We start from the raw sequence: 144,179 nt of genomic DNA, 5'->3' as shown, positions 1-144,179 counted from the left end.
TAATACACAATAGACATCATCTATAAAAACAATGGTGAGTAATATTAATATTAACAACAAGAACTAGCAATGGCAAAGATCTGGAAAATTGACGAAAGAGACAAAGGGTGTAAAAGCAAAAGCCCAAGCCTTAAGAACAAATGCATACAAAGCCAGGATTGAGAAGACAGCAACAGACAGCAAGTGCTGCCTCTGTAAAGAAGCTGAAAAAACCATGGACCACTTTGATAGCTACTGTAAGAAGATCACACAGATGACTGCAAACAATGGCATAACAAAGTAGCAACAACGGTGCATTGGATTATCTGCAAGACATACCATTTACCTACAAGCAACAATAGGTGGCCCCACAAAATAGATAAAGTAACAGAAAATGAAGAAGCTAAAGTGCATTGAGACTTTAGAATTCAAATAGACACCTACATAACACCCCAGTCATTTGTCAATAAGAAAAACAAAAAGTCTGGATAGTTGACATGGTAGTATCTGGAAACAAATGAATAGAAGAGAAAGAATTGAAGAAAATCACAAATACAAAGTGTACAACCTAAACCACAAATAGAAATAGAAATAGAAAAGGAAGCAAAGGTCCCCTGGGTACAATCCGAAAACAACTGGAGCACTACTTGAACACCATCGGCATTGACAAATTCACCCTCAGTCAATTGCAAAAGGCAGCTTTACTTGGGACAGCTTACATACCGCAATGATATCTCCAACACCATCAAACATCCACATCTGCCTGTACCAGGTCGTTGCAAAGGACAGAATGGGCAGACAAAAATGCAAGTCTGAACATTGGGCTGATTGTGTGATGAATTGCATAATAATAATAATGTTACATTATTAGGGAACAGAGTAGGGAGCCTGGAAAGAGTGCAGAAAAGAGCAACAAAAATGATTGGGGGGCTGGAGGCTAAAACATATGAAGATCAGTTGCAGAAATTGGGTTTGTTTAGTCTAGTGAAAAGAAGACTAGGTGGTGACATGATAGCAGTGTTCCAATATTTGAGGGATTACCACAAAGAAGAGGGGTCAACCTATTTTCCAAAGCAATGGAAGGCAAGACAAGAAACAATGGATGGAGAGAAACAATGAAAGGAAAGAAGCAACCAAAACTAAGGAGAAATTTCTTAACAGTAAGAACAATTAAGCAGTGGAACAGCTTGCCTTCAAAAGTTGTGGGTGCTTCATCACTGGAGGCTTTTAAGAAGAGACTGGACAGCCATTTGTCTAAAATGATATAGAGTCCCCTTTTTGAACAGGGGGTTGGACTACAGGACCTCCAATGTCCCTTCCAACTCTGTTATTCTGTTAATACATTTTACCACTCAACCCAGAATAATTTGCTATTCAAACAATGGATTCTTAGTATTTACTCCATGTTACAAACTGACCAAATATTAGAATAATTATTTCCTTTTGTGTGAAACAGGCTGACAGTTCTCAGTAAAACCATTTGGTGTACCATTGAGACAATAACTAAACCATTTTGCATTCCAGGATCACACAAAACAATTCAGCGTCCAGGTGATAGGGCAAATCCCACCTAAAGATTGCATCTTCTGATTTGCCCACCTTCTGTTGCTTGTACTGCTAAACTTGTTGTTTCTATGATGTTGGCCTCATCTAGTCCCAGTCCATGAGTGACAAAGCTTTTAGTCTTCATTACTAAACATGTCCTTTTCAAGAAGCAATTCCCCTGCTAAGCAATACAATCACATCATGGCTTAAAAAGATGTAAAATCTACAACCTTTGTCATCCATTAACTTGGAGTTGAATAAGATTATGTTTTAGAAAACATGGGTCCCATGACTCTCGGTGGTCATCAGCCAACTTCCATTTCAGCTAATTTTTTCTAATGGTTGTTCTCTCCATTAGCCCTTTGTTTACTCAGATCTTATCATATCTGTAATTTCATCCACAACTGAACAGAACAAGTCCTCATCAGGCTTCCAACAGGATGGAGGAGAAGAAAATAAAATTCTACTATATTATTTGGAGAGTGAAATGAGAAAGTGCTTATGCTATACAGTGTTAACAGTATTTTTACTACAAGATGCAAAATAAAAAGCTTAAAAATCACATATGAAAAGGGAAAACCCATTTAGTACAAGACCAGTCAGGTTTTATCAAGATAAAACCAGAACCTGTCACATATAAAAGCCTAACCCATATGCCCACACCATGAGGCAAAGACCTGTGAGGGTTAACTCCCACAGGTCCCTTCACCTCTTGACCCCTCCTCACCTTAAGTCCGCCTCCAAGGTATATAAGCTCTATCCATGAGGTCCGGAGTTCAGTTCCAGCTGACCACCTGTAATAGATAGACATGTTGTAAATAAATACTTGCTGATCCAACATCTGTTTTGTGTGCTGGAGTTATTGGGCCAGATCGTCGAAAATAAGTAACAGAACCGTTATAAAAACACCCCACATAAAATATACCAAGCGATGCAAAAAGGAGAAGCATATCAGTTCATACAAAATAAATCTAAAAACCCTGCCTGAAAACAAAACCAAGCCTATGAAGTGGCCATGAAGTTCAATCCTTTAGCTTCTTTGTAATGTTTGGAAAGGAGCAGGGCAAGTGTAATTTAAATGGCTCTGCTAGGGGCAATTGTGAGATCCATTTTATTCAAAATTGAAATTTCAAAAGGTTAATAACGACATGGCTCTCCTGAGAGCTAAATACCTCAGAAAGTGTCTTCCTTGACATAGAGCAACCGCTCTATGGACAGGGCTGCAATCCCCCTTCCAGTAGTCTTTGATGCATTTATAGACGATTAGATAGGGGAAAAAAGCAAATCAAAAGTCGGCTAGACTGCAGACTATTTTAACAGTGGCTTCTCAGGAATGTGAATGCTCCCATTTCTTATTTGAAGCTCCTGTGAAGCTCCCTTTAATGTCCAACAAATACATAAACCGCATTAATTATGAATATATGACATCTTATTCATTAGAACCAGAGTGATTGCTTGGGTATGAATGCTGAGTAGTGACTGTGTAATGTCAGCAGTTCTTGAAAAAAGAATGTCCCAAATGTGTACATTGATTCTCTTTCTTTTTCTCTGCTTGCTAAATATATATACCAAGTGGTTTATTTTTACAACTGTACACAAAGAAAAGCTGTTTTAAGAGGCATTGAAACAGTCTGAAAGAAGCATTATGTTGTCCTATGAATAAGAATGAAGATTAATAAACAGAAAACAGGGCTAGCTTTCAAAAGGCTCTTTGACAAGATGGACGTAGGCATTTTCACATTACACTGTGTAATGTAAATGACATTATGTATCAGTAAGACTGGATATTCAGTGAGACCTACATCTAAGTGGGTATACACTGGCAGCCTTACAATTATTATTTCTTTTATAACTAATTATTATTTGGTAACATTAATTACATGTATGTAATAAATAATAATAATAATAATAATAATAATAATAATAATAATAATAATATGCACTTGATAACACATCAATATTTGACAGTGTGACATGCTGATTTAAGGAGTGTGTATCATCATCTAGAAGTGACTTTGAACTTTGGACAGTAGTGTTGCTTTGACCAGTCACTGCACCTCTTCATAAGTCTAGCAGACTTCAAAAACTTTATGGTTTTGCCTTGTTCTATCCCTTCAGACTGTGACTGATCTCTGTACTTCCCGGATGCACTATGGATTAGCATTGCTTTTCCAATGGCATATGTTATACAACCAATTTACACAACAAACAACTTCATTTATAGAGCACAGGCTCTGTTCCTGTCCTGCTCTGCTAAAACTTTCATAGTTTTGCAGTCAATTTCACTGCTGGGTTCCCTCTACCTATTTGCCAATCTGTCTTCAGTGCCCATTGGAAACTGATTCTGACTTTAGTCTTATTGATTGTGAAAAAAGATTTTTTTAAAGTGCATCCCATTAGTTAGTTTTAATACAAAGCAATTACAAGGACTTCCATCAGCTTGATATTGTCCACATATTCTTAAAATAAGAATATGCAAATCATATCAAGATATTTCTGTGCTGCTAGTAAAAGAGAGAAAGTGAATGAGTGACTGATACCCTGTTTACTGATACTTCATTTTATAAATTAGTGAACATTCAACCATGTAATTGATCTTAAAGTCATGTAGAAGAGGAAAAACTTTTAACAACTCAGTCTATAACTTATAAACTTTGATTATGACATTTCAAAGTTATTTTTATAAGGAATACATAAAAGAGCTGTGGTGGCATAGTGGTTAGATGCAGTATTGCAGGCTAACTCTGCCCACCACCAGGAGTTTGATCCTAAGCAGCTCAAGGTTGACTCAGCCTTCCAAGTTTGGTAAAATAAGGACCCAGATTCTTGGGGTCAATATGCTGGTACTGTAAAATGCTTAGAGAGTGCTGTAAAGCACCGTGGAGTAGTATATAAGTTTAAGTGCTATTGTTATTGCTATTGCTTTATGCCAACGAGAGGTATACCAATTGTATTTATTTTTAATGTTATTTTGTTTGAAATTAGCAATTGATCTAGGGAATTGTTGGTTACATTGTATATGCAGAAGTAAGGGACAAAGACTGAATATTGAAGTGTTCATTCTTCTCAGTGTAAATCTTTGTAAACTTCACCACACTTGCTTGCTATCTTCTGCCTGTTACTATTGGAAGCTGTTGGATAATATACGCTAGTAAAAGTGAGATAGCGTATTGCTGTGTCTATGTTATTATAAAACTCCATCTTTCAATATACTAACTAATTTAATTTAAAGTTTTAATGTTCATCTTTTTTTTAAAGTCTGAAAAGAACATGCCGTGAAAGCATGCAAACTTTGCAACAAATAGGAAAAAGTGTTTATTGACTTTACCGTATCTATTCATAATTACTTTGACATTAAAAAGTAACCCTATCAAAGACGGGATGTATGTCACTTAAGAGCTACAGTTTAATTAGTTCTCTTTTCAGATGGTTTATGACTGTTGACTCTCTTCAGATGGTTTATGACTGTTTTTTCAGTTTTAATACAGCAGCCCTAGAGCTTTGTTTAAGTAGTGATCATTCTTGCTGAGCATTTATCGTATTTATCGGTGAAAATATGATTTAAAAACCTACCATTGAAGTATTTAGAGAGGAGCTGACATCAAAATCAATAAATCCTGACAGAAGCCATTAACATTGTAATGAGTAACCCTATAATACTGTAAACCTGAGTTGGCAAGAGATGGACTCCGAGATGTAAAGACAAAATGTTTAACTATTGTATATAGATTGCTCAGTGGTTGAAAAATTGTCAGCCGCTCTCGAGAACAAAGATATAAGAATCATGAATAATGTAAACCTCCAATATTTATGTTACCATCTATGTCATTTGCCAATCTTGTTGTGAACCATCACTTTAAGCCTATTTCATTTTTTAATAATTGGAATAATATCTACATATTGACTTTAGTAACCTTGTAGCAGGAACTTACTAAATTAGTCACATATACTAAGAGCAAAAGAAGGACTTCTTGTGTAAGGGGTTTTTTTTATATATTAATTCTATTTTTTGGATATAAATGGATAATTCAGCCAGAACTGGTTACACCATCAACAGAGAGAGAAATTGCTGTGAAATGACCCTCTTCATTTTGCTAATGAGTTTCAGGTTACATGGATGGCCAATTTTCTGTGGTCAAGTATACCATTAATTGCTTTTTTGGAGTAATTATTATTTTGTAGATCAAGGATCTTTATTTTATTTATTTTAAAGGATCTTTATTTTATTTATTTTGCCCATTTTCCTAAAAATGTGTGTGTAATGGGAAGAAGAAATAACATTGAGGAACAAGAGGAAGAACTGCAGACAAAATAATAGTCAGATAAAAGAAATCTGGGTCTTGGGGAGAAATATAATTTGACATAGCATCTCAGATCTCACCCTCCCTAGTTCTCATGAAGATAAAGGATGGGGGGAAGGAACACATTCAGATTTGCATAATTTTGTTAGTGTAACCTCCGGTGAAAGTAGTATTAACCTGCAAGTCTTTGGTGTCCAGATTTGGTCTACTTGAAGGGCTGACGGCATGGGTAAAAGAGTTTTGGAAATCTTGGCATTTTAAAATTGTGATGTGACTATTTTTATTTTATGAAAGGTCTTTTATTCTGTTGAGTTGCTTTAAATGTATAGATTGAGAGAAGCCAAAAATACAAAGCATACTTATCAGAATTTCTATATTTTCCTTCATTTTGTAGCAGGAGATCTAAATGTCTTTGGTTCTCACAAATAAAATGAATATTGCATCCTGGTCAATGTTATCTTCTATGAGGATTGAAAAGGGATTTTCTGACAGCACAGAAGAGCTGTGGTTGAGGTTGAAGCAACATTTATTTATTTCAGGCATTGATAACCAGCTTTTTTACTTGGCCAAAAGCCATTAAGATGGTTGCTAACAGTTGAAAATGATTAAAGAATATAGAATGGATATAAATATAGAAACATGTTTTGAAAGGACATTAGTGACTTACCAAGTCTGAGGAGAGATGATAATGGCTGTTGATCTTATATGTTTCTGCTGTATTCGAAAATAAGAATTCATGTTATGAAATGGTTGATAAGGTCTGCAGGAAAGGCCTTTCTGGGGATACCCTCTGCAGAAAACCCTTTGATAAACCAAAGATTTATTTCCACCAACTATGTTACTTTTAAATTGTGGAACATTCTTCTTTGAGATTAATGAATGGCTGCCCATCCTCTTGCCTTCTATTGGAAGGCAAGAGGATATTAAAGTACATCACTGACTTTGAGCTGAGTCATTATAGTGATTTATTATTGTTTCACTTCATGCACTTTTAGCAATAATTTCATTTATGCAGAAAATTGTCTTGCCTTTTTCTGTTAGATGCCTTGAACATTTATATATATATTTATTTTTCAGTGCCATTGTAACTTTTGGTCACTAAATAAGCTGTTGTAAGTAAAGGACTAGCTGTATGGTTCTCTGTCATGGAACTATATTATTAGTGATAATATACATTCATATTAATTTGTTGACCTATATTATGAGCCAGACATTTACTGCCAAGACTTACTAAGACTATCTAAAATATCTTTACGACTCCCTTCTTTTCTGAGGAAGGCATCACATTTATTTAAATATTTAAAATATATTTTGACATTTTGTTATAGAAAAATAATATTATTGCATTTCTCTTTGAAAACATTTCTAAGCTCTAGAAGAGACTAATAAGGCATGAAGCTCCACCAAGTAATATATACAGTTTACAGAACAGTGTATACTGCATGGAGGCTTTGTTATATACTGTCCCATCTGAGACCCCTGCCTACCTTCACCCGATAGTCCTTGATGGTATTAAATAACCATTATTAAAACTTTCTATCATTTCTCTCCTATTTAATAATTGCATAGGGGATATAATAATTGGGGAAACAGATTGTGGTGGGAATTATTGTAATGACTAAATGGTACAGTAATGACTAATCATTATGGTAGTGACTAATGTTCCAGCCGGTGGACAAAGATGTTTCCCAGGGAATCAACCTTCATGTAGCAGTTTAGCAATACAGGGTGAGGATCAGAAATTCTATTAGGCTCTTATATGTGCCCCCAAAACAGGGGTGTTATGAAGTGCTTGGTTCTGCTACTTTATGTAATGCTGCCATGTTTTGGCACAGCCACAACTTCAGTCCCATTCTATGATTTTTTTTAGAAAGCCTTTCACAAATAATTGAAGTGTTGGTCCCAAAGGTGCTTTTTCAAGAGGCAACTGGACTTTCTGGTTTTTCTTTGAAGATGTTTTGCCTCTCATCCAAGAAGCTTCTCCCGCTCTGACTGGAGGGTGGGGAATGGAAGGATTTATACTCCTTGCAGACAGCTTTCAAACCAGCGGTCCTCTCTGTCCAAAATGTGAACTTTGCTGTCTTCAAAAGAGTCGCCTGTGTCTTGAAAAAGCACCTTTGAGACAATTTGGATGACTGAGAATCTCCATAGACATTGAAGTGTTGATGTTACCTACTCTTCATAGCCTAATAGTAGAAGTAGGTTATATAGACATTTTTAAATGCTTTAACATTTAATAAAATTAGTTATTTCATTCATATTTGATATTTAATATCAAATGAGAAAAATCAACAAGAAAAATGCACAGATATACATATCCCTCCTGCTACAGGTGTGCACAGGGAAAATTTTTATTTTAGTAAATGCTCTCTTTGGCTTCTACAAAGATTTGGTTTGGTATTCAAAACAGCCAAGCGTGAAGATTTCTTCAGGCTGCTATTAGTATGCTGATCATGCCCAGGATGCTCAAATCTTTATTGGCTGTGTGTGCAGCTGAAAGGTTGAGCTTTATTAAACCCTCGTCTCCTGCATTTTGCTGTTTAGTATGTGTTACAAAAGCTGGGATCAGTTCTGAATGCAACATAATCCACATGGCCTATTTGCTTCACTGATTTACAGAAACTTTATCTCAGGTAGCAAGCATTTTCCTACAACTCCCATTATGAAAGGGAGATGCAGCGTTTGGATTATCTTCATTTTAGACCGACAATGGAAAACAAACTAAAACTGTACATTGGGCTCTTCTCTCACAAGAGCTTAATCTATTGCTTCAGGCCCTATTTAATGGCAATTGAAATCGTGGCAGCAAGATTTGGCAATAAGACAGCCGGAAGCAGTTAACAGCTGGATTCCAGTGGCATACATGGTGAAGCAAATTCATACATATGGATAAAGTTTTCTTTACATATGATTGATATTATATCTGCCAGGTTCCTTTTGGAAAGTACAGCTGCAGCCCTCCACCATAAATTTATCTTTATTGTTTAAATGTATGCTGCAGCTTTCTATGACAATTAGCATTTCTAGGTGGTTTACAGGCAGAATAAAATTATTGCATTATTTCTTCACCTCACCCAATCCCACCCTCCATCCCATATGCCGAATACGTAGTCTTTTTCATCCCGGCTCTTTTCCAATGTGTTTGAGTGACTGGAATTGTGGGTATGCAGCATATTTTAAAAGACATCAGATACCTCCTTGGAACCACAACTACTGAAACACAGTGCAGATTACTGACATAAACTCACAAGCAGTTTAAAGAAACAGAAATATTTTTTTAAAACCCTAAACAAAACAAAAGAAGACTTTATTTGACTGGCCTTAAGCATCAAATGAGGAGGTTATGCCACTTGTATGCTTCTAACACCAAATAGTAGTGAGGGAAGGATTCATCTTTTTAGTTTTGCTTTGTTTCTCATTTTAGCCATTTCAGCCATTTTTCACCTCATCGTGTACTCTTTTAGCCCACAAACATTGCCTATATTGCCTATTTTATGGTTTAAAAGGATGCGTGAATCCTGCCATTGCTTGAATGTGATATGGCATTAATAGTGTCAGTTCTTAAAAGATATTGCCTCAAGGCTCCTGATTACTCTACTTACTTAGAGAAATTTAAGTGAATATTTCTTCTTAAGGACTTCCCATTCCATTTGATAGCATCCTTGTAGTTGGTACTGGCTGTCTTTTTAATGCAATTTTAATCATTCTTTCATATAACAAGAATCTTCCAATATGACAATTACTAGCAATTAAACAAGAAAAATTTCAAAATATGCTCCCTAAAGAATTTATTCTAGTAAAGTAAATTTAGCATAGCAAAACTGGCGCTGCAGAACATCTGTTCAAACATTGTCAGAAGAGGGAAACCTCCATTGAAAATAATAATTAAAAGATCTAGGTATTATTAAACATTAAGCCATGCTTGCTGAAGCAAGCTCAGCCATTGTTATAGCATTTCCTTTAAACAAATAAAGGATTTTGCTGCAGTATGCCTGAACCGCTTGATTCACATGCATTTTGTTATGCTGCTAATATACCTGTTTTTCTAATACTTTTATATTGGCCAAATCAGCAATGAATTTAGGCATCTTACTTTTTGTGACTTTGTCTTAAAAAAACAATTCTCCACCCTTCTCAGTTAACTTTGACATTTTAAACTGCTGTCATCACTTATCTCTCATCAAACTTCTATTGTATATTAGTTGTAATCTTTGGATGGAGGAATGTTCTGAATTTCAAAGACATGGCTGCTGAGGTAAAAAGGAAAGCCCCACAATTCAATTCACTTCTTTTAAACAAGTTTTCTGCTTTGCATCCTTGTGACTCAGATTCTCTTTTTAGTAGTTGGAGTACAATTTTTGCTGGATGATTGATTGATTGATGTTTCATTCATTCACTGGATTTAGGACCCATCTTTCCTTCTTGAGCTCTTGGGTTGATATGCATCACACTCATTCCTCCAATATTTCTCCACATTAATAAATCTGTGAGAAAAATTGGCTTCTCACCAACCCAGAACTTTGTTAACTGAACATGGACCTGATCCTAGGACCCTTTGTTTGTAATTCAGTCCCTCAACCATTCCAGATTTCTCAGAACAACTGAACAGCACCTCATTTTTCCAATTTTCAAATTAAACAGCACATCAGAATTTATAATTCCTAATTTTTTTAAGGCATTAGAATTTATTTGGGAATTGGCTTTGGAAACTTTTACTTGCAGATAGTTATTTTGCTAGATATTGAGCAAAAAATGGTACTGTTCTCTCTTTCTCTTTCTCTACCTCAAAATTCATAATATCTTTCAAAGGAACATTTTTATTATTTTATTTTATTTTGTAGAGCAGTTATAATCCAAGCTATAATGGCACCTGCCCCTCCCCCCCCCCAAAAAAACCCAGCCTGATTATACTGGCCTTCAAGCTCCAAAGAATTGAAGCTTGTTCAGAAATATTGTAAAATTTAATATTTTCCATTTAAAATTTAATATTGAATAAACTTTAATATAAACTTTAATATAAACTTTAATATTTCCCTTTGCTTTGCCTGCTTTCAAGAGAAATTATTTTCACAAAAAGTTACTTGCACAGTCTGACCTTAAGCCTGTTGTACAGATCCAGGAGGAATAGGTGTATGACTCTGACACCCCAGCCCCAAATCTAACATCTAAGAGAGCTGCCTCATTTAGCCTAAAAGCTGACACAGGGCAAAATCAGATGGCCACAATAATATGCAATCTACCAGTCCTTCAGCCGCATAAAATTATGCCATCAGAAATATACAATTCAAATTCTGCCACAATAACCAATAATCAGTGTTGTCCTAATAAAAGACTAATGAAGAAACGGATCCATGAATTCCTTTTGCTTCCAAGTGTGCTAGTTGAAGAACCTTAATATGTGTTGTGCAGGGCTGGATGAAAGCAGTTTCATGATTAGAACAGCATATATAGCCCCCCTCAAGATAACTGACTAATGGGGCAAAACTGTTTCTTACCTATGACCTATCAGTTGGGCTATTTCTGATCATGACTCTGATACTCTTCTGAAAGAGCAATAAATCTGTGTTCAGAAATAGCCTGGCTGAAAGATTACAGGCACAGAGTGGATAATTTGAAAGGGAACATTAGTAAATGAGCACCATCCTCAATTATTGCTTCAATGGAATGGCAGTGCTGACATAGAATTCAATTCTGTGCAGCTGACAGCACCTAAAAGTAGCCATGGAGCTTTCATTTCATTTTCATTTTCATTTTATTTGATTTATATACCGCCCTACTCCCGAAGGACTCAGGGCGGTGAACAGCCACAAGATAAAACACATAAATACAAAATTTAAAAGCAAAGTAAAACCGAATTAAACAATTTGGCCCAAGACAGATTTAAAACACTCCAATAATTTAAAACAGATTAAAGTTTACATTTTAAAAAGGGAAAAAAGGGAAAAGATTAGGCCAGGCCAGCCTGATGGAATAAAAAGGTCTTAAGAGCGCGGTGGAAGGTGTGCAGGTCCAGGATCCTCCGTATCTCCGGGGGGAGCTCATTCCAGATAGTAGGTGCCCCCAAAGAGAAAGCTCTCCCCCTCGGGGCCGCCAGTCAACATTGTTTGGCCGACGGCACCCGGAGGAGACCCTCTCTATGAGAGCGTACCGGCCGGTGGGAGACTATTGGTGGCAGCAGGCGGTCCCGTAGGTAACCAGGTCCTAAGCCATGGAACGCTCTAAAGGTGGTAACCAAAACCTTGAAGTGCACCCGGAAGACCACCGGGAGCCAGTGCAGCTCGCGCAGGAGAGGTGTTACATGGGAGCGCCATGTCACTCCCATAACCACCCGTGCGACCACACTCTGCGCCAGTTGGAGCCTCTGGGTGCTCCTCAAGGGGAGCCCCATGTAGAGAGCATTGCAATAGTCCAGGCGGGAAGTGACGAGGGCATGAGTGACCGTGAATAAGGAGTCCCGATCCAGAAAGGGACACAACTGGCAAATCAGGTGAACCTGATGAAAAATCCTCCCGGTCATGGCCATCAAATGCTCTTCTAAAGACAGCCTTGAATCCAGGAGGACGCCCAAGTTGCGAGCCCTCTCCGTGGGGGCCAACAATTCGCCCCCAATAGTCAGTGATGGCACCAACTGACTATATCAGGACGTCGGAAACCACAGCCACTCGATCTTGGATGGGTTGAGCCTGAGCCTGTTTCTCCCCATCCAGATCCGCATGGCCTCCAGGCACCGGGACATCACTTTAAGGGCATCATTGGAGTGGTCCGGGGTGGAGATGAATGAGCTTGAGTGCAATGAGCTTGAGTGCAAATAACTCCAGATACTAATACAAGGAAAAAAAAGTAAAAAATATAGCCATAAGCAATTCTTATCAATGTAGCAAAAACCCTGCAATGGTGTCAAAACCAACAATCATTAGGAGAAAATATAGGAAATATGCAAGATATTCCGATTCATGGCTTGGAAATATTACATCTAAGAAGGATTTGACATTTATAACAAATTTAACATCAATCAGCAGTGTAAGAAAGCTGCTAGCACAGGCTTCCTAAATTGTTTGCCATCACACTTCCTCTTAGTGTCATCTTTGGGAAAAGTGCATTTATTATGACAATGTAACCAAAAGGTTATTCACATCCCCTCTGGATTCAGTCTGTATCTCCCCAAGGGAGCTACACCTCAGAGTTTGGGAAATCTTGTGCTAGAATGAAAGTATTAGAATAAGCATTGTATCAAATCAAACCCTAACCCTAACCCTAACATCTGACATCATTGTTCCTCTCATTCTGCAAAGCTGAGACCACACCTGGCATATGTCTATGTTTCTAGGAGGATGTTGACAAGCTAGAGTGAGTTCAAAGAAGAGCAATTAAAATAATAAAAGAACTTCAACTGTATGGTGTACTTATGGGCCACAAGGTCCTCTCCTTTATCCAGAGCAGAATTTTGAGGCACCAGTCTTTTCACCAGCTAATTGTTTCATTGCTATCATTGCCAACGGAGTCTGCTATTGCTCCCCAAGAAGTCATTGTAGGTTGTGAGTTCTCCAGATCTGAAGGATCTGAGAAGATGTTGCATTTCCATTTCTCATGGATAGTTTTTACTAGGTTTTCTCCACAGGGAGAAGGTTAGATTAGATAACCGATGTGGTCACTAACAATTCTGTATCTCCAGGTGTGGCATTGCTTGGTTATTGTCAAGGCTCTCACAACAGTAAAGGACATAGTGATATCTTTGTGCATACACCTACAATGTGCCACCTCCTATTCTTTACTTTGAATTGGCAGTAAAGCATTTGCCATCTTTTAAATGCTTTTCCACATGCACTTGATCATGCCTCAGCCATCTTGGTTCTGCTATGTCCTTCATCATCATCTAATCTCATCTCATCTCATCTCAGTCTCAATCTCAATCTCATCTTCACTTAACCCCAGCCCAGCCCAACCTAATCCAGTTTAGCCCAGCCCATACCCAAGGCAGCTTGACTGTTCTTAGATGTTTCAGTGTAAAAATAGTGTTTTCCTTTTTAAGGAGGGCACAAGCCAAGAGAGTTTTGCTCTGAATGCAATCTGAATACTTTACTGATCAGTCCACATCACAGTCAAATAAACCCTGCACTTATGGACACTGCAAAATCTGGGATTAGCCTGCCACCTATGGACATTTCCATTTCCCTGTGGTCCCTGAAGTTTGTATGGAAAACTTCCAATTCTTGTTCAGGCCTGGATCAGCCTGAACAGCAATGGCCAGATGAAGCTCTCTCTGTTTGTGTGTGTGTGTGTGTGTGTGCGTGCGTGCGTGCGCACACGTATATAGGAAGAGAGCTGCATATGGAAGTGGGAATAAGAACTGGTTCCAGTTCTGTTGCTTTACAGAGAAACTCTCCTGGTGGACCTGTCAGCTTTTGTTTGAGTTATTCTTGTAGACAGATCATACGTTCTTCTGGAATAGCTAAAGTGCTATTCTCAAATAGGGTTAAACTATATTCAAGCAATTGGCGCCCTCCGAATGCATCACATTTGAATAAAAACTAGAGCAAACTTTAATAGACAATTAAACCAGATGATTTGGCCATCAGTCAACACTCACCTCCTCCCAAAGCTTATTTCTATCCCATATTGAGCAGAATGATTGATAGATGTTTTCCTACCAATTGGGGATGTTTGTAGGAAGCAAGAAAGATAGAGATTTGAGTTTCACTATGCCTGCAATCCTCATAAACCTAACTATAGCAACTGCAAAGTATACCCATCATTGTTGCTCTGATGCAAGGAGATCCATAGCTGAACTGAGATGTACCTGAGCATCTGCCTGAACACCTGGGGAGCATTAACTGGCATTAGGTAACAACATGTGACTGCTGATCATCAAGTGTTTTTCAGTTTTCATGGCAATTTCAGCAAAATTCAATCCATTGGTGTGGAAAGAGCTTGAAAGCCATCCTGCTAATTTTGGGTATCTTAGAAAATAAATGTCTATTTTTATTTATTTATTGGCAATTATGTTTAATATATAATACTCATATTGTGGATAGGGAAGAACAGAATGTGTGTGTGAGAGAGAGCCACATTAAGCGCCAAAATAACTTGCCTTGGCTTGATTCATTCAAGCAGTGAAATATCTTGGGGTTACTCTGTCTCTGATGGTTTCTAACTTGCCGGCTATGGATAGAGAGCTAGGGCTAAAGGTCAGTAGCTTCAAAATGGCAGGTGTGACAGGGTGAGCAAAACTCTATCTTTTTTTACATGCATGCAATGAATGTGTTGCGTATTAAAAAGGGGTGAAGTTTGGATCACTCAGTCACATATGCATTTTGAAGCCGATGATTATTGCTGTGAGCATCTCTGCAAAAGCTGGTATAAATGACACATTTCTCTGCCCTATGCTTTTGTCTGATATTATGCTAACTTTACCAATGTTGTTCTTATAGTTTACTGCATTTAATATTTGGGGGCAGTGAGAAGATTGTAACTTACAGAGTCAACAGAGATTTAATAAAGCAGAACTTTATCTATTGCAGTGCTAATTTATTCTTTTTAAGGAAGTGTTATTTTCTGAAGGATTGCAGTCATGATTCTACGTGGACTGAGGCACGTCAAACCTAAATGGATTTATTTAGATGGATTGCATCCAGTAGAAGTTCAAATCTGAATATATTAACAGCAATGGATCTAGTCAGGGTTCTTCCCTAATAATTGTGTAGCTTACATATACTATTTTGCATTCCCTTTATTCTAAATTCAGATTCCATCTATCCACTTATAAAGTGACAGAGGGAGGTAATAAAGTTCTTAAAATTTAAATAATTTATTACTATACATTATTTTTAAATCTTAGGAACTCTTTTTTTCATTTCTTGAATGCAATGTACAACTCTGATTTGTTTTTCTAATGATGAAAAGAATGAAGGGAAAGAATGTAAAGCAGTAGAAAGCTACAAAGGAGAACCCAAGCAGTATCAAAAGCTATTCCAGTAAATAGATAGGAGGATTAGATGCTATGTTCTCAGGCATTTGGCAGTGCAGAGGCTCTTAAGACAAGAAACTTTTACATTTTAAACCAAGAACGTTTTATTCAGAAAGCTAATTTCTTTTGTTAGACATGCTTAGGAAGTCTTCCAGTCCTGAATTTTCACAGGATTCCTTGAAAGTTTCACTTTGGTCTTAAGAAGATTTCACCTACAAGTGGCTCTTCTTTTCTGCTAGATCCAAACAAGATTCTTTATTTTCTATGAAGATTAATTTAGATTTTCCATTGCAAAGGCATACATGCCTCAGTCACATGATCCTTGTCCTTTTGAAAACTAGGTAAAGTCTATAAAGAGGCAGCTGCATTCCAACCTCTTTGAACAGTGTCTCTTATATACAAGGAGAATGACTAATCTGTCCTGCAAACACTAGTGGAGACTTATAATCAGCACTGAAGGAGGCTGTGCTGGGAATGAATGTATCCAGCTACCTCAGGCTGTGTCTCCTAGAGATGGGCTTTGCTCAGTACTGACTATCCTTTAAATATGAACTATACCAAAAATGCAATCATTTCTTAGTTAAGTTGCTTTGAGGATTTCTTTTTCCAATAAAAGAATGTGAGTAATTAAACATGAATTCACATTTTCATTTTTATCATAACTATGACTGATGGATCAAAATACCTTTCTCTGACAGTTCTATTTGATAAGCTAGAGGTTTGCTTTTAAGTAGTATGATATTGGCAACATATTTTAGGACCACTGCCCATGAATCATAGAGGAGTATCTTGCAAATGTCATGCCTTTGTGTTAATAATAACCTATATTTTGCTCCTCTTCAATAGTTGGAGATGAGAGGAATTGTTATCTAGTATGGTCTGAAATATATTAACTAATAGTGGTTGGCCCATAGAAAAGTCAGCATAGCTGACATAAAATACACATGCTTGGATTTTGCATTGATTCAATGAGCCAAGTTTCTTTTAAAAAGCTCTGTAAAAGAAATATAATATTCTATGTTCTTGAATAGAGGCCAGTAATGGCTATCATGCTTCTCAGAGAAATTTGCCTATCACCAATCTGCTCAGTGAAGGTTTCTGAATTTATAAAGGAAGCCGTTTGAAAAGCAGTGTAGTATTTTGATTATAAGTGAAACAATACAATTTTCACGTACAGAACAAGCATAATGTGAAGTTTCCAAAAGATGCAAAGCTTTCAAGTTGCCACATAAAGTATTTATCTTGGTTTAGGGCAGGGTATTCCAAAAGGTTGAGATTCCAGCTGAATTGAATTAGTATTTCATCCTTTGAATGAAAACATACAGTAAGATTTGCTGATGGAGTATTTTCAGGATAAGGTTCCGGTTACCTTGCGCAGATGCTCCTATTGAGAATTAAAAGAACCAAAGTCCAACATAGCAGGAGGCACTAGGTTGAAAAACTATAATTCAAACAAATCTATTCCAATTGGGTTGGAGTGATGGAGTATGCTATCCTTTTGCATAAGTATATTAATGAACTCCTTTTAACTGAATGACAATGGCTAGGCTATGTGCAGTTGAGGACCAGATGATTCTGATTGTCAACAAGTACTGTATATTCTTGGACTTGAAGCTAAAATGGACCCTGCCTCTGAGAATACACTTATTTTCCATGCTTGCAACTGCATATGTATTGTACTTTCATTTTATGAGAAAAAATGATAAAACCACTTATCTGTATACAGAGTCTGAGTATAAGCAATTACTTACTCCTTGGGATCATTCATATAAGCCATTCTGTATTGAGACATTAGTTCACAGAGTGAAAATTAGATGTGCCTTGTCAAATCTAATAAAAAAGCAGCTACCGTATTTTCCGGCGTATAAGACGACTGGGTGTATAAGATGACCCCCGACTTTTCCTGTTAAAATATAGGGTTTGGGCTATACTCGCCATATAAGACTACCCCTCTTCCAACGCACACCAAATAAAAATTAAAAAACATCAACTGGCTCACCCACAATGTAAAAGCAGCTGTGCTAGACCCAAAATGGCCCCTGCAACAAGCAGGAACCTCACACAGCCACAAAAAGCCCAAAAAAACAACTTTCACACTTTACACACACACAACACAACACAACTGGCTCACCCACAATGTAAAAGCAGCTGTGCTAGACCCAAAATGGCCCCTGCAACAAGCAGGAACCTCACACAGCCACAAAAAGCCCCAAAAAACAACTTTCACACTTTACACACACAAAATTCCACATACAGCTTTGTGAGATTTTGTGTGTTTGTGTAGTTAAAGTGAAACACTACAGAAACACACTAAATCTCAGAAAGCTGCACAAATATTATTTTATTTTATTTTATTTTATTTTTATTTTTATATGAAAACTAAATTTAAAACTTCCTAAACTTTAAATGGCTAGGTCTAAAAAAGAACAACTAAAAAAAACCCCAATTAACTATTTTTTTTAAAGCTCCCAAAGGGGAAAAAAACTTACCCAATAGAACAGGGGTCTCCAACCTTGGCAACTTTAAGACTTGTAGACTTCAACTCCCAGAATTCCTCAGCCAACTTTGTTTTGCTGGCTGAGGAATTCTCGGAGTTGAAGTCCACAATTCCCTGCCTGCTTGATTGCAGGCAGGGAGTGGCTTGCTGATGGAATGGATTCAGGCAAGCGAAGCAAGGCAAGCGTTGCGACTAGCAGCTAATGTAAGCAAGCTGGAGGGGAAAAACTTTTTTCCTTTTACATGGCTCTGGCGATCCCAGCTGCGTTGCCTGATTAGTAGGCAACTCAGCTGGGATCGTCAGAGCTTGGATCTCCAGAGCCATGTAAAAGAAAAAAACTTTTTCCTTTTACATGGCTCTAGCGATCCCAGCTGAGTTGCTTGATTAGCAGGCAAAGCTGGGATTGTCAGAGCTTGGATCGCCAGAACCATTTAAGACTCGTCAGAGCCTTTCGGGCTGGTCTGCCTGGTTACAGGAGAACGACACCCGGCGTATAAGATGACCCCCGACTTTTGAGAAGATTTTCATGTGTTAAAAAGTCGTCTTACACGCCAGAAAATACAGTAACCCCTTTCTCTTCCTCTATGCAACACAAGAAAATTATCTGGGAATGGGCCAAGAATGGATCACTCAGTAGGACTGTACATTATTCTGATCAATCGCCCTCTATCATTATTTATTTCATATTAGGTTTTAGAAAATAAAATAAAAAAATCAAATCAACTAATGTCAAACTTGCTCCATATTGGGACCTATAACAATCTGTACAGGCACTGCCATACTTTTGACTGCAACAGTACTCAATACTTATTTTGTTTAGTAAAAGAAGCAATATCTCAAGTGGCTCTGGAGGTTGTAATGTAAACATATCATACAGGTATTCCTTGCTTAGCAACCACAATTGGGACCAGCAACTCTGTCACTAAGACCAGGTTCACTAAGTGGAAAACCATGTGAAGGCAATTGACATATGATGTCATTTTTCATTTGGTTGTTAAGCAAGACATCACAGGACCACAACTTATTATTTTATTTGCTGCATTATCCATTAATTCTATTTGTTAAAATCCAATTAGGAAGCACACAATGGTGATCCAACACTGTGGGACTCTGCAACAGTTGTAAATGCATGCCAGTTGTGAAGTGCCTGAATTATGATCAGGTGACTGTGGAATGCTGCAACAGTCGTAAATACAAAAGCCTGCAGAACTGGGTGTTTTTATATTATCGTAACCTCAAACAGTCACTAAATTAGACAGTGGCATGGAAGGACTACCTGTATTGAAAGGGAGTGGTGGATGCTGAAATCATGCGCACAGCCTTTCTATCCTAAAGGTTGTATGTGTGCAGAAATTTAATTTAATTTAATTTAATTTAATTTAATTTATCACATTTCTATGCCACCCAACTCCCAAGAAAATGGGCAGGACAACAGCAGAGCACTTTCAATGCCCTATAAAACAACCATTTTCTCTGTTTCTCATACTTACTTACAGGAGAACAAAAATAACTCTAATTCCTTCACCCTTTTACTTTTTACATATATCTCTGATTCCTAACCATGATGTTACTAAAGGGATGAATCTATTATGAACCAAGTACTGCTGTTTTATATTCACACAGACTTGTATCGTAATCATCTTTCATCCTTTGATTCCCTCTTGTTTCCTCCTGTGGATGGTGAATTTCTGTAATCATATTATGCGTAACAGTGTTACAGTATACACATATACATATGGTATACATATACTAATATACTGTGTGTATATTATGCATACCGTTGAAAATGACACCAGTAAACATCATTCCAAATACGAATGGTACAAACTAAAAAAGTGTGAATGGGCTTAGCTATTTCTTGTTTAGGATATTTCAGAAATAAGTTGATAGTGAATACTTAAATAAATAAAATACTCTGTGGTGGGAAAACCAATACAGAAGTCAGTAAGGCAGCACTAAAGGAAAGCGAATCTACAGTAAAGGAAAGGATGGAGAAATCGTCATTTTCCATGATCCTTTTACTTGTAAAGTTTCACTATTGTGCATGGGTTGATAGAGAAAGGCAAAGAACATATTCAAGGCTTTCAAGTGACTTACTTCTACCTAGTTTGCCTTGTTCTAAGATCTCACAGGAAGATGATTGAGAATGAACTTTTATCTTATTTTTCTTTAAATTAGCTTTATGGGTTAAATCCTATTTTGCTTTTAGTGTGACTTGCCCGGTTTTGTCAATAGGATTGGTCTAAGTATGAAATGTGATTAAGCTAAGGATCATTTCATTTAAGAGAAAATCCTGTTTCTTCAGGAAGTAGAGCTCTAAGCAAATAAAAACCATGGTGATAACATCGTAACCTATGACTCTAGAGTGTCAGCAGACCACCTGAAAGAAATAGCTTTGCTTATTAAAGGTGGAAATAGAAGCTGTATATGGCCCTTAAGAAACAATAAGAGCATGAATGTAATGTGATAGTGTGTACATTGGGGTAACTATATTTTTGCAGCAAAAAGTAGCAATTGAAACTCAAGGAGGCAACAGGATTGTTATTTAAATCAGAGAGCAACTGATTGACATTATGATTCTTCATGACCGGTTGAGAGATCTGGCTTGGCTCTGGTGTCTCCCACTGCCTGCTTGCTGCCCCAAAGCCTAGTTTGCATCCTTTCCACCATTAATTTGTAGTAGGATAGGGCAGCAAGCAGGCAGTGGACCTGTTTGCACATCCACAGCAAACAACTTGGGGTCTCTGAGTGCAAAACATAGGAAAATATCTTTGGATTCATCAGGGATGCGCACATGACTGGGATGTGTTCTTCCAGCTCAAAAAGCATAAAAATGCATTGCTTGGCTTCTGCCTAGAATATTCTATGGGTGGAGGGTTAAGGTTGGAGAAACTGCGAATTTGGTGGACTAGCACCTTCAGTTTGCAAGTGAAAGTCAGAGAGATAGTTTAGTCAGGTAACAAAAGGCAGATCTTTCATTTAGTCCCCATCATACTTGTGAGGTTTTTTTTGGGGAAGGGGTGGGGGTTTCTCATGCTCCAGGCAGCCTCTTGTCTAGGGTTGGGCAGCCTTTGAGTCTATTCCCATAGACCAAGTCCTCTCATCCTCTAAATTGCTTGCTCAGAACAAGTGAACTTCTCATGGCAAGTACCCTCTTCTCACCTGGCACTGCAAAATTCTGGAACAATTCTTGCAGAATGAGGCCTTGTTCAGAGGCAGAGCTTGGCAAAATGGTATGGTGCTGCATTAAGTTGTAAAGTGCAGGTAGCATGAAATAAAGTGACTAGCTGTACAGAATCCAGTAAAGTTTCACGATGACATTGATTCATTTCCTTTTTTCAGGGATAGGAAATGTGTTTCACAGCCTAACTTTAAGAAGTCCTGTGTAATTTCAGAATTTTTCTTAAAATCATCAGTTCTGACTTCTCGCAACAATGAATGGCTTTTCCATATCATTCTACGAAAGGGGGAATAAAGAAGAGAAGATGGCAGACGAAAGATTCTTCAAAATAAAAAGAGGTAGGGAGAGGTAGAACAATGTGAATGATAGGATATTAGATGTGAAACAGGTGGCCCCATCCAGGCCCATCCAGCTGGCTTTTGGCCATTAGCAAGTTACTTTGATTAGTCTTGACAGACAGAGAGACTTTTCATCATATAAGCTTTACGCATGTAATTGTTTTCTAACTGGGAACAGTTTGGTATGCACTGCCTCAGTGCTGAAGGCTGATGTAATGGCTTCCTTTTCGAAGTATTCCTCAAGAACTATTATGTTAGTATTCAGGGCCCATATGGTATTCTTCAGAAAAGAATGATAAGCAGTTCTCTGCTTACATATGTTAAGTGTAGTTGAACGTTTTCACAAATGTGAAAAATCAGCAAATTTTCAGAATACAATAAGAAGGCTGAAGTTTGTTTTAAGCAGAGTTTAGATGTGGCCATAACAGAGGTGGGTTTCAGCAGGTTCTGACCAGTTCTGGAGAACCGGTAGTGGAAATTTTCTACCAGTTCAGAGAACCGGTAGTAAAAATTCTGACTGGTCCTGACCCCATCTATTCTCTGCCTCCCAATTCCCAGCTGATCAGGGGGTTGAAATAGGGATTTTGCAGTAACCTTCCCCTGGAGTGGATTGGGAATGGAGATTTTACAGTAGCCTTCCCCTGCCACGCCTACCAAGCCACACCCACCAAGCCATGCCACACCCACCAAGCCATGCCCACAGAACCGATAGTAAAAAAATTTGAAACCCACCACTGGGCCATAACCTATAAGAGAAAAAAGTTAGCAATTAAATTAAATCCTTCTTCCTAACATCCAGACATCCAGTCACTCATGGCTGTGAAGGCGTAGAAAAACTGAAATGAGAAAAACAAATTAAAAGTCTTGAAAAGCTGGGAGGATTTCTTTGGGAATCCTCCCAAACTTCCCATCATTGACCACATTTCTGGATAGGTCCCAGCTAATCTCCCACTCCCGTCCCACAATCTACAAGCTATTTATAAAGCAGCATATCTCTGCCTTCCCATCAATTGCACTTTCTGGATTGCAGCTTCTGCTGACTAAGTGATCAGCTGGGAGGCATGGCTGGCAGTCAGCCTATCCAATGAAGAAGCAAAGTATGGGAGAAACGTACTTAAAAGTTAATGCCTCCCAATGTACTGTGAAGGCAAGAGCTAGGAAAACAAAAGCTTGCAGTGGAAACAGTTGCACTTTTATTACCTGCTTGCACTGAACTTCCAGGGCAAGGATAAGGGCAATGCCACAAGAATGCTGTAGGGTCTCCAAAACAAAATGCAGAGTTTTCTGTTGGGAGATAAGGTATTAGTATATGATGCTTTTATCAAGCACAGGAATCCTCAACATACAACCAGAATTGGGCCCAAAATTTCTATTGCTAAGTGAGACATTTCTTAAGTGAGTTTTGCCCATTTTACAACTTTTCCAGACACAGTTGTTATGTGAATCAGTACAGTTGTTAAATTACCGTGTTTTTCTGAAAATAAGACCTAACCAGAAAATAAGCTATAGTTTGATTTTTTAACATGCTCCTAATATAAGCCTTACTCCCAAAATAAGCCCCAGTTAAGGTCATCATCAAATTACATCTGATATTTTAAATCTGACATTGAGATAGTTATCTGGCACTAAGAAAATACTGTAGCAGTAATTGTATTTCTATTTTAAATTATATACTCCTTTCAATATATGAAATTTGCTTTTAATTTTTACTTATTTCTGTTTTTTAAAAACAGATATGTATTTGTTTCCATAATTTGTTTTTGCTTCTTATATAACTTTTAAAATAAAGTATGCATGCTTATACCTTATGCTCAGAAGTTTCTTCATATGGAGCTCTGGTCTATCTCTCCCTCCCTATAAGATTCAGGAAAACAGTTCAAGACTGGGTTTTTCAGGCTTAGGAAGATTAGGAAGAAGGCAGGTTATATATTTTGTAATTATGAATTAAGTAAACATAAATATGAGCCATGATCACATGTGTACAATTTTTTTCATGATGTAACCCTGAAATAAAAAACAATTATTATTGTTATTAAGCTGGTTATTAAGACCAGCTGCCTGCAATTACTGCAGGGTTCGAATCTCGTCAAGGCTCAAGGTTGACTCAGCCTTCCATCCTTTCTAAGGTAGGTAAATTGAGGACCCAGTTTGTGGGGGCAATAAGCTGACTTTGTATAAATATACAAAAAAAGGATGAAGGCTATTGCTGAGCACATTGTAAGCCGCCCTGAGTCTTCGGAGAAGGGCGGCATATAAATCAAATTAAAAAAAAAAATTAAGGATGTAGCTTTTTAAGAGTTAGAAATAAACAATATCAGTTTATGATATATGTGCATATCTATAATAATGTACTGATATTTTTAATAATTATTTTCATTGCATTCATCTGCTCCTGGCAGTACACAAACATCTACCTTTATCCCAGAAGAGATTCTTTATATTAAAATCTATGTTTGAGAAAAATTATGGTAAAAGTAATCTTTCACCCTGTAAATCTTGTTCTTTTTTAAAATGTATCCTTCCTGTTAAATTAAATTATCTATGTAGATCTATCTATTTATCATCTAAGTAATCAAATATAGAACCAATGTGATTCCAAAATGTTTCCGTGTTTGCTGAAGAAGAGTTATTATTGTCCATGATGTTATCCAGAGCTTCACTGCAGTTCACAATGATAGGAATATATGCTCTGGAAAATGTAGTTCCTGCTTCTTTAATATTCTCTATTTCCTTTTGTCCTAACCTTCACACTCCCAAGAGGTTAATAGCTCTTAGTCAGTCAGTAGTTCCAATACCCCCCTTTTCCTTATGGCAGACATATGTCTTCCGACTTTCAGTGCTCTTGCACATAAGACCCCCTCGTTTATAATCTGCTCAGAAAGGTTGCTGAGGCCAGGCTAAACATGGCTTCTCTAGTTAAAGGAAAAAGTTATACAAAGCACTTAAGTGGCCCCATCTAGATTTCAAAGTTCTGGCTATATGAAAGTGAGAATATCAAAATACTTTGGCATGTTGATCAATACTGTGCAAATACCGGTATTTGGAAAAGATCAAGTTAAAACTATCTAAATTATTTAATAAAACCAGATACATAAAATTACTAATAAACTCTAATAATAAAACTTGGAAAGTCTGAAATTCCAGCTATCCTGTGAAAATAAAAAAAATTGCTCACATATTGCTTTCTTTCCTATGTGACTTTACTAGCCACTGCAGTGGAAGTGTCCTGTTTCATTGGAACACCACAAAATATGTTTGGCACCAATTTCAAAGGAGAAGTGATCTGCCATGCTTTAATTTTGCTTTACATTTTCCAGGATAGTATATTAAATTCTCAAGTCACCGAGAACATGGTAAACAGAAGAACTTTCCTCATGTAAATACAGATTCTTTCTTAATAATACAAAATTGTGGAAGATTTTGACCAACAGTACAAGTTATACATTCAGTTATGTATGCTGTAAGTAAAATGAGAAGATTCTTAATATAATAATTTGTGTGACAATGTTGGTAAAGAATAATTGTGAATCTATATATTTTCAGCAGAATATGAGATGCACTCTTAAGAATCTCAAAGCTATCTGTTGTAACTAACTTAGTTTTAAACTGCTGCTTGCACAACGTTTAAAAAATATTAACCAACAGTTGAAGAAGGAAGCGAAGAACTCAGATACAAAGCCTTCATCAACCAATGCCTAGATCACCAGGAAACAACACTCAATATACAGCCTGGGAAGAAAGAATACTATAATCAAGGAACTATTAAGGATGCAACCAGACCCAAGCAAAATTGGAAAGTCAAATTAATATATATAATGATCAGCAAAGGTCATTCTCCCATGTTTAAGTCACAGTTAAACAGTTAAATTATTATGAATATAAACTACAGTATGAACTACATATTAACTATGAAAGATAGAATGTATATATAGCCAAATATTCCATTCAACAGCCTGGTCTCCTTCTATTTTAACTGTAGCTTCCAAACAGATGTAAGATAGTCCTAAATAAAGTGCTTTAGAGTAATCAAAATGTAAGATTACTAATGTGTTGACAACAGTAGCTAGACTGAAGTAACCTATGAATGGGCTAGTTGAGGTACCAAAGGAGGTATAGGTGCTATGGCCCCCAATGAATCCCTTGTCTAATTTGCATTTTAAATCAATTTGCATTTTAAATCAATTGAGCTTTAGGGCAAGGGAAACACTATTATCTCACTTAATTCATGTAAGCTTATTTCTTGATAAGCAAAGTAAAATAAAAGGAATAATTCTATAGAACCAATAGGAGTTCTGAGAAAAAAATATTTAGGAATATTATATAAGAAGGCTGTCTGCAGAATTCCCTCAATCTACAGTGAGATGTCTATCAGATAATAAAATGGCTTAATTGATTAGGAATAGAAAGTACATATAGTCACAAGCCTTTACCATGCTGATTCTGTAATTTGGATTTAGGCTTTATTTATTTATTTATAAAAACATTTCTCTATAACTCTCTGGTGGAGTCTGGGTGATTTACAATAATAAGAAACCAAGTAATAAAATCCCAGCCCCAATAAAATATTCCATATAAGTTAGCAAACATAAATAATAAAAAGGGGCCACCAGAAATGAATGGTCTTTTGTGCCTTAGAAAAAGCAAGCAGGTGGGGACTACATAATTCCAAACTGGCTTAGATGGCTGCAAGGCTCAACGCCAACTGCATCTGAACAAGTGGCTTAAAGATTTGGGGACTTGGGATGTGCTCTTTCATGTTGCACATCATGAATTGCTGGCAGATGTGTTCTCAAGAGGTGGGTTTTTTTTTTTTTTTGCTTGTCTTGCTTCTATTTGCTTATCATTGATGACATGCAAGTACAATAAAGGTATGGATCCTTTAGATATTTTTCTTTAGTTATGGCAAGAACCTTGGTGGTGCAGTGGACTAAAAGTGCTGTTAAAGTAGCACTTAGCTGCCAGCTGCCTGCAATTATTGTGAGTTCAAATCTCAATAAAGGTATGGATCCTTTAGATATTTTTCTTTAGTTATAGAAGAGCCTTGGTGGTGCAGTGGACTAAAAGTGCTGTTAAAGTAGCACTTAGCTGCCAGCTGCCTGCAATTACTACGAGTTCAAATCTCACCAGGCTCAAGTTTGATTCAACCTTCCATCCTTCTGAGGACCCAGATTGTGGGGGCAATAAGCTGATTTTGTATAAAAAAGAACACCGCTTAAGGGGGCTTAGTAGGTATATACCTACTAAGCAGGTATATACAAAATTATGATGGCTATTGCTTAATGCATTGTAAGCCGCCCTGAGTCTCCGGAGAACGGTGGCATATAAATCAAACCAATAAATAAATAAATAAATAAAGTATCCACTGAAGTATAAAGATCTACTATATTATTTTTTTTCATTGTGGGTATCCCATATTTATATTCATTAATCATTCCAAAGCAAGGAACAACTCAATTAAAAAGTTAAAGCCAGAATGGTATATAGCAAAAATCTTTGTTCATTCTGATATAGTGAAGGTCCCAAGTTCAATTGCTTCCTAGATGGTAAGAAAGATTTATACCTAAGCCTTGGAGAGCTATTCATTATAGAGCAAAGGAGGACAAAGAGTCTGAGCAAGTTTCTGTCTTAAACTGAACATCATTTCGTAGACAATATTTCAAAATCAGTATACGTCAATGACTAGAAAAGCAATTGAGGGAGCTAGAAACCATGAGAAATAAAAACTGACAAAAGAATGAAAAGATATAGCTTGGAAAAACATCATCAAAATGTATATTTTCTGACTTTTATATTGGATGGCGACAGTAGGGAGAAACCTGTTGTATTGTAATTCTATACTATACTTTGTCTGCCCATAAGTAAGCCACTGTGAGAATTTTCTCAGTGATTGATTGATTGTATTAATATAAACTAATTCCTGGACCATTTAGGACTAGCTAACTTTTAAGTTATCTTCATAGTAAAAGAAAAACATGTTAAGGTATTATTCTTTAAATATTTTTCAAATGGAAGATATTTCTGTACAGAGAATAATGAGAAACCAATATGTAGATAGTGCAACATGATACTTGCATCCATTATCATCACATGTTACAACCTAATCATGTTTTCTCTCTCAATTTCCTGTATAGAAATGTGTTTAATCTGGAAAATCTGCAGTATATTTCGTGTTCTGTTAATACTGATAAAAGAAAGCCCTTTTGAAGAAACTTCCTCATTCATATTTCAACACCATATATCTTGCTCAATTTAAAGCACTTATCTATTTAGCCAAGTTTGCTGAACTTTTTCTTGGACAGTTATTTGATATTTTAAATATTTTAAAACATTTACACTCCATTTCAGCTGGTCAGGAAAATAAATACTCTTGGAGTCTACAAAGAACAAGGCAATTTGCCATCAAATAAATTTGTAACTAAAACATCTATTATTATGCTTAATGGATAGTTGACCAATTAGATTTTAGTTTATTTTTGGCTACTATAAATAGCCATCCTGACACACAACACAAGATTCTGTTCAGAACTCCTTTAGATGGTGGGTTGAGTCAGTTCAGACTACTTTAAAAAACACCCGTTTTATTTTGAATCCAAAAAAGGCTTTTCTTTGGAAACCAAGTTTTCTATTACCACATTGATAATAACTACAATTTTTTTTCTAGAATTGGATTTCAGTTAAAAACCAAGGTGGCTTCTTATGAATAGATCAAATGTCAAGTTTTAAGACATATACAATCAGGATGTTACATATAAGTAACATAATAATTTTGTTTTTGTTTTTTTAAAAAAGAAGTGATATAATCGTTTCCCATCAGAATTTAATGAAGTTTGCAGATCTGGGAGGATTGCATGTTACCTTTTAGCCAGAAATATGCATTTCTCTTGTTTTAAAACTAAAGTCTATAAAATGGCATGCATGTGGGGTTCTCTAGGTAAATAACCTACAAAATGTCAGTAATATAGGTGTGAGAAACAAAGGATTCATAGCTCATGCTGTGGTTTTATAAACAATGTACTGAGATACCTCTATGAAATTTTCCTACCCCAAGTACATAAGTATCTGGATGTGTGGAAAAAAACTTTATTCTCCGAACTGGTATGGCATGCAACATATTCACAATGAAGCAGATGATGACACCATATTCAGAATATGCTTCAATGGATTAGTTCTTCAAACTACCATATATCATATCATAAAGACTGGAGTTTTTCAAAAGGAATTCTTTCCCTTTCTGTATTTTTATTTTGGGATGTGAATCTACTGTGCTTTGAAAGCCTTTGGGGGCTAGGGTGATTGGCAATATAGAATTCTACATACCGGTACTTGGAAAAGAATGTTAACAATAGTTACTCATTGAATGGAAACAGTAGGTGCAAACATTACACGATCATTTGTCTTTCATTATTGGAAAATCATAGTGCTGATGCTGTTTCAGATTCAGTCCTGGAATATCAATTTACTTTTTCAATCCTTCCAAAGCACATTGAGATTGGAAACAATGTTTTTGCAATTGACTTGAGATTCAGTTGAGACTACATATGTGTCTAACTATTAGCTCCGTTCATAAAAAGATTCAATCAGTGTACCGTAATATGAATAGTATTCTTTCACTACAAGGAGATGCATAGCCCTATAAAACAATTCAGTTGTTTCAGAGGTTAAGGTTATATTAATAAAATAAGAGGGTGGACTTTAAAAAGTTAAGCTAATATTGAGCATGAAAGTTATTTTATTTGTTTACATACTTATGTGCTTCCTTTCTATTCATTCCTGAACAATCATATTACCAATAACCACAAAAGCACTACAACCAATAGACCAAGTAATATCACATTGATATAAATAAGCAAACATGAAGTGTAACAATAAAATGTGCTGCTTAAAAGCAAGAGAGAGTCAAATAGCAATAGCAATAGCACTTAGACTTATATATCATTTCACAGTGCTTTACAGCCCTCTCTAAGCAGTTTACAGAGTCAGCATATTGCCCCCAACAATCTGGGTCCTCATTTTACTGACCTCGGAAGGTTGGAAGGCAGGGTCAACCTTGAGCTGGTGGGATTTGAACTGCCAAATTGCAGTCAGCTGGCAGTCAGCTGGAGTAGCCTGCAGTACTGCATTCTAACCATTTTGCAACCGCAGCTCAAATGAACATATTTTGGAAAAACTAACTGTCCCAGTGGTTCCAGATGCTACCAAGATGGATTGAAATGTTGTTGAAATATTAGGCAGCTCTTCAGTGAATGGACCATTTCTGAGAACCTTTGTTAAAAAAAAGCTATTTTATAATAAGTGTGTTATGTATTCTCTTCTCTTCTCTTCTCTTCTCTTCTCTTCTCTTCTCTTCTCTTCTCTTCTCTTCTCTTCTCTTCTCTTCTCTTCTCTTCTCTTGATATGAAAGTGTTTATAGAATCTTTCTTATTAAACCACCATTATAAAAGTTGAAAGAAAAAATATAAATTTGGGGAAGGGTTTACAGTTTGACTACTAGGCGTTAATAGACATGGAGATGCTCCATTTTGCAAATATTATGAACACAGAATTTAAAAAAACCTCATAATCTTACACAGATTGCTATCCTTTCACCACATTTAAAATATTTAAAACATTAGAAAAATAAAATAAATGTGTATATTTCATGTTATAAAAACGTTTTTATCAACTAGGGATGTGATGAATGTTTTTTGGATTTAGTAGAACAATTTATGAATTTTAAAAAATCCTGCCTACATGATTAATGTGACTTGCCAGCTCCTTCCTGCTCACATTATTTATCTTCCATGTGAGAAGGAGGTAATAGTGTTTTCTTCTTGCCAAAGCAGCCTTTTTATGAATGCTCTGAACAAGTGAAAAAGAAAATATGGTTTTTACCAGGAATAAGCCATGGTATGAAAATAATAAGATTGCAGGGATTTGGCTTATTGCAAGATGCTCCTCAATTAAGGAAGACAACTATGACAAATTACTACAGCAAATCAAAAAAGATTTAAATAATTGAAAAAATTTACAAATCTCATTCATGGGAAGAATCGCTATGATCAAAATGAATATTTTGCCCAAAATACTATTTCTCTTCCAAGTTATACCGGTAAAATTAGAGAAAACTTTTTTTGAAACATTAAATAAGACAATTACTAAATTTATATGGCAAGGAAAAAGACCAAGAATTAGATTAAAAGCATTGCAAGACACAAAAGATAGAGGAGGAGGAGCACTCCCAGAATGGGAAATATATTACCAAGCATCTTGTATAACCTGACTGAAAGAATGGATGGAAAGAAGGAATATGTCAATGTATAGAAAATATAAAATTAATAGGAATGTTAAGAAATGTTAATGTTAAGAAATGCACTGTAATTAAAAGAGTAGGGGACAAGAAGAAATTGGAATAATATGAAGGGAAAGGGGGGAAATGTGAATATTAGAAGAAGATTATCATGAAATAGCTGTTAAGGGAGTATATATATAAATGTTGTATGTCTTGTAATGTCATATTATGTTATAATAATAAAAAATTAAAAATTTTAAAAAGAAAATAATAAGATTGCATCTTGGATGTCAATATTTTTCTTCTCTAATTATTCAGCTCCTGAATGGAATCTTTGATCCATGTCTGTTTGTCTTCACCTTTATGCCTTCTGCATTCCCATGCAGGACTAAATACTGAACTCCTTATTTATTTAATAATCTGTCTCTTGCAGATAATAGATAATATTATGTAATATTGAAGAAAGATGAAGATGATCAACAGTGCATAAAACTAAACAAATAATAGAATATTAGTGCTAGATAAGCCTTACATTGGAATTCTGGAAAAATGAAATCACAACAATAAACTGCAGTATTAATATCACATTTTATGACAATCATTTCTTTTTCATTTTTGTGTAAATAACAGAATATCATGGGAAATGGTTGAAAAAATGTTCATTTTCAATCTGGAATCAGAATAACCCTAAAATTCCATCTATCTATACTAAGTCATCCATTATCCAAAATCTGTTCTATATTACAGAAATGCAGATGATTTTGGTAGACTTGAGTCCCCTGTGGTCCTTTTGGCTACTCTATCAGCTGCACTGTTTTTGGGATAGGGATAATTTGTCCATGGTAATCCAGAAGTTCTGGTAAATTTCAAATTGGATTCATACATCATATTAGTTATTGTCTCCCCTTGAAGATGATTTTAAAAATTCAGCTGGCGCAGAATACATCTGCCACAATGGTACAGCTAGGCTTATGCATACAACATCTGTTCTTAGAGTTTCACTGTCTGCCTATTTACTTCTGGGCTCAATACACAAAGTGTTTGTACGTAGACATCCAAAACCTTAAATGAGTTGGGACATTAAACATTGAAAGAGCTCTTCTTCCCATATTGATTTGCCATGTTTTGATATCTGTCGAACTCTTCTAGCAGCCTCCTTTTATTGAGAGAAAACATTCAGCTGTCCTTGAGAATAATTGGGTACTAATTGAAGGGTTCCAATAGGAAATTCTTACAGCTCAATTTCAATCCACACTAAATAAGCCAAAGTTCTTCAACAATCTTTAGAGAGATTTGAATTAAAAACTTTCTGAGACGTGCAATATTAGCCTTCTTAGAGGAGGGAAAGCATTTTTTAAAAATTCTCATCCAGCCTGACTATTGTATCATCTCAATTGGCTCAGTTTCTCTTTTGACCTGTTTGATATTTGCAGTATTTCTCATATATTTTGAAATCCACAGATTTCCATTAAATGATGAGGTTTGCAGTGCTCCTGTGTTCTATTCCAATCAATCAATCAATCCATCCATCAATCCATCCATCAATTTATTTATTTTCAAAACAAATTTATATGGCTGTCCAACTCACATAGAATAACTTGGGTGGCATTATGTACTTTGTTCTTACTGATTCCATGTTTGCCCTCTGCAGTTTTTAAGGTCAATAAACAATCCATTTTCATTTTCGTTGGTGGTGTTTTGAATTGTTTTTGTTTGCAAACTGTTTTTACTGATGTCTCCCTCTTGCCATTTTAGATGTATAAGCAGTGATTTTTACATCCTGTGTGGTCCTTGGTGCTGACTGAGCTTAGCACTTGCAGACATTTTATTAGCAAACTATGCAATATCATCAATACTAGTAACATTTACATCCCAAACACCCAAAATGTTAAGTATAACTATATATTTATATCACAAAGAGCAAAAGGATGAGATTGCTTTAATGGGATTAGCCATATTATTATATAAACAATGGCATTCTGGTCTGAAGAGCAATCTGAACATAAAACATGAAAGAATAGAAAGACTTCTGGTTGATGTCACTGCAAGAATGGCTGGAAAATAGCAAGCTCCACCAAGCCTTGCGAAATCCAGCTGGTAACCACTGTCAGGAGACTCTATGGGGTCATAGCCGCTTTGTAGGGATGGTGAAGGAAGGAGAGGCACTTTCCTGACCACGAGGAACACACAATTTCCTTGTTAGGTCTGAAGCAAGCTCTCCCAAACGACAGCAGGAATGACAGCCATTTTTGACAGTCACAAGCTGGGACAACCGGGACCACAAGATTTGTGCTGGAGCAGTTCGTGGACAGAGCATTGAAACTGTGTGAGATAATTACCAACTTTTACTCTAAAGACCTGGTTTAAGTACAAGAATTTTAAAAGATAACTTCCAAGCCTAAGAAAGTGGCAACTAAATACACGGAGGAAAGAAACCCCCTGAAAATCAAGAAGCGAAAGAAGCCCAAGGGAAGCTTTAACACACAGAAAGCTTGAAAAAAGCTTAAACAATTTGAAAGGTGATTTTCGGGAGAAACTGTCTTGTTTATTTGTATTTTTAAACCCCCTGGATTTATCCCATAATCAGTTGTTTTTGAGACTGTTTAACGTTGGATTTGGGAATAAGAGAGCCATCTACTGGAAGAAGAGAAATACTACAGCACTATAACCACAGTATACTCAGTGAAAGTCAACTCAATACGCACAAAGTATAATATACAGAATAGAAGTAATAACATCTGGAAGATGGCCTGACCTTGACTTTATGTTAGAAGACGACTTGGATAATTTGAGAATATTTAATGAGGTTTTCCCCCCTTCTGAAGATTTTTAAAAGGAACTAAGTTGTAAATAACTAAACTTCATTAAAATTGGCTATTGGATTATGGATCTGAAAGATTGGAGGAATCTATTGGATGAACATCCAATAGATGTTGAATGTTATTCAACAGAACATTCAACAAGACAAAAGGTGAAAGGTGATAGAATAAAAGAGAAAAGAAGGAAAGTTAAATAAGACTTTAATTTTAATTTGGACAATTGAGAAAATATATAATTGGAAACTACAAGGCTGTAAATTACTAAAGAATTTTAAAGATCATAAATATAGTGGTTTTGGAGATATAATTATGGGATTGATGAAATTTTATTAAGCAAGAGTTTTTAAATATTGAGACATTGGAACCATAGAAATATACTGAGTAATTTTTATTAAATTGTTACAAAATGGATTTACAGGGGATAATAGAGGCATATGAAGAAATATTCTTGATGCTAAAAAGTGTGCGTGAATCTATAAAGAATAATAAGAAGACAAGGGAATTGTTTAAAGACACAGAAATGAATGTAGAAGTCACTCAACAATTGGAAAAAGAGGAACACGATATCCAAGAAATAGATGAGAAATTAGCAGAAGCAGCAGAAGAGAAAAATCAAACTGAGATGCAAGAAGCTAAAAATAAAGAAGAGAGAGGATTAATAAGTAGGAATCAATTAGATAACTCCCCAAAAAGCTTATAATAGAACAGAGAGAAAAGAGAAAAATCTCTTTTAAAAAAAGAAAGATTTCAAGAAAAAAGGAAGTCTTGCTGATAGGTGTTCAAATAATACAGCAGAACCAGACAAAGGGTATTCAGAAGGAATATTCAGTAGGCACAAAACTATTAAAAAGAGCTACAAGATTCCAAGAGAGAGAGAGATAAAAAGCTGACTAAAAAGTCAATAAATGATGGAATTTTAAAAAGGTTAAGAGATGATGGATAATGAGAAAATATATTAATAAAATGGGAAAATACAAATATGTAAAATACCATAGTAGTATATATATTAATAGATAATACAACTTATTATAAATAAAAATAAATTAAGATTAGTAGATGGAAATTTAGGATTAGGTAATTTAATTGTATTATTAACATTAATAGTGTGTTAAAGTATATTGTGAATTTAAAATATTAAGAATTAGAAATTGTGGGGATTTTGAGATACACTCCTGGGATTGATTAAATATTATTAATATTTGGCATTATTAGTAATCCTACACATTTGAAATATTGAAGTTATGGTAGAATAATGAGTAATTCTTAAAATATTAAATAATAGTAATTTAGTAGGGGATAACAAATACATGGTGCAAAAAATGTTATTCATGTTTAAATGAATTAATGGGAAAAATGATAAAGGATTATGAAGAGAGAATAGTATTGTTGAAGTTGGAAGATTAGGATTACACATACTTATTTGTATTATTATTGTTAGCATTGTTTAAAAAAGATTTGACCCAGTCAATACACAGTCCACAAAATATGTATGGTATGAAAAGAAAACTGAAATAAAACATGTTTAAAAAAACATAAAATAATAATTTATACGTATGATTTTTTTGTGGAACTATGAGGGTCCAAAGACTGTCCAAATCAGTGCCATTGAGCACAAAATTTCCTAAGTGGCGCTCCAAAATAGACCATGTAGTTTTCTTGATTGTATCCACCTCACTTGTAATGAAAAGGAGTTCAGAAAATATAGGAAATTGTCTTGTATAAAATTTATTTGTCACAATTACTATTTCGTTCTCTGGAAGCATGTACTTCTTGAACAGTGGGAAGATAATAATAATGTTCAATTATTAGGGCAACAACTAAACAAAACCCTTTAAAATTATCTCATTTGCAGTGAAACCATGCATAAGTGTTTTTTTAAATAGCTACCATTCATTCTAGGTAATAAAAGAAACTAAAATAATTAATCTCAAAGGAAAGAGCCATAAATCAAAAGGTCAATCTGAAGCTGGCATTTTTCATATGTTTCAACAATATTTTAAAATTGGTAGTCAAAATAAGGTTGTCAAAATCAAAGAAATGGATTGAATTTGTGATTTATAGCCAACTTTGTCTTCACATATTAAAATGTATCATCTCACTTAAAAATGTTGAGGGTACTTTCTGGTTATATTGCACACATTCCTTTTATTTAATAAAGAGATTGATCTGCTCTTATTTAGTGAATATCAGGTGACTGGTTGTCAGTCTTATTAAAACATAGTATTTTAATAACTTACATGCATCTAATAAATGGATTGGCTAGTAGTTCTCTTTGAATTTCAGGACGAAATCAGAGAGAATCAAGGTTGATTTTGAAATAGTACTATTAAGAGGCACTATTTATAGGACAAAATATGGTAAAAAAATTAAAAGGAATGCAGGGGGTTAGATGGCTTTAGACTTAACATGAATACTTTCTTCATTGATTTCAAAATTATACTCATTCTTACTACTAAAAAACCCCCCACAGTTTAAAGTGGAGAAGTTGAAGGAGTGAATCTAGTACAGTACATGGACATTTTGAAAAAAGATTGTCTGGAACAGCTTCTTCAACATAATCACATTCTATGTTAGTGCCACCTAGTGCTACACAATGCATTGTACTATAATTTAATCCAAAGTATAAACGCTTTATGTATCCAATTTATATATAAATCTATTTATTATATATTTTATATCTAATGCTTACATTTATACTCAGGATATGAGACTCATTCCCATTCCACTCTATTTTTCTAGTTTCTTCTACATTTTTGTGAAGCTTTAGTTTCTGCTACACTCTCTAATGGTAGAAAATAAAACTAAAATGAAAAGATCCTACAAAATAACTATTCAGAAATATGTTTTTAAAAGTACTGAACCAAAAATATTTATTTTACGAGTTCCAAGCTATTTTTCAACCCAATGAAACACAGAAGTGAGGTATATTTCAAACATAATTTTAAAATGCAAGCATAATATGCTGTAAAATAAAGGCAAACAATTAAAATCCACATTTCCAGACCCATCCAAGTCAAGAAACAATTTCTTTGCCTTTCTAAATGTAATAGATTATATTCAGATATCAGAGATATCTTTTAAATAACCCATGTGTAACCACAAAAAAGGGGAGAAATTAATTTAATTGGGCTTTAATTTAATCACTGGATCGACATAGGTTCTCTGACTATTCATTTATATACAAGCTGCAATAATTTAGTGAATAGAAAGGATATGTAAAGTTCCCCAACCTTTCAGCACACACTTACCTGCTGCTCACATGAGTGGGGATGCTTGCACATGCAAACTCATCTGCCACTTCCATGGCCCAGTTCTGAAAGGCTCAAGTCCTGGGGATCCCCTGATTTAAACCATTTTCTGATTTTATGTGTTTCCACCAGAAAGAGGTGAGTACACCTCTACACCAATCTATGATTAGAAGTTGTAACCCATTAGACCTATTTAATGCCCAATTGGCATAGTATTTCCTGTTTTGCTACTTCATTAGGCAACTGAAATAGAATGCAGGCCAGTTTGGAGCTTTATTAAAAACTCCTCTATGTGCAAGCTGTTTTAAACGTTTTGGATAATCATTTCATTAGGATAAAAAAGCAATTGTTATCTATGACTGCATCTTCCTTAACATTAATAGTTGTTTAGAAATAATACCATCGAAAACTTGCCCCGTTCTTGGGATTTTTTAAGGAAGAAATGGCAAATTAAAGATGGGTCTGCTAAAAGTGGGGCCGACAACTGTAGCAGAATGAAGAGTCGGCAAGATAATTTATTCTTCATAATTCCTCTCTGGACAAGGACAATATTTGAGATCCCCCATGAATGATGAATACACTGCTCAGGAGGAGACTGCAAGACAATAGTCTCTGGCTCATTTAGAGGTCTGAGACAAAACTCTTCACATCTCCAAAATAATTTCAGAGAAGCAGCAGAATTAATAACCATTTAATAGTGAAGTGCATAGTGACAGACAACTGAAACTAATAAGTTTTAATACAGAGCCACAATGTAAAAGATATTTGAGGTAAGATGAGGGTGGCATCTAGTGATCAGTTGAAGAATTGTTCGAACCTTGAAAAAATGTGGCATATACTTTTTTATGTACTCATAAAAAGATTACAATAAGTTATTTTCTCTCTGATTTCAGATTACAAGAACTGAAATCTGACTGAGCATTTTAAACAGTAGCATTTGTGAGTATATAAAACAGTTGAAAATCCTAGACAATTAATATTTAAATCTAAAAATAAAAAGTAATCTTTTGCAATTTATATATTACAGTTAACAAAATAAACAATAGATAATATTTACTAGTTACACTCTCAAAGCTCATACGATAAAATGTATGCATTTGATTTTAAAACAGAAGCATAAGAAGAAGAAATAGTGTTGATCTGAACTATAAAGGGCACGCTATTGATTTTAAAAGACCAAGTTCTGGACTTGAATCAAACACCATTGATTACGGGCAGGACAAGAAGAAGTGATTTATTCCAATTTTTAAAAAAGAAAGAGCACAGATGTCCTAAAATTATTTCAAAGAATCTGCTGATATGCCCTTTGTATGCCATGAATAACGAAACGTCTTACACAAACATAATACACAAGTAATGTTAATGCTATCATATTCTGCTTCAGACTTACTACTAAGTAGTAACAATGGCAGTGTGAAAAACTATGTTTTCCCTTTTTGTTTAAAAATCTATTGTATATGTTTATACAGGTGAGTAACCAATACACATCTTTCATAATCCAGAGGAAGATTTCCTCTCAGAAACCCAGTAAAAATGTTCCAGTTCTGATTCTTCATGTTCTTCTGAATGATAGATATTGATTGACTGACTTTATTAATTGCACTTGCAACTATGCAAGATATTTTTTCAAGACACTTTGCATATAGGTTATTGACCATTATATCATTTCAATGGAATGCTTTATTTTACAAAAGTGAGAGGAGGAAGGTCAAAATTGTCTTTCTTTTTATATTGTTTATTATTCCACAAATATTTTATAGACATGCTGAACAGAAAGAAACTTGAATTTTCCTTAAATATATAAAAAAAATATGTTTTGAATGTTGAAGAAAGACAACCTCAATGACTAGAAGCCACGATGGCCATATGCACTTTCTGTTGAGAGGCAGGATGGTCAAAAGAAGAACTGCTGGGCCAAAAGAACGGTTGCTTTCAAGTCCATTGGGTACCCATACATATATGGCTGACTACATTGCAGAAGGCAGGTTGTTGCTCTATGTAGATTTTGTCTAGGTAGACTCAGTTCATGGAGTGCACAAATTCACAATTTCTTTAAATTGACTGATTACAAGTCATTAACTGTAGTTTAGAAGTATGATTGGATTGCATAATTACTAAACCCAAATCAAAAAAATATTATGGTTTATTGAAATTCAGCAAGTTCTGACAGGTTCTTGAGAACCGATAGTGGAAATTTTGAGTAGTTTGGAGAACCAGCAAATACCACCTCTGGCTGGCCCCAGAGAGGGATGGGAATGGAGATTTTGCAGTATCCTGCCCTGGAGTGGTGTGGGAATGGAGATTCTGCAGTATCCTTCCCCTGCCACGCCCACCAAGCCACGCCCACAGAACCAGTAGTAAAAAAATTTGAATTTCACCACTGGTTTAGTGTGATTTATGAACTTAGACTTTGACCAAAAGATGGGCTGTTTTTAAGTCCGCACACACCAAGCAACAATATATTTAGTATATTATGGCCTCGTCCCTTTAACTACTTTTCTGAAAGAATTTAAGATGGATTGGAAAACAATTCCACTATCAGGAACATTTATTCACTTTGGATGTTCTAGCAAAGCATGTGGGAAAATGACAGATCTACCCAGAATATTTGGTAATGAAGTCTTTGAAAGAGATATTGAAGTTGCGACAAGTTTTCAAAACAGAATATTCAATGCTGCATCCTCGTAACAAAACTTGTGAAACTAATTTTATATTTCTCCCCTCCTGATTGAAATAAATGAGAGGACATTTGTTCCCATATCTCAAACCACCTATTTAGGATTACACTGTCAGAATAAAATATCCCGTATCAGTGAAGCGCTATTAGCCTGCTTTTATTCAAGTAAAGTTTGCTGGTAGCATCTATTCTCTTTTAGGAAATGCTTTACTACCTAACTATAATCAAAATTGAGCTGGAATCTGGGTGTAACTCTACTTAATACATTGGAAAATCCACTAGTTTTCTTACAGAACTAAGGAGCAGAAAATGGCTAGAATATTACAAATCTCTCTCTTTCTCTCATCTATTTAGTGTTATAACTGTAAGTTGAGTAAAATCTCATTTAAGAAATTTGTCTGTCAAATGTGTACACTGTATGCTGGCCGGCAATTACCTCTGCTTTTTCATATAAACATGGATTTCTGTTCACTTAGTAGACTACTTTAAATACAAACAGACTCTCTCACATTTTTATATCCTATGTAAAAGCCTTCATCTGGTCCTACTGTGCATTTGCCTCAGGATATAAAATAAAGTTACAAAACTGAAGTCATTTAGTAAGATATTATACACACATTCTCTGTGTTGTTCATTTTGAAACCAAGCTGTTAATTTAAGCAGTGAGCTTCAGTAGACTATGACTCATTTTTCAAATCCCTAGAAGGAAAAACAAGGCATGCTAATAAAGATGTTCTGGTAGCTGCTCTCATTGCTCTGATGATTTTTTGCATTAAGAATGCAGAAATATACAGAAAACAGCTGCTTTGAGTATAAATGAGTATAGCACTGAAGATGACATAGAGACATTTCGCTGAAGAATACCCTCATCTTTAGCAGAAATTAAGTTCTTGCTGGAGCCAATTTATGGGACAATTTTCATCCAATATTCAACCTTCTCTTTTTAGGGCAGTTACATTATACCTGCTCTGTGAGTTGCATTGGTTGCTAGTTTGCTTCTGGGTTAAAGAACCAGTCAAGCTCTTTGTAGAAACCTTAAAAGACCTATGTAGTAGGGCTTAGGTTATTTGAGAGAACACCTCACCCTGGTTATATCTACTCATTATTGAGTCTGGCAGAGAAGACATGTTACATATGATCTGACAGGACACTTTTGGAAGACTCTTAAAACATGGTTTTGTCATCATGCCGAGGGATCCAGTGGTGGTATAGAGACTGTCAGTTGGCTGCATTATTAGCATATGGATTGTCCCACTAATTAAGTTTTATATTTTTACATTAATTGATTTTAATGGTTAATGGTTTTCATTTTAGTTGTTTATTTGTTAAGTCTGTGAGTCACCCAGAGTCATGTTTGTGATATGGTAATTGAATAAATAAATACTTATAGTGAGGGTGAAGGTTTGTTCTCTGAGTTTGTTGGTTGGTTTCCGAACATTTCATTACCAGGCTAGATAACATCTTCAGTAGAGTTTAGGGGATGTCAGTGTCACTTTTCTTCTGTTTATAGGGGCTTTGTGTGGTCAGTAGGTCTTCTGATGGTGAGGTCACGTCAAGTGAGGGTCCCATCAGGTCAGGGTTTTGTAATGGGTCTTGTGATGGGTCAGGTGTGGGTTTGTCAAGTGAAGGTCTTGTGGTGGGTCTTATGATGGATCAGGTGTGAGTCACCAGTGAGAGTCTTGTGATGATGGGTCTTGTGATGGGGAGGTTTCCTGGGATCAAATTCACATGCGAAGAGGAAACAGACAACAGACTCCCATTCCTCGACATTGATATAAGGAGTCTAGACAACAGAGAACTGGAAACCCGCATCTACCACAAATTCATACACATGGACCAGATCCTCAGCTTTGCAAGCAACCACCCCATCGTATACAAAAGACGCTGTATCCAGATCCTCTTCAGAAGGGCCAGGATATATTGCAGTACCACAACACTAAGAAAAGCAGAAGAGAAATGGCGGCTTGACATTTTTTTCTGTAATAGCTATCTTAAAAACTTCATATTCTGACACACAGCACCCAAACCATAACACACCACACAGCCAACCACCACCCAAAAACTAACCCTACCATGCTCAAAAGGGATATCGGAAATGACAGCCAGAATTTTCCAACCTCTAGGAATAGCAATATCCCACAAACCCACAGCCACACTCTGCCAGGAATTATCTAAAACCAAAGAAACAATAAAATTTACAAGATCAACTGTAACAATTGCAACCAATTCTACGTGGGAAAAACATCACATTAATTAAAAACCAGGATCCACAAACACCGGCTGGCAGTCAAACACCACAATCCCAAATCCTGAATCTCTACCCATACCAGCACCAAACAGCACCAGTTCAATTGAAGCAACACAAAAATCATCAGCCACGCTACCACCCACCTCAATCATAGAAGCCATGCACTCCACAAGCAATTCCATTAACAAACACATTGATTTACAACCAGTCTATGAACCAGTGGTGAAATCTAAAATTTGTTACTACTGGTTCTGTGGGCGTGGCTTGGCGGTGGCGGCGGGGGTAATGTGACTGGGTGGGCGTGGCCAATTTTTTTTTTAACTTTTAAAACCATTTTTTCTACAACCTCTTCGGCGAAGAGGTTGTAAAAAAATGCTTTCAAAAGGCTCTGATGATCCAAGCTGAGTTGCCTGATCAGCAGAGGCTTTTTTTCTTTTAAATGCCTCTGCCAATCAGGCAACTCAGCTTGGATCGTCAGAGGCATTTAAAAGAAAAAAAGGATTTTGTTCTTTTAAATGCTTCTGACGATCCAAGCTGAGCCGCATGATCAGCAGAGGCTTTTTTTTTTTTTTACTTTTAAAAGCATTTTTTTGGCGGAAGAGGTTGTAGAAAAAATGCTTTTAAAAGTTAAAAAAAAAGCCTCTGATGATTGTGATGCTCAGCTGGGCATGGTGGGGGGCAAGGATTTTTGCTACTGGTTCTCCGAACCACCCGCCTCTATCGCTACTGGATTGGGCGATCTGGTCTGAACCAGGAACATTTCACCCCTGCTATGAACCCCTCAGTATCCAAATCAACTACACAACCAACCAGAGACAGCACCAATCTTCAACCAACCCTCCCAATGTCCCTCACCTGATGCAACCTCCCCATCACAAGACCCATCACAAGACCCTCACTGGTGACTCACACCTGACCCATCACAAGACCCTCATGTGACACACCCATACCTAACTCACCACAAGACCCATCACAAGACCCTGACCTGATGGGACCCTCACTTGATTTGACCTCACCATCACAAGACCTACTGACCACACAAAGGCCCTATAAACAGAAGAACACTGACAATGACATCCTCTAAACTCTGTTGAAGGTGTTACCTAGACGACTATTTAAGTAAAGATAAATTGTAGAGGAAAACCCCTAAAACTGATTCCTAGTCAGTTTTAATTGATACCTCCTCTTAAACTGGCCTTTAAAACTGAATCATCCTGAAGGACAACTAGCTAAGATATTTGTAGGTATAAATATTTCCTTTGTATACCCTTTACTTTTAGCAAACGCAGGCTTGCAAGTGAGGTTATACATTTGTAATGGTATGTTTTATTCATCCCATAATTACTCTGAACAAAAAATATTTTGATACTTTAGGGTACGAGAGGTATATGCTAGCAAATGCTAACAGAACAGAATTTGTCTAAGAAATTTATTTTTCAAGTGGTCTAGGATACTAAATTGTTAAAAAAAACTGCTATGCAGTCTATTCTTTAAAAGTTTTTGATTTCAACTAAGATTTTAAGTTATTTCACTTAAAGTATCCTCCTTTCTGCTAAGGATACTTGATATCCCACAATTTATTAATTTGATTTCCTGATAAAGTGCATACTGTCAACAAAGTAATGTAATATAAACTTTTTAAAAACTACATTTGAAATGCTTAGAAGAGAGAAGAACACTTCCATCATTTGAATTTTTTTGTTATATAAGACATTGCATTAATTTATAAACATTATTTGGAATACTCAGCCTGATTCAATGGACCTACAGCATCAGTTGGCATAGTTGCTTGGATGGGGAATCTACCCAAATGAACATAATATTTGAATGAACTGAAATGAGACATACACCACAATGTTTTTAAGATAATCAGGCTAAATAACATACCATGGATCCAGAATGTCATTTTGAGTTTATCAGAGGCAAGAAGTTTGAGAGGAATCATAAAATGATTCAGTTCAAAGTGCCAGTTTCTTAGTAACTACTGAATGAATTAAACATATAAATGCCGTTTAATATACAATGAAAAATCTTTACTTTTTTAGTAAGTAGCATCCATTCATAATTTTCTAACTAGTTTCATTAACTGAATTTTTCATATCAAACTTCCCAAAAGGAAAATATTTTTATGATAATAGAGAACTACTATAGGAATTCTTCTACACAAAAGTATTCTTAAGAAAAATCTAATATACATCACACACATATTCTTTTTACTATCCCTTGAGCCCAGCCAAGGATTGAGCAGCTGTTGTTATTTTCTCCGGATTCTAAATTCTTAAGCAAGTATAAAACAGGATTAAGTGATTTCCAGGAAGCATTTATCAGTTCTTTTTCATGTTTCACATCCCCATTCTGTAACATTGTTCCCTTATTTCTCTTAATCACATAGTATGAGTTGAGAAGCTTTTTTATTTCATGAAACCTGTTGCTGCAGTGATATGTTGTGATTCTAGTCAGGCTTATATGAACAATTGATACAGTTGTAACTTTTTGGAGCCAGACTGTCTACTGCTTTCACATCTGTAGTTAGTTTTGCAAGGGTACCTTCAGTAGGCTAATTGCTGTGGAAAACACAGTCCTGTTTCATAGAAATGGGATATGTGTGATATGGGACTTTTTCTGCTAATTTATTGAGTAGTTATAAATTTCTGGAAGATCAATTTGCTGTATAAAAGCAACAATACCAACTGTAACATCATCTGACAATTCTCAAAACACTCTTGTTGGGAATTCTTCGTTCTTTTAAACTGTGGTCCTATGGAGCATCCACACAACCTGCATTTATGCAAGCTGCACAGCACCACTGAATAATGAATTATGCCCAATTTAGGTTATTCACCTAGGAAGCAATGATAGAATTAGAAGTTAACTGAGTAGAGACAAAAAGAGGAAATGGAGATATTGAACTCAAATCAGTTATTATGAGCTCAATTGGCTGAAGACTGTAGAATACTCTGAAAATTGACTAGAGTATCCTCAGAGGAGAGCAACCAAGATCAAACAGTCTGGAAACAGTCTGGAAGGAAAAATGTAGGAGCGATAGTTGACGGTATTATGCATGTTTAGCCTGGAATAAAGGAGACCACAGGAAACCCAAGGGCTGTCTTCAAGTATTTGAAGGGTTGTAATCAGGGGTGAAATCTACTTACCTTCCTTACCAGTTCGGAAGTGCACGTGTCGCGTGTGTCACATGCGCGTGCATACCCTCTGCACATGAGCAAAACCTTCTGCGCATGCACAGAGGGTAAAAAATACATTACTTCCCTGGTTAAAACCAGGAAGTAATGACACCTGGGCGGATGGGCGGAGCCTCGCACTGCCATCGCTACTGGTTCTCTGAACCACCTGCCACAATCGCTACCAGATCGCCCAATCCGGTCCGAACTGGGACCATTTCACCCCTGGTTGTAATGTAGAAGACAGTGTAGAAGTGTTCAAACTTGTTTCTGAAGAGAAGACAAGTTCCAATAGAATTAAATGAAAGAAGAGCAAAATTCAGTCAGGAAGAATTTCCTAACATTAAGAGCACTCAACAATGGGACATACTGCTTGGAAGCTGGAAGGACTTTCTTTCACTGGAAATATTTAAAACAGAGGCTGTGGGGCCGAGGGATGACTGAGATTATGTATAGCAGCCTCAGCCTGTTTATATTCTGTGTTGCTACTGACTGAAACATAGCTGGTTTAGAAATTTCTCTCCTTATTTCCAAATGTGGCAACAAAGATGGGCAGGTGTTTTGGTTTTATCAATGGACTATTTAAAAAAGGGGGGGGCTGGCTAAACACACACACACACGCAGACACACACGCACACATGCACACACACAGAGCTTAACTGTTTCATGGCCCAACTTCCCAAGGAAATATGACTATGGAGGGCAGCAACTGATGATGGAAGGGAAGGGATGGTACATGCATAGCAGACACAAGCTAGTGGGACTAGAGCCGTGATGGCAAACCTATGGCACGTGTGCCACAGGTGGCACGCGGAGCCATATTAGTAGGCACGTCAGCTCAGCTCGGGGGCACAAGCGCATGCTGGCCAGCTGATTTTCGGGCCTTCTGGGCCCACCAGAAGTAGGGAAACAGGCTGTTTCCTGCCTCTGGAGGGCCTGGGGGCGGGGTGGGGAAGGCCCATTTTTCTTTCTTAACTGGCTCCAGATCCTCTCTGTGTATCTGGGAAGGGCGAAAACAGCCTTTCCCACTCCCTTGGAGGCCCTACAGAGGCTGAAAGGGCCCATTTCCCGACTCCCAGTGGGACAGGAAGTGACGTTTTTTCCTGTCCCCAGACTCCTAGAGAGGCTCCTAGAGACTGCTAGAGAGGCTCCTAGAGATTCCTAGAGAGGTTCTGGAGGCTGGGGACAGCAAAAAATGTCACTTCCTGTCCCACCGAGAGTTGGGAAATGGGCCCTTTCAGCCTCCGTAGGGCCTCCAAGGGAGTGGGAAAGGCTGTTTTCGCCCTTCCCAGATACACAGAGAGGATTTGGAACCAGGTAAGAAAGAAAAACGGGCCTACCAGGCCATCATGTGCCAGGAGCGGGGGGGAGGGGGTTGCGCACGCATGCGCGTGGGCAGATGAGTGCGCGACCCTCCCCCGCCCCCCCCTCCTGGCACATGATGGCAAAAAGGTTAGCCATCACTGGACTAGAGTTATTGCCTGCAGTGAAATGAAGTGCAGCAGACATATCTCACAGCACTGTTTAATACAGTAGATATTACAAAATGGTGCTTTTGATGTGGAGCAAAAAAAGAGTGGTAGAAGCTGCCTCCATGACTGACTAGAGGTAGGCTGATATTCATGTCCTCCAGAATTGGCATGATGTGCAGATCAATGCTGCATAAGATGATTCCTACACCCTTATAGCTGATGATTCTTTGGAACTGTGAATTATGTTATTTTAATATCATTCTTGCTTATAGGTCTCATATAATGTTTTTCTGCACTTTCACATAATGCTAAAAAGACATGCACCCCTCCAACCTTTAAATTTAGAAGGAAAAGAAATATCCATTTGTGCCACTCTGGCAAACTAAAACAAAATAAATCTTCCTTTCAACTGACTTTTATGCTTCGGTGTGTATGAGCACCAGATTCATCCATCAAGGAAAGCCAATGACATAGGATTCTATATCGTTCAAATGCAACTACAAGTTTGAACATTTTCCAGAGGCTGAGACAGAGAGAAGAGAGGGGTTGCTTGATTGCTTCTACTTGGAAACAAACACAAAAACAAACTGAGCCACTGGCTCCAGTTATTTTTAGGGCACCTCTGAAGAAGGAAAGTTTAAAAAAGGAAAATGAATTTTCATCAATATCCTCTTCTTACCTTTTCCGGTGTTATAAGAAAAAGCTCCAATTTTCTATTTGCTATATAAACAACTCTTTGAGTAAAATGCTGTGGGAATAAAAAGTGTCTGAAAAAGGTGAAATGGACATCTAAGACATCTGGCAATTTTTTTAAATCACTAATCCTCAACAATCCCCACCATGTGACTAATGCAAAAATGGAAATGGATACAGAATACTTTCTGTGTTACTATTGGCTGGGAATGGTATATCAGTTGTTCGCCTCCAAGATTCCTCCTTTCCAGATATTTATAGAGGCACCCATGGCAATCAAGTGGGCTCTACTTAAATTAATGAAAATAAACCTAAGAAATCATATTTTTCCCATTTAGTGGAATAGAGTAAAAGTGTCTCCTGTTTCCTTCTGCACCTAAACTGGATACATTCATCAACTCATGAAAAATGCATTGGCATATGGTTTGAGGAGATGCACATTAAAGAAAAAGGGTTTAAGTTATCCGAAGCTTTCCAAAATAAATAAATACTCCTGTCACTGTATATATTTTCAGAGCTGAGCTGGACACAGCATGAATAATTTTTCTCATGAACTGCACTAAGTCCTTTGAAAAAGTCCTGTTTCCACAAGGGCCAATTCTTTTTATAATCCCAAACACAGAATTCTTTAAAATGTTACTGGCTTTTCATGGCAACCAACTCTGTTTGAGCCTGTGCAGGTGATTTAATAGAGCTAATAACTTTACTTGGAGTGGAAAGTGTATGTGTTCCTGAAGTTTAACAAATGGTTTCAGGATATGCAAGTTTAGCGCTTGATGGCTTTCCTCAGTTGCAGTGAGACAGAAGGGATGGGAAAATTTCTGAGTAATGAAAAGCTGCTTTGTCAAGAGAAGTTTGCTCTGCTTTACATGTATCAATTAGGGTAACTAGGATGTGACTGTTAACATATTACGCTTTTCTGAATAGCTAACCCTTTCAGCCAGGTGCACTCATCAAGACTTTGCCAACTGTACATGTATAGTGGAAAATACTAAGGTTTTTTTTAAGGGATCTTAAGTTTCTATTAAATACTGTACTGGATCCAAATACTGCTTAGTTAAAGTTCTCTCTTCTTCTGTCTATTTCAACTTGTTCCTTTTCTTCCAGTATATTTTGGACAATAATCAATATCAAAATCTGGCAATTACTTTCTCTGAATTAAATGACAAAGAGTTGATAGGTAATAGAACAACAGCCCCAAAGAGTCAGAAAACAGCCAAGAGCTAAGAACAAAATGGCTCTACCACTGCTGCCAGAAAATAGCAGTGATAATGAAGATTCTTGAGATTCCTTTAAGTCTATAGCAAGTTTATTATCATACAAGCATATACGACAACTTTTTCCAAAGGAAGTCCCTTTTAAGTGTCAATTATTCTATTGCTTTTGTTGGAAAGTAATGATGAAAATTAGAAGTTCCATAAATCAATAGTATTCACTGAAGTTCCTACCAGTGTCAATTAGAGGACATAAAACAATTTATACATCAGCACAGAAGTGAAACTCACTCAAGAACATGTGAAAAATACTGTCCATCAAACTTCAGGTACTCATTTGACCTGAATGACCGACTGAAGTTAACATTTAACAGAGGGCTAACTTTATTTCCTTTTTACAAACATCCTAGTACAGAATGATCTGTGTTTTTCTTGGCTGGGTAACAGGCAAGAGAATAAAGCACTGACTGTAATAAAGTTTAATTAGACACCTGTTCAAATCCTATATGCACTACTAGTGGAATAAGTCCACTTGCTTCTCTACTTCAAATATATCTGAAGGAAATTATGGGTGAATTGGAGAACCTGGACAAGGCCCTAGTCAAGCAGCAGAATATAATTGTGTGTTAGTTGTATGTCTACGAGGTCAGTATTGAGTGCTTTCCTGGATCAGGGCCATAACACATAACAGCTAAAACATTGAACTTTAAAGAACTTTAAAGAAAGAGTCTATGAAATAGAAACAGTCAAAAAAGCACTATTTCAGGCATTTGAAACTTCCTTGTGTGAATTTATTTTTTTCCCAATCATGCAAAGCAAATCATAGTACCTTAAATAAAAGCATTTGCATGTACTAAAACTTTGGAATTGTAAACTCAGAAAATTGGGAAAGATCAAATTTCTCCTTGTGTTAGTAAGGAAGGGATGAAAAGGCTCTCCATGCTAGAGGGACCCCTCGGTCGGCTGAGAGGAATGGGCAGGTTCCTCGGGGCTGGAGGCTTGCCCTCTGTGCTGGCGGTGGCAAAGCGGCAGCCATGGCGGCTGCCCTGAAACCGCGGCAACCGGGACACAAGAATGCGCAGGAGGAAAGGAGGAGAAGCGGAGAACAGAGCTGGGAGTTTGTTTGCTGGGTGAGTGACCATCAGTCCAGGCGGGAACTGCCCATAGACTCTGGATTAAGATGAGTCTTTGCCCCAGCCTTAACAGCGGCTGTGAACTATTGGGGCATAAAGGCAAAAGACCTGTTGGAGAACAACGTTGAAATAATTCAATGTGATTTTTGGGAAATGGCTGCATTACAGTGTTGGATATGTTTTTTTTTTCCTTTGTATGGAAAAATGAGATTGGACTATGTTAGAGAGAGAGAAAGGAGAAGAGGAAATAACTATGCTTTTAAAAATAAAGAAAAAAGAAGAAGACAAACGGAGGCAGAGAAAATGGCTGCTAATTGGCAATTGAAAGTAATTTCAGACTGACTGCTTGTTACTGATTTACAGACTGCCTACTTGTTACATAAAGGGAGAAACTTTGTAACTTGTTTCTTTAAACTTGACTAATTTGGGGGGGGGAGGGAAAGACTCAGATTAAGAGAGCCTGAGTCTGGATAGACAAATTTGTTTATTGGAGGATTTATTGAAGAACAGAAGAAAAAAATTAAATGGAACAATGGAAACTGAACTAACAGACATGGCAATAAGAGAAGGTGTGGCAGCACAAGAAGGACATGATGATACCATATATGGAATAGCCCAGAACTAATTTTAAAAAAAAAGTTTGAACTTTGATGGCATTAAAATGGAGAAGAAATATATTTGGACAGATTGGAGAAAGGAATATTGGAACATATTATGTAACAAGACAACAAATTATTATATTTTGATTTAAATAGATACAATAGATTTTGGGTGAATGAACAGAGTTAGGAGACATTTCTTTTTTTTTTTTTCTTATTATACCATCTCTCTCTATTTCCCTTTTCTATCTTTTTATTTGTTTTTGTTTTTCCTCTTTAAACTTTTTTTTAATCTACTTGATTTTTTTTCTTTCTTTTTTCCTTTGTTTTGATATATTTCTATCCTCTTCCCTTTTCTTTTCTTTTTTTTACTATTATTATTGCTATTGCTAAGGTAACTACATTATTATTGTCACTATTTCCCATTTTCTATAATTATTATTACTTTTATATAAACATATAAATAACTTGATTAAGAAATGTTTGAAGGAAGAAGCATGAGTTTTGGATATTCTAATGCCTTTTTGAATTTTAAATCTTTAACAAGTAATATTTATAGATTTAATAATCTGGAAGAAAATGTTTTTTCCTTTAAGGTGTTGGATGTTAAAAGAATTATTCATGGATTTAATAAGCATAGAAAAATGAATTTAAAATGGTTTAAAATGATGTTTGTATTGAAAGATGAAATAAGCAAGTAACGGGAGAAAATTTAGGAGAAAATAAGAGATAAGATATTTGTTGAAATGTATTTTGTTTTAAATTAGCAAAAGATACGGAGGAGAATAGATTGAAAATACCATTGGTGGATACACTTTGATGTAATTTGAAGCTAAATAATTGAATAAGAGATCTTGGAGTGGAAGAAAATATAAAGCAAGATTCTGGTGATCAGTGAAAGAAAAGCTGAGACCCAGTCTTACAAATAGGGTAGGAATGGAGGAAAGCATCATACTGGAGAACAGTTAATGCAAACTGGGAACCAGTTAAAAATAAAAATAGGAGTTAGGAGCGGAGGAAATATGTGCTGGAAAGCAGTTAAAGCAAAGCTGTGAACTGGCCAAAATACAGTTAGGAGTGGAGGAAAGCATATGCTGGCTAACAGTTAAAGCAAAACTGTGAACTAGCAAAAAATAAAAAGGTAGGCGTGGAGAAGACTATACCTGGGGATCAATTTAAATAAAGTTGTGAACCGGTTAAAAATAGGGGTAGGAGTGGAGGAAAGCATTGCTGGAAGGCAACCATCTGAGTTGTGAACCAGTTTTACATTACATTTAGGAGGAGTAAAGGAGAAGGTTGGTATGCAGTTAAAATTATACTGTGAACTAGCCAAAATAATTAAGGTAAGGAGTGGAGGAAGTATTGCTGGAAAGCAGCTGATTAAGATGCGAACCAGCTCAAAAATAAACCTTGGGGGAAGTGGAAGAGACATTATTGGAGAATAGTAATTGATCTGTGAACCAATTAAATAAATGGAGAAAGGAATATTGGAAATTATAACTGGGAAATAGATATTTAAACCATGAATCAGTTAAACAGCTGGTCAAATTTGAGAATAAATTTGAAGTATTAAGGTAAAATATTTTGGAAGTAATAAAATATAGAAAGAAATGTTGATTTATTTCAAAATGATTTTAAGAGAGGAGGAAAATATTTTTTGTCAAGAATTGGATATCTGTTGTCATTTAAGAGAGATAAAATATAGTTTTGAGGCAATGGGTTTTAGGATTGAGGAATATATATATGAAATATTAATTGTTAAAATGATAAAGATTTAGAACGGTGTTTATTGTTTAGAATTTTGGGTGTTATAGTAGAATGATAAATGTTTAGAATAAGAATTTTGTCTTTTTTATTATTATTATTCTTTTTTCTTCTTCTTAAAGATTTTAAAATTTGGAACACGGTATAGAGAAATATTAGATACACAGGGCAAATTAAAAACTAGGGAAGAATTAAAAGAACAAGGAATAGCAATAGACTGGTGGCCCTATTCACAAATAAAGATAAGATATAGGAAGGACCAGGAGGAGGGGGGAATAGATTTGAAACAAAACAGGTTGGATAAATTATTAGAATCTAAAGAAGGGAAATTAATTTCAAAAATCTACAAATATTTACTCGAATATGATTTGGCAGAAGAATTAGTGAAAGGGCAGATGATAGCATGGGCGAGAAACATCGGGCACAGCCTACAGCTAGAAGACTGGGAAAGAGTTTGGGAAACTAATTACAGCATGACAAAATCGGTGGCCTACAAAGAAAATCATTATAAGATGTGGTATCGATGGCCCCTGGCCCCTGCAAGACTTGCGAAAATGTACCCAAATGTAGATCCGACCTGTTGGAAATGCAGAAAAACACAGGGAACCTTCTACCATGCTTGGTGGCTTTGCCCCATCATTAAGAAATACTGGAACAAGGTAAGGATATGGATAAGAGAAATTACAGATTGTGAAATTGAATTAGAACCTGAGATTTTCCTATTGGGCATGATCAAAAAGAACATCCGAAATGACATAAAATACCTAATACTTCATATAATCACAGCGGCAAGATTAGTATTAGCACAATTCTGGAAAAGTGATCGATTGCCAACAGATCAGGAATTAATACAAAAAATATATACATGCGCAGAGATGGATAGACTAACCTTAGAGTTACAGGATAAGGAAGACTCTAAATATTATGAAACATGGAATAGATGGTACCAATGGATAAACCAGAGGAAAGGAAATGGCTAGAGATGAAATTTAGAAGAAATCAATATAACAAAAAACAGCACTGTCAGAGGTATAGAATATGGAATACTTTATTGTACGTTTATATATATGTACATATAATATATATATTTATATAGAATAATGGAAATTAGTTAATAGGTGACGTTTATGTACTGTATATGTAAATTTGTCTCTCAATTGTGAGAAACTTGTACGTGTTTTTTTTTAAATGTTCTTTCTTTTAAACAATAAAGTTTATAAAAAAAAAAAAAATTGGAACAAAATTGATTGAGGGAATGTGAATAATGGTACTTATTTTAAGCCGGACCAAACCCCTGCTCTAAAAAGATGTATTTTATGTTTTATGCTAAAAAAATAAAAAAAAATGGAAAAAAAAAGAAAAGGCTCTCCATGCTATTTGGCCAAAGTCAAAGTACATACAGTACCTACAGTACGTATTATACTTTTCACTGACAAACATGTTTCCAGATAGGGTAAAAGAACCTTAAGAACAGCATTCATAATTTGCAGGGGTGGGTTTCATATATTGTTGCCACCGGTTCACCACGGGGGGGCACACTCGCTTTGCTCACATGTGTGCACCTTCTGTGCATGTGCCCAGCCTTCTGCGCATGTGCTTTGCTTGCGCATGCACCTTCCCTGCAACTGTCCAGCCTTGAAAACGTGGCTAAATAGGACGGTATTATATCCGGGCGGGTGGGCGGGGCTGGGCGGGGGTGGGCAGGCAGGCGGGTGGACCCACCTGCAGTCGCTGCTACTGGTTCACCCAAACTGGTTCGTACTGGCTGAAATACCACTCTGATAATTTGACTCTAACTACAGCTAAACCTGTATAGTAATCCTATATAGCCTTGGTATTCTAACTTGTTTCTGTGTTTATTTATTATTTAAATTTGTATAGCCATCCACTTTCCACAAGACTCTGGATGATGAACAGAGATTTAAAATCATTACAAATAAATAAACAAATAAAAAATCATTAAAACATGTCCCATCGTAGGCAACTCACATTCAAAACATTAAAAAAATCATTTTAATCCCTTCTCCAAATTGGGTCACTAAGCCGACAATTAAAATGCAAATAGAAACAAAATGTACAACTCACAATTAAATGTGAATGTCTACTGGCAATTTTGATTTTTTTTTTAAATATTGTGAAAATATTAAGAAGTCTATGCCTGGTTTCACAAAGATAATAAAGCATTCTGTCATTGGATTGCTATACAAATTTTTATTTAATAATTGTGGCAGAAGGCTTTCTTCAGATTAAAAATGAACCTGCTTGTCTGCTTGTCATCTATAGGTTAATCAAACTGTGACTATAACCATACAATAATTGCAATCTAACTACGTTATTTAATAATACAAAAAATAAACGAAAAAATCTTCAGCAATTTAGTGTTTCTGCAACATTCAGTTAGTTAAGGGTACCAAAATTGTCTGGGTAGTAGGAGTTTTCATACCATCTGAAGTATCCATGAATGAAATCTGTTTATTTTTTATTTTCTGTCTCAAAATAATTTACAGAATTGTCATTTTGTCAAAAATACCTGCAAGCATTTTTGTATTTTAATATAATTTAGCATATCTATATTCAAATGTATATGCACGTAAAAGTGAGAATTTTTGTACAAGCCAGCTTAAGAATGGGAGACATACTTTCCTTTGGACAGTTCAACGAGCGGATAGAAAACTGGAAGCCAAGGGTCATGAAGATAGTGGCTGTAAGCCACATGGTGAGGATCTATAGTTTTTATTTGTTTAGTGTATGGAGAGCATACAAGGCCAGGAAGTCTACTATGTTTACATACAGGAGAAGATCTTGCAACCAACAATCACTAGTCCCTTTCTTGCACTGGGAGAAAGTTCTCTAGCTCTGCACCTGCTGGCCAGCAATGAGGCCACACAATTGAATTCTCAGGTCTGTTTTGCATCCATCAAATGCAAAAACCAGGCAGGGCTTCAACTGCATAATCATGGCCACCATCTTGATTGTGTTGCTCTCACTCCCATCTGAATATGCCTGATAGAAATAGCAAAAGCACTTAGACTGCTCCATCATGCTTTACAGCATTATCTGGGTAGTTTACAGTGTCAACATATTGCCCCCCAACAATCTGGGTCCTCATTTTACTGAAGATCTCGGAAAGATAGAAGGTTGAGTCAACCTTGAGCTTGTCAGGATCAAACTCCAGGCTGTGGGCAGAGTTAGCTTGCAGTATTGCATTCTAACTATTGCTCACCAGGGCTCCTGATGGTGAAAATATTTCTGTGGTCTTTGAAAAATATATATTTTATTAATTTAAAAACCAACAAAATCTAAAAACAAGTAGATATAATGAGTTACTAATGGATAAGGGAGAATTGAAAGAGAAATGAGGATTGGAACACTAGGAAATTGAGATTGATTGGTATATGTATATGCAGATAAGATCAAGATATGTAAAAGATGCTAAATTATGTTTTTTATATGGAAAAGACTGAACTGGATAAGATACTCATGGGAACAGAGGAAAACTTAATTAAAAAATTGTATAACTTTTTGCTGTACATTGAATTTCCAGAAAAAAATTAGTAAGGAAAATATATAGTTGATCATACATTTAATAACAGCTGCAAGAATTGTGTATGCTCAAAATTGGAAATCAGAAAAAATACCTTTGGAAGAAGAAGTAATAAAAAAAAATAGATTGTGCAGAAATGAATAGATTAACCTTGATGATTAAGGATAAGGAAGAATCAAAATATTTTAAGACATGGAATCATTTTTATAGTTGGTTGGAAAAGAGATATAAATGACTGATATTATAACTATGTATAAATGATGATTATAATATTGCTTTAGCAATGAAATGTTAGAATGGTTTGGACAAAGATGAAGATAGAAGAAACTTACGGAAGATGGAGAAGAAGCCCAGAAGATAACACTGAGATGTCACAGGGAAAGGAGGATTGATGTATTAAATGTTTGTTTGTTTAAAAAAAAAATACTCAAAAAAAATCTAAAAACTAGTGAAGATTCCAAATTAATGTTTGAATGTACTGGAAAAAATGGAATTTGACATGCATTGTGAAAGGATTACTTTTTCTCTGGAATTTTTCTATATTGTGTTATAATCAGCCTTGCTGCAACCATTATGAATTTATCAGCTGTTTTATGTTTAATTTTTTGTTCTTTGATTTGCATCACTAAATAATGATAGTAAACATATCTCAGTACCCTAACTATATTTCATTGGACATACTAAAGGATGTTTTGAAAAATGGAATCAGAAATTAATACCAAGAACATCTATAATGATCTTTGCTTCTATGGACAGATTGTCCAAAAGACGTTTTGGATGAAATGGCAGAAACAATTTTATCTGACAAGACAGAAACCAAGTTGAAAGTAGATTACAAATGACAGGCTACACAAATGACATGGAAAAATTGTTTAATTGGGCATATAAAGGAAATAGATTGATGCTTTAAAAAATCAAAAGTGAATTACGCATAATAAACAAGTTGAGTGGCCTGAATAATTCTTTTATGTTGGATTTATGAAAGACTTTTTTTTAAAGCTTGGAAAAATCTTGTTAAAAAAGATAAAAAAGAAATGAAAAGAAAGTTGTATTACATTACTTTAAAGAACTAAAGATTAAGATTGTTAGAAGCAAAAGAAAAGAATATTAAGTTGGTTTAATTAAAATTGATATGCTGTTATTTCTTTAACTTCTACTGATACCTGGATTGAAATGATAATTTTATAGATTATTTATAGGTAAGGGATAGAATATGGGATGAAGAGATTAGTTGTACATTAAGAGATGAAAAATTATACTCATTGTGATGAAGTTGGAAATAACTTTTTTGCATATTTCTTTTCTTTTTCTTCATTATATTATCTTCTTTCTTTCTTTCTTTCTTTCTTTCTTTCTTTCTTTCTTTCTTTCTTTCTTTCTTTCTTTCTTTCTTTCTTTCTCCTTTGCACTTTTTACTCTTTTTTTCTATTTGCATTATTTCTTTTAGTTTGCATTAGTTGTAATTACAATCTTTAATAAAATTATTTTTAAAAAAGATATTAGAATTAAGTTTTCAAAAACCATCATGGATATGAAGGGAATCTCTATATAGCATGCAAGTCCAACACAGATAGAAACTTGAATCAGTTGCTCTAAAAACAAAAGAAGAAGAAGAAGAATTTAAAACCACACAATTCACATCAAATCAGCAAATGTGGTATGATAATATATCTGGAATGTTCTTTTTTTTTTTTTTTGAGTTTGCAGAAACAAAATAGTCCATGATGAAAAAAAATGCTCTTGTGTTTTCCTTTCTGCCAAAGTTAACTACTGTTAAAAGAAAGAAAAAAGTTGCCTCTCTGAATTAAAATACAGAGCTATTTCTTAAGATGCTCTACATGAAAAGGAATAATGCTAAGCCAGATGTATCACTTTTTCAAATCACTATGCTACAGTTTCACTTACCATGACAAAATTAAACAAGCACTGTTTAGATAAGGCACATGGAAGGAGCCCCAGTATGTCTGTATTGTAAAAGTTCCACTCTTTGTAAATGAGGTATATCACTCATCAGCATTTCTTCCATTCCTGGTTTACTTAAAAAAGGACTGAACTAGATTGAATAATCACAGCTGGATTTAAGATAGGAAGAGCTAAATAACTGTTTTATGAGAGTCATAAGCCAAAGAGAGAGAAAGAGAGAAAGAGAGAAAGAGAGAGAGAGAGAGAGAGAGAGAGAGAGAGAGAGAGAGAGAGAGAGAGAGAGAGAGAGAGAGAGAGAGAAGCAGTTAAATAATTGCAGTGTTCACAAGTGTTATGGGAAAGATGAATTCATTTATGATGGTTGACATTAATATATATTCTATTTCAAGTTAAGATTAATGGAAATTCAAAGAATGTGATAAAATACATTCATTTACCATTAATGAATTATAATTCATTAATTAGAAGTATTATATTATTTTATAATGATTTTACCAGTAATATAATACAAGCATATATATTTATTATATAATTATATAATAATTCAATTTATAGTAATTTATTTATTTTGGCATACTTTTATTTCAAATTAACTCATCAAGCCTAGAATGACAGAAAATTGAGGTTCTGTCTTATTTGTCCATGAATGTTCTTGACATTTTATTAAAGGCAGTGTTTTGTTCTTTTCCTGGACTAGTCTTAAGCCTATGATCTGAAAATTTCTTTTGAAGACTTTTATCAGAACAGTGTGAAAAGCAGCTATATTTAAGATATACTTAAGATATACTAACAGTATCTATCTGGTAGTGGTCCTGATGCTTGGTCCAATATGTTCTGGGTTAACTGATATCTTCTAAGTTATACAATGCAGGCCCATCTGCAAATAGTAGAGGCAAATAGTAGCTCTGGCAACCATTATGAATACTTGTATGTCTTTATTGCTGTACTTTTTAAAAAATCACCATCCGCCAAAATAAACAAACTTCAGTTATAGTGCTATCCAATACTTATTTACACTCAACACTAACAGCAGAATTTTAAAGTATACAAACTTTCTATATTCTGATGATTTTCCAAACAATTTACTTCAGACATGTGTGTGATGATGGAAAAGTATTGACACTCATCCAAGAATTCTGTAAGTAGGCTTGTACCTTAATAATCACAATATCTGTAGGTAAAAAAAATTAACACTTCTTAATTTCTATTTTTTAGCCTGCTGACACTGGCAACGAAGAGAATATTAAAGAAAATATTTATTATTTTTAATATTGAAAATTTTCATTGTATGTGAGGAATAAAAATACAAATTTTACTGAATGTATTTCTTACAGGCTACATTACAAATAAATAAATTTCACAAACGTGAAAAATTTTTTGACATTGCTAAGGAAAATCTGATACTCCCAAATTAAGGGAGTTGATATCATAGACAAATTCATTTAAAGCAAACTTTGAGCCTTTCTCTACTGTTAAGTTAAAGTCCTATCCAGTCATCCCTGTATCAATAGAAAACTGCTGCACTGAAACCTATTTCCCAATCATGGAAACATAATTTACTTTTCTTGATTCACTGATGAAAGAAGATGTGCTGATTATATACATGCAGATCATGATGAGCAAAGCATGATTCCTTTGCTGTTCTTCATCTTCAGCACCTCAACCCAAAGAAACCCGAGAGCCATGCTATTGCAACTGAATAGGGTTGGTTTGGCTTCAGTATTCTGTCATGTCTAGTATATTTATTGTGCTTCTCCATAATTTTTCTGTTTGATAGCATCTGTAAGATGAGAGAGGGGGCAAAAACAACAAGCAAAAGATTGGGACATTGTGATCCAACTCACATATTATGCAAATGTATAAATGGGGTGGGGTTTTAATTGTGGCACTATTAGCATTGACTGTTTTGTCCCCTCCCCATCTTTCCATTCTGGTAGGTGAATCCAAGATGACAATACCTCTATCAATGAATAGCCTGCAGAAGAAACTGCTTATGGCACTAAAAAGTGACTAACCTCCATCAAACTGATTCACATTGCCATCATTAGACCAGTCCTCCTTAAGTTAGTTCTTCTCTGCTAACATATGACAAAGGATGATGTTGATAGTCTCCAATATTTGGAAAACACTAGTAAAATAAAGAATTTAGGCAATAGTTCTTCAATTTTGTAATGATGAGTTTTCATGAAGTGCCTCTGACACAAAACTTTTTCTTTCCAGTTCTATTCTATGACAATAGAGGGATTTGATTTTTAAAAAATTAAGAGAAAAACTGCTATGATATTAATACATTTATCCTGTTTATATATCAGTAATAATAATGGGACCATCAAGTAGATAAAGTAATAGAAAATAAAGAAACCAAAGTGCTCTGGGACTTAGAAATTCAAACAGACAGGCACCTACCACACAACACTCCAAACTTAACAATTGTTGATACGAAAGAATCTGGATAGTCGATGTGGCAATACCTATAGACATCAGAATAGAAGAAAAAGAACTGGAGAAAATTACAAACAGAAGTAGAATGTCTGTGGAAAAAGATAATACCAATGGTGATAAGTGCCTTGGTGCAATCGGAAAACAATTGGAACAAAAGTTGAACACCATCGGCATTGACAAACTCACCATCAGTTAATTGCAAAAGGCAGCTTAATTTGGATTATCTTACATCCTGTGATGATATCTTTAATACCATCAAACAACATCTGCCTATCCCAGATCCTTGGGAAGGACTTGATAGGTGTTTAAAAATGCCAAATCCCATGTGAACATCTGGCTGACTGTGCAATGAACCATAGAGTAGATAATATCTAACTGCTACTTCCAAATAAAATATGTGGTTTAGGGAGAAGTTGGAATGAAATTTACTTTAAACACCATAGACAATCAGCCTCAAATAGAAATTAGGTAATATGTAAACAGTAGCTTTGCACATGATTGAAATTTCAAGTTGTTTACAAAAATACTAACAATTTACAACCACAAAACTTGGCATCTGAACATAAATAATTGTAATTAAGACGAACAGAGTATTAGCCATTATAACAACCAGGAATAGTCATATCAGGCATATGCCCTGCTGACTTTCTGTCTGCAAAGAACACTGAAGGTTAAACTAACGAATACACAAAAATAGAGTTAAAGTATAAAAATTGAAATTGAAAGGTAAATAGTTGCCTTGGAAAGCAATGAAATTTTTGGCTCCTCTTATGAAGTGTGGTAAAGGAGGTGCTAAACTTAAGTTCTGAAAAAGTTTATTCTATATCAAGGGAACAAAACAAAAGTGTTTTTTCTTTGTGACAGATAAATGAGCCAGTTGGGACCAAATCAGAGGCCTCTTCCGTAGACCCTAATGGACAAACAAGATCATAAGATGAAAAACTGTCCCCTTTAATCAATTGTTTAGGGCTTAAAGAATCACATCAGTACTTTAAATTGTGCTTGTGACAACCACTGCAAATCTTCAACACACACACACAATATGATTTCTGTACTTTGCACTGACTAGTATCCTGCTGCTGTATCAGCTCTATCTGTAGAAAAATCAGATCCAGCATAATATGGGAAAGTTCTGTTAATATCATTGAAGATATGATACCAATGTAATAAAGCAAATATGAGATCAGTTTTCCACAATCATATATTATATCGTAAAGGTAAAGATTTCCCCTGTCATTTCCAATTCTAGGGGGCAGTGCTCCTCTCTGTTTCTTAGCTGAGGAAGTCAGTGGTGTCCAAAGACATTTCCATGGTCATGTGGCCAGCATGACTGTATGCTGAGGTGCACGGAACACTGTTACCTTCCCACTGAAATGGTACCTATTTATCTACTCACTTTGCATGCTTTTGAACTGCTAGGTGGGCAGGAACAGGGGCAAGGAACAGGAATTTACCCCATTCCACAGCACTTGGGTTTGTGTGCCTTTGTAGTAAAATGTGGAAAACATTTTTCTACATATTAAACATTAAAACATAATTGAGTTGTAGACTGAGTGCTAATTTGAAAATATTGTTTTTGTTACCTTATGACTTGTGCTGTGAATCAAATCAATCATTATATAAATTCCACGTACTTGTATATATTGATACTTGTTAATGGTGCACAACATGAATGCTATTAACTTGTGTTAATTTTGGCAGAGATTTTGAAAAAACAAGTGACTGGAAATAACTGAATAACAGTGGTTTTTCTGGGCACCAATTTTTTTCCATTTTTTCCATGTGTTGATTTTCAGCAGTTTAATAATATTAAATAAAAAGTGAACAATTATTCTTTGGGTAGTTAAAGCAGTAGCTGGTAAAGCATATAATGAATAGAGTGTGGAAAACATGACGTCAGGCAAGGTAGACCATCACACAGCAGTTTCCCAAATTAGCAAGAGTCAATAAAGTAACAGCTTAATGACTTCTAAAAATAGTTGCTGCCTGGTTATTGAGTATCATGACCTACATTAAATCCAGAGTCTATTTCCTGTGACTAGTAGCATAAATCACATGTAGTTTTTATATTCTGTTCTCTTTGGGATTAACAGTGAGGTTTTAGGCCTGACCTTGAAAGGTCTTCTTATAAGTTTATTTATTTATTTATTTAATATAATTTGTATGCCGCCCTATCTCTGTAGGACTCAGGGAGGCTCACAACAAATAAAAACAAACCCAATAAAATGTAAAATACATAAATATGCATACATAAAATATATAAATGTATAAATATATAATTTAAACATATATTAAAACCCATTAAAATAATCAAAAAACCCCTCAGTCCAGGCTGGGCGATGTGAACAGCCATGTTTTTAATTCGCGGCGGAAGGTGCGAAGGTCAGGAGCCAACCGAAGCCCCAAGGGGAGTTGATTCCAAAGAATGGACACGCCCATAGAGAAAGCTCTACTCCTGGGGGCCGCCAGCCGACATTGTCTAGCCGACGGCACCCGGAGAAGGCCCTCCCTGTAAGAACGCACCGGGCGATGGGCGTTGCTAGCTGCAGATGGTCTGACAAGTATCCTGGGCGTAAGCCATGTAGGGCTTTATAGGTCATCACCAGCACCTTGAATCTCACCCGGAGGGCAACTGGTAACCAATGCAAGTCGCGCAGGAGAGGTGTAACATGGGAGTATCGGGACCCTCCCATCACAACCAGCACGGCCACATTCTGCACCAGCTGAAGCCTCCGAGTGGTCCTCAAGGGCAGCCCCAGGTAGAGAGCATTACAGTAGTGAAGATGGGAGGTGAATAGTGCATGAGTAACTGTGCGTAGAGCATCTCGGTCCAAATAGGGGCGCAACTGACACACCAGACAAATCTGGGCATACGCCCCCCTGGTCAAATTGTCCAAATTGTACATCATATAGTATAAATATATTTCATATATTTTTACTGAACTAGAAAAAGTTAAAACAAAGAGTGTACTAAGGACATAGGCACCCAATTAAAGAACAATGACATAAAGCCAAGCACTGAATAATTTTATTGAAACAAAAATCCACAAACAATCTCAGATTTTCAATAATAACATCAACAATAATAATTTCAGTAATCAGTACATCAATAATAATTTCCAGATTCTCAGTTGTTGCTAAGTCTTTAATCAGTAGGATTTACTTTAAAGTAGATAAATATTCATGAACTTAATAAAGTACTGTACATATTACTTCCTTAATATAAATAATCCCTTATAACAGTGGCACCCAATCTTTGGGGCACCAGGGACTGGTTCTGTGGAGAGACGTTTTTCTGCGGACCAGAGGGAATGCGATTTTGCATGCTGCCTGCATCCCGCAGATGGAGCTTTGCTTGTTTGCATAGACCAGTTTCTGGCATGCTGCGGAGTGGTGCTGGTCCAATGTGATGACCTGGGCCATGGCACAGAGGTAACACAGGTAGCTGGCAGTTCAAACCGCCCCTTTATTGTTCCAAATTTTCCCCAACACTCCCATGTTTCTGGCAAGTTCCAGAGCAAACTGTCTCTCATGTTCACTGCTTAGCCTCTCTTCGTCATCCTGCCCCCCCACTTCCTCCCTGCCTACAAGCCATCCCAATCCTGAAAGGCTCTGGCCTGATTGGGCCTGCTCCTCCTCATTTTCCTCTCAAGCCAATGAAGCCGCCCCACGATCTCCATCGGCTCCAGTTCCAGTTCGTCTTCTCCACAGATTCAGGCTCTGATGGGGCCATGACATCCAGGGACTTGGGGTTGGGGACCCCTGCCTTACAACTATTTATATAGTGGTTGTTCGAAATTACACTGGCACTGAACAGTGACTTATGAAAGTCTATGCACTTATGACTATTGCAACATTCCCATGGTCATGGTGATCATAATTCGGGCACTTGGCAACTTGGTAAATAAAGTAATAAATAAAAAAATAATCAGCTGATTATTAGCTGATAGCTGGAATGTGTTAGTGGATATATGAAATGATATTTCATTTTATTTAAAAATCATGACATAAATTTGCATCCTCTTCTTAAATTTTATTATTCTTCATTATTCAGGTAAGATTAGATGTCTTAAAGTCCATTTTCTCTTGTTCTGCACTACTGAATATTATTACATGATTTAAAATAGAATTTATTCAGATGATTACTTTCCTGGTTGCAGTAATTATAAAGCATTATTTATTCATAATATTTGTATGTTTCTTTTCAAAACCTGTTTTTCTAGGCTAGAATTTCTAGAATAAACAGATTTTGTTTTTTTAAAAAATGAGCATAATACAAGCATGTGCAGAAGAGTCTGGGTGGGTGGGAGGAGCATCCCGCTTCTGCTGCTACCGATTTGTCCAATCCGGGGTGAACCGGTAACAACCCACCACTGGACCCCAGGATACTGCAACCATCATAAATATGAACCAGTTATCAAACATCCGAATGTAAATGCACATGACCATGCATTGGTCATAAGTGTGAAAAGTGGTCATAAATCACTTTTTTCAGTGCCATTGTAACTTTGAACGGCCACTAAATGAACTGTTGTAAGTCAAGGACTACCTGTATTATTTTAAAATATGTTCAGAACAGTTAGTGGTCTTCCCCAATAGGTAAATGTCTTGTGGATTAGTTCCAGTTGAACTAGTATAGTTTTTCAAACATACAGAAGTATTTATTTTATAGCAGATGACTTACTTAAGCAAAGTTAGTTATAGTCCTCAAATATTTAATATCAAATATTTAATCTGTCCTGCCAATATTCAAATATTGGCAGGACAGATAATTAAAGGCCTTCCTATTTATCTTAGATTGGTCTAAGTCAGGGATGTCAAATTCTATTTCCTTGAGGGCCACATCAGGGTTGTGTTTGACCTCAGAGGGCTTGGGTGGGCTGGGGTGGGCGTGGCCAGGGTAGGCTTGCCCAGCATGACATCACTTGTGTTGGGAGTGCCTGTGGTGGTGTGTTTTCTGCCAGCGAAAATGGGCTCCTAAGTTCCATTTTCAGCTAAAACAGCCTCCTGCAAAAATAGAGCTTGGGGCGCAGCCCTCACGATCTCTGTTTTCAGCTGGGATGGCATCCTGCAACCCTCTGCCAGTGAAAATGAGGCTCACAATGGCCATGCTTGGTCCTCCCAAGCTCCGTTTTTGCTGGCAGAGGCACCATGGGCCGGTCCTTCACTGTTTCCAGGGCGGCCCCACAGGCCAGATCTAAGCACCCCACAGGCCGAATCCAGCCACTTGAGCCAGGGCCTTGAGTTTGACACTAACTTAATGTAAAACATTTGTGTGGGTGGGGGGAGCTGGGTGACATCTGGAATGATCTTCTAGACTTTTGCAGCTCAGATCTGGTAGGTTGGGTGAATCCATGTGAGGGTACCCAGGCACATAGTCTACTTATTGCAAGCATCTGGCAAAGAATCCATTATCAAGAGCCACTGAAAGTGTGATTTACAGTTGGAAAAAATGTTCTACTTTTGTGCTGTTTCAACTTCAATTGATCATGGAACATTTTCAGTAATTCTGATGGCACTGCCATTCAGAAACAGTAAGATAGGCTTCACTTTTCACATGCTGTCACTTGCCTGGAGATGATGAAAATTATTTTCTTTCAAGCACCTTTATTAAAATAAGTCTTAAGAAATACTGGAAAAGTTTTAATCCATTGCTTGTTAGACTGTTTTGGGAGGCCTATTTGCTTTTTTTTATTGCTATAGTTGTGGGGTGGTTATTATTACTATTATTATTGTACTTAATCCAGATGCATTTCAATAAGCTTATGGTATTCCACAATGAATTTTTCAGAAATTTCATTCTGCATAGTAACATTCAGGCAAATAATTTCTAATTCTTGCCTCATGAGTGAATGTTCTAATTTTGTTGTTGCTATTAAAGGAAATATTTTTTAAAAAAATCATTTGAAAACATTATTCCACGACATAATTTGTTTCCAATAGTCTTCTTGGTGTTGACAGAATTATGTAAATAATAATGAGCTTTCTCCCCGTTTTCATGGAGTTCATTAAAGTCAGTGAAATATGCAAATTATCACACTATATACCTTGGAATGCATGTTATTGGTCACTGGGAAATACACACCTGTAATGTTTAACTTCTTCTGCAATTATTCTATATTAGGCATTCAGGAGGTGTCAAAGCAAAATTGCCATATATATACCAGGAAAGGCTGATTTTCAGAAGAATCCCCAACAAAGATCCCAGCAGAATCATTATGGTACTATAGACACTGAAATGGAAAGCATGGCAATTCAGCTGCTGGGCTTTTTCTTGAGTCTTCTTGGCTTAGCTGGAACCATCACTGCGACCATCCTGCCTCACTGGTGGAACAGCGCTCATGTGGGAACCAATATCATCACAGCCATGGCATACATAAAGGGTCTCTGGATGGAATGTGTTTGGCACAGTACTGGGATCTCCCAGTGTCAGTTCCACCATTCACCACTCGCTTTGCCTCGTGACCTTCAAGCAGCCCGAGCCATGATGGTGATATCCTGCCTTCTTTCAACTCTGGCCTGTGCAATTGCTATTATTGGCATGAAGTGTACCCAATGTGCCAAAGGGTCCTCCACTAAAAATATCTTTGCTGTCCTAGGTGGCATCCTTTTCATACTGGCTGGAATTGTGTGTCTCATCCCTGTTTCTTGGACAACAAATGATGTGGTGACTGATTTCTACAACCCAACGTTGCCCAATGGGATGAAATATGAGATTGGGCATGCCCTTTACCTTGGCTTTGTGTGTGCTTCACTGAGTATAATTGGTGGAATAATCTTGTGTGTTTCGTGTCAGCAGGTGGAGAATGACATACGTTCCCAACAACAATCAGGAACAAGATTAGCTCCATTTTCCAGACCACCAATGGCTTACAAGTCAAATCACAGTCCTTCGCAAGCATCTGCTTCTTACAATGGTTACAGGTTACATGATTATGTATAAATTCTGTGGGACTTCTCTTGTGTGTATGTTGCTGTCAGTGTTTCTCTAAATACGTTTGTATATATGTATACAAATTAGGTTATTACATCTATGATGTTTGTGGTATTATCAATGTACTGTAATTTACATATACTGTTTATTACTATTTTATTTTTTATATAATTAATGCAATTTTAAAAAAGGATGCTTTGAAGCTTGAAATTAGAATAAATAGTCTTTTCCTGGAGAAAGACTGCAAATATTTACAAAAAATGGTTTGTGATTTCAGAGACAGGCTGCTGAGCACAGGCGTTCCAGACTGTGGAACTGTGTATCAAGGCACATTTGGTGCAACAAGACCCAGATGTGTTATTTTAGCAGTGATCATTCAAAGAAGTCTCATACTAAGTATTTTGTTTATGTAAATGGAAAATCTTGTGTTTGTACTTCATTGTATACTTTCATGATATTTGGACATGTATGTGTGTGTTTGTGTGTGTGTGTGTGTCTGATTCTAAGATACGTAAACAAAGAAAATAAAGATGTGTAATAGCTCTGTTCTTTGTATTGGTTTCCTATCAGTCATGCAATGTAAGGCAGGAAATGTGGATATAAGGGTAATCTGGCTATGACATCAGTCACCTCACTGATCACCAGGATTGAATTTAAAAGTGTTACGATTCCATTTCAATAGCCTCTTGATTCCATTTCCTCGTAAATGAGGAAATCTGCTTCTTCTATATATAATTAACAATGTGCAATGGTTAGTATAGGGGAGAGTGTCACCTCAAACTATATTAGGAAGTTGAAAAAGCAACCCGGAAGAATGTAGTAAAAAATCTGTATGATTGCCAAGAACAATAGACAGATACGTTCATGTAAATGTAGTCACTAGGACTTGAGCATGACTCAAGATGGTGAGAAAGAGAAAGATGGAAGAGGAGGAAAGGAAGAAGATAGGGTGACTTGATAGGAAAATATGCTCCTTCCTATTGTTTACCACAATGAAACAATTAATTATGATTTTGTTCAGAAATGCTGACCAAAATCATGTATCTCCCAATCTATCTTCAAAGGTAAACATGTTTCCCTTCACTTTTGTCTTTAGTTGATGCACATGATAATCTCTATAGTACTATATTTGATTAGCATATTTGGTTAGTATATGCTATTTAGGCTGAGTGTGATTGATTTTGTATGCTCTCCAGGCTCCACTTATAAAATCACATCCACAACTAGCTCAAATATGCATAAAATACCAAAATCTAAAAAAATCCCAGAATTACAAAAGTCATATGCTTTTGCAGATTCTCTTCTTTGGCAAGCTAAAACTGATAGCTTTCCTAAAGCCCAAGAAGGAGGGAGTCTTTGCAGGAAGGAGTTCCAAAATCTCTAAGGATTAATATAATAAAAGCCTGCTTCTGTCAGATAACAAAATGGGATTTGAAGGACGTTGACCTTGGCTGAAGCACATGGATGTGGAGAAAAGTAATCCTTTAGATAACCAGGTTCACAGCCATGGGGGCAGAGGATTAAATGTAAAGATCAGAATCTTGAATCATATGTGGAAACCAACTGGCAGCTAGTGGAATTCATGAAGCAGTGGAGTCACTTAGACACACCCTCGTGTTCATTGCATTACAATAATCCAAATAGTTAGGCCAGAAGTTACTATGAGCAGGACCTCTTAATCCAGGAATAGTTCTGCTGTGCAAAAGCCTTCCTAGTCATAGCTTTCAGTTGCTCATCAAGCAGGAGCTGTGAATCCAGGAAATGCTTCAAGTTGTGAACCACTTCTGAAAATTGGAGTATTACTTTTTACAGGGTCAAAGATTTCACCAGTTATAAAGCTCACAAACCAAAGCCACTCTATGGTAGAAGGCTTCAGTCTAAGTGAAGATTGAACTCTGCCAGTTTCCAGACACTGAGTTGCTATTTCTACCACATTACCAGTTTCATCCCTCTCCCCTCCCCGGCCCCCGCTAAAGGTGACAGTCCCTAGCAGTTTTGTGTATACAGTGTTATAGAGAATTGGAAAAACTCCCAAGATATTTTTGGTTGAATTTTTCCTCTTCCCTGACTGGAGCCACCCCTTTTGGAAGAACAATTGCTGCAAGATAGTACCACTCCCTAGCTCATTAGGAACAGTCCCAAAGGATGCCATTGTTGAAGATATCAAAAGCTACTAAAAGGTCAAGGAGGACCAGAAGGATTGTACTTCCCTCTGGATGACAAATGTAATTTCCTGTTGTATCCTGGCTTGAAATATGCAGCATACATCCAAATAATCTGCTTTCTCTAAAACTGAGTTGTATCACTTTCTGTAAAACTGTTCCTAGAGAAAAGGGAGGTTGGAAATAGTTATACTTTCCTGTTCTCTTGAATGTTACTATGAAATTCAAGTTATGAACAGTTCTATATTTATCGTGCCTAAAACTTTTCATTTTGTTTCTTCTTAACCCTTGATATTTTTTATGTATGAAACAAAATTAGTTCACATAGTTAAGTCCTATGCTTATAGTTTATTTTCAAAATAAAAGACATGGCTTTCTATTTAGAGCTGCCTTTCCTAACACGGTACATTCAGATGTGTAAAGATCAAAAGTTACAGAATTTTTAGACAGACAGTCTTGCTAACATGGGGAGGAACAATAAATTGGAAAGGGATGGTTCAAAGCAAGTTTATTGCAATCCATTGCATATGCTAAAGTGAAGGCATTTATATTATTTTATGATAACAAACCATTATTATTTCTTTTATATTGGTTGTTCAAGGGGAATTGAATATAGGATCAAAATTTTAAACACCAATAATAATATTATAGTTATACAAAATTCATTATTTAAAGGAATAAAACTGTTTTTTTGTATATTTTAAAAAATTTTTATAAGCTATAATAGTTTCAATTTCAATTGAATAGTGCGTTGCCTGGGTACATGTTATTTTAAAAAATAATGATCAAAATTTTTACAACAGTATTCATTGCATTAATATTAATTCAATAATAATAATAATATTTATCCATTTTAATAAATCTCCCTTGTAACATTCTTTTCTTGCATTTCCATATTTCTAACTTCTGTTTTTATTAGCTAACCATTGATAAAACAAGTCCCATGTCAAAAAATATTCAGTTTTCTCTTTTTCCTTAATTGTCATTGTTAATCTATCCATTTCTGCACATTCTATTATTTAAATTACGTTTTCATCTGTTGGGATTTCTTCACTTTTCCATTGCTATGCAAATACAATTCTAGCTGCAGTTATCAAATATATTTTCCTTCTATCATATTTTTACGGTAGTATGCCCAACAAAAATAATTCAGGTTTCAGATCTATATGTTGTTTTATCATTTTTTCCAACCATGTGTGTATTTTCTCCAATATTTTTTTTTCTTTGGGCATGTCCACCACATATGATAATACGAACCAGGCATAAAACTGTTTCTTACCTACAGGTCATGTGCTAGAAATCCTATACCTATTACTACATATTTCAAATGTTGTTGAAATAGGTTATTAGCATGAATGATGATGAAAAAGTGATGGTTACATTTACTTTTTTCCTAAAGGAATACATCTATAAACTCTAGATTTCTCCAGAATAAACTGTTGTGAAACACTATAAAACAGTGACATCAAGTGGCCAACGTATGCATGGCACAGTATCTGATTTTTTAAAAAAGAATCTGAGCTAAGATAATGCTACATATTTCCTATAATTTTGATAACAAACATTATTTACATACACACACCATACAAGCAGAGGGGTTGTACTTTCCACACATTTTAAATAGCTAAATGATTTCTAGTGAAAGTCATATTGGAAATGAGACTGATAAAATATGAATTGATTTAAATTATCAAAACCCACCAATTTAAATGATAATGAAGTATAATTTGGTAAAGTATTATTTTTGCTTCATTTTTTACAGCTTAGAAAATATTAACTTAATTAGAGCTACTTACTTTGGGTAACCCCTTAATGCATTTTTTCTAGTATTTAATATCAAGCTGTATTTTCAGAATTCCTTGTTTACTCTATAATTTTGAAGCTGTTCCAGAGGATTGAAGGAGGGACGATTCTTTTGAGACAGCATGGGGATCTCAGAAAGAAGATAAACTGATAAAAATTATTCTCTTCTTTTCATACTGATCCAGACATGATCAAGAGTTAGCTTAAGTATAAAATAAGACAATTACATAAAAAGTGGGTTTAAAAAAAAAGATTTCAATTCATTCTAGATTCAGTAGAAATATAAACAAAATGGTAGGATTACTACAAAGGTCTAAGTTTTATCCACACTTATTCTCCAAAGCACCTGAGACAGGACAAGATGCAACAGATGGAAGATTATTAAAGAGAGATCCAAACTAGAATTAAGGGGAATTCCATGACAGTGAGAACAATTAATCAGTGAACTTTCAAGATCTCTTACAACTCTATTATGTTATTCTATTTCCCACTCTATATTTCACAGCATGTGCCAGACAAACCTTTTTCACTTATATTAACTTATGATAAGCCACACATAAAATATATTCTAAGACATTAAAGCATTATATAAATGTAAGTTTGCTTGTGAAAACTGATCCTTTAGTATTACAAGAAGTGAAATAGAGATGATGTTTCTTCAAACTGAATCCATGTAGTCACTACTGCTAGTGGCTGATGTATGCATGGATCCGCATTTTTATCTTTCATCTCCTTGGAGTTTGCATGAGCCAGGAAAAGCAGTTATGAATGATAGTATGAAAATCTTGCAGTAATGTTGTGGTCACTCAGAATTAATTCATTCAGCTTGAATGACTTTTGGTGTTTGTGCGAAACAGAAAATAGCTACGTTCTATGAACAGTTACACGGAAGCAAAAGGCCTGAAGCATCATGTAATTTATTTTTAGACAAGTAGGCATGGAATTGCAGGCTTGCCTCCTAAAGGGCACAACTCTGCTTTGCTATATTTTTGTTCAGCACTTCAGGAATTGGGTGCAAAATAATTCACATTCTTTCTTATGAATTAACCTTAACATTTAAATATGAATTTGGACAGCAACACAATGTATTTGAATACTACATTATATATCTCCATTAATTTTTCAATGAAAGTTGACTCTTTATTTTTCATGATTCCACATAGCATCTTGCTTTGTTTTGAATTAAACCTGAGATAACATTTTTTAAAAAAGCAAATGACTAAAATGAACACCAGAGGATTGATAAAAGTGTGAATGTTAATGTTAAATATTCTGCTCTATGTAACCATGGCAATTGTAATAGTTTAAAACATTACAGATTTTTTAAAGATTACAACATAATCTTTAAAATTACAAATCCACTACTTTTTAAAACAATGTACACATTGCCCACACATAAACAAATTTATATCACACAGACATTTGAAGACTTCTTTTTAATGAGCTCGGATACAATTAATGTAGGAAATTAAGTAGTGTAAGCTTTTAAACTTAAATCCAACTTCTAATCTCTGGTACATTTAATTGGTATGTAAGTAAAACGTTGATTAATTGACAGTTCCATTTAACTAAAGTAGAGCAATTAACCAACTGTCCAACTTACAGATTTGAAAGAGAAGGAATGTATTAGTTTACAAATCTTATACTGTGCCAATTAGCTTGTCAAGATAAATAATTAAGTAAATGCCAATTGAAAAGCAATGATTTCTCTACCAGATACAGAGCCAAGAAAACATAACAATTATGCTTTTCTCACACAATCTGTGAATTCTTACTGGTCTATCATGTAGCCAATACTTTGCTTAAAATGTCTAAAAAATGATGATGCATTTTCTTCCTCACAAAGTCATGTTTATGCAAATGTCACTCTGAGTAAATCTCTTTCACAGGGTATGGCAACTATGTTGTAGAAAAAGATCCCCTCTGTAATAAATCATTTCAGTGGATTTATTTGTTTTCATTTTCAGGAAATCCAATTATGGAGTTTCATCCATTCTTAGTCGCTTAGGTGATGGTGGATTTTGTAGCTGGTCTTCAGGTGGTGACGGTCTCTCTGAAATATTGAATAATTCAATAAAAGTTTTAGTGTGTATTTTTAAAACCTGGACCGATGATGTATATATTCTTTATAATGCTATCCCTGCATAGGTTGTTCAACCAGAATGAGCAGCATCAAAATGTGACCAATAAAGTCAATTTAGTTAGTAATCATTTTACAATAACATCTCAATAAATTATCGACAATGAAGTATTTTACCATGCTGAGTTGTATTTCTGGAAGAATCTGGAGTAGCTGCTTTTAGAGGAATCAATGCAACTCTCCTAAGAACAAGAACAAGAAAAGCATGGCACATTAGAAGATACGCAAGTATGTTTTCCACCTGCCTGCTTTCTTTAGTAATGCATTTCTCCTCCAACTTCCCTTTCCCTTTCATCTTGTTTCTCCTGACTCTTCTTGATTCCCCTCTTAACACTTAGTTCTGTGACCCATTCTACACAAAGGCTCCATTAGTGCAGTGGCACAGAGAAGTATGTAAATGGAAATAGTACAGATATCAACTTTTCTTTTCCTGAAATTGTCTCTGACTACACATCCTGATCTTTCCTCCTGGTTTTAGGGTAGCAGCTTAGTAGTTATTGCTGCCACAATAAAACTTCTATGGTGATGCCTCTGTCTCTTAACCCCAGTGTCAATTTGCGAAAACAATTCATACTCTGAAGGCCACCTTAGAGCTATCATTCCTGGAAGCCTGTTTATTTCTTGATTCCAAATTTGTAATGTTAAGCTTACCTTGGCGACTTACTCCATGCTTGTAGAGTATTCAATGTAATCCTCCTGGATTGGTTTACTTTTGATGTGTGAATTGATGGCTGCACAGTTTTTTTATCTTCAGAAGATGACATGGGGATGTTTTTAACCACAACAGGTGTGGAGTGCAAGTCTTTACTATTGGTTGGAGTTTGGCATGCAGTTGATGGTTCTCCAGACTTATTAAGACTGCTATCCACTGGTTTTGAAACTGGAGAGACAACACTTGGTGACTGACCCTTTTTAATTTTCTTTTCCGCTATGCTAGGTGTTTTGATATTAATGGCTGGCTTATCTTTCAGTGGGATTCCAAGTTCACCTTCTTCAAATGTGACAAAAGAACAATATCCATCCGTAGAAGAAATAGCAAGAAATGATCCATCACTGGACCTGGCATTTATTTATGGGAAATAAATGGATAAAAACTCAGTCCTGATTACTTACAAGTGACAAAAATATACACATAAAACTCTGAAAAATAATTGAATTTAATTGATTTTTGTAGCCAAGTGATCCATTCAGAATGAAAGCATAAATGGATTATAGTTAACTTCAATATTCAAGTATGTGCTAAGATTCTAATCAGCAATTCTGATAGAATTTCATCCATTTTTAAACATAAACTAAATCTTTCAACATTATAGGAGAACTGATATGAGTCTGAATCTATTTGATGTTTGTCATAGCAGTTTCTGTAACTGCAATAACATACTCTGAAATTTCATATAAAATAGTTGTGTTTTTCATTTTGATTTTATTTATGTGTACTTTTTTAAAAAAAATGTATTAAATAGTTGTGTTTGACCCACAGGCCATAAAATACAGTGTTATGCAGAGTCAAAAGAAAATGCCCAAATATATAAACTAGTCTGATGTATTAGATATATTTATTTTAAAAAATCCTCTTGCTGAAGACAGATAATACTTTTAAAAATAGTTCCACAATTTTATTGGAACTATTAAAATGGTAAAATATTTGCTCATATTATCATATTTATCTGATAGGAAATGAGCAACCTCCACTTCAGTTACCTGGTAAGGGTCCTATTACACCGATTGATAAAAACAGAAATTGTTGAAGATAAAAACAGGAACAAGAAGTAAAGTAACTTCAGAGTTCACTGCTGAAAAGCCTTTGAAGATTAGCCTGAAGATTAGCAATGAGGGACTGCTTGCTTAATGAATTTAATCCAGTTTTTTAAAAATAAAATAAATCAGCCAAGATTATAGGGAACCAATAGGAGCCTATTTGATGTTTGCGTAATATCTAAGCCGGGATTCTGTTCTCTTGTATCCCATCCAGTTAACATTTTGCTTTCATCTCAACTTCTAATTTTATTTTTCTTTTATTTCACCATGCCCTCATTTTCTTTTTTTCTGTTGTTACTGCTGGAAGGAGGGAAGGAAAACATATTGGTGTTTCAGTGCTTGTGTGTTCTCGTTTTTGTATGCAAAAGAGAATATATCTGTAGATAGGTATCAGTTTATAAATAGAATATATTTAACAGGCAGCCAACCTGAATAGTTATTAATTCAATATTTTTGTATCTATTGTGTCCTTTTCCAAAATGTCATTTCTAAAAAAGAAGGAGGAAGATATAAGTGTGCATGCGTATGTGTGTGTGTATGCAACCCACTGATATTTTTTGCACTGGGAAGAAAACTGTCAAGATATGTTTCAGCTGGATTTGGCAACACTAATTTGACATAGTAGGAAACATGAGGATCACAAATTTGCAGTTAAACAATGTTATTTAAGGCAGTTGTCCCCAACCTTTCTGACTCGGTGGACTGGCGGCAGCAGGTTGGGGGGATGGTTTTGTACATCTTTATCTTTATTCAAATTTCTATACCGCCCTTCTCCTTTCGGACTCAGGGAGGTGAACAGCCAAAAAATAAAACATTTTATATACAAAAGTTAAAATAAATTTAAAATAATTAAATAAATTTGGCCCATTAATTTAAAACATTCCAATTAAAACCATATCAAAATTATTTAAAACCAATCATAAAATCAGGACAGCCCGGCTAACTGAAAAAAAACATGTGCACTCATGCTGCTTTCACAAATGCAGCTTTGTGCATGTGTGCGCACACTCTTTGTGCATGTGTGCGCACACTCGCCTACCAGCTCAGTTCCGAACAGACTGCGGACTGGCACTAGGCAGCAGACTGAGGGTTGGGATCCTGAAGTTATCCTGAAACCATACTAGCATTTTTTATTCTGCCTAAGAACAAACTATTTTCAAAAGTAATAAATTATGTTTGTCTTTCTCTTACTCATGCATGCATCTTTGCCATATTAAACAATACTTTATCAAACTGTGAAATTAAACAATATTTTTCTTGTTGTTCATTTGGAAGAAAGGTTATAAGGAACTCAATAGTGTTAAGTATGTAACTTCTGGTTGATGTCACAGCGAGAACGGCTGGAAAATAGCGGAGCTCCCCCAGGCTCCATGAAATGCAGCTGGAAACTGCTTGCTGGGAGACTCTATGGCAGTGAAGCTAACCTTTTTCTGTCATGTGCCAAAAGCGGGGGGAGCGCATGCCCACACCTATAATTCAATGTGCCTCGCCACCCCCCAGCGCAGGCAACCCTCCTGCGCTCCCCCTGCTTTTGGCACACTAGGGCATGGTGGGTCCGGTAGGCCCGTTTTTCACCCTCCCCAGGCTCCAGAGTCTTTCTAGGAGCCAGGGGAGGGCGAAAACAGCCTTCCCCACTCCCCGGAAACGGTCTGTTTGCCAATTGAAAAGAACAAATTTATAGACATTTTGGGGACTTGGATAAATATTTGTGGGATTGATTAAACCTTACTAATAATTGATATTTTTGGGGGGGGAATTTTTAGATATTGGGATAATGAGATATTAGAGGGATATTAATTTGTTAAAAAATGACCCAGCAGAAAACAATAACGTTTTATGAAGAAATGTTAGAAATAGTGACGAAGAACTATAAGAAGTTGATGGGAATATTTAAAAATAAAGACGTGAAAGTAGAGGGCACTCAACAAATGATGGGAAAAGATGAATATGATGCACAGAAGACAGCTAAGAAATTAGGAGTGGTGGAGGGGACAATGCAAAATAAACTACAAAAAGATAAAAATAAGTTAAAAGCAAAGAAAAGACAGCAATGACAAATATTAAAAATCAAATAGACAATCCCTTAAGAGCTTATAATAGAATAGAGGGGAAAAAGAAGGAGCTTACAAAAACAAAAACAAAAACAAAAACGGTTATGGATGGATATTCAAAAGACACAGCAGAAAGAGATAAAGGATAAGACAGAGGAAATAATCAGTTTGTGTAAAAATGTTAGAAAAACATATAGGATTCCAAGACACAAATATAAAAGCAGCACCAAAAAATCAATAAATGATGAAATTCTAGAAAGGCTGAGACATGATGGATAATAGTAGCACATAGATAAATACATAGTAGAATTTATTATAAATACAGATATATTAAGATTAGGAGATGGAAGACTAGATTAGGTATATTTAAAGTATTATTATGATTAACAGGATGGAAAAAATACATTGGAAAATATAGCCTATTAGGAGTATAAGTCCAGGGGACTTAGCAATATAAACTTGGGACTGATTAGATCAATAATTGGTTTTATTGGTGTTTGTAGAAAGATGCGATATTGAAAATGTGGTGGAACATTGAGTGACATCTATAATTTTAAAATATTAGGAGTTAATAAGTATATAAAAGAATATATTACAATTATAATGTGCCCATTAAGGTCAGAAGTTGGAAGATTAAATTTTTGTATATGTAATTGTATTATTACTGTGAACACTGTGTGAAAAATATGTTAACCCAGTCATTACACTGTCCACAAAAAAATGTCAGTTGTTAAAGAAAAACTGCAAATAAAACTTATTAAAAAAACAGTATTAAGTAGGCAAACTAGGACAGATTTTACTAGTGATTAGTGATTGAAGAAAGTCAATATTTCTAGAAGACATCAAATTACTTACCATGAAATGTCACTTAGAGTATGGTAATGTATGTTAGATACATAACCAAAAGGAAAAGTTTGCTGTGTATCATAGAAGAGCACAGAATCCTCTGAAGCAACAGCAAAAACCAACCGATAAGGAAGATTTGTTAGACCAATCTTTTGGGAACTTTCTTCTATAATAACCAAAAATGTTTGTTATAAAAATCATACCTTACTGACAAGATTATAAATTATTGCAGGATTCTCTTATATTTAAGAATGATTAAAGACAGAATTTGATTATTCTAAATTTGATTATTAACATTTGATTATCAATTTGATTATTATTCACTGATTAGAGAGGACTCTTGTTCAGTGTGGGATTTGAAGACTGTCTCTCAATATTACTACCAAAAATAGAAAACAATTTACTGGCACTGAAAAATTGAAAGAATATTGAATTGTAACAACTTTTTGCATACATACATAATTTAAAAATAGTAAAGGAGTCCCTGCTACTCCACTAGTCATTGATGACTGTAGGAGGCAATGCTCATCTGTTTCAAGGCTATTGATCCAGTGCACTCCAAAGACATTTTTGCGATCATGTGGCCAGCATGACATCATGGATTACTGTTACCTTCCACCAAATTGGTACCTATTTATCTACTCACATTTGCATGCTTTTGAACTGCTTGATTGGCAGCAGCTGGGGCAAGAACAGGAGCTCACCCTGTTGCATGGTGCTCAGGGCTCGAACATGGGCTGCTGGCTTTCCAACAAGCCCAGCATCTTAATTGCTGAGCTACCTTGTCGCCCTATATATATGTATGTATGTGTGTATGTACACACACACACACACACACACACTGATTTCCTACTATAGGTGTAGGATAAGTCATAGCTTAGTTTAACTTGTTTTTATTGGTTACCATAACTACTTGTAACATTTTAATTTAAAATATTCTTTTAAGGTAAACTAATATAGACTTCAGGGTTTAGGGATATACTAAGTTAAATAAAATGAAACAGCATAAAACACAGCAACAGTATATAGCAGAGAGCTGGAGATAACAAATAAGATTTATGGTTTTGCATTATAAAAGAGGAAGATGTAGAACAGAAAGCCACTAGTTTCATTATATTTAATTTATTTTAAATAAACCTGCAATATAAACTATTATCTAACTCAAAATACCTTTGTTACACGCAGCTCTCAATTCGAAGTAGACAGGACAGCAACGAACAGCTAATGTTGCTTTCCCAGGACAAGGTAGATGAGCAATGGGTCTAAAAAATAACAGCAGGTTTTAAAAATAAAAATAGAAATTACAAAATGCATTTAATATTTACATAAATATGGAATTAATTCAGACCCTCACCTTTTCAGATTTTTTCTGGAGAAGACATAAGTAGTGTTCATTACATTTTCACCTGATTCCACACAGCCTGCTGATAGAATATGAAAACAATGCCAAAATGTCAGTTTTACAATTAAGGACAATGTTGGATAATGCCAAGTGTAATCAACATTGCCAATTTAAACAATTTCTTTGTTTATATTTGCTACAAATATACATAGCCCATAATGAAGCTTTGCATTACTATATTATTGACAAGAATCTAATTTGTAATATGAAATCATTTGCATATATTCACATTATACTTAAATGTTTATAACACATGACAACAGTCGGAAATGCACATCTTACTATAAGGACAAATTAAAAGACGTTCATTAGAGGCACATTATTGAGAAAACATTCAACACAAAAGCAATTCATTCATAATTCATTGCTACAAAAGAATAACATATACAGGAGATGATAGCAATAGAAAATGTTCTGTTTAAAGGATGCAAAGGAACAGCCATTTTCCGATTCCAAGTACAGCAGAAATTTGTGGAATATTTTTGTTGAAACATGAAACTATATGTAGCATCTTTTGGAATAGTTATTAAATGTACACATTTAAATGTACACATATAATTTAATTACATTTATAATTATGTGTAAATGAATACATATAATTATAATTACATTAACTAATTGACTTTGCTTTAAAATGTTTTTGCTTTTGCATTGAAATAGAATTATAAAATAAAGAAATCTATCGTAATTAGTTTAGAATCTCTTAATTTTGACAATTTGATATTGGCAAAAATTGAAGTTAAAAACGTATCATTGTAAGTCGCCTAGAGTCACCTTTGGGTAAGATAGGTGGCACATGTTGAATGAATGAATGAATGAATGAATGAATGAAATAAGAACCCAAGAACAAGGTAATAAAACTGAGTACCATTCTGGTCTTAAACTGTTCACATGCTTACACTTTAGAAAAACAGGTGAAAACAGGGAAAAACAAGATATTTTGCATAAGGTTCAGCCTTTATAAACTATGTATTCAAGTCTTATTTTTTGAGTTAAAGATTTCCTACACCTTCTGTGGTTGAGATTTTATTTCATTTGATAGCTTTCCGATTTTAAAAACAGAAGGTCTGAAGGAGTGCAAATATTTTTCTATATTTCCCTGTCAGTTCTTTTGTATGGGAATTGTAGTGATCCAATGCTTGGGGAAGCCTTCATTAATAAATAATAGTAATATCTTGTTTTACTGTCTCATTGTACATATGTTGTGCAGTGACAATAAAGGTTATTATTATGTTATTATTATTATTACTATATTTGTGTTCTAAAACAACATTCTCTTTTGTAGTTGTTTTTCCCCCAAATTGCTTAATGCATTGTAAGCCGCCCTGAGTCTCCGGAGAAGGGCGGCATATAAATCAAATTTAAAAAAAAAAAAAAAAAATGTTTTCCATATTAGGAGGGAGAAAATCTGGATAATATATTAACAGAGATAATCTTCTTTCAAAGCCTAAATTATTCTGCTTTTCATTAAAACAAAAGTTAAAATGTGTGATTTAATTTGGAATGGCAACTTGATATAAATGTGGTGACATTCCCAGTCTAGTAAATACTTAATGGTGACTTAAGGAATGTAGATTTGGAGCGTAATTTTTTGACAAAATGTAGGCATCACATACAGAGATTTCCCCTAGTTTAATTTCTACAACTGCCACTTGTGAGTTGGATCTACGGGAAGACCTGCCCTGAGTCTTCGGAGAGGGGCGGCATATAAATTGAATTAAATTGAAATTGAAATTGAAATCTAATCAAGGATTTATTGTCAAGTTTCTCAGCCTAATTATCTATCTGTCTGTCCGTCCGTTGGTCTATCCATCCAATCAACCAACCAACCAACCAACCAATTTATATACCCACTCAACTCACACACAGTAACTTTGGGTGGTGTACAACATTAAAAATCTACAGTTAAAAAACCCCACAATTTATACATTCCCCTTTGAACTCAAAAGGAATGTAAATACTTGTAATATTTCACCATTTGGAATGCAGGCCTTGACAACGGAAGTCATGCTTGATTTAGCATAATCAAAATAACAAAAAACATCAACATGCCTCACATTACATGCTAAGGTGAACAGTTATTTTTTTCCAAAATGCTCAGAGACCGATGTCCTCTACTGAGCTGTACAAAATAATGGAAGTAAAACTGCATACCAGGAACAAGAAGTAGAGAACCATCGGGAGTGAAAGTCAGTCTCCGGAAAAAGGACTTCATGCTGTCATCGTGAAACATTCTATAGCTTTTCACCTGATTTTTTTTTTGACAATGATAAAGTATTTCTATTTAATACCAATTGCTGCATGAATGAACACAATGATTTTGGATATTTTTATTCAGAAAATCATAAGCCTAGTTTTTACAGGGAAAGCAACCTGTGATCACAATCTACTGCCGAATTCCAATTCTATCAAAGGGACTTGCAATCCAGTAATATTGGGGGTTACTTACAAATAACGTCTTAATCTTTACAAAATTATTTTTTACATGCATTTTTAATTTATGCTTACTTTATAGATGTCAAATAGGAAAACAAAGTACAAATATAATAAGCAACAACTATAAAAACAATCTTATTTAGAACTTGCTCAATGTTTAAACTTCCTATTTTTGGTATTTTTTAGTTGATTTAGTTCACTGGATAATTGCATGTATTAAAATATTTAAAAATGAAGCAAATCCAGTTTACCAATTCTGGGATTCTCACAGAATTCTCTCATAGAGAATATGTTTGGGAACTTTCACAAGATGGCTGCTGGGAAATCTTGCTATTCACAAAACTAACCGCACCAATTTAACTGCATTTATATTTCCAATTATGGAATTGATGTCAAACTGATTGTTCTGCAGCTTTCTGGGTCAATTTTTTTGCCCTTAAAAAGGATTATAATATCTTTTTGTTCATTGCCAATTTTCTGCAAATCCCCTGCACTCCAAGATTACCCTCAGTGGTACTAAGACAATATTCATCAGTTCCTTTAGCACCCTAAAATGTAATCTCCAGTAATGTGAATTCATTCAAAACAGCCTGGGGTTCTTTCCCCACATCATTGCCTAGCTGGAATGGTTTAGAACAATGGCCCCCCAACCTTTTGGGCACCAGGGACCCGTTCCATGGAGAAAGGTTTTTCTGCGGACTGGAGGGGATGTGGTTTTGCATGCTGGCTACATACTGCGGATGGGGCTTCGCTTGTTTGAGTGGCCCAGTTGCTGGCATGCTGCGGACCAGTGCCAGCCCACAGGTGGGGATTGATTCTAAACTCCTGGTTTAGAATGTAAAGAAGTTTCTTTTGGAAGGATATATTACTATCTGAAATGAGGACAATATAGCATAGAAGATAAAAAGTAGACCTAGTCTTTGAAAATTCTCATTCCTTCTTGGTCTCCTCACTTCTGCTCTCTTGTTCTTCAGTGTATATTTTCAGTGAGTTTAAATACATTGATATAAATATTATCAAATATTAGTGAAATATTTAAATATTTTTCATATTTCAAAACTATAGCTAGAAAGAATGTTAATTAATTCTGACCTCTCCTTCAGATCCTCCTCCTGATAACATTTTTAAATATTATCAAATATTAGTGAAATATTTAAATATTTTTCATATTTCAAAACTATAGCTAGAAAGAATGTTAATTAATTCTGACCTCTCCTTCAGATCCTCCTCCTGATAACATTTTAGTAACATTGAATGCCACTCTCTTGGTTTGCGTGTTATACACTCTCAGTATCCTACATAAAAAGAAAGTATTAATTACAAACATTGAACTTACTGCATGATGATAAAAAAAACCTGCGTTCTAAAGCTTTTCTGGAAAAAAACACCTGCATTAATTTCAATATATATATATATATATATGCATTTTCTATCGAAGCAACCTGGTTTACCCAAATATGGGAAGGAGCACACTACTTTCTTTCGCCTTTCAGCCCCAATACAGGAGCCCTCAGGCAGTCGCTTTCATGACAAACTATTTCGTGTTAAATTTATATTCACTGACAAAAAAATAAAGGGTGACTAGTATAGTTAAATAGCTTGAAATAGCTATTTCAAGCTATTTAGCTCTCATCAGGAGCTAAATGGGAAGGAGCATACTGCTTCCTTTCGCCTTTCAGCCCCAATTGGTACAAGTGAGGAGGTACAAGAGAGGACAAAGCGAGGAGAACTTGTACCTTAGAGGTTAATATATCTGCCTAACATGCAGGCAAGCCCAGGTTCAAATCCCAGAAGGGTATGGCTAGTGAAATCACAATTCACTAGTTTCTGGGCTTTTTTTTTTCTTTTTCTGGCAGCCAGCAGACCCTTTGCTGCCCATTGGGAGACTAAGATAGATCTATTTCGGCCTTATAAGGCCTCATCAGTTAGCCACACCCTCATCTCATGTATCCTCCCTGTAAAGGTACAATAGTTGTTTTTCTTTCTTTTTCGTATAAGGCCGAAATAGATCTATCTTAGTCTCCCAATGGGCAGCAAAGGGTCTGCTGGTTGCCATAAAAAGAAAAAGAAAAGAAAAGAAAAAAAAAGCCCAGAAATTAGTGAATTGTGATTTCACTGAACTAGGGCTGCATAATATCTTGGTTTACGTAGGTAGAACCTGGCTAAAGAGACATACACATAAAACCTACGAAAAAGAAAGAAACACACACACACACACACACACACACACACACACATATATATGTATGTATATGTACGTATACGTATATGTATGTATGTATGTATGTATACACACACACACACAATAGAGGTAGGATATATTTTGGAATATATATATATATATATATATATATATATATATATATATATATATATATATATATATATATATATATATATATATATATATATATATACATATATATATACATATATATATACATATACATATACATATACATATACATATACATATACATATACATATACATATACATATACATATATATATATATATATATATATATATATATATATATATATATATATATATATATATATATATACATATATATATATATACATATATATCTCCTCCAAAACAGGCACCAGATGTTATTTTCGGTGTCTTCCACTGTCATGGCGGCAACTTCAACAGCCCTGCCCAGCAGAAGCCCTTGTGGCCGCTGACGGCCTACTTTTTCTGCGGCTGCTTGCTGCGACTCGCACATGGGCCCCTGAGCCTCTGTTTTGTCATCAGAGGCCTTCAGGAAAGGCCTCTGCAGCCAAAAAACGGGCTCCAGATTGATGTGTGCAGAGACCCCTAGCCTACATTTTGCTGTCAGAGGCATTCAGGGAAGGCCTCTGCAGCTGAAAAACAAATTCTGATGATGTCTCTGATGGCAAAATGGAGGCCAAGGGGCGCTACGCATGTCAATCTGGAGCTCTTTTATCGGCTGCTGAGGCCTTTCCTGAAGGTCACTGACGGCAAAACGGAGGCCGGAGGTGACGCACGCAAGCAGCGCCAAACGGCCACAGAAGAAGTGGGCTGACAAAGCGAGGCAGGTGTCAGGATGTGCGAGGCCTGGCTGCAACTGTCCGAAAGTAAGCAGTTCCACCTCCCATCCCCACCTTAGCTTGATTTTTACCTGTGTGCCTCGCCCCACCCTGTGCATCCAGGTGCAACAGAATGGGCGGGGTCTTAATTAGAGCTTATATTGCAGGGAAGGGCTTATATTGGGTGCACATGTAAAATCAAGTTAGGGGTTATTTTCGGGATAGGGCTTATTTTCGGGGAAACACGATATGATCCATTAAAAAGTCATATTTCTAGGTTTACATGACTGCAGTGGAAGCTTGTCTCCAAGAAAAGTCAAAGTTATTTGAATAAGTTGGAGATAACTCCCGTGCATCTTGAAGCAACTCTGCTAAGTCAAAATTGAAGCTTGCACAATGCTAAAAGCTACAGTTAGCATTGATCTGAATGAAACTATTCAAATCAACTTTTGTTTGGGATCAAAATAATCATATATAATATTTAAAGGAAATCGGTGCACAAGATTACGCTATTATATTTGATGGTTATTTCCAATGTACAGTAGAATAAGTACATGATTGAATCAGTAGTGAAATATGAACCAGTTTGCTACTGGTTCGCTGGCCGTGCATGCGCGCTGCGTGCCAAGCGCACACACAGTTCGCACCAAACATGTGCTGCGCGCACATGCAGAATACATACCAAGACGAGGCTTGGGAAGGTAAATAGAACAGTGGTGGTGGTGGGGAATCAACTGTGGTGCGTGATCTTGGGAACCTTTTTTTTTACTTTTTAAAAGCATTTTTTACTACCGGTTCGGGCAAATAGGTAGTAAAAAATGCTTTAAAAAAGTAAAAAAAAAGGTTCCGACAATCACAGCTGTGCTGCGCGATTGTCGGAACCTTTTTTAAAAACTTTTTTGAAGCATTTTTTTACTACCTATTCGCCCGAACTGGTAGTAAAAAAAATGCTTTAAAAAGTAAAAAAAAAAAATTCAGACGATCAGCTGAGTGACATGCAATCTTTGTAACTTTTTTTTACTTTTTAAAGCATTTTTTACTACCTGTTCCAAAGAACCGGTAATTAAAAAATGCTTTAAAAGTTTTTTTAAAAAAAGTTACAAAGATTGCACATTAGTCAGCTGATCGTTGGAACTTTTTTTTTACATTTTTAAACTACTGGTTCGGCGGACCAGTAGCATTTTTTACTACCGGCCCGAACCGGTAGCATTTTGTGTGAACCGGCCCGAACCGGTAGCATTTCACCCCTGAATTGAATCCTAGACAGTCAACATTTATTTCCTAAAAGGAGTATAAACTGCTGCATTGCAGGCTCAGGTATGATATGATATGATTGAACATGAAAAGAAGGTTCCTTGTATCTTTGTCTCTCTGGCTATTTTTGCTTTAGGAGAAATTATTTCTCACTATAAAGCAATCAGAGAACATTTATGGAGTTGGGAAACCTAAAACACTGATATGGGGGAGAGAGGTGTCAGAAAAGCTTTACATTCTTCTGACCCACAGCTCATCACAGTATGCCTTCATGTAAACTTTTTTTATCAGAAAAGAATTTAGCAGCACATAAAACAAAAAATTCTGTGGCTGCTAGCCTGCCTTACTATGGACCATTAAATATATTGCCTAAATGTTGTAAACACTTTTAAACAATACAGAATCAGTAAAAATAACAATCTCATATTCCAATCAGTAAAAACTTACCTATCACAACTAAGAGTTGCAATATACTGTCCTACAGGGTCCCATGTAACTCCTTGCACATAACTTTTGTGTTCATTAAAAATAGAAACCTTTTGCCCTAGAAACAACAGTTAATTTTCAAAACAGTGAGACAAATTTTTACAAGTCTATCTTTTTTCTTTCTATTCTAGAAAGTAATAATTAGAAATATATGTACAACAAACTAGTTTTATGCAGTTAAAAATCAATATAAACATACTCCTTACTGATAAAGGAAGATGGTATTTTGGTAAAGGCATAAGAATTTATAAAATATGTGGCATTTTTATCATAAGCAATTAAATTGCACATTACTATTTTAAAGAGGAGAGTCAGCAATCTAATAATTTTGAAATGCTCTTTGGTTGCAAATTAAATATTATTAACTCTAATATCCAGGAAGAATTACAAATGTTACAAAATAAAATTTTAAAGGGAAGAAAGGAAACCATGAATAAATGTCCCTTTTTAATGTGTTCTGAAATCTTTTAGCTAGAAATATTCTTTTCTATAATGATGTAATGTATCATATCATTGGCATTCAATCCACTTACAAATCTATTTAAGTCTGACCCAAAGGTGCTTTTTTTTCCAAGAGGCAACTGGACTTTCTGGTTTTTCTTTGAAGACGTTTTGCTTCGCATCCAAGAAGCTTCTTCAGCTCTGACTTGGAAAAAAAAGCATCTTTGAGGGAATGATTCCAGTTTTCTATTGATACATTAGGCAAATAAATTGATTAGCATGCTACTTTATCTGACCCACCAATTTGCCTTTAGGATTAAGATGAAGGAGGTTGTAATAAGTATATATAGTATACATACATTTATTCAAAGCATGTGAATTCATGGTTATTATAGATTTCATAAGCATGCAATTTGAGCCTCAACAATTAGTTACCTTTACTGACATCCCATAATATAGCTGTGTTGTCAACTGAGGCTGATGCCATATAATTTCCATCAGGAGTCCAGCAAATGTCATATACATCTTCCAGGTGACCTCTAAATGAAACATAGTAAAAAGAAACTGATAAAAAGGAAGTATGTTATTAAGGGCATGATGTTGATAAATATTCCAGCTATTAAAATAGAGCACAAGCAAGCCAATCTTATATTGTTACAATTTTGTCATTACCAGCTTGGTTCAAGATACTATTTCATTCAGTGAAATTTCAATTAAAGCTAAGAAAGCTACCTTAAAGTTTTGATTACTGTCCAGTTTTCCTTGTTCAGCTGGTTATCACCCTCATCATCTTGAAATACAACTGCTTCTAACTCCTTGTTGTCATTCAACTTCCATAACAAAATTGCAGCATCTGTGAAGATTAATTTCACTGAAAAAACTTTCGCAATTTTCCCAACAATTATTTTATTATGACATAATATTACATTGTTTTGTTCCTTTTTGTTCCTTCAGGCTATATGTTGACTCTTGGTAACTGCTTGGACAAATCCTCAAAGTTTTCTTGGCAAGGTTCTTTGGAAGTGGTTTGCCATTGCCTTCTTTCTATGGCTGAGAGAGAATGGCTGCCCCAAGGTCACCTTTGTGCCTAAGACAGGATTAGAACTCATGTCTCCTGGTTTATAACACCACTCTGGCTCTTTATTATAAGGCTAGCCACTAGAAAATTAGAGTTAAGCATAGACAGAATTGCAATCTATCTGGAAAAAAATCTGCTGCATTTAATGTGTAATATACAGTACATGACTGAATTGAGCAGTACTCATCACCAAGTACTAATACTGTGTAAAATAGGAACTTTTTTAGTTGTTTCTGGGCTCTTGTTTAAATTGTGAGATCTGTAACATTCAAACATGTTATTTTCTCCTAGTACTGGTACTACATCAATGGTACTGTGAATATTTCAGTAGAAAATTCTTTTCACAGCTCAATGCTTTATACAACAATTATTAATATTAATTAATTTATTAATTTAATTTATATACGCCCTTCTCCCAAAGGGACTCAAGGCGGTGTACAGCCAGCACAAAACACACAAATATAAAATTTAAAAACAATTTAAAAAATATTAAATAGTTTGGCCCATATCTAATTAAAATAAAACTACCTGATTTAGACATTTAAAAATTAAGAATTGACAATTAAAAATTTAAAAATTAGGCCAGCCTGGCTTGTTGAAATAAAAGCGCCTTGAAGGCCCAGCGGAAGGTGCGTAAGTCGGGAATCCTCCATAACTTGGGGGGCAATTCGTTCCAGAGGGCAGGATCCCCCACAGAGAAGGCTCTCCCCCTGGGGGTCGCCAGCCGACATTGCTTGGCTGACGGCACCCGGAGGAGCCCCTCTCTGTGGGAGCGAATTGGCTGGTGGAAGGCTATTGGTAGCAGCAGGCGGTCTTGTAAATACCCAGGCCCTAAGCCATGGAGCGCTCTGAAGGTGGTAACCAATACCTTGAATCGCACCCGGAGGACCACTGGGAGCCAGTGCAGCTCGTGCAGGAGAGGTGTTACATGGGAGCGCCATGATGCTCCCATAACCACCCGCGCGGCCGCATTCTGGACCAGTTGGAGCCTCCGGATGTTCTTCAAGGGGAGCTCCATGTAGAGAGCATTACAGTAGTCCAGGCGGGAATATTTTCCTATATGAAATATAGGAAAAAATTACATGCCTATCAACAGTAAGATTAGGATCATTAGTACTTATTTAAGATACGGGACTGTTACCACTATTGTAATTCCATTTCTCTAAATAACCTGGTAACTTTATAATATTATTTTAATGTTAAAAGTATAATTTGTCTTTTAAAAGATTCTCAGATTGAAAAATAACCATAAATATTATTGAGCTGTTCCTTTATAAAGGTAAAGATAAAGGTCCAGGTCATTTCCGACTCTAGGGGGTGGTGCTTATCTCCATAACTTAGCTGAGGGAGCCAGCATTGTCCAAGATATTTTCCATGGTTATGTGGCTAGCATGACTATGCACAGAAGTGCACAGAACACTGTTACCTTCCTACTGAAGCATTTTCATGCTTTTGAACTGCTAGGTGGGCAGGAGCTAGGCAAAGCAACGGGAGCTCACCCTATTGTGTGGTGCTCTGTTAGCTTTCCAGCTGACTAGCTCAGAGTCTTTAACCACTGAGCCATTGCACCCCTGTTCATTTATAAATTGGTATAAATACAGTATGTAATATAAACACATTTATATTCTTATTAAATGTTAAAATTAAAATTAAGATTTCAGTGCCAATTTTACACATACCATCACCACCAGATGCTAGAATTTCACCACTGGGAGCAAAACGTACAACATTCACAGCTTTGGTATGGCGAGCTAAATTGGACAAGAATTCCACAATTGCTTTCCCATCTGGTCCTTTTTCTACTTTCCATATCTAGTTATAAAAACACAACATTCGAAGAAAAATATAAGAATAACTCAAACATTGAAAATTCCCAAAAAATCCCAATGATAACATAATTGAACAGTAGTACGTTATATATAAACTATTATGATAAAGCATTTTAACATTTTCATGATCAATTTGGATATAAGTACAGAAATAAAATATTTGCTGTTCTGTGACCATCGAAAGGCCAAACTTCTAAATCCTTAAGGAAATATACATAAAACTTCCAGTTCCATAAATTGCAATGTCAAATTGCAAGAGAACATGTAAACATGTAAACATATAGCAATATCATCAATATTTAACTCACACGAACAGTTGTGTCTACTCCAGCTGAGGCCAGTCTATTGATTTTACCATCAGTTCCATGCTGGAAATCTAAGCTGTACACTGGCTCTTTGTTGTGCCATGCAATTTCACAAGTAATTACTTTCATTCTGTAAAAAGCAGATGAAAAGTTTTGAAGGTAAGTTTATTTTGATGAAAACTAGTATTGCCCAATGCATGGCTATCATTGTACTGGTCTTGTATATTTATGATGGTTTTAAACTTAAACACAAAACAGATCTATCATTCTCAAAAATACTAGCCTAAACAATGGAAAATATATCAAAGAATTGTGCCCTATGCTGGTTATATAGTGATAGTGTTTCAACCCCAGAGATGTTATGATAAGAGAAATGCTTCATTTCCCACATATTTGTCTTTCCTCAATAAGAACATTCCATTATGTTTCTTTTGCTAAGAATTAAGATTCTTCAAAAGGATGACAACGACAGTGAGGCCATAAGATTACAGTGAAATTGTATATAATAAAAGCATACCAATAAATACATTATTAAAAATAATAAGAACAGAACTCTGGTTTCTCTTCCAAATGTATAAATCCTTTACCTTTTACTAAGAAGGAAGACTCTAGAGCAAATCTGGGTTTGCAAAAAACACTTTAAATGCTATTCTTTCGCTTTCAGAGTGTTCAGAAGTGTTCAAAGCATTTAACTTACATTATCTGGAGGTCCCTAAGGCGCACAAGAGTTATGGTTACAATACACACACTGCAAGATGAGGCACAGAAGCTTGTATAGACACCCTCCCACCCATCTTCCCATCCCTCTTCATGACTGAGGCTGGTTATTATTCTCCTCATTCATGGAATTTTAGAATTGGGAGCAGGGAAAAGGATCCACAAACCCCACAAATAAAATGCTCTCCCACTTGTTTATAAAGGCTTCTTGGAGTCAAGATCTGGATCCAAGTTTTGTCGAGGATGCGATCTTCGTGGCTAAATTAGCAAGCCCTTCAGGCAACTCATTCTTTTTTCTCTTTAAACCCTTCCTTTAATCCTGGAGCCAAGGGCTCCTTGTGTGTCGATTTATTACCTTGCTTCTTTATAAGCCACAAGGAAGAGCAGCGACTATCTGAGTCTGAAGAACTACTTACTTAAGTAAGGGAAGGGACTCTTACTTAATCTAAAACAAACCTTCGGTTCCCACATCTTAACCTTTCGGCAAGAAGCACAGCGCACCCACTTTTGTCCAGAAAAAAGGAAACATTTCCCCGAACCTACCGACCCAGCACAAACCAGGGACGCATCCCTTTGTGACAGTTTCCGTATAAGAGTTTCCCTCCTGCTGTGCCCAAGCCGCTTTCCCGCCCCTTCTCCGCACAAAGGAGAGACCCGTTCTTTCGTGCTCCTGACCCAGAGTTTTACCTTTCGGGCCTGCCACTTTCTTACCCACCCACCCCCTGGTCATACCTGCAAAAAGAATCGGCACAGAGGTCCAATTGCCCTTCAAAACTAATTCAGGTTCCCGCGCTCGCGTCTGCGCGTTGGAGTCATTGGGCGTCCCGAAGGAGCAGGTCGCTCGGATGCTTTCCTGGTTAGGGGGTCGAAAGAACGCCACCTAGCGTCCGGAACGCGCCCCGCTTCTTCTGTCCGTCAGCTTTCCTCTCAATTTAGGTTTTATTCCGCTTCCTCTGACTGAAAGGGTAGCGCCGTTAATCTATTGCAGAATTTACAGGGATTGTGCGCTTCACTATAAATTGATACCTAATCCTTTTAAAACGTAATGCGTGGTTAGTGTATGACTTGCAGCATATCCGCCTCAAGAAAGACCTTTTTCTTGCCCTTTACATTTTTAAGGGAAAAACTGTGCTGGGGAAATATCAGCTGACAGATAAGCTTGTTTAGACAATCTCTCTATCCTACCAGTGGACAGAAAAGAGTTGGGAGGGGGCAGTGCTGAAATGTAAAATTTGTTACTACCCGCTCTGTGGGCGTAGTTTAGTGAGGGGGGGTATTGTGACTGGGTGGGCGTGACCAACTTTTAAAAAAAAAAACTTTTAAAACCATTTTTTCTACAATCTCTTCGGCCCAAGAGGTTGTAAAAAAATGCTTTTAATCGCCTCTGACTATCTCCAGCTGAGCCACGGGATCATAAAAGGCTTTTTTTTTACTTTTAAAAGCATTTTTTCGGCTGAAGAGGTTGTAGAAAAAAATGCTTTTAAAAATAAAGAAAAAAAGCCTCTGATGATTGCGCGGCTCAGCTGGGGGAGGGGGAGGCAGGGATGTTTGCTACCAGTTATCCGAACCACCACCCGGTGGTCCGAACCGGCAGCATTTCACCCCTGGGTATGGGGATACAGGTGACACACAGAACTTTTGTCTGAACGAGATGGCAGCATCCGGTGATCTTCCCAGACTCTTAGGTGGTTTGCTTAGCAACTATATTGATAATGAACATTTCATTGGAACCAATGAACATTTCATTGGAACCAATGGCAGTCACTAAACAAGGATTACTTGTGCACTTTTCCAGAATTCTTAGCAGTTTGGCGCTGCTCATGTACCCTGGCAAAGCAAGGAGGGAAGCTTAGAATGGAGCAGTCGGCAGAGTTCTGGAATGGTTCTGGAAACATGAAATTCTCCATGTTTTTTTTCTTCACTGCTCTCCAATTCATTTATGAACTCAATACTTTTTGTAAGCTTCTTCCTCAACACAAAATTTAAACCTGTTCTTTTTGGGAAGTTGTCCTATTGACAGAATCCTAAATGCTTTTACAACTGTTTCCCCCCCTTCCCCCCAAATTTTTATTGGATTGGATAGAATAAAGAAACACAGGTCAGTATGTGTGTGTGATTTATTATTAGAAAAAATGTATTTGTTCCTGTCACCAGAACATGAGAATGTTTTTCACCATTTAGTACAAAATATATACATTTCTCATTTATTTTATGTAAATAAAAAGTCATTTCCATTTATTTACTTTTCAAAATGTAAATGTACAGTATAAATTTAATGTTTTCCATACAGACAAGATTTATTTTACTCAGACTTTACAGTACATTCAATTATCAAACAATAATGTGAATAATGAACAGCATATAACCAATAAAGTTAAGAAAATGTGGGAAAAATAAATCCTTCAAACTTATTTTGATAAAACACTCATTTATTCAACAAAACATAATCTGATAGTATAATAATCATTATGCAATACTCTTAATTAGTATTTATAATACATCATCAGGTATCAAAACTCAGAAATACTCATAGGCCACTATAAAATACTAATAATTTGGGGAAAATGCTACTTGACCAAATTGCCTGTGTTTGTTTAAAAGAAAGTTTAAAAAGGTATATAACACCATTTATAGTATCTGTGGTTTATTTCTGAATGTGTTATAAAAATTAAATATATCTATAAGAAATGCTGAAAATTCAAAAGGGGTAATACAATGTACCTGTAGTGTTATTTGAAGCACTTGAAATTAGGATAAAATTAGACATGGTGTTAAGACTGTCTTTCTGTTAATAGTATCACACATGCACATTTTGATTTTCACCAGCTATGCTAAATAAAATACTAACCCAAGTTTTCTTTTGGCAATGACAAGTGTCCTTCTTCTATGTCACTACAAACCCCAGAAAGCAAGGTGTCTACAGTTCCTTCACAGATCTTGCTTTCAGGAACTGCTATCTGCCACAGCTATTGTCATAACCACAAGAATAAAGAAAAAGTTTCTTCCATCTCTCCACAATGTCTTCATTGGAGACATTCATTCTTTTTGTGGCACTATTAACACTTTGAAAATCCAGCTGCAACATTTCAAGAATATATTTAACCCTTAAATGATTTGGATTTTTTTTTTTTTTTTGCAGATTTGAAGTTTCACAATAGTGTACAAATTTGAGCACAGCATGATATGGCAGTGGAGAATTCATTAAGCACTGCTGATTTCATTCATATGTTCTACAACTTGTCCTAGAATTTCATCAACTACATCAACGTCATAGTTCACTTGTTTCAGGTCAAGATCGGGCATTATTGTTGCCAGTAGCAGTCCCACATTAACTCGCAGTGATCGCAACTTCAGGCTACAGAAAGACAACATCGAGTATATTAGTTAAAATGTTTTACATACAACTTTTACATACAATTGTACATATAACTTCAACACTTAATATATTTCCTGAGCATTTTATTTTTTCCTTTATTCTTTTAAGGTATTCTAAAATATATATTAAAGTACCCACATTAAAGTGCATCTTGGCAATGTGGTTACTGAACAGAGAAGAGCTTTGAATAAATTTAGTTCTGAACTAAAATGAGTAAAAATTGCTCTGTTCTTTAAAACAAAGTTTCAGCTATTCCAGAAATTTTGACAAAGTGTTTAACACTTTCAGATACATAGGGCAAAAATTGTGAGAAATGCCCTGCTTAAACCACTTCTATACTTAAGAGCATAACTCAGAATGCAAATGGTGTTTCTTTTGACTGACCATAATACAGTGCAAAACATTTTTAGTTTATACTATTTTCATTCAAAATACTTAAAACTGGTCAAAACAGATGTTTCAAATAAGAGCCATTGCTGGATATTCTGAATTTGAAAAGCTTTAACTCACAATATATTGCCCACTCCTAGCAGACTCGTGGATAGATACAGGTAAGATTAAGGATTAAAATTTTAGGTGAAAATCATAATGGAGTCAGTGGTTCTCAACCTTTTCTTCACTTTTAAATGCTAACATTTAAATCATAATATTTATTCAAGCCTTCATGGACCTCATGATGACATCGTGGTCCCCCAGGCATCTGCGGACCACAAGTATACATAGAATTTGGAACCACTGGAGTAGATAGAAGTTTCAGGTATTAATGAAGATTTTAATATGATTTTCCATGGATATAAAAATATCTACCTTTCCCCATCAGAATAATTTACAGGTTCTTCAAGATTACTCGCTACAGAATCATTTGTTCGTGCAACAATTTGTGGAACAGAAGCTTTTAACTGTCCAATTTCTGCTTTTAGCTCGTCACACTGAAAATGCAATTGGTTTTTTTCCATTTCAAGGAGTTCAATCTGAAAGAAATAGGTCAAAACTTTCAATTCAAAAGATTTACAACTGTGTATTTAAACTATGCATATTTCTGATTGTGCAAAATCTTCAAAAGGTTTGCAATGCTTAAGACTGCATAGGAACACATGTTTTCTGAATATTTTTATCCCAGCTATAATTGCACTCAACAATGAACTAAAGGGAGCAATGAACATCAGTGAGCTGTTGGTCAGCATTACTCAGCCTGTTGTGTGGATGTTTGAGTGGTTTAGGGTGGGGAATTTGTGGTGGATGGGGTGTGTTTGGGGATTGCTATGTGTGTTGGACCTGATCTTTGGGTGTTAAGTGAATTTCGTTGTATGGGTATACTGTGTATACACGTACAATGACAATAAAGTTATTATTATGACTAAGTTTTTTCATGGTAGCAGCTTCTGAAAGTTTGCATGGAAGATTTGCAAACAATGCAGCTATTTTACAATTCAGAAAGAGTATGTACCATACTTATATGCATTATGAAGTACCTTTTTTGAAGGCTTTGCACAGTTAAATACATATAAGTTGGGGAAGCAAGTTTAATATATTACTGTTGTTAGTGTTATCACTAGATCACTGGCTTTAAATTTTTGAATACCATGCACAAAACACCCAGAAACAGAATGGGATATGTTATTAGTGGGATGTCATGCAAAAACAAAACAAAACAAAACAAAACAAAACAAAACAAAACAAAAGTCCTACAATAAATGAATGTTCAATACATTTTTATGGTACAGTCTTCTGATTATTTACATTAAAGAAGACCAAATAAATTCTATTGTATATAAATATAAAGGCCCAAACAAAGAACGGATGCAAGTAATCAGATGCTCTCCAGATTTTAAAAAAATAAGTATTCTCAACAATTCTGTCTTTCATAGCCTGACTAAGGCTGAAGGGAGTTGTAGTCATAAATATGTTAAAAGTACTGGACTATAATACTATATACTGATATAGTATCATCCAATACAGTACTGCATATTGAACTTTTGTTTTTGTTTAAATACAATTCAGATGACTTTCAAAGGTTAAAGATAGGTAGGTTGACAGACACAATCTTTTTTTTGTTGGTTGCTTGTCTTCCAACATTCAGAAGTTGAACAAATGCAGACTGAAATATGGAATCAAATTTACTGTTTTTTTAAAAAGAGGGAAGCCACAAGGAGCTGTTTGAATTTTGGCCAAAATATTAATCTTGCCATATCAGTCTATAGCACTAATGGTTTAATTTAATATTCAAAATATACGCAACTATAAGATTTAGTCCATTAATATTACAAAACTGTTTTTAACAAATTCCAATGTTTTAAATAGATACAAACCCATGCACATTTGAAATAAATCCAACTGAAGACATATAATTCATATGTTCACTACTGTGCCTCTTGGAATGTTATATTATTGTAAATGCATATTGCTATCTTGGGAAAGCAATTCTTAACTTTAGACTATATGAAATGGAAAAATCAATTTTAGATATTAATTCAATACTTAATGCCCCTGTTTCTACTGGACTTTGGAAAACAGGACTGTACAGATTTTTGACAAATTGCTGGATCCTCGATGTGAAAACTAGCTTTTGGGCTGTGAGCATTTAAAGTAATCTAGGTGTTAGCAGCTAGTCAATCTTATCTAATGTCAAAAAAACTAAGCAGGACTTGATCTGCTATGAAATACTAGGGTTTTCAGGCTAAACAAGGAAGCTGAAAGAACACATATATTAATAAGAGAACACAGACATTGCCCATGAAGTCATTAGGAATCAAGACTGAATTTTTATGTATTGTTTACTACTCAATTCTATTTACGAAATAAGAATTGCAAAGCTGATGTCTTGTATTATATTGTTAAATTAAATGCCAATACATTTATATCAAAATGGAGCCTGCTTTTTACTTACCTACCGTGTTTCCCTGAAAACAAGACCCAGTCTTATTTTCTTTTGGGCCCCAAAATAAGCACCTGGGCTTATTTTCGGGGAGGTCTTTTTTTTTATCACAAGGCCTGGCCAGACCGGGCACCCTGCTCCCTGTGCACATAGGAGGCAGCGACTGCGCAGAGGCAGAGGGAGGCAGACCCCCAAAGGGCATAGGCCTGCACGCCTGGATGAGCTACAGGTGGCTGTGGAGACCATGGCTGGTGCCACTGCCATGAGGTGGGGTGAGAGAGAGAGAATGATCTGATCAAACCTGTGTGTGTGTGAAAGAGAGAGAGAGGGAGGGAGGGAGGGAGTGTGTGAGTAGCCCTGGTATAACTCTCCAAGGTTGGATCGGATAGCTCTCTCTTGCTCTCACTCTCTCTCTCACACACACACAGAGGTTGGATCGGATCACTGTGGTGGAAGTGGTGGCGCTTCAGTGCCTGACCGGTGGGGCGCTTCTCACTCAGCCACTTTCCCTTTTTCTTCTCCCTGCTCCTCCTCCTCCTCTAGACAAAAGCTGTGCTTTTCATCTGTCCATTGCAGCACAGCGCCCGGGATTTACTTTGACAGCGGTGGGGCTTGGGAAATGGTCAATTCCCATTCGTGGCACAGCACCAAGGTTACTGTAGTGCAGTGGTTCGTGGCACAGCGAAGGCGGAAGACAATCCCTCCCCCCCACCAGACCAGATCAGCCTGGCGGGCATGGGGTGGAAAACCAAGTGATGTGGAAAGCAGCTGAAAGTGTGGTGTTCAAGCCCTTCAGCTGCTTTTGGCAAGGCTGCGAGGTCTTCAGGTAAGTCAATGCAGGGTGCATGAGGCAGCTCCGCACCCTCCGCCTCGTTTTCTCCTCCATCCCCGCTTGATTTTTACAGCTGAGCTTCGCCCCACCTTGTATAACAAGATGGTGGGCAGGGCTTAACTAGGCCTTATTTTAGGCGCAGGCATGAAAATCGGGCTAGGGCTTGTTTTCGGAGCAGGTCGTATTTTCGGGAAAACATAGTAGTTTTTTGTTTCTATGAGATATGGTAACTTAACAGAACCCACTGAAGTAGAAATAATGCACTTTTATTTAGTCTGAAGTCCTACTAAATAATTATGTATTTACTACTAATATTGGAATCTCCAGAAAAATAAATGTGTTATACACAAGGCGCAGGACAAATCTAAACTAATGCAGCTTTAGAGTAAATTAAGCTACAATGCATCAATCCTACCACAGAAATATTTGATGGAACAAAATTAAAAGTGCAGTATTACAATAACTGCAAAAACTGAGAAAAAATTAACTACAATCAACTTTACTTTATTACATATGCATTGGTAAAACTTACCTCATTTTTATATTGATCTCTTTCAATACTGCACTTCTCCAGCTGTCTGAAAACATCATCCAGCTGTACAGCCATCTCATCGACTTCAGTTTTACTTTCATTGTTTCTACACTTAGTGCATTCAGATTTTAAATTCTGTAGTATAGTACATTGTTTTTTCAACCATTTAATCTCATTCAGTGACTGCTCATAGAGAATCAAAATCTCCTCCGGACTTTTTCCTTTAATGTTTTCTAGTTCGTCATCTGATAGAATGCTATTTGTTTCTGTTGACTGATGGCACACTTCCTTTTTCATGTGTTTATCATTCATTTGCACAATTTTTTGCTCTAATGTTTTTATTTCTTTGAACAACACTTTATACTGTTCTTCATATTTTTCTTTTTCTTTTTTGGCTAATTGCAACTGAATATTTAATTCATTTATTTTGCTGTCCACATCTCCCAAACCAGACTTGGAAACGCCAGCAGGCTCTGATATGGTCAATTCAGGCTCCGATCTGGATAGCTGATTCTTTTCAACACTGACTTCTTCCTCTTCTTTTTTTACTGCAAGCCACTCTACTTCTGTTTGTGTGGCTGCAGTTCCTTTTGTACATTCTACTTCTGAACAAGCATCTTTGCTTTTGGAATCTTCTTCATTATCACCAATATAATCCAAATTGGCACCACCTTCAACTTTTACTATTTTGATGTCACATTCTTCTGTTGCAGGCTTTGGAGTACTGTTCTCCTCCAAAATGATGACATCATTGTCATCCTCGTCTTTTTTGTTCTCAAATGCTTGGCTAGTCACCCGTGTGATCTTAATTTGTAGTGGTACCTCAGGATTAGAATGTTTTCGTTTAAGCCTGCAGAAACAGCGAGATGTGTATTACACCAACACTTTTAAAAGTAACATTGTATTCTTTTGTATTGCTTTAAATAGAAAGTCCATTTAAATAAAATAATACATTGAAAGGTTGTTGCAACTGGTGGGAGTGCACACTTACAGAAAGGACAAGCAGCTGGATATTGGTAGTTAATGCCTCTTTATGGATGTGAGAGGTGCTAGTTTCCTGGAGAGATATGTTGATTTCTGCACTGAAGAGGCATGGTCTCTAGACTCAGGTCAGCGAAAATAGATTAATCACTCATTCAGAAGCCTGCTAGCCCTAGAATTGTAGCAACTTTGCCTCTTTACAAGTTTGTGCTCCCCCAAATGAACAGATCTATGGATGAGCAGATGAAAGCTGTGGCAACTTGGATAATATTGCCTGAGCAGAGTCACTGATACTTGTCACTTGTCAAATTACTGTTGATTGCAGTAATTTACTTCATATGACATGGCCTTGACAATACCCAGAACGTTCAGTTAATGGAAAATATAACTGCTTGTGTACTACTTGTACAGGTAGTCCTTGAGTTACGAATGTAATGGAGCCTGCCCATTCCATCCGTAACTCGGGAATCCGTGAGAGTGAATCTTGTACATTGAACGACATCATTCCCTGCTTTCACCCACGCATTCACTAATTTAATTCATGGGCGAATGTGTGGTTCTTTAAGTGAATATAAGGTATCTCAGGGTGGGGAAGGCCATGGGGGGTCCTAGTGAGGGAACAGGCCACCTACTTCAGATCACCCAAGGCCTCCCTGACCCACAGATACCTCATTCTCCCTCCCCTGGGGTCCCAACAATTTCTCCACCCTCCCATCTTGCCGCACCGGGTGACCTTATGAAGATCTGCCTCCTCTCCAGCCTGTTTCTTTGCCTGCTCCCTCATTTCTCGTCAGCAAAGGGTTCGACAAGGCCTCCGGCACAAAAAAGCAGCCCTAGAGGCTGCACGCAACTGCACAGTCTCTCGGGCTGCTTTCTCTTCAGGATTGCATCCCTGTAGGCTTTGGCAGTCCTTTGCAAAAAGCCTTTTCTTGTAGGAATAGGGCTTCGGAGGGATGCGCCTCTATAGCTGCGCTGGTGCCAACAAAGGCATTTTGGAAAGGGCTGCTGAAGCCTACAGGAATGCAATCTCCCTGCAGGCTTTGCCAAGGAAATGGCAAATGGAGGGAAGGCCTTAAAGACAGAAGTCTTCCCTCCATTTGCAAACGTCCAGGCCTCAATTCACAGAGAATAGAGGTCTGAAGTGCGAGATTACACAAGATCTCGCACTACTGGTATCTGTTGTGCTCCGCCAGCAGACTGTGGAGCTAGCAGAGGAGTTGCACAGTGAGGAGGCTGAGAAGGACAATAGGCCAGTCCTGGAGTCAGGGGAAGGCCCGGATGAGGGCTCTGCGTTAGAGGCAGAGATGGGGCCAGGGCCATCTGGGAGAGATGCGCGGACTCCGGAGCCTCCAGAGACGGATAGCAGAGAGGCAGAGGAACAGGAGGAGGCTGTTCCTAGTGCACGCATGCGAAGAGCTGCCAGAAGGTAAAAGCAGCTAAAACAAAAGCGACGACTTGGGAGTAAGGCCAGGAGATGATTGGCCCCTCCCAGAAGGTTTAAAAGAGCAGAAACAGATCTTGGGATCTTTGTAGGAAAGCAATGTTGCTACCTTTGTTTCTTGTTGGCGTCTCTTGCTTCTGAATTTTGTAGGGTTTTGCCAAGAAAAGCCTTTGACAGGATGCCAAAGAAGACAAAGGTTGTGATAAGGCCAAAGGACTGTTTATGAAGGATTTGTTTTGGAATTAATTTGGACTAAGATGAGAATGAAGTAATTCTCAGCTGTTCTAATAAAATATGTTTATTTAGGACTGATTGTGTCTGGTAATAACTACTTGGGCCTAGGTCACAACAATATCACGTGATCTCATGGTACATTAGGCCTCTATTCTCTACGAATGCAGGCAAAGAAACCGTGACAGACAGGAGATCTTTGCAAGTTAAGTTAGTCTCCACAGGCAAAGTGCCTGTGAAGACCTGGCCAGGGGGTGGGGGGAGATAGGCAGGGTGAATGTTGCAGAGCCTCTGCAATCGTTTGTAAAGATGAACAACTGCTGTGATGCTGAAATATTCATAATTTCGGGATTTGTTCATAAACGTTAAGGGATGCTTATCGTGTAACTTTGAAAGTTCACTAAGGGAACGCTCGTAACCTGGGAATTACCTTACCTGCATTGTCATGTTACACTGCTGATATGGAGCCGTATTGATTGCTAATTTATTTACCAGTTCAAGTTGCTTATTGTTAACTATAAAACGAGTTGGGCAGCTGGGTATCATTAGGACTATCTATCCCAGGACAAACTCGCTTATTAAGTGGGAGACGCCACAGAAGCAGATACTTTATTTGGTGGCTTCCTACTTTGGAACAATCTGCCCTTTTCTCTCATGGTCTTTGAAAGACAAACTCATCAGAGAAACAGTTTGCTTAAAAATGGATTTCGCTGACATTAAAACAGGCCTGATGCTTAAAGCAGAGTTTTTTATGGGTTTTTTTTAAAAAAAGCTAACACAACTTGTAGAACACAACAGGGAAACCTTAGGAACAACTATTAGAACAGGCAACCAGACCCCTAAAATTGCTTCAAATGTTGAATTAACAGAATCAAGACTAATAATTAAAAGAGAAATCAGGTTACTAGGTGGAAGAGTAATTACTAAGTATTCTGCTTTTGCTTAAATAAATAAGATCATTAAATAAAGTTTCTCCTGATGCCCTATTAGTAGATAGAACTTTGTATCTCCATCCCCACCTCGTCTGCAGTTACAATAAACTTGGCTCAAATCATACACAAATAAAGTAAGGGGTTTTCCCTTTTCTTTTCCAGAAATGTGGAATCTTGGTAGGCTTTCAGAGATTACATTATTATTTTGATAGAGATAGGGAGCCATCAATGCTATATCAAGTTACATTAGGAAATTCAGGTAATCCCCAGGTAAGAATGTTCATTTAATGTTCATTTAGCGAATTTTCACAAGAATGAATTTATTCAGAAAGGGTACTTATGTTGGAAATTCAAAAGTGCAGTCAGAGGCCTCTGTGGCCATGTGACTTGGATTCAGTCACTGCTGCAGCGGTGGCCATTACTAACTCTGTGACTTGCCTGTGCTATGCAATTTCCTGAAGCTGGCAGGAAATTTTGTCCTTGGGCACATGGCCAAACAAGACCCAGTGATTTTTGTAGCTGGCATAGTGGCGAGTTTGTTTGTTTGTTGCTGTGTGGGCTTGAGGACTAGTGCTAGAATTGCTTCTAAGTATTTTAAAATATTCTTTTTGTTATTCTATGGTACTGTACTGTTTATCTGTAAGCATTTTGGGAACTGCTCTGCTTTTTAAGTACTATACTTTGCAAACTATTGTGTTTGTAAGTATAGTACTTTGCAAAAATAAAGTTTGTTTGCATCTGCCTTGAAACTGCTTGTAGAAATGCTAGCCAGCACCTAAACAAAGCATTCTATAATGTTGTGTTCCCTTGCTGTTATTTTGGAGATTAGTGTATATTACTGTAGTCTGTAGGTTTTAAATTTAAATTGCCTCCAGAAGTTGTGAGTGCCCCATCACTGGAAGCTTTTAAGAAGAGATTGGATAGGCTTTTCTTAGAAATACTCTCTTGTGAGAGCAGTGGGTTACACTAGATGACCTCAAGGTCCCTTCCATCTCTGTTACTGTTGTGTTGTAGAATGAAGGGACCAAACAACATTCCTGGGTCAGCCAGAGACAGTTTTATTGCACAAGGTTCAGAGCCAGATTTGTACCTGAAGCTTTGAACAAGGAAAGAACTCTGATATAACTGTTTTTATACATTTCTAAGACAAAGGATTCAGTGAGATCATACATTTTCCATATATGGTCAACATGAGATCATACATTCTCCATATATGGCTAACACACTCCTGTCATATGATAATTGACACATTTCCTCATTAGTAAACCATTATTTTTAGTTTATAAGATTATCTTTAGCTAGACAACCTTTCTTAAGTGCTGTGGTTGCTAATGGGAAATTTACTGCTGTCCTTGGGTAAGTTTATTGGATTAAGTAACTCTTTATAACATATATGTCTTTGTGTCATTCACAGTGAGGTCACTCAGATGTTTTCCATATGGCTGTCCTTCCGTGACATCTAGGTCTCATCAGAAGATATATTACCACTTAATGGGGCTTAGCTGCTTTTAATGTAATCTCCAAGCAAGCACTTTTCTCTCTTATAATAATATGATTAGAGAGGATCTCTCAGAGTTCATGTATCCAAGCACATTTTCCCCTTATAATAATGCGAATAGAGAGGGTCCTTTAGAGCTCATGTATCTGACTCTGTATGATTCCTTTCTTTTATCCACATTAGTTGCAAGCTGAAAGTTCTGTAAATCCCCATCTCCCTCAGTGCCTGGCTGGAGCTGATTAAGCTAATTAGTGAAAAGTGGGTTGTTTTTCAAAACAATCTGAGAGTTCTGTAAATTACCACTCCATCCCACCCCACCCTCTGGGCAGCTGTCTGAAGAAGCTTGAGCTGATTAGCAGCAAAGTTTTTTTTAAAAAAAGCAACTGCAATTGAAGAGCTCTGCAAGCCTCCATGGAGGCAATTCAGTTCCTCAGCCTAAGGCTGCACCAGAATTAGCTGATGGGCGGTTAAAGGGAAAGCCTCTCAGTTCAGTTAATGATGGCAGCAATCAATTAATGACTCTGAGGAAATAGTAAATCAGATCTGTGTTCACTTAACGAGACATTTGATTCAATTAATGTATTTGATTTTAAAAATTTGTAAAATTGAGTCTGATTCATTTGACGAATTTTGTGACTTACGAACCTAATGGGCAGGCTCCAATAGGTTTGTACCTTGAGGACTACTGTAATTATAAATTGTGTTAAAATATGTGTGAGGTATATTGATAATAGTTAGTTGTATTGTGTACAACCAGTACATGATTGAAGTGATATAAAAGTTGCATAAAAAAATAAATGTACTGACCTTTTTTCAGAATCTGAATGTGGAGAAGATACTGATGAATCTGATACATTTAGAGGCCTGTTTAGAGGTGTATTTGAAGTTTCTACATGCAATCTTGGAATACTTTCATCCATTGCTGGAGATGTGTTCGACAAGGCAGATGTTGTTTGCAAATACATTTCATTATACATCTGTAGAAAATGCATCATTTCATAACAATTAGAATCACTTTTTGTCAAGGTATTTCCCTTTAAAGTGGTGATATATAACTAGAACACTATGATACCAGGTTAATTAATTACTTTATTTTTTACCTCACAACTGTTTCAATTAGCTGTCAAATAGAACATAAAATATTCAATGAATATATTTATACATATTGTAAGAAGAGAAATATATCCATTGGAAAGTTGCAGGTAGTAAGGCCTAGGAGTGGGCTTGCAGGCCTCACTGAACTAAAGTTTTAAACTAACATAATTGCAAAATGTACCAGACGTATTTCTAATGTTCTGACTCGTGTGCTGCATTTTCTGCAAAGTACGTGATTTTGAGATATATTTGGAATCAAACATTGAAACTGTGAGAAATAGGGAACTGAAAGTAGATGATGGATAGAGGTTTGAGATGTACATGTGTGTTTGCAAACAGTGACGGTCAGTAAGAATGTAAGAAAGAACAAGGAAGTGAAACTATGGAAGGCGTATGTCAGTAAAAAAAGGTATAATTAATGTGACTTGAGATGAGAATGGTGTCCTTTGCCCAATACCTTGTAGGACTTGCTATGTGTCATTGGACCCCATTGCAATGGTTTAATAATGTAAATTTGGAATTGCATTGCTATGATGGTTGTTCATGTTCCAAATTACTCATGAATAAATTTTTGATCTTAAAGTAAAATTTATTGCTTGTGGTTTCCTCTTTGGTTTTTTATTGGGGTATTTTTACGACAATATACAGTTGTGCTCATAAGTTTACATACCCTGGCAGAATTTATGATTTCTTGGCCATTTTTCAGAGAATATGAATGATAACATGAAAACTTTTCTTTCACTCATGGTTAGTGTTTGCTGAAGCCGTTTATTATCAATCGACTGTGTTTACTCTTTTTCAATCATAATGACAACAGAAACTACCCAAATGACCCTGATCACAAGTTTACATACCCCAGTTCTTGATACGGTGTATTGCCCCCTTTAACATGAATGACAGCTTGAAGTCTTTTGTGGTATGTGTGGATGAGGCTCTTTATCATCTCATATGGTAAAGCTGCCCATTCTTTCTGGCAAAAAGCCTCCAGGTCCTGTAAATTCTTGGGCTGTCTTGCATGAACTGCACGTTTGAGATCTCCCCAGAGTAGCACAATGATATTGAGGTCAGGAGACTGAGATGGCCACTCCAGAACCTTCACTTTATTCTGCTGTAGCCAATGACAGGTCAAGTTGGCCTTGTGTTTAGGATCATTGTCATGTTGGAATGTCCAAGTACGTTCCATGCGCAGCTTCCAGGCTGATGAATGCAAATTGTCCTCCAGTATCTTTTGATAACATACTGCATTCACTGTGTCATCAATTCTGACCAAATTTCCTGTGCGTTTGTAGCTCACATATCCCCAAAACATCAGCGATCCACCTCCGTGTTTCACAGTAGGAATGGTGTACTTTTCATCATAGGCCTTGTTGACTTCTCTCCAAATGTAGCCTTTATGGTTGTGGCCGAAAAGTTCAATTTTGGTCTCATCACTCCAAATGACTTTGTGCCAGAAGGTTTGAGGCTTGTCTCTGCACTGTTTGGCATATTGTAAGCGGGATACTTTGTGTCATTTGCATAGTACTGGCTTTCTTCTGGTGACTCGACTATGCAGCCCATCTTTCTTCAAATGCCTCTTTATTGTGCATCTTGCAACAGCCACACCACGTTTTCAGAGAGTCCTGTATTTCACCTGAAGTTATTTGTGGGTTTTTCTTTGCATCCAAACAATTTTCCTAGCAGTTGTGGCTGAAAGTTTAGTTGATCTACCTAACCGTGGTTTGGTTTCAACAGAACCCCTCATTTTCCACTTGATTAGAGTTTGAACACTGCTGATTGGCATTCTCAATTCCTTGGATATCTTTTTATATCCCTTTCCTGTTTTATACAGTTCACCTTTTCCCGCAGATCCTTTGACAATTCTTTTGTTTTCCCCATGACTCAGAATCTAGAAACATCAGTGCAGCACTGGATGAAGGATGCAAGGGTCTGTCAGGCCAGAAACTCAGAAAGGTTTTCATGTTATCATTCATATTCTCTGAAAACTGGCCAGGAAATCATAAATTCTGCCAGGGTATATAAACTTATGAGCACAACTGTAAATATAGATAGTCCATGACTGACCATTTATTTCTTGACCATTTGAAGTTATGACAGCAATGAAGATATGCTCAGAGTTCAGGCCGTCCCATCATCTTCTGATCACATGATCATGAACTGAGTACTTGGCAACCAGTTCCCATGACTGGTTGCTGTGCCCTGCAATCACATCGTTGCCATTTGCAACTTTCCTTGTGGCTTCCCCAGAAAATCAGTGGAGAAGCTTCCAGGGAAGATAAGTTGCTGAGGACTCCCCATCCATGTGCCCTCCTTCAGCCATTCTGTACTTGCACCACATTGGCCAGTTGTGCACCCACACAACTTCCCCACTCCACTTCTCTCGCACCCTCCCTGCACCAAACCTCTCATGCATCCTCTCATGCCTTCCCTGAGTCCAACCCGATTTTTTGATCAGTAACTTTCTGCAGGAAGAATTTGCCTTTTTGAATGCACATATTCATTGATGGTACTGTTTAAAATAAAAATAAATATACATATATTTTAATGTGTTCAATTACATACCTGTTGGCTATACTCCAGTCTTTTCTTTAATTTCTCTCTGTCTCTGTTTGATACAAAAAATATTATTATATACACTCAAATATACTCTTTAACATTATGATGCAGGAAACTTGTGTTCTATTTTGACATGCATCAGTTGCTTTATATTGGATTTATAAATGAGGCTTGTTAAAGCCTTGTAGAAACCTATGGGATGGGACAAAAAAGAATTGAAAAAAGATTAAATTCTATGACAATTTTAAATGAATTGAAGATTAAGATTTCCAGATGTAAAAAGAAGGAATATGAAGTTGGTTTATTTTGTGAAGCTTAAAATAGGCCATGTTTTATAAAATTCTTGCAACCCTACATGGACTTCTTGCTAATACTACCAAAATGTTGATGTCTTATGGGATGGTTTATGGGAAGAAGAGATGTCTACAGGTAGTCCTCAACTTATGACCACAACTGAGCCCAACATTTATGTTCTTAAGTGAGGAATTTGTTAAGTGAGTTTTGCCTCGTTTTACGACTTTTCTTGCCACATTTGTTAGTGAATCACTGCAGTTGTTACATTAGTAACATGGTTGTTAAGTGAATCTGGTTTCCCATGGATTTTGTTTGTCAGAAGGTCGCAAAAGGTGATCAAATGACCCTGGGACACTTCAACTGTCATAAATGTGAATAAGTTGTCAGGCATCCAAATGTAAATCACATGACCATGGGGATGTTACAACAGTCATAAGTGTGAAAATGGTCATAAGTCACTTTTTTCAGTGCCCTTATAACTTCATACAGTCACTATGAGATTGTTATAAATTGAGGACTAGGTGTATTTGTAACCTTATAGGAGGTGAAAAGCCACCAAACTTGTTTAGGTAGTATTATACTTATGATTAGTATCAAACTTATTTATGAAGTATCATACTTATGATAAAAGATTGGAAGTTACTTCTTTATTACAAGAAGTATATTATTACAAGAAGTAACTTATGACCATTCATTTAATGATTGTTCAAAGTTAGAATTGGCTCTGAAAAAAGTGACCTACAACCTGTTTTTGCATTTACTACTGTTGATTATAGGATCAAAATGTGGGTGTTTGGATGTATTGACAACAGTTGCATCATCTCAAGTCCAATTGCAGTCTTAAATTGAGAACCATCTGTACTTTTTTCTACTTTTTTCTTTTTGTTTCTTTGTATCTTTTACTTTCTTTTTACTTTATTTTCTCTCTTGAGTTTAGTTTGTATTAGTTTTTAATCACTACAATTAAAATCTTCAATAAAAGTATACATAGTTATCTTGGTCACTTTCACTGAAGCATAGTTAAACCCTACATAATTTGCCTGAATTCTACATCTATTATAGAGGGGCAAATGAAATAAACCAATATTAAATTGCAGAGTGAATATAATTTATGCTGACTATGCCTTTTCACATTCTAAGAAATGCTATTAAGATACATGAAAGTACATTTCAAATTTCTTGTTGTTGAGTACTCACTTTTTTTTATGTGTTTTCTCATATGGTATTAAATCATCATCTTCAGGTTCTTCAGGCACATTGCAATTTCTAATTTTAAAAATTAGTAAGATATTGTTAATTTTGATCCAGCTAACATTATACCTAAAAATGTTATTAATTTCTACCTATTTTACCTGAACTGAGGGTCAGGGTTATATGAACAAAACCATTTCTCTGGCAAGTGATCAATTCCATCTGGAAGCTTCCTCCATTTTAGGCAAATATCACACTGAACCCAGGTCTGATCAGGCCGTTTCCTGAAACAAATTATCAGCTATTTAAAACTTAGAAAAGTACAACTATAGTTTATAATTATGCAATCCAAGAAGTATTATGGAAAGATTTTTGTTTATAAAAACTTACTGTATATCTTCAACTAATACTTCCAGGGGATAGTCTGTTTTCTTTGCTTGCATCTCATTCCAATAATCATTAAGTTTTTCACCAAGGGCATGTATTGTACGCCTAATAAACAAGAAAGGCTATTTTAAAAGTATAACTTAGTTATAACTGTTAAGTATAACTTAACAGCAAGTATAATTATCACAGAAATGAAACAGAGAATAAAAAAAGCAATGATTAGGACTCAAATGTCCAATGAGTGAATATATTTGATGGCATATTCCTCCCCAGAGAAAAGGAGGCATTTTTTTCTTATTCATTGGCCATCAGTGTTTTACCATCAAGTTACTGGTAGTATTTTTTTTGTGTGCCTTTCAGTCAGTTTTGACTCCTGGTGATTGCTTGGACATATCTAAGTAGTTTTCTGGGCAACATTTCTGAAAGTGGCTTGCCATTGTTTTATTTCTAGGGCTGAGAGAATGACCGGCCTGTTGGCTTCATGTCTAGCAAAGCTAGAACTCACAGTCTACTGGTTTCTTATCAATGGCTTTAATCACTATGCCAAATTGGCTATTGAGAACTGGTTCTAGTTAAAAGTCTAAAGCTTCCCCCCCATCCAAATAGCCTTTCTGAAACACTTACAATATGTGCACTCATTTATATAAGTATGCAAATACATCTGAATAAGATAAACATGCAGTATGCTGGTCTCCCTTTTAGTACTACCAAACATACAAGCAAGGCACTAATCATTTCAGAGTGGAAGGGCGCTTTTATCTGGTTAAGTATCAAAAATCCTGATAAATCAAGGCATGACATCTTCTACTTCTATGGAAAGTTAAACAGACACATCCTTACTCAACACAGAGAAGCTAGGGCCCATCTGGCATGAAGTTCAATTTATCCAGCCTGGTATAATACCTAGTGTTATAAATACAAGTATTTCACATGCACTGAAGCTCTTTTATACTGATAAAATAAATATTTACCTATATTCATTGGTATAATCAAAGTCCTGTTTATTATGAGTTGGTTTCAGAAAGTTGCATTCAATGATACCAATTACACCTACACCCATATTATTTGCCTGTGGAAGAAAAAAAAAAGAAAAATGAAAATATGTTTATATGTGTTAATATCTCAAAACCATCATAGTTGAACATTCATGCTCTTAAATAAGGTCTGTGGTAAACAAATATTTGTATAACACAAATCTCCAAAATACACCTAAGAATTCTTTATTTAGTAAATTTAGTAAAGCTGTTTAAAATGTTTTTTAAAATAACTTCCAGTTTTTCACTTCAAAAGTTAAATAGTGCGGCAAGATATGATTTAAATTGTAGAGAAACTGTTAATATTCTCAGGCTTTTAAAAGTATGCAAAACAAGGATATTTATACTATCTGAATATTTTACATTGTGACAGGGAGCAAATAGGTTTAGCCAGAATGGCTTCTCTACAAGACATTGCATTTAGAACAGGGGGGGAAAAAAAGGGCTGATGAAATTCCAAGACCAATGTTTTAAACAGAAGTGGGCAATTAATTTTTCCAAGGGGCCACGTAAGAAATTGAGATTGTAATGGAGGGCCAAACCAACAGGACAGGTGAAGATGCATAGGCATGCATGCACACACATACATAAAATTGAAAAAAAATAGCAGTCGCCTTCAAAATAAAAACAATGCAGTTGTATTGCATTCATGGTATATATTTATTTACATTTGATTTCTAATTTCCAATTGACCTCACATAGGGACAGCCAAAGGACCCGCTATGGCCTGGGGGGCCGTAATGTCTGTTCTGTTCTGCCTCTCTGCCTGTCTATCCAACCGTCCACCCATCCACATCCATCAAATTTTTAGAGTTCATAGATCTAGAATAGTATTTTTGCAAAGTAGCTAACATACATTACAGTAATTGGAATGCTTGTTTCAGACACTTCTATAACTCTTCTATTAACTTTTAAACCTAATTTCTGAGTCCATTAAAAGATGTTTATTACAGCTATCTAAATTTAAAATAATAACTCCACAGAGGCAAATATGCCATTAGGAATCCACCTATGTACTTGTTTTTATAAAAGTATTTTAAGTCTAAAACCATAGGATCAGGGGTGAAATTCTCCCGGTTTGGACCAGCTTGGGCGAATAGGTAGCGATGGCGGCGGACAGTTCGGAGAACCGGTAGCAAAAATCCCTGCCCCCGCTCCCCATGCCCAGCTGAGCCGCGTGATCATCAGAGGCTTTTTTTCTTTTAAATGCCTCTGACGATCCAAGCTCTGACGATCCCAGCTGAGTTGCCTGCTAATCAGGCAACTCAGCTGGGATCGTCAGAGCCATTTAAAAGAAAAAAAGTTTTTTTCTTTTAAATGGCTCTGACGATTCAAGCTCTGACGATCCCAGCTGATTTGCCTGATCGGCAGAGGGTTTTTAAAAAACCCTCTGACAATCAGGCAACTTAGCTGGGATTGTCAGAGCTTTTTAAGCATTTTTACATGGTTTTACATGTAAAAAATGGTTTTAAAAGTAAAAAAAAAAAAATTGGCCACGCCCACCGTGTCATATTACCCCCCCACCAAGCCACGCCCACAGAACTGGTAGTAACAAATTTCAGATTTCACCACTGCATAGGATCCCTTTGAAGTCAGTAATGTAGCAAAATGGTCTTTTGGGTATGTGGACTGCCTCCCAAAACATGGCTACTTCCTTTTTGGCAAATACTGCTTGCTACTTATATTACAACTTACTGGCTGGTTGAGTATATTCCAGCTTGCAAATTAAAATGTCATTTGTCCTTATGATTATAACACATATTTTAGGCTTGTTCAGCTATTGTTTTATTCTATAATTAAAGGTTGCATTTATAGTGAAGCATTTTTTGTCAATCTGATCTTACTTTGTAAGATCTGGAAAACAGCAGAATGTATTAAAGAATTTAATAACTTAATATATTCATGTGAATGGTATACCAAATATTTATAGTAGGGCCAATCCATCCAACTGAAAGGTTTGTAAAGAGAAACAGTATTCTCTGTGGACAGGATTTCACAAATCCTTTCTATAGAAGGAATAAAACCTTGGAACCATAAAACCATAAATAGAAGGTCAAAACCTAGGTGTCATAAAACCATAAATGCATGTTGTAAAACCATAAACTATGGGAACCAGAGAACTGTTTTAGGAAAGAATGGCAAGAATTAACAGAATTAAATATCCTCCGACCACCAAGCACAATTTTTTTGGAGGAAAGTTAAATAAATATTTTTGATAAGGGTAATCTATTTTTCAACACAATAGACATCTTGAACAATGGATAATAAAACTGAATACCCAAGATTCTGGAAATATATTTTAAAACTGAACATGTAAGTATTTCAGGATACTAGTACTAAAAATCAGAGAAGTAGAAATTATTGAATGAAAGCAGTCCTATTTTACAAAGGTTATATTGTTAATCTCTAATTTCAGTCCTCTTTCTAGAAAAATTGTCTTCCCTTTCCCCCCGTGTATTGTATTGAGTTGAGCAGACAATACCAACATACCAGTAGTGGGTTGCAAAACCCGTCGCTACTGGTTTGCTTGTGTGATGATTCTGCGCATGCGCAGAAGCGTTTGGTGTGGGTGGGCGGAGCCTCCCGCCATCGCCACTACGCCGATCTGGGTAGAACCGGAAGCAAACCCTCACTGATACATACATACATACACAAAAATAAAATCATTCTTACTATCTTATTCTTCAAAGATTCTTGGATTATTAGTGATTTGGTAGTATATTCTATGTTATCTAGACCTGTTTATATAATGTGATAAGGAAATTACTTGCTTTGCCTGTAATGAAATTAAATTTAAATAAAACAAGGCAAGTATTTGACCTCAGAGAATTTTCTTATAATTTTTGTATTTTATTCAATAGAATCAGTCTCTCAATATGATTTTCAATAAACCTCATACATCTAGCTACATCTTGGGCCTATATAGGCTCAATTAAAAACAGTGACATTGAAAGGTGGTCTTGAACAGATGCCACCACAATGTGAAATAGTAACAAAGAATTCAATTGGCACATGTAACTCTTATCAGTTTTAACCTCAGAAAACTTGGGAGAGCACCAAGATTTTCAGAATGTGGCTGGAATGAACAGAAGCAAAGCAAGAATGAGATATAATTCTTGACAGACCATAGAATATTTAATTAGTATATTTAAGTACATATTAGATACTATAAATGTTTTGATTTTTCATTTTCTAACCATTTACTAAATCTAAAATTAACTTCTAAGAGAATGAATTTCCAGAAATACTCTGTAAGTAGCAAAGAACATCTAGTCTCTTTAAAACAGCCAGTTTAAATTATCAATGTATTTTAAGTCATTATTATCAGATAAAACAGGATTAAGTGCCATCTATGGAATTCAAACAAACATCACAAGCCTTGGTGTTCATGTTCCAGGATGCATCCTGTGTGCTATGCCATCCTGTGTGCTATGTTATACTGATAAGTTTATTTGTGGCAACCCATTGATCGATCTTGCATAATTCTGTTCTTATATTTTTTAGCTCAATTTTTGAAAAATGAACTGTTTTCCTATTATATTAAAACTACTTACTAATTATTTAAACAGAGGTACATGAAAAAGTATACATGTTAAGATTAGCAAATATTTTTGGACTGATCACTATCTTGTTTTTCTTGATTAGGATACCTTAAGCAAGACAGAAGAATTTACAATATAGAAAAATAAATGAAAAACAGAAGAGAAAATTTACCTTTCCACATACTGAAAATATTTTATTAAAAGGTATGTTTTGTAAAATACAGTAATCATTTACCGTATTTTTCAGAGTATAAGACGCACCGGAGTATATGACGCACCTTAGTTTTTGGGAGGAAAATAAGAAAAAAACTGATCGGCAGGTGGATCAGCCCCCGGAATACCCCCAATCAGCTGTTCCCAGAGGTGAATTTTAGCAACAGGTTCCTTGGTTGTGAGCTCTGTGCCTTGCTTTGTTTGCTTTTTTTTCAGCCTCTGAAACTTCTGAAACTCCGTTTCATAAAAAACTTTTTTTCTTTCCTCTGAAAGCCTCCGAAACAGAGCTTCAGAAGAAAAAGCCTCTGAAGCTCTGTTTGGGAGCTTCTTTTCTGAAGCTTCTTTTCTGAAGCTTCTTTTCTGATGCTTTTTTCAGCCTCTGAAACCTCCATTTGAGAAGCCAGACAGGGCTACATTCAGAGTATAAAATATACCCAGATTTTCACAGTCTTTTTTGGGGGGAAAAGGTGCGTTTTATACTCCGAAAAATACGGTAGGGCAGGCAACCTGGTTCCTACAACTGGCATAATTTTTTGCTACTGGCCATGCTGACAGAAGGTAAAAGTACAAAATATCTGGAACAGTATCATATTGCCTGTTTGTAAAAGCTGGTTGATTTGTCTATTTATTTAATTCAAACAATGCAACAATGGCAGATTACAAGATAAAAATAGCAATCAAAAACAAGTATCAATAATAAGAGACCAGGTTCACATTCATGACCTCCCATTGTGGAAATTTACTCATCCCAACTGCAGTATCTGGGGAAATAGTAACATTTATAATGGATCAGGGGCATCCAAACATTAGGATGGAGAAGGGAACATTCCAAAGGGCTGGTGCTGCAACAGAAAAGGGTCACCTTTGGGGCACTATTAGAAGGCACTATTTCAAGGAAAAGACTCAGAGCTGAGCTCAGCCTATAAGACTGGCTGGGATGGGCAGATGTCTTCAGTAGAGATGAGCTTGTAAATAATCTGGTCTCATGCCATATAGGTCACTACAGGTAATAAGCTTCTTGAACTGAAGGAGAAGCTAAGAGGACACAATCACAGCTTGTGATGTAGATATTGGATTACACACCAAAGTGCACCCTTAAATACCTGTCTTATTGCATTATGAAGAGATAGAAGCTCTGCGGTATTTAAAACATGATTAGAGCCATGATGGAGAACCTGTGGCACGCAGAGCCCTCTCTGTCATTGTCCCAGCTCAGCTCCACCACACATGCGTGCGCGCCTCCCACTGGTGAGCTAATTTTCGGGTCTCTGCCGCACATGTTCAGGGCGCATGCAGGAGACACATGCACATGCGACGGGGGAGTGTGTGTGGGGTCATGTGTGCATGCGTGGGTGAACGGGAGTGGGTGGGTTGTGCACGCATTGCATTATGGGTTATAAGTGCAGGGAGGCCTACTAGGCCCAAAATGGGGAGCAGGGGAAGTGCAAAAGCCCTCCAGACCACAGCTACCACTTGCTTATTGAGCAGGGACTATAAAGATATTGAAGGAAATTTCAAAAGTTTTAAAATAAGACTGATTTTAAAACTACTACAGATAGTCCTTGACTGACGGCCAGAATTGAGCCCAAAATTTATGTTGCTAAGTGAAAAATTTGTTAAGTGAGTTTTGCCCCATTTTATGTCTGATCTTGCCACATTTATTAAATGAATCACTGCAGTTATTAAAATATAACAGCTGTTAAGTGGATTCTGGCTTCCCCATTGACTTTGCTTGTCAGGTCGCAAAAAGGGATCACATGACCCCAGGACAGTGCAACCGTCATAAATATAGTATAGTATAGTCAGTATAGTCAGCTGGTACCATCACTGACAATAGGGGATGAGATCTTGCTCCCCACAGAGAGGGCCCGCAACTTGGGTGTCCTCCTGGATTCACGGTTATCTTTAGAATATCATTTGACGGCCGTGGCCAGGAGTGCCTTTTATCAGGTTTGCCTGATCCGTCAGTTGCGTCCCTTTCTGGATCGGGACGCCTTGCGCACGGTCACTCATGCCCTAGTTACCTCCCGTATGGACTACTGTAATGGTCTCTACATGGGGCTCCCCTTGAAAAGCACCCGGAGGCTCCAACTGGTCCAGAACGTAGCCGCGCGGGTGATTATGGGTGCAGCTCGTTACGCCCATGTAACACCTCTCCTATGCGAGCTGCACTGGCTCCCGGTGGTCTTCCGGGTGCGATTCAAGGTGTTAGTTATCACCTTTAAAGCACTCCATGGCTTAGGACCTGGGTACCTACGAGACCGTCTTTTGCCACCAATAGCCTCCCACCGACCAGTTCGTTCTCACAGGGAGGGACTACTCAGGGTACCGTCAGTCAAATTATGTCGACTGGCGACTCCCAGGGGGAGGGCCTTCTCTGTGGGGGCTCCAACCCTTTGGAATGAACTGCCCCCGGAGATACGGAATATCCCTGATCTCTGTGCTTTCCGCCGTGCCCTCAAGACCCTGATGTTCCAACAGGCGGGGCTAAACATACGAACATGTGAATGATTTTTTAAATGTTATCTAATTCTGGGTTTTATTTAATTGACCAAACTAAGTAATAATTTTAATTAGCAATTTTATGATGTTTGTGTGTCTATATTTTTCTTGACTGTACACCGCCTTGAGTCCTACGGGAGAAAGGCGGTATAGAAATATAATTAATAAATAAATAAATAAATAAATAAATAAATAAATAAATAAATATGAACCAGCTGCCAAGCATCCGAATGTAAATCACATGACCATGGGGATGCTGCAATGGTCATAAGTGTGAAAAATGGACACATGTCACTTTTTTCAGTGCTGTTGTAACTTCAAATGGTCACTAAGTGAACTGTTGTAAGTCAAGACTTCCTGTTTTTTACATCAATTCTATTCTAAAAAGTTTTGTTATATTGACAATTTGAAAATATACATATAAAATCATTTTATATGCATCTGTCTCACCTTTAGCTGATAACCAACTCTTTCATAAGCTTTGATTAACCTGTTTCTATGGTACATCATCATCCCATAATGATCTTTATTTCGGCAGTTGAATCCAAAAGTAATTCGTACTGTTTTGGGCTTATTTGTGCATGTTAAGAAAAATATGTGAATTTAACTTTTCTTAGCTGAAAATGATTAGTTACTGCAAAGTGTTTTATAAAATTAGAACTTCATCAGTTTGCAAGCAGTCTTTTTAAAAAAATATTTAAAATTCCTCTTAATAAAAAGCATTGTAAATGAAAAAAGCTTATTTTACTAGGCAGCTTTAAGAACCTTGGAATTAGAATTATATAAAAAAGGATTTTATATAATAGCACATTCTATTATTTCTGTTTTTAGACCTCTGATTTGCTACATTTACTAGATATATAGGAGACCGATGAGTCCAGAATAAGAGGATACTTAAAATTTAGCCAAATGAATTATAGGAGATTGAACCCATTGTTTTAATCATAAATACACATAAACTTAAGTTCTGCTTTTTGAGTAGAATCTTAAAAGTAATTAATTTTGGTGATAACATTTATCCTGGTTCATTGTAGAAGTGAATGTAATACCCTGCGAGATGAGTTGAGCTAAGAGAATGAGCCACTTGTTTAAGGAGGGACTACAATTTTCTCTCTCCTGATTTCTAGCCTGGTACCCTAACCATATTGCTCTTCAGAATCTTATTCAGATTGCAACCTACTACTATTCAAAGATATTTTTCCAATGTCTATACGTACCTAGATATTCCATCATGTATTTTATTTTTGTTTATTAATTGACTAGGTGGCTCAGTGGCTAAGACACTGAGCTTGTTTATGAGAAAGGTCGGCAGTTCGGCGGTTCTAATCCCTAGTACAGGTCTCTTGGGTGAGCAGGGGGTTGGACTAGATGACCTCCAAGGTCCCTTCCAACTCTGTTACTGTTAATTTAAGAACTTTGCACTTGCCTCTTTTACATTTCAATTGATTACTTCTAGTTTCTCTTAACTCTCTAAGTTATTAAGGCCATTTTTAATTTAATTTAATTTTTAATTTTATTTATCCCCCTAGTTATCCCACCCAATTATGACTAGCTCTTGATCCAAGTCCAATTACTGAAGTGGGCCTAGTATTGAATCTTGTGGTATATGACTATACCAAGGTCCAATTTGAGTGCAATTTTTGATCCAGCCGTATAGCTACTTCATTATCACACTATTCAGTTCACCTTTATTAGTCGCTCAGAAAAGAATAACAAATTGCTATTCAGCAATTTGCCTTTTTCTGATCACTATAATTATACTATTATTTTCATTAACAAACTCAATTTATCCAATTCCTCATTTGGAGATTGCTTTCTTATGTCCAGAACTACCAAAGGTCTTTTCTTATCAAAATATCTGTGCATGTTCAAAGATTGTTGGTATTTAAATTGTTGGGCTACATATTATACCAATTTTTGAAGTATGTGACTGTGCACTAACACTATGTATTTTAGAGGTTACAATTCCACGTAAACAATTAAGAATACTGTGGGTATTTCAATATATGTTTGTACAAAATCAATATAATCTCTTGTATGATCCATTTCTGATCCTTCCAGAAATATTATATGGCCTGAGAGTAGAAAGAGAGACAGATTGAGATTTTGCTCTAGATTATCTTTTCATAGTCAACATGCAATAGCCCATAGTCATAAAGGATACAGCCAAAAATTTTGGCTTGTAAACATCACGTTCTATATAGGCAAGACTTTTGGAAACCAACTGTGTTTGTACTTTTTGTCCTCTTATAATGATCTGCATTCTTGGCTTTAAATATAAAATACTGCAATAAGCCTGAAAAACAAATGATCAAGTCTATAAGTTATATCTTTCTCAAGTACTGAAATCTTGAAAGAAATCAGAGCAATTTACAAAAACCCATTCATAATTATAAAGCTCACAAAACATGTAACTGAAATTCTGTCTACATCAGGGGTGTCAAACTCAAGGCCCGAGGGCTGGATCTAGCCCACGGGGTGCTTAGATCTGGCCTTTGCTAGAAACAGCAAAGGATTGGCCCGTGATGTCTCTACCAGAAAACAGAGCTTGGGGGGCCCTTTTGCATTTGAGCATCCAAGAAAGGACAGGAAAGGAGAAAGGGAAAGAGGAAAGACAAAGAAAAATAAGGGAAGATGGGAAGGAAGAAGGAAGGAAGATAATGAATGTGTGTGAGGGACTCAGGGAAGTCCTGCCTTAGCACTTGGCCACCACAGGTGCCCCTGACACAAGTCCCGTGTGATATCCACCATGGCCATGCCCCTGGCCATGCCCACCCCAGCCATCCAGATACTCTTGGATAGGCATGTCAAATTGGCGGCTGCGGCCGGATATGGCTCACACAGGCCACACCCACCCCGACTCCACAAAGGCAAAAAACTTCCCGATACATCACAATACGTCCCACGATGTGATTGGGTTTGACACCCCTGCTCTAGGAGCAAATAAATTAATTTACAAATACAATTGTCAGACAATTTTAAATCCATTCAGCCATAAAGTGGAACAGGACTATATTTCTAATCCACTATAATCTAAAATAGTTATAAAAATGTAATTAAGAATGTAAGAATAGAGACAGACAATAATTAAATGTTCATCTGCATACATGGATAAAAAATTGCTGAATAAAAATTAGATACTTATTCTGATAATATGAAAGGCACATAAATCAAATTGTCATTCTTCAAATCACCAGCAGCAGAAAGCCATCTTGGAATAATGGCGGCTTACTATAGCAGTAACACTTAAAACTTATATATTGCTTCACAGTGCTTTACATCCCTCTCTAAGATATTTAAAGCGTCAGCATATTACCCACAACAATCTAGATCCTCATTTTACCGACCTCAGAAAGATGGAAGGCTGAGTCAACCTTGAGCCGGTGAGGATTGAACCCCTGGCAGTCAGTAGAAGTAGCTTGCAGTACTGCATTCTAACAACTGTGCCACCATGGCTATAAGTATTATTACATTACTTACATCAGTTTTTATGTTTTACCTGTTCATATTGCATTTTAAATAACTTTAGAAATTTTATTAGCAACAATTATGAAACAGAATAATTGGAGTTATTTTGCTTTGGATAAAAAAAAGATTAGACACATTATACCAAGTTTTTATCTCATTTTTAATTTCCTTCTTGAAAGAATCCTTCTGTTAAAAGAATGTCAATTAGATTCCACCTGAAAGCTAAATATTTTATACAGCCAATTACCAAGAAGTAACAAATATACTGTGGAATATTGCACTGCAAGATATAGTTTAAAATACAAATAATATACATACTCGTAATGAATAATCACTTTCAGGAACAATCTGGTCTTGTCTCTCTTGTTTTTTATAGCCTCTTTTTCCTGTTACTTCATCCAAATCTGCAGGAATTCTAATATCATACTTATCTGTATTAAAGTCAAATTCCGTTTGTTCATTTTTCTCTCTGTGAAAGCAAATACAAGAAAACTGAACATAAGCAAGAATTACTTGCTTTTATGTAATACTGATCCTTAAAAAACAAAATCTTTAGAATAATTACTTACTATACACTCTGCAATTCCTTCACCTGGAAATCTTAACTAAATCCTCAATAAAGTAATTATGTATTAGCTATATGCAGAAAATATGGGAAATCATTTTTGCATAGTAGTTGTGGTGTTCTGATCAAACATAATTCAGAATGAAAGTAATTTATCTTCTATCCACAAGAATTAGTTGGAATAAGCCTTTGCTTCATTTCTTTTTCATCCTATAACTACAAAAATAGGGCGGTTTTATATGCTATGCTGCCATTTAGACAACTTAAGAGAAAATGTGGTCAAAAAGGTGATTATTTGTAAAGAATATAAATATAAATAATGAAGGCAACAGTTTAAACATGATTTAATGGCTCCTGAAGCCCAACAAAGATCACAGGACCATTAATTTAAAAATAAGCCAAGAACTAATAGCAAAAAATACACTTCATTAACTATTGAAATGAAGCTTCTCTCTCTTAACGCACAATGACAATGAACATTTAATGGTAATTTCAGCAAACAATTAAAGCTAGATCGTTTTTGCATTAAGCATAGAGCAAGCAAACTCAACATCAACTAGTAGGTGTATACCGTGTTTCCCCAAAAATAAGACCCTGTCTTATATTTTTTTTGAACCCTGAAATAAGCACTTGGCCTTATTGTCATGTGCTCAAAAGCCTGATTGGGCTTATTATCAGGGGATGTCTTATTTTGGGGAAAACAGGGTAGTACATGCATCCAAAAGTTCATCAACATGACAATTGCATTTTATAGTTAACAAATTGAAAACGCTGTCAGCAGTACCAGTGTAATTATCATAGTGCACAGCAGTCTTTGCATGGGCTAATGCTGTAAAAGGAAGCATATTGCAGAGGTATAAACAGCAACTATAATTTTATTATAGAAAGGGAAGTCCCCTATTTAACAATCTCATTTATATGACCTGTTAAAATTCTTAGCTAAATGCACAGTGCACAATTTTGGATGGAAATCCTTGAGTGCAGTGCAGTGCGTAGAAGGGCTGTTCTAAGCTTAGCAGTCGATATCCCACATCTTATTTACAATGTTTAGCTACCTATGTCAAAGCAGCAGAATCACTCTAGATCAGCAGTCTCCAACCTTTGTGGCTTGGCAGCCTGGCCAGAGGGAGGGAGAGAGAGAGGAACCGGGCCATGTAATTGTGTGTGCATGCACATATGCTGGCCCGCTACTTGCGGGGCTTGGTTCTGAATAGGCCACCGGCTAGTAGTGGGCCACAGCCCTGTTCTAATTGTATAATTCAATATTGATCTTACTTGCTTATAAAAATGCAGCAAATGTTCTACATTATTAAAAAAAATATTAACAAGTTATATTATGCACTGCAGAGAAATATAAATGAAGCAAAATACAATATGGACCTAAACAGCAAAACAAAATTAAAAAGTAGATTAGGAAAATCCCCCAAATATCAGTGTTTGCAATGGAAAGACAGTTGTATTTCTCGGAGGTACAATTGCTTCTCAGACTTGTCCTGATTTTTGGAGCACTTCCCAACACAAGTGTTTTCTCTCCATGCATTTGCATACAGATATCGCACCAGTCTGAGCCAAATGTTTTAGTGGCTGAAATCCAGCAGCAACTATGTATCTACCTGAATATATAATTAAATAACTGCTTCTTTCTCACTTAGTTCCTGATGATATAGTTGAAATCAGTCCCTATTTTATGTTGGAGGCAAAAAAAAAACTAAGGCAATTACCATTTTCAAAAGAATAAGTCAATCATGAGACTTGAGACTTCTCAGAACTTAAAAAAATGTTTCCTAAAGCAGGCCATTTTGTTTGAAGCTCAGAACAAATCTTGTGTGTTTTGTTTTGAGGATAAAACTCAATGCATGGCTTTTTTAAATTTAACTTTGAAACATTATAGAAGTTTTAAATTCTGAATGTTTTAAACTCAGATCACTGAGTTCTTTAATATTCTTTTACCTAAAGAATTTTTGAGATAAATCTGAGTACAATCCATTCCCACATTATCATGTAAATATAAACTCAGCCTTATTTTATATAGCATTAACAAATTAATGTATATAACATTGCATTATGAACATTAAAATTTCCTCTTACTTTCGAAGGTTCCAAATAATAATCCGTGTCCCTTTTTTCCCTATAACTGCATCAAGTTCTGCAAGCAGCTCCTCTTCAGTAGAAAACAAGGAATGGTCCAAAATAGCCCTCAAACTGGCTGTTGATTCATCTGGTTTCATCACTTTCCGTAAAATATGTTAAGGATGTAGTACATATCAATTTTGTAAAATTTGTCTATTATAATCTTCTGAATCACTCCTCAATTAAGACAGCAATTGATGGGCATTTCCTGCAGTTTTAAAAATCTCAAATATCAAAATGATTCAGTTCTGCCAAAGAGCCATCAGTAAACAGCCCAACCAAAGAATCCCTAAGACCACCCCCATCCACACAGACAGGCAAGACACCAGAATATAACTGACAGCAAACAGCACTCCTTACTAGCACTGATGATGTTACCTAGTTAGGGTAATGAAACGTCTGCAAGAAAACAAGCAAGCTCAAAGAGCACCAAGGACCCCTGATTCAGTTGATATCTGGACACCTGGTCCTATGTTCTAGAAGAGCTGGGAAATGTAATGGTGGAAATCTCTCATTCAATACAAGACCAAAACCTATATATTTCTTTGCTCTTGCATTACTGTCTGCACCATACATATTTAAAATGTAGGCATAGAGCATACATTTACAATGTGATTTTTAACCGTAAAATAGTCTAGTAATTGTACTCTTCAACTTAGTTTTCTAACTTGCTTATTCCTGTTCTATACTTCTGGTTCTTCCTGTTCGTTTCTTAAAAACCCATCAGATGAAATAAGGGTGGAAGGCTATATTAAGTGCAATGTTATTTCAAAGAGCAGGCCTGCAATCACATTTTTTCCAGAATATATTTCTAGAAGTTGAATGTTGAATATGGGATATGTGATGATGCATTTTATTGTGAAATATTTATACTTGGCCTTCTATTAAGACTTCAAATACTTCATTCCATTTCCTGACCTATGTTTTTCAACTTTTCCACAGATGCAATCACTGAACTTCAAAGAGGCAGATTTAGATCTTTTGCTTCCAATATGTGGACACAGAATTGCATCTTTTTTAGTCAAACTCTTTTATCTACCAAGTAGATCATACAGCACTGAACTCACTAGTATATACAGTGAATTTTGAGACAAAAATTGAATGTCAAATCTGAAATCTCATGTTATATGGGTGAGAAAGTACTACCTTCTTGACACAGCCCCCTCTTACATTTTGTGTCATGTCTTCTGAAAATGAAGACTATAGGCTGAATGTTTACAAATATTCTGCTTGTTGGCAGAATCTATCTACATACCATTCAAACCTTTTGTAATAAAAGATTACGATATCTATACTTTTGAAGTCTATGTCTTATTTAACAAAAACAACTTTTAAGGTTGTACCCTGAAATATGCAGTAACTGCAGATGCTTTCCTGGCTCTTTTGAATTGCCTATGAAACAGCTCTAGAATTGTTTCCGAGACTTGCTGGTTTAGTAAAATAAATACCATATTTTTCAGAGTATAAGACACACCGGAGTATAAGACGCAGCTTAGTTTTGGGGGAGGAAAATAGGGGGGAAAAAATTTGCCTACCAGGTATTCATTTGGCTAGCATCCTTAGTCCGGTCACCTTCAGCACATTAGTTTGCTGGTTTTTTATCCCCTGCTTGGGGATAAAAAACGGCTTTTAAGGCACAGCTGAGAGGAAGCAGCGAGACTGGCTGGAAAATAGCGAAGCTCTGATGAGCTTTGCAAAAATCCAGCCAGACAAACTGCTGTCAGGGGGTCTTTGGACTGGAACTGTCTTGGAGGAACAGTGACGAAAGAGAGGCACCTCGGAAGACCAAGAGGAACAGGCAAGTTCCTCAAAGGGTCGGAAGCAGCTCTTTGATCCGGCGGTGGGGGGGTGGGGGTGGCGGCCATTAAAATGACCACTCTAAGTTGGGGCAGCCGGACTAAGATTTGTGCAGGAGCAAAGTTTGAATGGAATATTGGATTTGGCCAATTTAAAGGTAAAAATAAATTATTTGGAGAAAGCTTGAAAGAGGTCCCAGCGTGAAATGAGTGGCTAATTGGCACTTTGGAATGTTAATTGGAGGGAAAAGAACAAAGAGGAAGTTAAAAGACTAAAGCCCAAAAAAGAAAACTTTCTACCTGGACTTAAAATTGAATTTAGAGAAATTAGAAATAATACAAGAAAAAGAAAACTGAGAGAAAGCATTTTTTAACAATACAAGGAAAACAAATTGAAGATAAAGTATTTTCGATGTGGATTTAAAAGTGATATTTTGTTGCCTGGGGATTTGTGAACTGGAGAGAGAAGAAAGCACTACATCAAATGCTTTAAACATTGAAGGAGTACTTGTTTAAACAGCTGGATCCCGACCTTGAAAAAAGAGAAAAAAGAACAAAGCTAACTGGAATGGTTTAGATAAATATTTGAATTGGATACTATTTGGAAATAAAAAAAAAGAGAGGGGCACTATATGGACTTGAATTTTAGCTACATATAAATTAAAATTAAAAAAAATTGAATTGACAATATGAAATGTTGGGAAAATGAGGAATTAACGTTTAAGAAGGTGCGTGAAGCGTTTAAGGGTGATAAAGAAGTGAAAATCTGGTTAGAATACAAAAAAAAAAAAAAGGAAAAAGAGAATATAAATGTGAAGCAAGAACATAACGTTGAAAGAAAAATAATTGAAGATTACACTGGGATTGACAGTGAAAAACAAAATGTGAATGGGGGGAATATCACCCAAAAAAGAAAGGAAGAGAAGGAAATGGGAAAAGACTGAGAGGGAGAATTAAAAGTGTACCAATTTTAAAAATGAGAGAAAGGATTCAGGGGAAAAGATCCAATAAATATAAAAAGAAAAAGAAAAAGAAAAAGAAGAAAATAAGAGAATGGGAGAAAGGGAGAAAAATATTAAGAAGTGGAATTTTGGACAGACCAAAGGAAAATTGGGTAAAAGGGGAAGAATAATGGAAAGAAGGAAGGGAAATAAAGCATTTATTAGTGATTTAAGGGAAATGTATTAATAACAATTATTACATACAATTATTATTAATAATAATTGTATGTAAGAAGTAAACAAGTATATTGTGTATTGTAAAATGGATTAGCAGATGCAATATGAAATGAAGATTGGTTTAAATGTGAAAATAACTGAAATTAAGATATAAAATTGAAAGGCTAGTAAATGACGAAAATAACTAATTGATGTTGGAATAAGAAATTAGGAACTAAGGAAAATAAGAGGTGGAAGCTTAATTAAGTTAAAGGGTTTCAATGTAAAAATGGAATGAGTTGAAATACATTGTTAATAATTAAAAAATGTGATGGGGACTTTGAAAAATATAGTTAATAAGTGGGAAAAAATACCCAATACCATTGTGTCCAATACCATTGTGGAAAATATTGAATTGAAAATGAATACAACAATGGAAAGGAGGAGTAGGGGGAAGAAGGAGAAGAGAGAAGGAGAAAGAGGAATAGAAGAAAGGGAAAAGGAGAGGAAGAAAGGGAGGGGAAATAAGAGTAGAAGAGAAGGTTAGAAAGGGAGGAAGGAATAGAGGAGGGGGGAAGGGGAAGTAGAGAAGGAGTAGGAGAGGAGGAAAGAGGAAAATAGAAAAGGATAGAAGGGAGGGAAGAGAAGGAAAGGAGAGAAGAAGAATTGTTGTAAACAAGGGAGATGAAATGGTAGAAAGGCAATCCTGAGAATGTGCAAATTTATTAGGATGAAGAATGAATATGAAAGTTAAAAGGGAATTTATATGATTAACAATGGATAAAATGAGATAACTAATTGAAATAATATTAAGAAACTAGGATTTGAGGGCGATGGTGATGCTGTTTATAAAATAAGTATAGAAGTATTAAGATAAGATAAAAAAGTATGGAAAAAGAATATTTCGGCAAAAATGGTAACTATGTAAAATGAAATTGGATATGAAAAGTTGTATAAATTGTATAAGATATGATATGGTCGATACTCTGTTCATAAAATATGTGTGTGTGTGAAAGAAAAAAATTAATAAAACTTGATTTAAAAAAAGAGAAAAGCACACAAAGCACGGGGAGATCACGCTAGCGCCTAGTTAGGGCTGAAAAAAAGCTTCTAAAGAACAGCTGAGAGTCGGAGTAAAGCACGGAGATATCCTCACTCTCTAGCGCAGTGGTTCTCAACCTTCCTAATGCTGTGACCCTTTAATACAGTTCCTCATGTTGTGGTGATCCCCAACCATAAAATTATTCCTAATACCATTGAAAATATGTGTTTTCCAATGGTCTTAGGCGACTCCTGGGAAAGGGTCATTCGACCCCCAAAGGGGTCACGACCCACAGGTTGAGAACCACTGCTCTAGCGCCTCGTTAAAGCACAGCAGACAGTCCAGGGAGCAGGGAAGATCGCTTCACTCATTAGTGCCTTGTTAGCGCCTCTTTAGGGCTGAAAAAAAGCTTTGAAAAAGCTACATTCAGAGTATAAGACATATCCAAATTTTCAGCCTCTTTTAGGGGGAGGAAAAGGTGTGTCTTATTACGGTACTATTGTTAGAGAGATTAACTGCACCAGAAGCTACAGGAGCTGTTTCTACTAGATATGCATGACAAAAATCAAAATATGAAGCACTGCCTCTAGGTCTTGCAACTCTTGTTTTTATTACTTATGTTAGGCAAACAGGCAGACTATAACTTTCAGATTTGGAATTTTCCTTTCCCATTCCTTAGTTTAATCTGCATTTTGGAAAGGGAACAAGCATCTTTGGCTAGCAGATTGCTCATTAATATGGGCAAGGGAGTCAGCAAACGAGTTTTCCATTGTCACAGGATTGCAGGTAAGGTAAGGTACAGAATTAGAAATCACCCCCCCCCCCAAAAAATAAAGAGAAGGCAAAAGAAGAATCTGCAAAAGAAATTAAGGTTTTGTTGTCTCTCAAAATAGTTTTGGATTATCTTATTTTTCATGATCAGATGTCTTCATGCCAAGATATTATGGACAATTTAGTTGTTATATTTGTATGAGTAAATATGCATGAAGAGACATGCTTAAAATTTGCTATTTTTAAGCCTCCAAAGAGTTTTAAGAATAATTTGGAGCTATGTTTGGGAGATATCCATAGTTTGAGGATACATAGTATAAAAAAAACTTTGGTATGAAATATAGCATTGGGATACACAGAAAACTATCATTTAAATTATGAGTATAACTCTCCAGCTTTTCTATTCTTTGGAATAAAATAAGGACATCATCTATTTTTCCAACAACTCTGTGGGGCAACAATTCATGGCAATATAGGTATGTTGAAGATGAAACTTAACTCTTTACTCCCTTTCTTAGACCTAATACTTAGTATTTTAATTAGAATTTGTTCCCACATATGTACATATACACTCATGACAATAGTTAATACATTTTTATTTTCCTCCAAAGAACTGTGGGAAATGATGAAATGTAGAGATAAAAATACAAACACCTGCCCTCTTTTTTTCTATTCACATAAATAACCTCCAGTTGAATGGGTGCCACATCAAAATCGGAGGAATTTATGAGTTGTTAGAATAAACTGAACATTTCCCTTAATACGCCTATGCTTTCTTAGCTACCTACACTATGTCACTGGCCTTTTATTGATGCAATCATGGTTAGTATTAAGTATATTAAAAAGCCAGTTTTACCTACATTGAAATTTTGCATTGACTTTATAGTAATTTGGGCATTAATACATTCAAACCAAAAGACAAAATCATCACATGAAAGCAATCCTTCTGCAAGTTCAATGAATAATAATTTCTTGAGCAAACCCAATTTTTGAATGACTATATATATACATTTTACATAACACAATGCAGCTTTAGTTAAAGAACTTGTACAAAAAGTATATTTGCTTGGATATATACAAATTTTAATCATTGATTTCCTTTAGAAAAAAAAAACACCAAAAGGATATTGTTCTTGTTGAAAGATATTATGGGAACAATTACATGTTCTGCCTTTGTAATTTCCAAGAATGTCTGTGATAATAGGCCCACACTCATGACATCTCCATTCTTGGTGAAAACAATTGCATCTTTTCCCAGCCGCATAGATCCCGATTTAAATCCATTTCCATACAATCCAACAGGAACGTGGCCATTCAGTGTAACTTTGTCACTGAAGCCAAAACTGAAATGGGTTTGGGAAGATGAAAAGAATGTTAATGTTACATTGCTTATATAAGAATATCCAAGTGAATATTCTTCTTTTAACCTGAAATACAATGCAACTTTAATCCTAGTTAACAACTACATTTTAGAAGCACCTGTTGGTATAATTGATGTCTAACAATATTGCTATAATACATTATAAATTATATAATCTGAAAATGACAAAGTAGGTCCACACTGTATATTGTATATATAACAAAGACTCAAAATATAGCAGGATAAAGCTGCACATCTTGGTTAGATGGTTATCTGTCCCCATCCTCTAATTTTAAAGGTGAGTATGTTCTATAGCCAGTAAATCTAGCATCTTTAAGTTGCTAAGCCACAGCAACTCTTTTGCAGTATCCTAGGGTCACATGATCACCTTTTGTGACCTTTTGATAAGCAAAGTCAGTGGGGAAGCCAGATTCACTTAATAACTGTGATAACTAAACCAATGCAGTGATTCATTTAACAACTGTGGCAAGAAAGTTCGTACAATGGGGCAAAACTTACTTAACAATTGTCTTGCTTAGCAACAGAAATTTTGAATTCAGTTGTGGTCATAAGTTGAGGACTAATTGTATACAATCATATTTTTAGATTCTAAGATGTATTCAGCATGAATAGGAAGTAAACCTTGCTTACCTCAACATCTTATGCAATTTATCCGCATTCATACCATTCCCATTATCCATGAACGTTAAACATACATTCTCATTTATAATTGTTTTGTCAATCCACATCTGTTTAGCATTTACATCAGGGTCATATGCATTATCTAAAAGAAAAATGCATAGGTTATTATTAGGATTATCATGATGATTTACTTAACTAGTTTTCGTCTGCATCGATTTGTTGTAATGCTAAAAATATAAAAATAAAATATACTTTGTGTATAAAAACTCTACCACTACAATCAAATAAAAAAAGTAATTTTTAGCTTTCTAAGATCATCTAGGTCGGGTGTCGGCAACCCGCGGTTCCAGAGCCACATCTGGATCTTTTATCCCTCTGCTGCGGCTCCCTGTCGTGGCAGAGGGCTGAAGGAGCTGTCGAGGGCTGAGAGAGAACGGCGGGGACGGATTTTGCGGGGTGGAGGCCATCCCCCAAGCCTGGCTTTCCTCCTCCCCAAGAGAAAGAAGGGGCGGCTGAGTGCTAGTACAAAAGCCCAGCAAGGGGGGGGGGCGGCACTGGCCCAGCAGAAGCACCCCCATCGGCGAGTTTGGCGAGTTTGACGGTGAAGAGGCTTGCCTGGCTCTCACCGTGGGACACTGTTCGGCATCTCTAGATGCAAGCTACTGCCTTTGAAATGCGCCGCGCCTTTGAGGAAACCGGGCAGCAATGGCGGGGGGGGGGGCAGCGGAGATGTCAGGGCTGCTCCCTCCCTCCTTAGCAAGATGGGCCTGGAGGAGCACAGAGAGTTGCAGGTGAAGCACTGGATGGTCAGAAGGCGCACTCCAATGTCACCCCAACACACATTTCCAGTGTGCACTCCTCTGTCCTGAAGTGGGATTGAATGGGGGGTAGGGGGTGGGAGCAGGGAGCAGGGGGAAGGGTAGTGGGGCTTCTAGGAGGAGAAGCCCAGCTGGCTTTCCTTTTGGCATGGGGCAGGGGAAGACCCAATAAAAATCCAATTTCCACCAATAAATGGGGAAAATAAAGGTCTGGCGATCCAGAGTCCAAAAAGGAGGGTGAGATCTGTTCGGAGGATTGGAGAGTAAATCAGTCAAAATTTGGGCAGGAGGCTATTCAGAGAGGCATCTGCCTGGGTCTCTTCTTCCCTTCCCCTTAGAAAATAGGTGTAGGTGTGTGTGTGTGTGTGTGTGTGTGTGTGTGTGTGTGTGTGTGTGTGTAAATAACAGCCCGGGACAGCCTCAGCCACAAACAACAGTTGCTGTTATTTTTGCCGAGAGCTTCTAACCTACACAGCATTCTTTAATAAATACTAACAATAATGAACAATAATATATGGGATTAAAGGAAGGAAGGTGAAATCAGAGGAGACGGGAAAGAAGGGAGGGTGGGAGGGAGGGAGGTAAAATCAGAGGAGGGGGGAAGGAAGGAAGGAAAGGAAAAGAAGGAAGGAAGAAAGGAAGGAATAAGGATGAGAGGGCCCTCCAGAGGCTACTGCACAACACTCCCATCATTTCTGAGTTGTGCTGTTAAAGAAATCCAGTGTCACCAGGGAGAAGTCAAGTTGTGAAAGAGTGACTGAAATTCCTCACATTGAAACTAAATGGTGATAGGTCATAACAGAGGTGTGCATTCTCCCTGACAAAGTTCCTTATTATGTGCCCTATGATTTAAATTTCAGATAAATGTATTTCTCTGCATACTGTCCTCTTAATTCAGTGAGGTATCCCAGGGCACTGCCAGGGTTGAAGGGAAGATACCCCAAGAGCCAGTCTCATCTCTGTACCCATCAGGCATTCCATGTCTTGGTTTCTCTTTCCCACCCCCATTTGTTCTTCTAGCACACTTTTCTTTCCTTTGATCTAACAGGTAAAAGTCTTTGAACTACCTGAGAGCTAAACTTTAGTTGTACTTGAAATCTTAATTTCTCCAGAGGGGCTCAAATAGTGGAAAGGAGAGAGAGAGAGAGAGACAGACAGACAGAAGGGCCAGATGGGGCAAATAATTTAACAACCAGTTCTCCGCCCTAATGACTGGCTGGGTAGGCATGGCTGGGGGGAGGAGGGTGTCATGTGACTGGGTGGGAATGACTGACATCAAGTTAGCCACGTCCACCCAGGTTTTGTGGCTCACGGTGTTTTCTTTTCTGTGGGAAATGGGTCCAAATGGCTCTTTGAGTGTTTAAGGTTGCTGACCCCTGATCTAGGTGGAGAGGGAACTAGAATCACGAAAACAATGGGAGAAGGCAATGACAAACCACTTTGTTTGCCACCCAGAATTCTTTTGGTTAGATGTGCAGTTATATAAATTTGTCAAATAAATAAATGTGATATATCCTCCTACTTTAAAACATAAAATCACTTGCTGAAATTATGTTCATTAAAAATTCTACTGTATAGTTTAGATCAGTAAAAATTAATAGCAAATCTACAATATAAAGAATAGCTACCGAGTCAACCGGAAGCGTCGCGGCAAGACAGTCTGGGAAATAGCGGGCTTCGACGAGCTCCGCGAAATTCAGGGCTGCCAAGCCGCTGCCAAGGGGTCTTCGGACCGGAACTGTCTTGTAGCAACGGAGAAGAAGGAGAGGCACCTCGGAAGACCAAGAGGAACAGGCAAGTTCCTCGAAGGTCAGAGGAAACTCTCTCTGACTCGGCAGCGGGGGCGGCAGCCATTGTGACCGTCAGGAAGCTGGACCAAGTATTGATAAGGAGTGATGATTTGAACGGAGCATGAATGCCGGATGAGTGATTGCCAGCTCATAGGCAAAAAAAAAAAAGAAAAAGAAAAAGAAAAAAAAAGAAAAGAAAAGATTTTTAAATCTGTCAAAAGAGCCCCAGCGGAATAATAGCGGCTAATGGGCATGGGGGAAAGGAAGGAAGGAAGAAGGCTAAAGCAGAAATTTAAAGTGACAAAACCCGAAACGAAAATTGACTTTTGGATAAAAATATTTGGAGAAATTAGAAGAAAAACCCCATAACTGTGTAGAGGACTGGAAAGAAAATAAGCAGATTTCTTTTTTGAATGTTGGAGAAAAACTAAAGAGAAACTTAAAATTAAAGTCCTGTAATAGAAGTTTTGTACCAAAAAGAGAGAGAGAGGGGGGGGGGGAAACGGACTTTGTAATTTGGACTGGACTTTAATTGATTTAATGTATATAAAAGTAAAAAAGAAGAGGAAAAAAAATTAGTAAAGATTGTTAAAGTGGATTGAAAACAAAATGGATAGTTTTTCAGGCTGCTGGCTGGAATTGTGGATTGTAGAGAGACATCTTCAGAAGAAATAAGATCATTAAAACACTGAATTTTTGCTTTGGAAAAACCTTGAACTTTGTTAGTGATAACAGCTGTGATAACAGCTTTGATAGTGGTAACGGCTGTGAGAACTTCTGAGGAGAGTTTGTTTGTCTGCAAGCGGCTTGACTTTGATGATTAAAAAAGGAGGATTACAACGCAACTTTAAATTGGAATAATATTAATTCAGAAAGAATAAAATGGCGCAGGAACTTAATGATGAATATGATGTACCTATCACTGAAAACAGAAGTAAGGGAAATAATCACAATGTTGCATGGAAAACCGAAACCTGATGATTCAAAAATTGTGTTAGAGTACACTCAAGATGACAAGGAAATAATGAATGAGAAGCAAGAAAGAGAGATTGACAATAAAGAAGAAGAGAAAGACAAAGAGATTGACTATGGAAAATTAAATGATTATGTGGTAGTAACAATAAAAAGGAGAATTGTAAAGATTACATTGGAATTAACAATGGAAAAAATAGGGTGGAAAGAGACAAAGAGGGAAAAAAGGGTGGAATAGAAAGAATATAAAAAATTTAAATGATTACACTGGGATTAACAGTGAAAAAACAAGAAAGAGGGAAAAGGGATGGAAAACAACGGGAAATACAGGGCAAAATAGAAGAGTTCAGGATTTTAAAATACAAAATGATTACACTGGGATTAAAAGTGGAAAAATAAGAAAAAGGGAAAAGAGATGGAAAATAATGGGAAATACAGGGCAAAACAGGAGAGTTCAGGATTTTAAAGCACAAAAGAAAAGAAGGGGAAAGAAAAATAAAAAAATAGAAATAGAAATGGAGAAAGGGAGAAAGAATGAAAGAGGAATATGTTGTATACATTTAGAATTGAAATATGAATTGAAGTAAGATTTATAGATGCAATGAATGTTAGAAAAAAGATGAGATTGTGATACTAATTAAGTAATATAAAATAATGGAAAACTATATGGATGTATGAATGAATTGAAATAAGTTTTAGAAATATGACAAATGAGATGGTAATAGTTGGAATATTTTTACCTAAAATTAGAGAAATTGTAACAATTGGAATATTCTTAATTGCATTGTTGGAATTTATATACTGATAAATTTTAGAAATATGAATAAATTTAATTAGGGAAATTGTAACAATTGGAATATTTTTAACTGCACATTTGGAACCTAATCAAAAAAGAAAAAAGGTAAAATATTATACTATGAATTAATTAGATTGTGGTGAAAGTAGAAATGATTAAGATATTGTTTGAAGAGGTATAAATGCATATATTTGACAAAGTAATTGAAAATTAGAGATAAGATTCAAGTAAATATATAGTATAAGTAATTTGGTTTATTATTATCATATAAAGAGAAAAGATTGCTATATAACTAACTGATTTTTATTAAGATGTTGGATTATATTATTTGGAATAAGATTTAAGGAAATATAAAACATTTTGGTTTATTATTTTGGTAAGAAATGAATGATTGTAATACTAGGAATTATATTATGTGACATTTTAAATTTAAGGGGTTTAATATAGAGATAAAGGGAAAAATTGAATTTGGTTAAGATTAGAGGTTAGGATGAAGGATAATATTGGTCTATAAAAAGAAATAGAAAGAATAAATACTATGGCAAAAAAAGAATATATAAATTGTGTTGAAATGACTAAAAATTGTTTAAATTTGTGAACTAGCCAATACTCTGTTCAGAAAAAAATGTATTGTATGTTTGTTTATCTGTGTAAAAAATAAAAAAACTTTAAAAAAAAAGAATAGCTACCATGTTTCCCTGAAAATAAGACCCTGTCCTATATTTTTTTGAACCCCAAAAGAAGCGGCCTTATTTTTGGGGAGGTCTTATTATTTTGGGGCACATGGAACAAGACGGGGCTCCTCTTGCCATCTTACCTGATTTTCAGTTCTGTCTCCCTAACCCTAACCAAAGGAAATAGCGGGGACCGGCTGTGCATGTGTTTAAATATTTTCGGGGAGGGCTTATTTTCAGGGGCGCTTATTTTAGCGCATGAACTCAAAAATTTGATTGAGCTTATTATCAGGGGATGTCTTATTTTCGGGAAAACAGGGTAAATCATGAGTTCTGAAGTTAGAATAGCTAGATCATGACTTGCAAAGATGTCTGAAAACAGATATTATTGAACTACATACAGAAATGCATTGTACATAACATAAAAGCTTCAATTGAGTAGGTAGAATACTGTTCACATACCTATAAGTTCAGCCACAGCGCTGAAAGGCCAAGTGTGACTGGTTGAGTTTGTATGCAAAAATTTGGGACACAACTGAAAAGAAAAAAGATTTAATGGTTAACACAAAACATTTTATTTAAAACTCCTTCTGCAATATAAACTTTACCTGCTCTCAAAGGCTGCAAATATTTACCTACAAATACATTGTAGATATTAACTATTTTTGTTCTTAACTAGTTTAAAAAGTTACACAAGAATTTGAAATACTGTAATTACTCAAAGCATATTCAGGGTTTTAAAATATTGTCTTATGAATTAGCTGTGATTGCTAGCTGGCTTACATTTGTATGACATGAGATGACCCAAAAACTGTTTGTGAAGAAAGGACAAAGACAATATTTTTACTTTTTTTTCAACTTCCTTCTGGAATATTCTTCTTGGTCTTGGATATAAGTTTCAAGGGAACTGCTTTTCTTGGGACAATATAGAACAGGCATCCTCAAACTATGGCCTGTGGGATGGATCTGGCCCGCTAATGCAATCTATCTGGCCCGCACACAATGGTGATTAAGCCCCACCCCTGCCCTTCCCAGCCATCGCCCATATCTTCCAGCCCACGGGGATCTGCTCACTCTCTCTTTTGGGGCGGAGAGCAAACCTGGAAGTAGCTGCCCGCTGTTCTCCGCTGTCAGGCAGAGAGAGAGGGGGAGAGACAGATTTGGCTCGATTCGACCCTCACCCATCAGCCAGTCTCCGTGTGTGTGTGTGTGTGTGTGTGTGTGTGTGTGTGTGTCTGTGTCTGTGTGTCTGTGTGTGTGTGTGTGTCTGTGTGTGTCTCGCTCTCTCTCGTTCCCTGTCTCTGTATGTCTTCTCACTTGAAAAGCCCTGCATACTTTCCTTGGAGCTTTTCACTACCTGGTTTTCTTTCTTCCTTTTGGAAATCTGGGCTTGCTGAGGAATGAGCAGCAGAGGCTTCCGTCCTCCTCCTCTTCTCATGAGCACCCTCCTGGCACCAAAGGGGTCACTAGAGGAGGAGAGAAGCCTCCGTTGGTCATTCCTCAACAAGCCTGGATTTCCAAAAGGAAGAAAGAAAAATGGGTAGCGAAAAGCCCCAAGGTAATGTAGGTAATGCGGGTCTAGCTAGATGATCACTGAAGGGCCCTCTTTATTCATAGTATTGTAAGAAAGAAAATATGCTCGTTTGAGAGAAGCAAATGTATCCAGTAGAAATAGTACAAAGGCAGACAAATTCCTTTGAAGTAGAAACATTCTATAAGAGGGGCCCCTCAGTTGTCAGAGATAGAGACATTTGGTGATATACAGTTTGAAGGTTAAAGAGACCAAGGATGACCACATGAAATATCAACAAGAGATAATTTGAATCTATGCTTCGGTGATTTACAAGAAGAATTATGACTGTTTGGCAAAGATAATGTAACAAACTTAGTAATTAGAAAAATGTCATTTGATGTAACGAATGTCTGCAATGATAAAACTGCTGAATTCACAGAATCCTTTGTTTGAAAGTGTATAAAAACTTTGGGCTGAGAACCATAATGGGTTCAGATCTTGAGGTATCAATACCTATCTGATCCTTATTGCAATAATAAACTGACTCTGTCTGCCCCGAAGGGATGTCTCTTAATTCCTTCCTTCCATAACAAAGGAAAGCATGCAGGTCTTTCCTAGAGAGTGAGAAGAGACACAGAGACTGGGGGGGGGGGGAGAGAGAGAGAGAGACAGACACACAGACAGAGAGAGATACGGTGGGGGGGAGAAGAAAGAGAAAGAAAGAGAAAGATGAGGAAGAGAGGGGGGAGAGGGAGACAGAGAGAGGGAGAGAGAAAGAGATAGATGAGAGGGAGTGTTTAAGGTTGAAGCCAGGAGAAGGGACAATAAGAATATCTGCAATGATGCAATCTCACCCAGGTTTTTATATGAATAGTTCAGTCCTGCAAATGCTTTTATAGAAGCTGCATTAGCTTTTGGGTCCTTCTGAATATTTTTGCCTTAGATCCTGATGAGAGCAGTTCACCAAAGGTGACTCTGGGTGGCACACAATAGTGAGATAAAACTATATAAAAACTATATATGTAAAACATAAAACCCCATATCAATAAATAAATTGGCCACGCCCACCCAGTCACATGACCATCTAGCCATGTCCACCCAACCGGTCCGGCCCCCCCACCAATCTGAAGGACCATGAATTGCACCATTTAAAAAGTTTGAGGACTCCTGATATAGAGTAACTTTTTACAATATGTGGTCATAGCCACTAACTAAAATAATTTAAAGGATTTGATGGAGGTTAAAGGAATAAAAAAGTTGCTAGGAGCCTGTTGTGGAATGATGAGACCAAACAGCATTCCTAGTGTATTGCGCAAGGTTCAGAGCCAGTTTTATACATGAAGCTTTGAACAAGGAGAGAACTCTGTTACAACGGTTTTATACACTTCTAAGACAAAGGATTCTGTTAACTCAGCAGTTTATATGGTCATATACATTTGTTATATTTAATTGACATTTCCTAATTACTAAGTTTTATATTACCCTTGCCAAACAATCATAATTCTTCTGTAAATTACTGGAGCATAAAAAATTATCTTCTGTTGATAAACGACTTATAGCTCATGTGAATACCCTTGACCTAACCAACCTTTAAGCTGTATGTCATTAGAATGTTCCTTTCTTCTGACAACTTAGAGGCCTCCTAAAAGTATCAAAAGGATTTTGGCTGAGTTTGTACTTTTTCCAACCGGATGCATTGCTTTTAGAATAGAGTGAATAGAAAGTTATCCAGTGGTCATCTATCAGATCCCTTCATTTACATTAAGCCTATATATGATTGCATTGGGATATAATTGATAGAATAGATAAATAAATGGAAAAAAGGAGGTGCTCATGGAAAGTGATGGCAAAATCAAAAGAAAATACTGCAATTCAAAAAGTAAATGTTGAACATTGTTTTCAAATGAAGGGTGTCCAATGGTATAAATATAAAAATGGCTGAAATCTCATGTGATCTTAGCATTGTCACCTTGAGGTCTCTTGTGAAAGCTCCAATATTCTGTAAAAGTTAGTAACGTTCTGAGAACTTGGCATGTGCGTTTAATATTAATTACTGAATTTTATCAGCACTACCTAGATGGAAGCTGTTATAGGCACTGTACTATCTATGTGCAATAAGCATAAATCATAAAAGTATGATATACAACATAGTAAATTAAGCTTTCTAAGATTATTGCCCCATATCCAATTCCAACAAAAAAAAAATGTACAGGGATAAAAAAAATTGTGCGGCACAATTTCCTGACACTTTTTGAGGAGGATGGATAGATGGGAGATTATGTAATCTATTCTTCTATAAGAGCAAATATTCTAAGATAATAATAATTTGTATTAAAAATGCATCAATTCTTTCCTGCATCAATTTCTCTCAAATCTTCATTTACATTTATTACCAGCTTCCACTCCTTAGTTTTCACAGACAGCCAATTTACGGTATTTTTCTTTGTTTCATCTAAATTCATGCTCTTTACCATTTACTGCTCTTATTGTATATCACACTTGCAATCTTCAATATCCTATGGTCATTACCAGGGTGGATTTGATTTAAATCGAGTTGATTTAAATCACTAGTAAAAAGGCTTGATTTAAATCAACTCGATTTAAATCATAATTTTTAAAGAGCAACTGTTATCTCTGCTACTCCTTTGACCCACTGTTGACTCACCAATAGTCCCAGTGTTGCAGAATATACAGCCTCATGCTACATAACTAAGCTCCATTTCATGCTGAATAAACTAAATTTATGTATCTTAAATAGAAAACTATCTTACGATAGATTTTTACCCCAAAAGTTTTTTATTAAAATAAATTAGATAAAAATCAAAAAAATCTGATTTAAATCAAAAAAATCTGATTTTTTTTGATTTTTTTAAAAAAATCATTGATTTTTATCCACCCTGGTCATTACCAAACGGGCCTGTAGATATTACACCAAGGTTTTCAAATAATGTTTGTTAGTAACACAGAGAAGATGTAAATAAGATATCCAGGTATCAAATACAGGTAGTCCTCAACTACGACCAAAATTGAGCCCAAAATTTCTGGTTTTTAAAAAAAAGTTTTTTATTAATACAAATTAAACACAGTGGACATAGGATGACATCTCCAGTTTAAACATTTTCATTAAATTTTACCTTATAATTAATACACTTCCTTATCTCTATACAAGTTTATACTAATTATCACATTTCAAATATATATATTCTTTCATCTATGTAGGTTACATCAATATCCAATTCAACTGTATCTAACATAGAAAATTAACATAAAAACTTCTAAACATTTTACTTGTCAATAATCCTTCCTCCCACCATTCCTCCCCCTGTCTAGCCAATAATAAAATTTGTTCCAGATTTCATAATACTCTGAATATTCATTCTTATCTTTAAGTTCTAAAATCAATCTGTCCATTTCCGCACAAATTAATATTTTAGCTAACACTTCTTCTTCTGTGGGCGTCTCTTTGTTTTTCCATTTTTGTGCAAAAGCCAATCTTGTTGCTGTTAGAATATGTAACATTAGATAAATTGTACTCTTGTATTTGCCCTCTATAATGCCCAGTAAAAAGAATTCTGGTTTTGCTTCTATATTTTGCTTTATTATCTCTTCTAACCATTGTCTTATCTGGTGCCAAACTTTTGTGGCTTTTGGGCATTCCCACATGTGATAAAAAGTCCCTGGCACTGCCTCACACTTCCAACACATCAACGAATGTTTTTTTGCTTATTTTTGCTAATCTTGTGGGTGGGAGATACCACCTATAAAACATCTTGTATAAATTTTCTTTGTATGTAGTAGCTAAAGTAATTTTTGTTTCTTTCCTATAGATCCTGCCAATTGTCTAGATCGATGCTATAGCCAAAATGTTTAGTCCAAATTAACAGATTCTTTTACTTGTTCTTCTAACATATCCTGTTCCAATAAATGATGATATATTTTCCTTATTGCCTTCTCCTCTGTTCTTAATAAAATTTTATCTAATTTTGTTAGCTCTGTTTTTATGCCCCCTTCTTTTTTGTCCTTCACGTATTTTGATTGTACGTGGAGATATGCCCACCATTCAGGTTCAATTCCTTCCTTATTTAAATTTTTCCTGGGTTTCAACTCTCCTCTTTCATTTAACAAATCTTTATATGTAATAACTCTTCCTGACTTAATAAAATTTGGATGTGTGAACATCTCCAATGTTGATATCCAATTCGGACCTTCCATATAAGTACATTGCCTAATTTTAATCCAAACGTCTAAGGGTGTCCGTCTGATGAAGTGCTTCTGGAAGTACTTGTGAACCTTGTATTTCTCTTCCCAGAGAATAGCGTGCCACCCTATCTGCATATCATGGCCTTCCAGCGTTAGCAACCTTCTATTTTTTAGATGTATCCAATCACTCACCCATACAAGAGTTGCATACAAGAGCCCAAAATTTCTGTTGCTGAGACATTTGTTATATGAGTTTTGCTCCATTTTACGACCTTTTTTGTCACAGTTGATAAGTGAATCACTGCAGTTGTTAAATTAGTTGCATGGTTGTTAAGTGAATCTGGCTTCCACATTGACTTTGCTTGCCTGAAGATGATCATATGACCCTGGGATACTGCAATCCTCATATATATGAATCAGTTGCCATGTATCTGAATTTTGATCACATGACCATGGAAATGTTGGAATGGCCATATGTGTGAAAAACAGTCCTAAATCACCATTGTAACTTCAGCCACTAAATAAACTGTTGTATGTTGAGAACTTTCTGTACCTTGCAACTATCTCCACAAAATACTGTGGCTCGCTCAGTATTCAAGCAAACAAAATGTATATAGTATACTTGGTTTATGGTTTATTAAATTTGTATACCGCCCTTCTCCCGAAGGACTCAGGGCGGTGAACAGCCAAAATTAAAATACATACAGTATAAAAATTAAAATAAATTAAAACAGAATTAGATCATTTTGGCTTCCCCAAATTTTAAAACCCCTTACCCATAAAATAGCCCATTAAAATTTTAAGCCAGCCCGGCTTGCTGAAATAGGAAGGTCTTCAACGCTCGGCAGAAAGTACGGAGGTCTGGGATCAGTCGTATTCCTGGGGGTAGCTCGTTCCAGAGGGCAGGTGCCCCCACAGCGAAGGCTCTCTCCCTGGGGGTCGTCAGTCAACATTGCTTGACCGACAGCACCCTGAGGAGACCCTCTCCGTGGGAGTGGATTGGCCGGTGGGAGATTATCGGTGGCAGAAGGTGGTCTTGTAAATACCCGGGCCCTAAGCCATGGAGCGCTTTAAAGATGAGAACCAATACCTTGAAGCGCACCTGGAAGACCACCGGAAGCCAGTGCAGCTCGCGCAGGAGAGGTGTTACATGGAAGCGCCATGTCGCCCCCATAATTACCCGCGCGGCTGCATTCTGGACCAGCTGGAGCCTCCGGGTGCTTCTCAAGGGGAGCCCCATGTAGAGAGCATTGCAGTAATCCAGGCGAGAGGTGACAAAGGCGTGAGTGACCATGCATAAGGAGTCCCGATCCAGAAAGGGACGCAACTGGCGTATCAGGCGAACCTGATAAAAAGCCCCCCTGGCCACGGCCGTCATATGCTCTTCTAAAGACAGCCGTGCATCCAGGAGGACGCCCAAGTTACGAGCCCTCTCCGTGGGGGCCAATGACTCGCCCCCAATAGCCAGCGATGGCACCAGCTGGCTATATCGGGACACCGGCAGCCATAGCCACTCGGTCTTGGATGGGTTGAGCCTGAGCCTGTTTCTCCCCATCCAGATCCGTACGGCCTCCAGGCACCGGGACATCACTTCAAGGGCATCGTTGGGGTGGTCTGGGGTGGAGATGTACAGCTGAGTGTCATCAGCGTACAGATGGCACTGCACCCCAAATCCACAGATGATCTCACCCAGCGGCTTCACATAAATGTTGAAGAGGAGAGGTGAGAGGACCGACCCTTGCGGCACCCCACAAACAAGGTGCCTTGAGGTCGACCTCTGCTCCCCCAGCCAACACGGACTGCGACCAGTCAGAGAGATAGGAGGAGAACCACCGTAGAACGGTGCCTCCCACTCCCAACCCTTCCAGCCGGTGCAGCATGATACCATGGTTGATGGTATCAAAAGCCGCTTAAGAGTCATGCTTATTTTCCCAAGCAATTAATAGTGACATTGTTTTTATCTCATTATTGTGGGTTTTACACTCTTACACTGTTAACTATTTGGCTATTATTGTTTTATCACTTACACTTTTACTGCTTTATCACAAATGAAACTTACTGGTTTCTGTATGATTTTGATTCAAACCTCTTCTTAGTCACATGGCATTAAGTAAACATTTCTGAGGCAAAAATCTTACAAAAATTAAAATTAAAAAGATGATCTTAGACAACATGACAAGAAAACATTATTTCCTCGAAACTGCAACAAGTCACTATCAGATTCCAAATGCTGCACTAATGGATTGATAAGGCAGCTGCACGTGTTTATCCAAAGATTGCAATTCTGGTATTATTTAACAAACAAAACCACGCGATCATGTGGTTGTAGACTCCGCCTCACTTTATAGAGAACCAAAAACTATCTCCAATATCCAAATAGGTCACTTCCTTGAGATTCTCGTTTTCCGTCTTCATACCATCACATTTCCCACGAGAAAGACTACTAATTGTTATGAGATTGCAGGTAAAATTCTAATATAATCATCTAACCTCTTTATCCTCTTTTCGATCTACAAAGTAATTCAAATCGACCTTATCTGCTCTTTTAACACAATTCTTAAAGCTATGTAAATTATTTAAGCCATTGGCAATAACAACTTTAAAAATGAAACTCCCAAAGGGTATCGTTTCCAAAAGGCAACCGGATTTTATATAGCAGGTAAAAGTATAAACATAATTTGAATACATGAAAAGAGTAAGTAAAAAGGAATATTAGGACAGGGACGGTAGGCACGCTGGTGCATTTATGCACGCCCCTTAATTTTCTTGGTTTTGTTTTTTCTTTAAAACATTTCGCTTCTCATCCAAGAAGCTTCTTCAGTTCAGATGAGAAGCGAAATGTTTTTTTTTTTAAATCAAGGAATTCCAGTAGCCTTTTGGAAAAAGCTCCTTTGGGACAACCTTGACCTAGATGGTTGAGAATCTCTATAGACTTTTCAGAATCAAAACATTCTCAGCGATGCGGCTCTCCGGGATTAAAACAGAAAACCAAACACGACTTCACTGCAAAAATCCGTTAAAAGCAAACCAATATAATCAAGCAACCCCTCTTCCACTTTTCAACGTAGCCAGATCCGTAACACGAACGATAAAACCAGAAAAGAAAGCGGGATTCGAGACTGGAGAAGAAACCTTCCCTCCACCCCACCCCCCAATTCGAGGAAGGAAAAAAAAAAGGGTGCAACACATAACTACATTGCAAGTCTTTTGCTTGGCAAGGCAGGCAGGGTCAAAAGGAAACCCTCCCCCCCCCCCCTTTGCCTCCCCTCCTTTCCCCTGGCCAAAAAAAACAAAACAAACCCACAACCAAAATTCTATTCCGTCTCTCACCGCACTAAGAAGAATTCCACTCTGATTCTGCACCGCCGCCATTTTAACTCTACTACAAAAGCCGCAGCCAACCTAAAGCTTCCTCTTTCCCAAATTCAATGTACTTCCGGGGCGGGGCCTGGAAAGGGAAACGTATATTTTTCCTTCGCTTTCCTTATCTGTGTTGAGAGCTAGGGAGTTTTTTCTTCTTCCAATTACCCTCCGCTAGAAGGCATCGGCTATCGAACCTTTCATATCTAGTGTTTGCCTTTGCATCTGTGCTTCTTTCCCTCCTGTCACTCAAGGAAGCGCTTCATTCGTTAAATAATCTATCGCCCAACAGCTTTTCCATAATAAATCTTATGGGACGCAGTCTTGCGCGCTGTTTGCTCATTCAGTAAAGCGAAAACAAGCATTAATTGCAGAATGAGACTGATTGTCCTGATTTCGAAACCCTAGTTTAGTAAGCCAAAGAATCCCAAGAGCATCTTAGAAATACTAGCAGTGAGTCGAACTTTCAAGCTTAGAATCTGGCAAAAAATGACCGGAAAATTGATATAAATAGAGAACGTTGCGTCCTGAACCTTCCAGATTCAAAACATAAACTATGGACCTGACCTACCAATCGAATATAGAAAGTTTTAGTCATTTGATTATTTAAACTTTTAACTGACAAAAGTTGCTGAAAATATTACTATTTGTTTTCTTAAGGGCTTCAATTGTGTGATGTAGAAATATACAGATCAGTGGTAATTTTAATCAAATGGAATAATGCATTAAAAGAAATCTTTACTTTTTCAAACCAGGAGCAGTAACTTCTCTAGTATGCTTCCAGCCCTTATCAATTAAAATGGAGGAAATCAACCTAAATGGAAAACATAAGTAATATCAAGCAATGTGTTCAGGAATTGTGTATCCCTTTTCTCATAAGATCTTGGAA

The 144,179-nt window shown here is 36.4% G+C and overlaps 3 protein-coding genes across 4 annotated transcripts; 1 reads left to right on the top strand and 2 right to left on the bottom strand.

Annotated features, from left to right (window-relative positions):
- The first annotated feature begins 66,125 nt into the window (after positions 1 to 66,125).
- On the top strand, positions 66,126 to 66,998 carry CLDN14 (claudin 14). Its single transcript, XM_034405493.2, has one exon. The coding sequence runs from the start codon at positions 66,267 to 66,269 to the stop codon at positions 66,969 to 66,971; it is 705 nt and encodes a 234-aa protein (XP_034261384.2). The 5' UTR covers positions 66,126 to 66,266; the 3' UTR covers positions 66,972 to 66,998.
- A 4,828-nt stretch (positions 66,999 to 71,826) lies between these two features.
- On the bottom strand, positions 71,827 to 91,965 carry CHAF1B (chromatin assembly factor 1 subunit B). 2 transcript variants are annotated; one of them, XM_087871252.1, is made up of 14 exons: positions 91,460 to 91,965; positions 90,014 to 90,140; positions 89,556 to 89,688; positions 87,531 to 87,651; positions 87,234 to 87,337; positions 86,319 to 86,415; positions 82,771 to 82,855; positions 81,279 to 81,372; positions 79,077 to 79,146; positions 78,893 to 78,984; positions 77,732 to 77,888; positions 73,719 to 74,126; positions 73,185 to 73,249; positions 71,827 to 72,980 (listed from the first exon to the last, which is right to left on the bottom strand). In XM_087871252.1, exons 2-14 carry the CDS (start codon positions 90,137 to 90,139, stop codon positions 72,904 to 72,906), a joined length of 1,629 nt encoding a protein of 542 aa, XP_087727378.1. In that variant the 5' UTR covers position 90,140; positions 91,460 to 91,965; the 3' UTR covers positions 71,827 to 72,903. The 2 variants fall into 2 exon arrangements, with proteins under 2 accessions (XP_087727378.1, XP_087727377.1); XM_087871251.1 differs by having other exon boundaries at positions 91,271 to 91,469.
- Positions 91,966 to 92,826: 861 nt separating this feature from the next.
- MORC3 (MORC family CW-type zinc finger 3) lies at positions 92,827 to 143,537 on the bottom strand. Its single transcript, XM_034441263.3, has 17 exons — positions 143,261 to 143,537; positions 134,680 to 134,752; positions 129,177 to 129,309; positions 128,294 to 128,508; positions 122,358 to 122,505; positions 120,023 to 120,173; positions 118,401 to 118,532; positions 116,687 to 116,806; positions 109,917 to 110,014; positions 108,949 to 109,050; positions 108,720 to 108,842; positions 108,565 to 108,633; positions 107,080 to 107,122; positions 104,233 to 104,402; positions 98,343 to 99,192; positions 94,911 to 95,074; positions 92,827 to 94,082 (listed from the first exon to the last, which is right to left on the bottom strand). The coding sequence occupies exons 1-17, from the start codon at positions 143,300 to 143,302 to the stop codon at positions 93,929 to 93,931; spliced, it is 2,787 nt and encodes a 928-aa protein (XP_034297154.2). The 5' UTR covers positions 143,303 to 143,537; the 3' UTR covers positions 92,827 to 93,928.
- Positions 143,538 to 144,179: the final 642 nt, after the last annotated feature.

The sequence above is a fragment of the Pantherophis guttatus genome, chromosome 5 (genome assembly GCF_059756535.1).
Source record: "Pantherophis guttatus breed Tessera chromosome 5, ASM5975653v1, whole genome shotgun sequence".
Classification (NCBI taxonomy): Eukaryota; Metazoa; Chordata; class Lepidosauria; order Squamata; family Colubridae; genus Pantherophis; species Pantherophis guttatus.
The sequence above is the reverse complement of the archived record's forward strand: the minus strand, read 5'-3'. Positions and strand labels throughout refer to the sequence as shown.

What these genes read in the sequence shown, in the direction of transcription:
- CLDN14 (XM_034405493.2), top strand. Translation starts at nt 66,267, where the DNA reads ATGGAAAGCATGGCAATTCAGCTGCTGGGCTTTTTCTTGAGTCTTCTT.
- CHAF1B (XM_087871251.1), bottom strand. Translation starts at nt 91,296, where the DNA reads ATGCGTCCCTGGTTTGTGCTGGGTCG. An exon ending in ACTCTAAGTGACATTTCATG is followed by an intron (nt 74,127 to 77,731) that starts GTAAGTAATTTG and finishes AATAAATGCCAG; the next exon opens with GTCCAGTGATGGATCATTTC. An exon ending in GCATGGAGTAAGTCGCCAAG is followed by an intron (nt 73,250 to 73,718) that starts GTAAGCTTAACA and finishes TCTTGTTCTTAG; the next exon opens with GAGAGTTGCATTGATTCCTC.
- MORC3 (XM_034441263.3), bottom strand. Translation starts at nt 143,302, where the DNA reads ATGGCGGCGGTGCAGAATCAGAGTGGAATTCTTCTTAGTGCG. An exon ending in GTGGAATTCTTCTTAGTGCG is followed by an intron (nt 134,753 to 143,260) that starts GTGAGAGACGGA and finishes TTTTCTTTTCAG; the next exon opens with TTGTGTCCCAAATTTTTGCA. An exon ending in AATATCTTTCAACAAGAACA is followed by an intron (nt 122,506 to 128,293) that starts ATATCCTTTTGG and finishes AACATATTTTAC; the next exon opens with GGAAAGTGATGAAACCAGAT.